At 41.3% G+C, this 144,179-nt stretch overlaps 4 protein-coding genes and 1 non-coding gene across 20 annotated transcripts in view; 3 read left to right on the top strand and 2 right to left on the bottom strand.

The window, feature by feature from the left end:
• The window catches only part of LOC133487863 (nuclear receptor coactivator 3-like), an 85,566-nt gene extending 56,121 nt beyond the window's left edge, over positions 1 to 29,445 (bottom strand). For 2 of the 5 annotated variants that reach the window (XM_061795079.1, XM_061795121.1), the window contains exon 1: positions 29,287 to 29,440. The gene's annotated coding sequence lies outside the window, so the exon portion shown is untranslated. Of the gene's footprint in view, positions 1 to 28,806; positions 29,100 to 29,286 lie in introns of those variants that run through there. The other 3 variants (XM_061795130.1, XM_061795096.1, XM_061795089.1) reach the window with 3 other exon arrangements.
• Positions 29,446 to 39,951: 10,506 nt separating this feature from the next.
• On the bottom strand, positions 39,952 to 63,974 carry zgc:113278 (Translocating chain-associated membrane protein 1-like 1-like). 2 transcript variants are annotated; one of them, XM_061795067.1, is made up of 12 exons: positions 63,839 to 63,974; positions 63,477 to 63,771; positions 60,256 to 60,316; positions 60,046 to 60,164; positions 58,746 to 58,862; positions 58,609 to 58,667; positions 58,391 to 58,475; positions 55,406 to 55,476; positions 49,510 to 49,614; positions 49,255 to 49,398; positions 46,123 to 46,283; positions 39,952 to 41,781 (listed from the first exon to the last, which is right to left on the bottom strand). In XM_061795067.1, exons 2-12 carry the CDS (start codon positions 63,594 to 63,596, stop codon positions 41,708 to 41,710), a joined length of 1,116 nt encoding a protein of 371 aa, XP_061651051.1. In that variant the 5' UTR covers positions 63,597 to 63,771; positions 63,839 to 63,974; the 3' UTR covers positions 39,952 to 41,707. The 2 variants fall into 2 exon arrangements, with proteins under 2 accessions (XP_061651051.1, XP_061651041.1); XM_061795057.1 differs by having other exon boundaries at positions 63,477 to 63,909.
• A 311-nt stretch (positions 63,975 to 64,285) lies between these two features.
• LOC133487811 (MYND-type zinc finger-containing chromatin reader ZMYND8-like) lies at positions 64,286 to 101,604 on the top strand. Of its 11 annotated transcripts, XM_061794978.1 has the most exons (24): positions 64,318 to 64,512; positions 69,029 to 69,221; positions 74,614 to 74,817; positions 74,920 to 75,154; positions 75,390 to 75,585; positions 79,259 to 79,329; positions 82,014 to 82,174; positions 83,158 to 83,379; positions 86,021 to 86,134; positions 86,230 to 86,322; positions 86,410 to 86,497; positions 86,585 to 86,640; positions 86,728 to 86,805; positions 86,881 to 86,996; positions 87,110 to 87,585; positions 92,392 to 92,520; positions 92,621 to 92,773; positions 98,328 to 98,840; positions 98,924 to 99,340; positions 99,424 to 99,551; positions 99,690 to 99,770; positions 99,840 to 99,918; positions 100,133 to 100,372; positions 100,528 to 101,604. In XM_061794978.1, exons 6-24 carry the CDS (start codon positions 79,305 to 79,307, stop codon positions 100,737 to 100,739), a joined length of 3,381 nt encoding a protein of 1,126 aa, XP_061650962.1. In that variant the 5' UTR covers positions 64,318 to 64,512; positions 69,029 to 69,221; positions 74,614 to 74,817; positions 74,920 to 75,154; positions 75,390 to 75,585; positions 79,259 to 79,304; the 3' UTR covers positions 100,740 to 101,604. The 11 variants fall into 11 exon arrangements, 10 of the variants coding, with proteins under 10 accessions (XP_061651030.1, XP_061650985.1, XP_061650954.1 ...); XM_061795001.1 differs by lacking the exon at positions 75,390 to 75,585 and having other exon boundaries at positions 64,317 to 64,512; positions 83,236 to 83,379; XM_061794970.1 differs by lacking the exon at positions 75,390 to 75,585 and having other exon boundaries at positions 64,317 to 64,512.
• trnak-cuu (transfer RNA lysine (anticodon CUU)) lies at positions 64,750 to 64,822 on the top strand. The gene has a single exon. It is a non-coding gene; the product is annotated as a tRNA-Lys (tRNA).
• Positions 101,605 to 101,697: 93 nt separating the features above from the next.
• Positions 101,698 to 139,550, top strand: si:ch73-181d5.4 (death-inducer obliterator 1). The gene is given in 17 exon segments (XM_061794957.1): positions 101,698 to 101,872; positions 116,287 to 116,344; positions 116,445 to 117,537; positions 117,635 to 117,866; positions 118,101 to 118,379; positions 118,479 to 118,659; positions 130,958 to 131,471; positions 131,631 to 131,790; positions 131,903 to 132,019; positions 132,100 to 132,255; positions 132,375 to 132,531; positions 132,632 to 133,241; positions 133,359 to 133,512; positions 133,603 to 133,692; positions 134,255 to 134,450; positions 138,516 to 139,266; positions 139,268 to 139,550. Coding segments are annotated over 16 exon segments (4,845 nt in total). The 5' UTR covers positions 101,698 to 101,872; positions 116,287 to 116,322; the 3' UTR covers positions 139,401 to 139,550.
• Positions 139,551 to 144,179: the final 4,629 nt, after the last annotated feature.

The following is a 144,179-nucleotide window of genomic DNA, read 5'->3' as shown; positions in this document are numbered from 1 at the left end:
CCTCCAAACTTGCGGTGCACTCCATACATTAAGAGGCCGTATGGCGCCTCTGATGTGTGGCAGGAGGCAGTAGAGCAGCACTGCTCAGCTCTCATGTGCTCAAGCAGGTGTCTCAGCTCCCACTGTAACCTCCCTGCCCTCTCGCCAGCTCAGTCTGCTTAACTCAGTAACATCCATTGCCTCATCTCTTAACTCACTGCCTCCTCCACATCCTCCCGCTGCTTCCTCTTCATCCCAGTCGACTAGCTCTCGTGTCCTGACCTCACACCTTTCTTTCTGGGCTCGGCCGGACCTTCATTTGTTGTGGCGCTTAATCTCAAACAAAAATAATTAGTTCAATTGCATAAAAATCTAAAAACTGATGGTTCCCCTCTGTGCCACCTCAATGATGACATAATCTTGACAAATGTGCATGCGGAGAACAAGATGGTACTTCCTTAATAGACCGTAGCTCTTACCACAGACACTGTACACATACTGTACAGTATAGTGTGAGCAAAGAGCTGCTCAAGAAATCACATACACAAACCAGACCCCTATCCAGGGTGTTTGATGTGTAATGAGAGAAACCATTAGCAGTAAGAATGGGCTCTTCCCACCACACTGCTCAGCAGTCAAGAGTGGTGGTTGCTGGGTCTATTTATACATTCGCTCCTCTTTACTGTGGAGCAATGTGTGTGTCTGTGTTTGTATATGGGAGAGTGTGTGTGCCACACATTCAAGAACATTCCTGCCCTTCTCTCCCAGTCTTCCTCTGCTGCTTCGCTCCCTCAGTCTCTACTCCCATCCCCCTCTCCGCCTGTCTCCTCCCCCTCGATACCCTCCCCCTTAGCTTTTTCCTGCTCCCTCCCCCTCGCTCAGCAGACTATATGCATGCAGCAAGGCACAAATTCATGGGGGATAAAGAAACAGCGAAATACAGCTGGAGTGGGGGGTGGGGGTCTGAAACAGAAATGCTTTGCACTGCAAGGAAGCAAAAAACAGAGCAAATGGAGGAATACCTGGAAATGAGTGGTGGAGTAAGGTAGCAAGGCAATGGGAGGGAGGGAGCTCGAGCTGCAGCTATGGGCGTTCCTCAGCCTTCTCGTCATGAGGTCAAAAGTTTACCATGGTTTAAATTTCACCTTTCCACAGCCAATCAGAGTGAGACTCTGGATGCTAAGTCAACTTTGACCCATACAATGAAGATCCACCAACTTTTTATCTTCAACTCAATTGTTATTTTTCTACTGATTCAATTCTCTAATTGTTAGTATTCATCCCATTTTTTCCAGAAAAGACCATTTTCCATCAAGCAACAGCAGAAGCACACCCCGCTCAGTACTAGCGTGCTCAGCACCGGCATGGGCCCATGCGTGTGTACGTGTGTGTGCGCGCATGTGTGTGTGTGTGTGTAGGTATGTGAGGGGAGCATTGCGTCTACGAAGGGGGAGAGGCTACAGTTTGATCACAGCATCGGAGAGGGGAGGGCACAGGGGTGGCTCTGCAAAGTAAGCGAGCAGAGAGTCAGGACGGCTGCAGAGTGGAAATGCTTTAAGCTTCTAAGGAGACTGTGTGTGTGTGTGAGTATTTTCAACAGCCACTCCACAACATCATTGCACGTGCACGTAATTAACAGGCAGGGCCACGGACGATGCTCCCTGTTGTTCAATTCTGCCATCAACTGTACCACTGGCTGCCACCCTCCTCCACCTGACTAGCACTGTAAAGCACACACACACATAGAGAGAGAGAGAGAGAGAGAGAGAGAGAGAGAGAGACCAACCAACAAACAGACAGAGCACGAGAGGGCTAATGTTTGCACGTGCGCATGCAGATAAAATGCTGACAGCGCAGGCGCCAAGACGTGACGTATGATCCATGTTCATCATGTAGAAATTGGCTAGGGAGAAGTCTGTTTTCTTATTATGAGATGTATCCATTTATTCCAACACGCATGCTTGCATTATAAACAAAGTAGTCACATAAAAAGGGCTTAAGATATTTTATCTTCATGCTTTAGAAAGAGGCTATTATGTTATTGCTGCTTGACAACAATAGAGTAATTTGGTTTTATATACAGCTTTTCTACTAATATAACGAGAAAGAAAAAATACAAGTCCACCAAAACCAGCAGAATCCTTCGCATTCATACATTAACTGATGAAAAATATTCACACAAAAAAGGAGCATTTATACTTTGCTTTAATATGAGCCCAAAATGCAATGTGGGACTGCAACGCACTTTTTCATTTCCTTTTTAACATTTTATATTGTTCAATATTCCAAATCTGAGGCTGCAGCTTTTTAACTTAAATCAAAGCAAAAGGTCTGAAGAAAATGAACCAGAAGAAAAGCAGATAATCAAATCGACCCAATACGTGGCTCCACTAATTGTACAGACATGAATGGTTCCTGATCAATTTAAGTTAAAATACTTGGGGACAAATCCCTGTTGTCAAATTTAGTAAGTACAGTTGTGCTGACTTTCGAGTTCAATTCGTTCCATGTCTACGCTCGTAACTCAATTCACTTGTATATCAAATTAACTTTTCTACTGAAATGCCAATCAATTACATTCCCCCAAAAAACCTTGTAAGTCGGGCATTCATAAGTTGGTACCACTGTACTTTATATTGTTGTAAAATGCCCAATAGCACATTTTAAAATAAAACACAAAATATAATAATGTACCGGGGTTTAATAAAAAAAAAATAATTGTATTCATTTATTTTCAAATGTATTATAACCTTTATAATCCCTCAAAAAGTTTGGCATGACATGATATCAGATGCTGGCTTTTTAACTTTGCGCTGATCACAATCCGGATGGTTCTTTTTCTCTTTGACGTTCATGATTTTCCAAAACAATTTGAAATGTGGACTCGTCAAACCGCAGCACACTTTTCCACCTTGCGTCAGTCTATCTCCGAGTAGCTCGGGCCCAGAAAACCCGGCTGCATTTCTGGGTGTTGTTGATAGGGCTTTCGCTTTGCATGATAGCGCTTTAACTTGCATTTGTAGATGTAGCGACAAACTGTGTTATCTGACAATGGTTGAGCCCACGTGGCAATATCCTTTACAAAACGATGCCGGCTTTTAATGCAGTGCTGCCTGAGTAATCGAACGTCACGGGCATTCAATGTTGGTTTTCGGCCTTGCCGCTTACCTGCAGAGATTTCTCCAGATTCTCTGAATCTTTTGATGATATTATGGACCGTGAATAATGAAATCCCTAATTTCCTTGCAATTGTATGTTGAGAAACGGTGTTCTTAAACTGTTGGACAATTTGCTCACGCAGTTGTTCACAAAATGTTGAACCCCGCCCCATCTTCGCTTGTGAATGACTGAGCAATTCAGGGAAGCTCCTTTTATACCCAATCATGGCACCCACCTGTTCCCAATTAGCCTGTTCACCTGTGGGATGTTCCAAACAGGTGTTTGATGAGCATTCCTCAACTTTCCCAGTCTTTACTTGCCCGTCGCCACTTTTTTAGAATGTGGTGAAGTCATCCAATTCAAAATGAAAGAATATTTGCAAATACCATTCATCAGTTTGAACATTACATATCTTGTTTTTGTCATGTATTCCATTGAATACAGATTGGAAACGATTTCCAAATCCTTGTATTCTATTTTTATTTTTGTTCCAACTTCACTGGAATTGGGGTTTGCAGAGGCGGTACGGTGGACGGCTGGTTAGAGCGTCAGCCTCTCAGTTCTGAGGACCGGGGTTCAATCCCCGGCCCCGCCTGTGTGGAGTTTGCATGTCCTTCGGTTTCCTCCCACATCCCAAAAACATGCATTAATTGGAGACTCTGAATTGCCCGTAGGTGTGACTGTGAGTACGAATGGTTGTTTGTTTGTATGTGCCCTGCGATTGGCTGGCAACCAGTTCAGGGTGTACCCCGCCTCCTCCCCGATGATAGCTGGGATAGGCTCCAGCACGCCCGCGACCCGAGTGAGGGGAAGCGGCTCAGAAAATGGATGGATGGATGGAAGTATTAAGTCATCAAATATCAGCATTGGGGGGAAAAATATTCTGCTATATAATTTAGGCCATATCGCGCAGCATTACGTCGTACAAGACGTGTTTCATGAGAATACCACACCCTCCGAACCCGACAGTCCAGAACAGGTTGCCCGGTCAGCGACACTACCAAACTGTGACAACTCTTAGCAGCCTATTGTTCGGCTTGCGTGTCAATGAAGAACGTAGCTAGCTCCGAGAACTAATGTGAAAGGACTACTGTATGTGCACCAACCCGCGACCCTAGTGAGGAGAAGCAGCTCTGAAAATGGATGGGGTTTGCAGATACATTATATTGCCAAAAGTATTCGGTCATCCATCCAAATAATCACAATCAAGTGTTCCAATCACTTCCATGGCCACAATTGTATAAAATCAAGCACCTTTGGATGCAGACTGTTTTGACAAACATTCACAGGGTTGGCAATAGGTCATGAAACCTCTTAGCCAATGTGGCTAAACTGTAAAAATTTCCTAGCCACACTTGTATGTGGTTAGCCACATCACCACGTGTGAACCTTTAGTCACACTTAGCCAGTCCTTGTCACTGGGAATTAAACCCATAAGCTTTAACGATGTGGGCCCAATTAAAACTACCTAGTCATCAATCAGTTATCAATAATGCGTCACCCTACTGCAACCGTCTAATGCGCACCAGAAAGGGGGGCAACACAGTATGTGTAACGTGCGGCCTATAAACCAGAGCGCTCTACAGACCAAATTTGATGATACACAAACATTCACAGTGTAATCGCAAGCACTGTTAACACCATCTTATTACAGTAAAATGTCCAGAGCTTGTATTTCCTTGGGCAAGAGGCCTCAGTGTCACAATAAGGTTTAAGGTTGCACACATTAACGGGGCACTTGAACACTTAAATTGCAACAATCTCAACTGCCCTGTGCATTCTTCTGCTCCCCCAAATCCCCTCGTGGCACTAACACCGCAAACCTATCCCATCATCCTTTGTGTGCGAGAAGCTGAATGAAACTGAATCTTGCCTAAAACATGCCCTTAACCCTTCTCCAGGACCTTATCCTGTTTGTTTTGTGGGTAAATAGAAACTCTCTGCACTAAAAACAAACACTGCACATTGTTTGTCGTGGGACCACAATCTCATAGCAACAAGCTGCCCTCCCTCCTAAATCCACAGGCTGTATTTTTCTTCTTTGTACAGACGAAGTGTGTCACGGCAAAGGTTAAAAGGGGAAGAGTCACAAATCACCCTAGTCAAAACAGAACAGCTTCAAAATCATGTTGATGGCACACCAGCTTTCAGTGACTTTAGGTGCCTGTCATTGCCACGCAAACCCTGGATCATCAACATTGTCTATAATATTGAGTAATAATATAATATAATAATATTAAAAAAACGTATTTCTCCAGACGTGTTCAGTGTTTGCACAAACATTGTTACACACTAATAAATCCTGATGCAGATGTACAGTAAATGATTCTGAATCGAATACAATTCAATGATCTATTATTACATAATATTCTGGCAGAACAAAAAAAGTGGCGCACGGAGGTAGAGCTGTGCAATAATCCATATATATCGTCGTGGGACATAAAAACATCGATTGTACGATATACTGTAATTCCTCATCGTTTATATTATTTTAGATTTACCTCACAGCTACTGAGGGAATCCTGTAGTTTGTTTTCCTCCACATAGTAATATTTTGACGCTGAGCAGGAGGGGCCACCGCCACCCATCACGGACTGCGTAGAGACGTGATAGTCCACCGGCAGCCTTACCCGAGCCGCGGGGAGCAGAGCTGGGGCCACAAGGTGCATTCAAAGTGTTGATGATCAATGGGTCCTGCAACGGACTACGTGGAACACAAAAATGTACATGCGATTGTTTGTTTCTTTAGGAATTTCTTTTTTTAAACGCTCCAACTCATCTGCCTCCCAGTTCTGAGGTCCGAGGTTCAATCCCCGGCCCCGCCTGTGTGGAGTTTGCATGTTCTCCCCGTGCCTGCGTGGGTTTTCTCCGGGCTTGCCATTCACGAGATCCGACGTGTGTCGCGGGTTGGTGCACATACAGTAGTCCTTTCACATTAGTTCTCGGAGCTAGCTACGTTCTTCATTGACACGCAAGCCGAACAATAGGCTGCTAAGAGTTGTCACAGTTTGGTAGTGTCGCTGACCGGGCAACCTGTTCTGGACTGTCGGGTTCGGAGGGTGTGGTATTCTCATGAAACACGTCTTGTACGACGTAATGCTGCGCGATATGGCCTAAATTATATAGCAGAATATTTTTCCCCCCAATGCTGATATTTGATGACTTAATACTTCCATCCATCCATCCATTTTCTGAGCCGCTTCCCCTCACTCGGGTCGCGGGCGTGCTGGAGCCTATCCAAGCTATCATCGGGCAGGAGGCGGGGTACACCCTGAACTGGTTGCCAGCCAATCGCAGGGCACATAGAAACAAACAACCATTCGCACTCACATTCACACCTACGGGCAATTTAGAGTTGTCAATTAACCTACCAAGCATGTTTTTGGGATGTGGGAGGAAACCGGAGTGCCCGGAGAAAACCCACGCAGGCACGGGGAGAACATGCAAACTCCACACAGGCGGGGCCAGGGATTGAACCCCGGTCTTCAGAACTGTGAGGCAGACCCTCTAACCAGTCGGACCCTCTAACCATGCCGCCCGACTTGATACTTATTGTATTAAACTTTATAAATGTACAGTATAAAACTGGACCAGACAAAATGGATTTACATTACAAAGCAGAAGGTTTATTTAACAATTCTAAACATCATAAAGAAATACATCAATTTTTCCTGCCGGTATTTCAAAATATATCTAAAAATAAGAGAAGCCACTATAGCAACCCGACCTGATTCTCCTCGTCCAGCTTCCTCCAATTTAAGGCTTCTTCAAGTCCTTGTGCAATTGTCTCGCCAGTATGACCTTCAAGTCCATAGCTTGTCTGTAAACATGTACTTTTCAGCTCTGAGTCTTCAAGGTAGTGAAGTACGTTACACTGTGCGACAACTCAACCAGTCGGTAGTCATAAAAAAAGTGTTTTACAGCTGATACATTTGCCGTAACTTTCTCCCTGACATTATTGTCAAGTTCAGGCAAGGGTTCCCCTGTGAAATATTTCCTACTGTGCAACTTGTATCTGGGATCCAATGTTTTCATTAGCTTTTTGAATCAATCTTTTTCCAATCTATAAATAGGAATCAAGTCCTTGGCTACAGTATATAGAATGTTACTTCCCTCCATTTGGTGCTCGACCTCTCATAACGAGGAGCTGGACATAGATCCTCTAAAGTTTGTTTTGTTGAGGTTACAGCAATGTCACAGGGAGTCGTGGCTCTCTTTAGCATGATACATGCATCGCACTTGATAATGTCTTCATCTTCTGGTGATTGTCCACTGATATACCTGTCTTTGTCGCAACGTCTTTCATACACATTTTGCAGACTACTGTTGTTGTCTCAGTGCAACAAGAGCTGCCGCGGTAGTCTCGCAGTGCAACAAAATCTCGCGGAGTAGCGAAAAGTATGTATAGAAAATAAAGCCGATAATCCCTTTTTCCATATTAAGCATTAATAAAATAGCTCACCATACAGAGCGTACATGGCATCTATCCATCTACTATCCAGCCTCACGACTCTACATTCTTCTTTGCCTCTTAAGTCTTCTCCCTCTCTTATCTACATACTCCTTTTACATGGTCCCCCTAGTGTTTAGACTAAAACTCAACCTATGAAACTGTTCATTTATTCGCACTTTTACTGGTAAAATGGTATGCATATTTGAATGTTACTTGAAGCACTGTGTTGTTATTTTAATTCTTTGCACGTGATTGCATTCCTTGAAAACTGGTTGTACTATGAGATATTCTGAATTATTATTTGGCCACTGGATGTTTGTGTTGTATTTATTTTGTATTAATATTTTAGTCACTGTATTGTGTGTGATATTTTATATTTAAAATATGTACTTTATAAATAAATGGAGATAAGATTCGTGAAAATTGCCATTAATTTAATGTAATTTTAAGGAGAAATTCTATATTCAATCTCTCCTTTTATGCCTGCATGAGTGTGATTTGGTTCTGAGTGAAAGAGGTGCAAAGAATGTGTGAATGGCACTCCGTTGAAGAGTGAGAGAGAGAGAGCAACCGAGAGAGAGAGAGAGAGAGAGATCAACCAACAAACAGACAGAGAGAACGAGAGGGCTAATGTTTGCATGTGCGCATGGAGATAAAATGGTGGCAGCGCAGGCACCAAGGCGTGACGTATGATCCATGTTCAACATGTTGAAATTGGCTAGGGAGAAGTCTGTTTTCTTATTATGAGATGTATCCATTTATTCCAACATGCATGCTTGCATTATGAACAAAGTAGTCACATAAAAAGGGCTTAAGATATTTTATCTTCATGCTTTAGAAAGAGTCTTTTATGTTATTGCTGCTCAACAACAATAGAGCTGCAGCTTTTTAACTTAAATCACAATCAACCTTATGTTTAGTAACATAATAAGTATGTTTTCCAAGAAGTACCACAGAAGTGATATCGCTATAATGTTTGTGTCTGATTGAGGTGTTTTGACTAACACGGAAACTTGGCTTCACCTGAGGATACGCAATACTGGCATGTAGCGATCTAGCCTTTAAAAAGTGGGAGGCATAAACACAAACTATTGTAATTCCTACACCGTTTACCTGAATTGGATATAAATAAACTCAAATTAAAGATGAAAGTCTGCAGTTAAACCACATCTTATTTGTTTCATTTAAAATCCATTGTGGTGTTGTTTAGAGCCCAAAAGATGGCAATTGTGTTCATATTTCAATATTACATGAGTGGAAACAAATATTAATGGTGTTAGTTTATAGAGTAAACTTTATGCATAAACTTAGCTCATTCACGTATGATTATCAACAGTAGAACTTTATTGAGTCAAGGCACCTATTTTACATTTTAAAAATATCACAGTTAACAAACAAACAAAAATATCATAAAATGTATGAATACTGAAATCTTGTCTAATTTAGTCACAAATCTACTTTACCCAATGTGAAATCTGGGCTTGTTTAGCTGAACACAAAGCTGATATATTTGCATGAAGCCAATTTATTCTGTTGTATGAACAGCAACAGGTGGATACAGCGCTTTAGTGTACATTTTGCCATCCAATGTAAGAGCATTTAATTGTTCTGCCGGTCACTAAATGCCGCTGGCATAGATAGACAAACAAAGATATATTTCTGATTGATAAAAATAATAATATAAAATAAATAAATAAATAAATAAAACTGCAAAGGCTGCCTTCATGAATTTAATTAGTCCTCTTTTTTCCCCCCCATTTCCCTCGGTATGTCATACACACGGAGTCATGTTGATAGGTTTTAAAAACTTTGTTATGAAGCTAGGCAGCACGGTGAACAAGAGGTGAGCATGTCTGTCTCACAGTTCTGAGGTTTCAAGTTTGAATCCCTAGTGCTCCGTGTTCCTCCCGCTCCCGCATTCCAAAAACATGCATATTAAACATGAACAGAACACGACAGAAAATGTATCAAAATATATTTCATTGATAATGAATTTATTTTAATCATATTTGTTGTTGGAGTAATCCAAAAGTAACTGAAAGTAATAAAGTTACATTACGTTAATATTGCAGTACATGGATTACGTTACGTCCTCGATGATCCAATCACAAATCTAAGTGTTTGTGATTGATGTGGTTAAAAAAAAAAATGTCCGGAAATCATTTTATTTTTGTCAAAAAATACTATTTACAGTATGTTTGTTATTTATTAAGTTGTAGTGTCTCTTTAATTAAGACAACGAACGGTTAATGTCGGCGTAATCACGCCAAAATAGCTCTACACGCATGCATTCGCTCGGCGGAAATTCCGCCTACGCACATACAGCAAATCCAGATGCAACCAGCAGTGCCGTGTTCTTTATGAATGCTATCCAGGCACAGATTTTTTTTCCCAAAAAGTAAACAAAGGGCTAAACGGTTCGAAATTAGAATGGCTCCTAAGAGGAAGCACTTGATGAGCGGAAAGAGCCGTGCTGTATCTTTGTTGTTGGTTTTTTTGCTCTTTATTAGACTGACAAAAAATGAGAATGCGCTCACAGGCGATAGCGTGAGCGAGGCAATGAAAAAAAATGATAAAATTAATCAAATGATGAAAATTATCATAAGAAATGTGCAGCAAATTGGCCAACAGAGCAATTCATCTTTAAATGACAATGTGACGTCCCACTTTCAGATTTTTTTTTTGTGAACAGAAAAAGACCGTTTTCCCTGAATCAGTTTATTGTGCCAAAACCAACAAAGGAATTAGAAAAGAAAGCGGCAAAAGAAAAAACACCTCAATCTGAATTTTCCCATGTAATTATGGAAGAAAACTCTTCTTCATTGAAGAGCTGTCACCTCCCCTTTAATGACCAATAATGTCCCTTTAATGACCAATAATGTTAATGAAAATAATAAATAATGACAATGACCAATAAATTGTTATCATGTTTATTTAGTGTTTTATTTCTTTAAAACTGAGTTTTCACTTATTTGTGTATTGCATGTTTATTTTAACCATACACAATGCAAAAAAAAAAAAAAAAGTTAGTTTAATTTCGGGGCTGGAACAGATTAATATCATTTCCATTGATTTCAATGGGAAATATTACCTCGGGTTAAGAACGTTTCGAGTTACAAACAGGGTCATGGAAACCCGCGGTTCCACTGTATTTGCCTTTGTTCCCCCAATTTATCAGTAGCGGGATTTTAACCAAGACCCTCCTGCTCCAGTCTTTACAGATGAGCTACTGCCACCCAAACTATTGTTGAAAATGTATCTTGAGTTAAGTCACTGATGGTGTAGCGGTACACTCGCCTGACTTTGGTGCAGGCAGCGTGGGTTCAGTTCCCACTCAGTGACGGTGTGAATGTGAGTGTGAATGGTTGTCCGTGTCTATATGTGCCCTGTGACTGACTGGCGACCAGTTCAGGGTGTAGTCCGCCTTACACCCGAAGTCAGCTGGGATAGGCTCCCGCGACCCTCACCAGGATAAGCGGTGTTGAAAATGGATGGATGGTATCTTGAGTTTGGTTTGTTTGTAGTTATAGCTCTGAGGAAGATAACCTCACGTTGGTGACATCACAACACACAGCAAGCGCCTAAGCTTTTTGCCAAGTAAATGTAGACATGAGACTTGAGTAAGTGACCTTTTTGTTATTAATGTAAGAGATTTGAATGGATTTGTGTGATGAGACTGTGATAGAGGTTAATGCTAATTTTCATGACTATATCTAAATTAAAAACAGGTTTTTTTTTTTTTTTGCCAATCATTCAAATACACAAAACAACACTTGTCATTTTTGCTAGCATTCTTTGAGTGAACGACAATTGCTTTGAGAGGGGCAAAAATATGAAAGCCACTTATCACTAATATTAAAATGTGTTAAGGTTTTTAGTTTGAGAGCTTTGACTCATAATCTCAGTAGTCCTTTTTATTTTATTTTAATGATAGGTGCGCTTTGGATGTGAATGACACTCACCCAGTAAGATCATGTGACAGTTTTCCAACAAGATAATACTCCGCACAACGCTGTTCTATGCTAAACGCCACTGGCCAGAGTTAAAGGTCGACCCGCAAGTAAATTATTAATGACTTGTTTACTTTTTCTCCCTGCCCCACTGCTCAGTCTTTTATCCTGTCTTTCCTTCTCATTGGTTTTTACATTACCCTCCATCCACACCTTCTTCTACCATTCTGCCTCCAGTCCTGGCATAAAAAAAATGCATTATTTATTGTAAATATAATTTTTTTAGCAATTTAGTACACAAGTATATACAGTAAATGAACAGGTGATTTAAATAGACACATTGCTCCATCTTGTGATCGGCTCGGTGATCGGCCCCAAAAATCCTGATCGTGTAAAGCCTAGTTCCAAATTATGGACAAACATTTGAAAAAAATCAAATACAGTCATACAAAAATTATTAGACCACTTTGGTTCTTCAATTTCTTTTTCATTTTAATGCCTGGTACCACTAAGGGTATATTACCTAAAGAATACAACAAACATGACAAATACGTTGCCCTATTTGACATGCTTAAGCTTAATTGTATTCCCAGTGATTTTGGTTACTATCAAGAAAACCATGGAACATGGATAGATATCAGCTCTTAAATTAAACTATTATGACCTACTTTTGTTTTCATCATTATATTTGTCCAAACAAATGGTATTTTTTAAAAAACAATAAAGAAACAAGGGTGGTCTAATATTTTTCTTCCGTGACTGTCGATTGTAAGAACTTGTTTTTCTGTCATTACATAGAGATCTTTAAAAAAAAAAATCAATTGCTACTTCAACCCAAAAAAATAAATGTTTGTTTGTTCACGTTAACATAGGATAGTTTCTGCCTGTATTTCCTTTGAGGATGCAAGAACGGCTTCCCAGAGCTGTAGTTTGGAGGTATACTGCCATCCATCCTCAAATCTTTTTAGGGGTGCTCCATAGGCTTTCAATAGGGTTGACATCAGGTTTTTCTCCCTTTAAACCCATAGCTTCAATGTTTTGTTTTGTTTTTGAAGTGTGGAATGGTGCTTTGTCTTGTATGATAATTATTTTACTACGAAAGACAGTTCTTCTTTTTATACCAAAGTAGGAAATGGTCTGTTCGAAACTAGAGGTAATTTTAAAAGCTTGAGGCACACTAGCCATCTCACTTCTAATTATCCCAGCCCAAAACATAGCTCTGCCAAATTCTTGTTGACATTAGGTCTGGGGGAGGGAGGAAGAAAAAAATTAATAAATAATAAAATCAAAAATAAAATACAACCCCAATTCCAATGAAATTGGGACGTTGTATTAAACCTAAATAAAAACAGAATACAATGATTTGCAAATCCTGTTCAACCTATATTTAATTGAATACACTACAAAGACAATATATTTAATGTTCAAACTGATCAACTTGATTGTTTTTAGCAAATAATCATTAACTTTTATTGCCGCAACACGTTCCAAAAAAGCTGGGACAGGTGGCAAAAAAGACTGAGAAAGTTGAGGAATGATCACCAAACACCTGTTTGGAACATCCCACAGGTGAACAGGCTAATTGGGAACAGGTGGGTGCCATGATTGGGTATAAAAGGAGCTTCCGTGAATTGCTCAGTCATTCACAAGCAAAGATGGGGCGAGGTTCACCTCTTTGTGAACAAGTGCATGAGAAAATAGTCGAACAGTTTAAGGACAATGTTCCTCAACATACAATTGCAAGGAATTTAGGGATTTCATCATCTACAGTCCATATTATCATCAAAAGGTTTAGAGAATCTGGAGAAATCACTGGATGTAAGCGGCAAGGACAAAAACCAACATTGAATGCCCGTGACCTTCGATCCCTCAGGCGCCACTGCATCAAAAACCGACATCAATGTGTAAAGGATATCACCACATGGGCTCAGGAACACTTCATAAAACCAAAGTCAGTAAATACAGTTCGGCACTACATCCGTAAGTGCAACTTGAAACTCGACTATGCAAAGTAAAAGCCATTTATCAACAACACCCAGAAATGCCGCCGGCTTCTCTGGCCCAAGCTCATCCAAGATGGACTAATGCAAAGTAGAAAAGTGTTCTGTGGTCCGACGAGTCCACATTTCAAATTGTTTTTGGAAATTGTGGACGTCGTGTCCTCCGGGCCAAAGAGGAAAAGAACCATCTGGACTGTTATGGACACAAATTTCAAAAGCCAGCATCTGTGATGGTATGGGGCTGTGTTAGTGCCAATGGCACCGGTAACTTACACATCTGTGAAGGCACCATTAACGCTGAAATGTAAATACAGGTTTTGGAGAAACATATGCTGCCATCCAAGCAACGTCTTTTTCATGGACGCCCCTGCTTATTTCAGCAAGACAATGCCAAACCACATTCTGCACGTGTTACAACAGCGTGGTGTCGTAGTAAAAGAGTGCGGGTACCAAACTGGCCTGCCTGCAGTCCAGACCTGTCTCCCATTGAAAATGTGCGGCATATTATGAAGCGTAAAATACGACAACGGAGACCCCGGACTGTTGAACAGCTGAAGCTGTACATTAAGCAAGAATGGGAAATAATTCCACCTAAAAAGCTTAAACAATTAGTGTCCTCAGTTCCCAAACGTTTATTGAATGTTGTTAAAAGAAAAGGTAAACATGACCCTGTCCCAGCTTTTTTGGAACGTGTTGCAGCCATACAATTCTAAGTTAATGATTATTTCCTAAAAACAATAAAGTTTACCAGTTTGAACATTAAATATCTTGTCTTTATCGTGTATTCCATTAAAAATATAGGTCGAACATGATTTGCAAATCATTGTATTCTTTTTTTTATTTTTGTTTAACACAACGTCCCAACTTCACTGGAATTGGGGTTGTAAATTAATTAATTAATTCAATCGAATAACTCTGCTAAGTCGACACAAAAATAGGTTGACACAAAATTTCTGCCTCGAAGCTCCGCACGGACCTAAAAAGAACCATGTTTACGGCGCCAGAACACGTTTCACAAAAACATTTATTGCAGAGGGACACAGTGTTGTGCCAATGATTAACTTAGCCAAAAATGACAAAGAGGCGTCTGTAAGTGATTTTTAAGACACTGTTAAATGTGTAACATACATATAACATGATAAGTATGAGTGAGCTGAATGGTAGTGTGTGTTTTTTGACCTAAATTGGTAATCACTAGCGCGCTAATGTAATCGCGATTTTTAACCATTTAGCATTTTGCATTCTCAAATTCGGTACACCAAATTTAATCCATACACTCAGTACCAACATATGCAGTTTAAGGATTGATGTCCATCCCTCATAAATGAGAATAAAATTCATGTTTGTGGTATTTTTATTTATTTATTTATTTTTCAGTAATAGTGTGGGAGGGGGTGATTATTATTCAATTATTCAATCATAATCAATAGGAGAATTGATTCTAAAAAGATTCAATAGTGACAGCCCTAGTTGATATTGCAGCTTTGTTGGGACATGTCGGTCATCAACCAACCACCCAGAACACCATCTATCTGTACCATCCCAGGTAGCACTGCATTCAACAGTGAATGAAACTGTTAGAGAATTGGTCTTCGTATTCTAAACCTACTGCAAACGTTTTGCCTCGTGAGATAGGAAATACAGTGGTGCATTGAAATTTAGTTTAATTCGTGCCATGGCCACATTTGTAACTCACAACACTCATCTCAAATATTTTTTGGGGGGTAGTGTGTATTTTCATGAGGAAAAAATAGAATTCTATAATATTGTACTTTATAAAAACATACCGTAATGACATAATTAAATAGCATGCAGTCCTGCCTGAATGCACCAGCCATTCATATTGCAGTGGGGAGTGTCCTGCCTAGAGCTCCAGTGGGATTCATAATAATGCCTCAATTCCTCTCAGGAAAGTACTCATATTTGTTGTTCTACGCAAAGGATGAAGGATATACTGTATCAATGTGAATACTGTTACAGTATATTGTCAGTGCACATGTTAAGGCAGCATTTGTGCACTGCAACATACAGTAGATGCTAATTAGAGTTAGGATTAAGCTAGCGGACTGAAAGAATCAGAATCAGAACCAGCTTTATTGGCCAAGTATATTACAAGACACAAGGAATTTGTCGCTGGTAGTTGGAGCCACTCTAGTATGACAACAAACAGCCACTATGACAAAATATACATTTAGGACATACAAAACACAAGTATGGAGAGTCATTGAGCAATGAAAGTGTACCATTAGTGTGGTGATGCTGATATAATGACAATTGTGGAAATGATACAGTCCCCAAGTAATTTAGAGCAATTTAAAGTGACTAATAGTGCAATGATATGGTACATAGACGATTGTGCAAATGGTGCAGAGAGTTTTCGAACACATATGTGGGTAGTAGTAATCAACAACAGAATGTAAATAGTACAGCGTGATAAAACAGTGAGGGTACGAATCATGTAGAAATGTCCCAACAGAGATGTGCAAAATTGGCAGATGTTACAACTGTTTTATAAGTTAAAGATAAGCGGGAATAAGCTGTTGGAATTTCGCCTGGTTTTAGTTTGCATTGTTCGATAGTGATTACCTGAGAGAAGGAGCTGGAATAGGTGGTGACCAGGATGTGGAGGGTCCAAGAGGATTCTGCATGCCCTTGTCTTAGTTCTGTCAGCATGCAAGTCCTCAAGAGTGGGTAGTTGGGTACCGATACAGTTTTTCAGCAGCCTTGACTGTCCGTTGCAGTCTGATTTTGGTGGTGTCCCCTAGCCTCACCCGATATATCCTGCCTGTCAGGAAGCTGTAGATCCACTGGCAGATGGCAAGCGAGACGATGAGCTGGAGAAGCTTGGAGGGGAGGAGTTCAGGAACGATGGTGTTGAATGCAAAACTGAAGTCCCCAAACAGGATCATCGCGTAAGACCACGCGCCGTCGAGGTGTTCTAGGATGAAGTGCAGTCCCATGTTGACTGCGTCATCCACAGACCTGTTTGCTCGATAGAAAAACTGCAAGGAGTCCAGTAGGGGTCCTGTGATGCTCTTGGGGTGGTCCAGCACAAGGGGTTAAAAGAATTTCATGTCCACAGATGTCAGGGAGACAGGTCTGTAGTCATTCCGTCCTGAAACTGCAGGTTTCTAGGGGACTGGGATGATGGCCAAGCGTTTGACACAGGATGGGACTTCACACAGTTCCAAAGCTCTACTGAAGATCTGGGTGAAGACTGGAGCGAGCTGGTCTGCAGGAGGGGGACACAGTGCTGGCAGTGTCTGGGGGTCTGCCGCTTTGTTGATCTTTTGTTGTTTAAAGACATATTTTACATCTTGTTCGTGAATGGTCAATGTAGAAGGGGGAGTCAGAAGTGTGATGGTGGTCATCGGTGGTGCAGCTGGGTGGGTGTGGGGTGTGAAAGTGTCCTTTTCAAATCTACAGTCGAAGGTATTCAAGTCTTCAGCCAGTCCTTGGGGGGATGATCGCTTGTAGTTGGTTATTGATTGTAATCCTTGCAGTCGTTAGCAGCAAACTGGTTTTCCAGCTTTTCTGCATAATTTCTCTTTGCGATGTTAATTAGTTTTGGTAGCTGGTTTTTGGGCTGATTGTACAGGACTCTGTCCACACTCCGTTAGGAGTCGTCTTTAGCCTGTTGCAGTTGGCAAAGTTTGGCAGTTCACCACGGCTTGTTGTTATTGAACATGCAAAATGTCTTTGTTGATACACATACGTCTTCACAAAAGCTGATGTAGGATGTAACAATGTATGCATATCAGTCCAAGCTGCCAGTTGAAGTTTCAAAGACACTCCAATCTGTGCAGTCGAAACAGTCTTGAAGTTCCATTTTTTCTTCAATGGTCCACTTCTTCACTGTTTTCACCAAAGGCTTCGCTCATTTAAGTTTGTGCCCCTATTTTGGTATTAAGTGAATTAAATAGTGATCAGACGAGCCCAGAGCTGCATGGAGAATAGCATGGTATAAGTCCTTCAGCATGGTATAGCAGTGGTCTGGAATGGTTTCCCTGGTGGTACAGTCAGTGTGCTGCTTGTATTTAGGGAGTTCTTGGTTGAGTTTTGCTTTGAGGGGTGAATCTCATTTGGGTTCAAACTTGAGATACGCCCACCTCCCCCCTCCCAAGTTCGTTTACTTGGTCAGTCAGCTTTTGTAGTGAGGAGTTCGTGGGGAGGAATGTAAACAGCGGCGAGTATGAATGAAGCAAACTGGCACGGGGCGTAAAATAACTTACAGTTCAAAAACAGTGACTCCAAGTTCAGGCTGCAGTGTGTGCTGAGCTCTGTGACATCATTATACTATTTTTCGTTTATGGAGACGCATGTGCCGCCACCTTTTGTTTTCCCAGATAGCTTCCTGTCGTGGTCCGCTCAGTGTAGTTGGAAGACGGCAACAGTACAAGGGATGCGTTCACAAAGCCAAGTCTCCGTGAAGCAGAGGGCGGCAGAACATGCAAAGTCTTTACTGGTCTTTGTGAGGAGATGAAGCTTGCCCATTTTGTTGGGTAGAGAGCGTAGATTTGCGAGGTGAATCGACCGAAGTGGTGTTCGAAATCCTCGCGGTCGGAGCTTAACTTGCACTCCGGCATGCTTCCCTCTGTGGCGCCGTCTTTGCCTCCTCAATGCGACATAGAGTGCAGCCGCTCTGCTGGTAATTCAATGTACAGTGTTCCCTAGTATAAGTAAGTCACGTAATGTCTCCAAAGATGAACGAAAAAGACAAAAACAAGGGCAATACTAGAGAGCGTGTTACCGAGGCGTCCACCCGCGTAAACTATGGTTGCTTTAAATACAAAAGGTATCGTTCTCTTTGTTGTATGCTTAGTTTGACAGTAATTTTCAACTTAGAGTGGCATTAAACAGACCTCTTTTTGAAGAATTGTTCACTATTTGTAAAAGTGCTGCTATTTTGAAGTTCTATGAGTTGATTTCACTTCCATCATACAGCGTTCGTAACTCAAGTTTGAACTCAAAGCAAAAAAATCAGCCAAATGACAGCTTGTATGTTGTAAAAATTGTATGTCGGTCACTCGTGTCTCAAGGCATGTGTCTTTATGCATGACTGCAAGCCCAAAGAGACACCAGCAGCATTGAATACCTGCTTGCTTCCTTGATACACCTTTATATGAACGAATTAATTTGCTCTCCAAGTCACACACAATGTACTTAATAGTGCTGTTATCTTGCTTATGTTTACTCAAAATGCCCAGTGTTTGCATTCCTTTCGAAAGGCCTTGGACCATTTCATGCTTTTTATCAGCAGAAAGATTCTTCTCGTCCTCCCATCATGCATACAAACTGACATGTCTAATAATATGCAACAACATCCACAACAATATCCTTTTAATTGGACACAGCTGAAACTAGTTATCAAAACTGCTCGAGATCGATATCAGCAATTGAAAGAGTGAGGTGAAACAGCATGCAAAAACGTCCACAGAAACACTAAAACTGTCAATCAATTTTTTAAATCCTAACCCTCATATTTTGAACACAGTGTATTCTGGAGCACTTTAGCCGTCTCCCCGTAAAAACAAACCAGAAGCATTTATTGACAGTAGATGACCATTTTTTCAAACGATATGGGACAGACAGACAGACGAACAGAAGTAGGCTCAAATTTGATTTATCACCTTGAGAAACAAACAATATCTGTTAAAAAGACCCACGAGGACGAAATCAGTTCATCTTTTTCTCATATTGCATAAAATCAATATTTATATTCTGCCCCCATTTTCCTTCAAAGAGACTGTCACTGTTGTTTACTACAGCTCAGATCTCACAGGACTAACAAGTTTGTTGTGAAAAAGAGAAATAAAAGGGATGTGTGTGGAGGGTTGGCAATGGAAAATAGATGGAACAAAATTTGCTCCTTATGCTTCTTTCCATTTGCCAGCATAACACACTTGCATAATACAAGTATATTAGTAAATGTGCTGTGTCCTCATCCACACTGTGTAATTCAGCACTTGGTTGAAGCCTAATCCACTGTCTTGTCTGCACGTCATTTGAAAATCTCCTTAGTCACATGTATGTCACAGAGAGATTCGCAGGAAGTTGCATCCTGCCAAAAGCACTTTTTAAAGAGCGTTTCCAAAGCATTGCCTTCACTGGTGAGTCAACATCATGCTGCTTACAGTTGTTACAATAATATTAATTTTACTGGCTAATCCTCATTACGGCGGCAGTTAACAGTTACGAAAACAAATAGATTTTTTTCTACAACTTAGGGCAGCATGGTGTACGACTGGTTAGCACATCTGCCACACAGTTCTGAGGACCCGGGTTCAAATCCGTCCTCGCCTGTGTGGAGTTTGCATGTTCTCCCCTTGCCTGTGTGGGTTTTCTCCGGGTACTCCGGTTTACTCCCACCTTCCAAAAACATGCATGGTAGGTTAGTTGAAGACTCTAAATTGCCCGTAGGTGTGAATGTGAGTGCGAATGGTTGCTTGTTTATATGTCCCCTGCGATTGGCTGGCGACCAGTTCAGGGTGTACACCGCCTCTTGCCCAGCGGCAGCTGGGATAGGCTGAATGAATGGATCCTCATTACATTCTGTCGCACCTGTGCAGTTTACTCTGTTCCAGGTTGGAACCAGATACAGAAAAGTGGGCTCATAATCATAAGTTCTTTAATTATATGCAGGATACTTGTTAAGTCAACCAATCCTGCCTCTATGCTATATTTATATTAAGGAGAAGTGTGTGTGTATGTGTGTGTGTGCGCGCGTGCATCAGGGCCAGAGCAATAGTGGCGGAGTGGCAGCAGAGGGGAAGGCAGGACGGGGGTAGACCGAGTTGAGGTGGTGGTCACGTAATAGACGAGTTCAGGCAGAGTTGAAGCTGCTGCCTCAGTGAGCTGCATCTGGTAACATTTACCTCAACGTCTGCCCTGTGTGTGTGTGTGTGTGTGTGTGTGTGTGTGTGTGTGTGTGTGTGTGTGTGTGTGTGTGTGTCCATGGACATGTAAAGGACAGCTAAAACGCTTAAACTAGGCCTGGATTGTTTAACAATGGAAAATAAGTAAAAACACAGAGCACCCCTTCATCAAGCCACACACCTCCCTGGGAGGAACCCATTTAACAAGCGTCTATTAGCTTAAAGCATATGTGTCAAACTCAGGCCCGGGGGCCAAATTTGGCCCACGATGCAATTATATTTGGCGCGCAGGACCATATTAAGTGTGTATTAGAGCTGTCCCGCCAGTATTTAGCACATGCGCCACTAATATTACAAATCCCAGAATCCTTTGCTAGTGTGGCCCATCAGTCTAGACCGGCGAGCACCCCTTCCCTTTCTGTTGCGGTCGTTAGCAACATGCTACCAGTCTCCTCGAGCAAATGTACACTTTCCCTTCCCAAAAATGGCCAAACGAAAGATGGAAAACGGTTAACTTCCAAGACAGGGGGGAGGCAGATTGTCTGTTCACTAAAGTAAAAGATAGACATGTTTGTCGTGTGCGGAGCAACGTGGCTGTAACAAAGAATATAACATAATTGAATTAATGTTTTTTTAATGCCCTTTATCAACTCCTAGGCAGGGACTGTTAATAGTTTGAAGTTTGGATTTTTATTGAAGGACATTATTTTTTGGGGTTGTTTTGTTGTTGGCCTTTGAAAAAAAGATGTACATCTACTTAAATACATCTACTTAAATACAAAACAACAAATACCACTGATTTCTTTTATCGCAAATTTGATTTCGCGTGTTTATAATATTCAAGTTTGTTTATTCCAGATACAATGTTTAAGCAAAATTTAAGTTTGTTGTCAATGATAAACTTTAATGCTACATTTCTACAGAAAAGGGAAATGTGCACATCGCAGTGATTTTGCATTAAATATTGAGTATGGCCCGCGACGTTGTCCCAATTTTTAATTTCGGCCCACCGTGAATCTGAGTTTGACACCCGTGGCTTAAAGCAAGGAGGAACATGCAACTACAGTCCCTTTCAATGGTTCTGCTCGAGGCAAATGCAGACAGGACAGATTGTGTTTTCCCACTCAGAGTTCTTTTAAAAGCCCTATTTGACTGACACCTTAGCTCATTGTTAGGGAAATGGTCCATCTAAAAATGTACCTTGCCAGGTGGCCCCAAAAAAAAAATAATACATTTTGCTCCATGGAATCCAATCTGGCGGCACAGTGGACGACTGGTTAGAGCGTCTGCCTCACAGTTCTGAAGAGCGGGGTTCAATCCCCGGCCCCGCCTGTGTGGAGTTTGCATCTTCTCCCCGTGCCTGCGTGGATTTTCTCCGAGCACTCGGGTTTCCTCCCACATCCCAAAAACATACATGGTAGGTTACTTGACGACTCTAAATTGCCAGTAGGTGTGAATGTGAGTGCGAATGGTTGCTTGTTTATATGTGCCCTGCGATTGGCTGGCAACCAGTTCAGGGTGTACCCGCCTCCTGCCCAATGATAGCTGGGATAGGCTCCAGCACGCCCGCGACCCTAGTGAGGAGAAGCAGCTCAGAAAAATGGATGGATGGATGGATGGATGGATGGAATCCAATCTTGGTCAGTACCTCCTCACTACTGAACATAGATTCATACACAACCAGTTGAAATACACTGTAGAATGCAAACTCAGCTTCGTCACTGATCGAGTGTTGTTAACGTGTATGATGACCATAATGTTAATTCACGACATAATTAAACTCAACTCATTTGTGTATAATCATTTAGATTTTTATTCTTTAAAAAGTCAAGAACCAAATTCATGCCAACATAATGTATAGGTAACAGGTAGTGGTCATTACTGTATAAATGGTGACAGTAAATATGGAAAGGAGTTCTCCCAAGGGATTTTGCAGACCTTAAAGATGAGGAACAAAGAAAAACTGAAGGGGGGTGTGGTGGGGGGGGAGTAAAAAGGATACTGTGTGTTAGGAAAAACAAATCCAAACCAGCGTCTCTCTCCGACTGACCAGCTAAATATTTTATCACATCCCCAAGTCCAGAGATTGCTCATTGCTTGTTGCTTTATTGACAAAAATAACACTGTGTGTGTCAGTAGGGTAGGTGGAGGGTGCCGTCGTGTATGTTTATTAACAACATGTCACTGAAGGGCTTTCCATTGGTCACTTCGAAGCAGTTTTATCTGTACCTCCCTCCTCTAGCAAGCATCCTACAGTGTGTGTTGCATGATGCTCAGTTCAGCACTGGATGAACGACCTTGAGCAGGCGCAAAGGGTTGTGTTGCTGTGGCAACCAAGCCTCGCGTAACCAGTAACAGCTGGATGCTACAGCACGCTGTGAATTTTTGTGGGTGTTGCCGCTTTATTACAACCACTCTTCCTCCTTATTTACCCCCTCCTCTACCTCCTTTTCTCATAGTCTCACATTCATCATCTCACTTACATATAATCACACCAGGACATAATGATCATTTACACAAAGAAAAGCCTGGTTCCTCGATATAATGTAGAGTAATGTAAACTTATCTTGAGTACACCATGTGAGCGATAGAATACAGTCCACGGTGTACGTGGAAAGATAGTGGAGAAGAAGCAGCCATGAGAAGCACAAAACAACATGAATCCCAAGCCACGGGCAACTAACAAACTCGCACATAAGAAAGGCATCGAGATGGCCACTTAACATTCATCTCACAGATGTGAACCAGTGAAGATTAATTCCTGTTTAACACATCCTGACATTTTGAGAAGGGGGCTCAATAACAACAGGACAACAGTTCAGTTGGCACACTGTTGGCGGAGGAAGGGGACAGCGGGCAAAACACCCAAGAAAGACCAGCAAGAACGAAATAAAGAATGTGGGGCGTTTCGACTCAGAAAGCTTCTTGATTCCACAGCAGAGGATGGCGCAGAATAGACCTGGGGAAGACAAAAGGGCACAAAACAATGGAGGAATTCCAGGTAGAATTCCAGCAAGAGGCTCCACCTGTGCCCCTCCTCCCTTCAATACCCACATTCTTTCCATCGTCGCAAGCTTCCCAGGCTGGTGGTGGGTGAGGTCCAGGCTCCCCAGCCCCACCCCCACCACCACCCCCAGGGCCTGACCCTCTCACCAGCATCCCCTGCTATAACCTCTTTCTCCATTTTCTCCCTAATTCAGCATATTTTATGCATCACTGTCATCGTCCTCCTCTTTCACATTCATCTCTGCATCCACAAGAGCGAAGATCAACCAAGACCAGGCCACAGGGAGAACTGTGAAGCTGTCAGAAGAGGGGCAGTGGGGCGGAGGAGGGCAACTGATGGCGTCACCATGCCTCTTCACTTGGGAAGCAGGCAACCACGTCCGACAGCCCGCGGTCCCAGGGTCCAAAATTAACACTCGCCAGTCGCCAAATGCGACTAAATTATCCATTTGGCGAGTGAATCGAAGAGCAGTACACGCCACGTGGCGAGTGAATGTCTGTACCCACGTACACACACACGCAAATCATAGTGTAACGGCGTGTGTCCTGGAGCCAGTAATATTGAAGCAGGGCCGATCTCAATCAGCTCTGTGCGTGCGTATTTCCTCGATCTAACATGATGGGATGTGTGTGACCACAGCCAATTTGAGATTTCTTTTTCCTGCTCCACTTCCGTTTGCAAGTAGCGGGAGTAAACGGAACCCGCGCCTTCTCGGGATTTCGAGATGTCGATTTAGCCGTTCTCGGAGCTTGCTGAGTCAGCGTCGCCCCGGCGACGGAGGTCCACAAGTACATAACACCTGTTGTGTGGCGGCGTATCCAATGCAACGTGGAGCAATGCTATTAACAAGCCAAACTGTAAGGTATGTCGGCGACCTCAAAGACGGACAACACTGTGATTATTCATTTGAAGAAGTACCACCCGAGTGATTATGTGAAATGCAAAAAATAATAATAACAATAATAATAAATGTGATTGCAGTCAGTACAGCCCGTCACTCTCTGTTGCCAGCACAAGTAGCATTAGCAGTTAGCCACTGGTAGCAGTGAGGCCAGTCCAAATCAACAACAATAAATCGTGCCATTTATTCAGGTGGTTTGTAAAATGGCCAAACTAGTTAATCTGTATTGTTATTAAAGATTATGCACATTTGAAAGTAGCAATACTGTTAACAGGGTACGTAGCATCATAACTGGAGAATGATGATGTTTGCAATTCAAGGTATGTATATTATCCCCAAGGGGGCACATAGTTTATTCTGTATCTTGTACGGTACCTCTGAAAATACTCAGGACTTCCAACTAGTGTTGTATTTTTCTACATTCGCTGCACTGTAGAGTGAAAAGTGGGCAATCATGGCTTAATAAAATGTAAATAACTACTATTCCAGATTAATATTTACATTTATTTATTAATATGGTGTTGAAAATCATATGAGCGATCTGAAATGTCTTAACAAAATGACTGAATCAGTTTTTTTCATCTACACTCGTGCAATTTACAGATAAAAGTGGATCTATATAAAACCCCAATTCCAATGAAGTTGGGACGTTGTGTTAAACAAATAAAAAAAAGAATACAATGATTTGCAAATCAGGTTCAACCTATATTTAATTGAATACACTACAAATACAAGATATTTAATGCTCAAACTGATCAACTTGATTGTTTTCAGCAAATAATCATTCACTTAGAATTTTATGGCTGCAACATGTTCCAAAAAAAGTTGAGGAATGCTGTTTGGAACATCCCACAGGTGAACAGGCTAATTGGGAACAGGTGGGTGCCATGATTGGGTATAAAAGGAGCTTCCGTGAATTGCTCAGTCATTCACAAGCAAAGATGGGGCGAGGTTCACCTCTTTGTGAACAAGTACGTGAGAAAATAGTCGAACAGTTTAAGGACAATGTTCCTCAACGTACAATTGCAAGGAATTTAAGAATTTCATCCTATATGGTCCATAATATCATCAAAAGGTTCAGAGAATCTGGAGAAATCACTGCATGTAAGCGGCAAGGCCGAAAACCAACATTGAATGCCCGTGACCTTCGATCCCTCAAGCGGCACTGCATCAAAAACCGACATCGATGTGTAAAGGATATCACCACATGGGCTCAGGAACACTTCAGAAAATCAATGTCAGTAAATACAGTTCGGCGCTACATTCGTAAGTGCAACTTGAAACTCTACTATGCAAAGCAAAATACATTTATCAACAACACCCAGAAACGCCACCGGCTTCTCTGGGCCCGAGCTCATCTAAGATGGACTGATGAAAAGTGGAAAAGTGTTCTGTGGTCCGACGAGTCCACATTTAAAAATTTTTGGGGAAATTGTGGAAGTCGTGTTCTCCGGGCCAAAGAGGAAAAGAACCATCCAGATTGTTATGGACGCAAAGTTCAAAAGCCAGCATCTGTGATGGTATGGGGCTGTTTTAGTGCCAATGGCATGGGTAACTTACACATCTGTGAAGGCACCATTAATGCTGAAAGGTACATAGAGGTTTTGGAGAAACATATGCTGCCATCCAAGCAACGTCTTTTTCATGGACGCCCCTGCTTATTTCAGCAAGACAATGCCAAACCACATTCTGCACGTGTTACAACAGCGTGGCTTTGTAGTAAAAGAGTGCGGGTACTAGACTGGCCTGCCTGCAGTCCAGACCTGTCTCCCATTGAAAATGTGTGGCGCATTATGAAGTGTAAAATACGACAATGGAGACCCTGGACTGTTGAACAGCTGAAGCTGTACATTAAGCAAGAATGGGAAATAATTCCACCTAAAAAGCTTAAGCAATTAGTGTCTTCAGTTCCCAAATGTTTATTGAATGTTGTTAAAAGAAAAGGTGATGTAACACAGTGGTAAACATGACCCTGTACCAGCTTTTTTGGAACGTGTTGCAGCCAATTCATTGGAATTGGGGTTGTATGTAGCATTTATAAAACAACTCTGTGAACCTCGAGAAATCATTTTAAATTTACATATATTTCAGAATTCATCTGGAAATCTTGACAAGCTCAACTGACTCATCCCACCATACAAACTAATGTGGTAACTATTCAGAAATTATGCAGTTATCCACCGACCTTGTAAATGTGTGTATGTAAAAATACAAGTTGTGGCAGTGCATGAAAAAAAACAATAAAATAATACAATACAAAACCAACCTCTTTTGAACTGAAGCTGTGGATTGACATTTTTCAATATTCAATCTAGGGCTGGTGATCCATCCATCCATCCATTTTCTGAGCCGCTTCTCCTCACTAGGGTCGCGTGCGTGCTGGAGCCTATCCCAGCTATCTTCGGGGAGGAGGCGGTGGTGCACACCCTGAACTGGTTGCCAACCAATCGCAGGGCACATAGAAACAAACAACCATTCGCACTCACATTCACACCTACGGGCAATTTAGAGTCTTCAATTAACCTAGCATGCATGTTTTTGGGATGTGGGAGAACATGCAAACTCCACACAGTCGGATTGAACCCCGGTCCTCAGAACTGTGAGGCGGACGCTCTAACCAGTCAGTCACCGTGCCGCCTAGGGCTGGGCATTATGGCCAAAAACAAAACACAATTCCCAATAATTGTTTTCATATTGTCCAATCTCGATCATCAGGATTTTTTCATATTGTTTTTAACATTTTTAATCTCCCAGTTTTAAAGCATCTGTACTGAAAACTGAACATTCGAGAGTAGTTCAACATTTTATTAACATAAGTAATAAGTAAATTAAAGAAAAATTAAAAAGATTAATTGTAGAAAAATACTTTTACCCAATGGTACAAAATATGTAGGAAAATATAAAATAACACAGTGAACTAGTTTACTGTCTTGACTAAGTGTTTTTGCAGGTATACAAGACCCAAAATAAACAAACTGCCCCCCTTCAGGATAATGAAGATGCCTTGAAGTTATGATGCTACGTACAGTGTTAACATTATTATTACCTGAAAATGTGCATATTTAATAACAGTAATGATTATAGTTTCGACTTAAACTTGCGCCACCAGCAGCTATTAAGGGCCCTCGCACCCCTTGCCATGTTGGGGTACTGGCACATTGCAAATCCATTAAAAAGAAATGGCCACCACACTTTTCAGATTAATCTTCGTGTAAATCTTTATCTTTCAGACTGTACAAGTTCATCAATATCAGGTGTCAAATCATGAGTAGCAGCCAATTTCAGAATGTCATTTAAGTGGTAGGTGGTCATCAGTGCGCTCGCCAGTGGACAAAATTAGCAACAACAGTTACTTTTATTGAAAAATAGCTGTGAATGTATTCTCTATCCCCACATGCAGGATTGGATGCCCTGATGGGCCAGTTCTGGCCCACGGGCTGTACGTTTGATACCACTGATGCAAACACAGACTGACTTGCAATCAATCCAGGCTGAGCCCCGCCTCCCCCTCGCCCCCTCTCTTTCCCAATGTCAACTGGGATTGGCCCCACCCCCTGCAACCTTGCATAGGATAAACATGGATGGATGGATGGATGGATTTGAATGAACATGTATAAAGTCTCCTTGCATATGAAGGCTGAATCTTTCTGGGTCATAAACATCAAAGTGTGCTACAAAAACCCACCAACAGGTGCAATCAACAATCATCATGTTTTCCTCCGATTACGTAGATTGATATATATATATATATACACACACACATACACACATAGCCTAGCATATAAATAATTATGTTCTGTTATAACTTGTATTCAAGTGCACACTTAAAATTAAACCCGATTGGAAGTGTATGACAGTAACAATACAGAGAGTCTTGAAACAGATGCATTAAAAGGACAATTTCAAGCAATTCATCTTTGCCCACAAGTGCCGGTTGCACCATGTCACACACTACATGCATCACTTTTACTCCCTTTTTGTTTACGCACAATGGGGGGAGCAGACAGTACATGTGAGCTCATACGGCACGGGGCTTTACGTGCAAGCAGGCACATACACACAATCGTGAGTGACTGAGGTATCAAACAAGGGAGCTCCGGTGTTACCGGGTGTCGGTGCACGGTCGCTGTGCTGCCCCCTGCAGATTTGCACAGCGAGACGTGTTCCGGAGGGTAGAGCAGATGACACACTGTACAGCTCACACAATAGGGATAACAAACAAAACAAACGAGCACGTACATTCATTCATTCATTCATTCATTCATTCACCAACATTTGCACGCAAAACATTCGCGATTCAAAGCCCAAACATGGACTTTGAGCACTTTTTCATCGCTCAGTAAGGCGCGGGGACCACGGCCCTCGCAGACGGACAAGGCAGGCAGCATCTTGTCCACAAATCGCACCAGCAAAACGCAGGCTCGCGGCTCTCGCAAAGCAGTGCGCGCATTCATCACATCGGCAAAGCTTTCGCTCCCTTACGTCGCTGCCGCGTCGTGGACAGTCTTGTCTCGCAAGCTGCCAGCAGATCGTCGCTGTCAAACGGGGCCAAAACCTTTACGCCTCACCTCACGCTTGTCGCGTGCGTGCTTGTGTATTAAACATAAACTTCCCGACGCGTTAAGCGGAAACACTTGCCACCAGCGAGCGGCGGGCGCGCGCGCGCGCGCGCGTGTGTGTGTAAACTAGCCAGCTTGCCTGAAGTTCACTTGGTTAAATAAAGATGCAAAGAAACAATTGTTTAATCGTCCAGACCGCGCGACAAAGACTTCGCTTTGCATACGCATACGAGATGAAATGTTAAGTGTCATTTAGAAAAAGGCACCGATGTCAATTTGTGTGCACTGTCGCAGGGAAGACAAATAAGCGGGTTGTATTTCCGTCCTCTATCACATCGCAAACCAAAGCAAAGTCTGGTGAAATTCGTGTCTGAATGGCAACAAACACAAAGTAAAGCCTTACCTTGTAGACGTATCTATCTCTACCGAGTCGATAATTTCGTCTTTACACCATTAAGTCTCCGCCATCTTCGGCACTGTTTGTTTAAATGAGAAACACTCCCGGAGCCTAACGAAGCCAGTTTCTGGAAGTTGAGGCGTCGCGGGAGGTTGCGGGTAGTGGAGTTCATTTGCGGCAAGCGCCGCTGTTCCGGCCTCGCTGTTCAACCCGGAAATGGACTACAGACAGACGACACCACCACGCCGGAGAAAGCAGGGGGGTATGGGCTAAGGGGGCTTTCGCTGTCTGTCTCGCCGCTCGCTAGACGGGTGTCAGCGACTGGAGCAGGTCGGCCAAAGGTGACAAGGTGTGAACCTTCACTTGACCTTTCAAAATGCCTGGCTTGCTTGGAGAAATTGTTTCGTATTGACTGGCGACCACAGAGAAGTACAAGAGAGTGACACACTTTGGACCTAACTCAATTTGACAGAAAAGCAGTCAAATACAGTCATGAAGATTTGGGCTAAACAAAAGCCACAGTATTGGATATGAAGTTTAACATAGTAACGACAGCAATACTCTGAGTAAAAATGAAAATAAATATATATATATCAATTAAACAACTACCCTACATGGAACGTAACCTTAATCAATGATTGCTAAGGCCTGTATCTGTCCTACTATTTACTGTTTGTTGAAATGTCTGATGTGAGAAGGGTCATTTAACTACAACTTTTGCACAGCACAGTATTCCTCTTACATTTTACATCATCTCTGTGAGTTATGCATATGTCAATAATTTTGTTTTATCTACCCCTTTAGGCCCCAATAAATATATGATTGACTGTGCGAAAGAGGTGTGTGGTTTTATATTTATGTCTGTTCCTTGCTTGCAGTGTTCTCAAGCTTTGTTGAGCCATGAGACCTATTTTGCATCAGAAACAAAATCTCATGCCACACCAACAGACAAAAAATGTCCCAATGAGTATCATTACTAAAATACTGATGATCTCGTCTTGATTTACTTACAAATTTAAATACTCAGTGTGAAATCTGGGCCTGTTTAGTTGAACACAAAGCTGGTATACTTGCCAGAAATGATGACTTATTCTGTTGTATGAATGGCAACAGGTAGATAAACAGGTTACTGTAATTGTACCTTCTTACAACCCCAATTCCAATGAAGTTGGGATGTTGTGTTAAACATAAATAAAAACAGAATACAATGATTTGCAAATCATGTTCGACCTATATTTAATTGAATACACTACAAAGACAAGATATTTAATGTTCAAACTGATCAACTTGATTGTTTTTAGCAAATAATCATTAACTTAGAATTTTATGGCTGCAACACATTCCAAAAAAGCTGGGACAGGTGGCAAAAAAGACTGAGAAAGTTGAGGAATGCTCATCAAACACCTGTTTGGAACATCCCACAGGTGAACAGGCTAATTGAGAACAGGTGGGTGCCATAATTGGGTACAAAAGGAGCTTCCCTGAATTGCTCAGTCATTCACAAGCAAAGATGGGGCGAGGTTCACCTCTTTGTGAACAAGTGTGTGAGAAAAGAGTCGAACAGTTTAAGGACAATGTTCCTCAATGTACAATTGCAAGGAATTTAGGGATTTCATCATCTACGGTCCATAATATCATCAAAAGGTTCAGAGAATCTGGAGAAATCACTGCATGTAAGCGGCAAGGCCGAAAACCGACATTGAATGGCCGTGACCTTCGATCCCTCAGGCGGCACTGCATCCAAAACCGACATCGATGTGTAAAGGATATCACCATATGGGCTCAGGAACACTTCAGAAAACCAATGTCAGTAAATACAGTTCGGCGCTACATCCGTAAGTGCAACTTGAAACTCTACTATGCAAAGCAAAAGCCATTTATCAACAACACCCAGAAACTCCGCCGGCTTCTCTGGGCCCGAGCTCATATAAGATGGACTGATGAAGAGTGGAAAAGTCTTCTGTGGTCCGACGAGTCCACATTTCAAATTTTTGGGGGAAATTGTGGACGTCGTGTTCTCCGGGCCAAAGAGGAAAAGAACCATCCAGACCGTTATGGACGCAAAGTTCAAAAGCCAGCATCTGTGATGGTATGGGGCTGTGTTAGTGCCAATGGCATGGGTAACTTACACATCGTTGAAGGCACCATTAATGCTGAAAGGTACATGTAGGTTTTGGAGAAACATATGCTGCCATCCAAGCAACGTGTTTTTCATGGACACCCCTGCTTATTTCAGCAAGACAATGCCAAACCACATTCTGCACGTGTTACAACAGCGTGGCTTCGTAGTAAAAGAGTGCGGGTACTAGACTGGCCTGCCTGCAGTCCAGACCTGTCTCCCATTGAAAATGTGTGGCACATTATGAAGCGTAAAATACGACAACGGAGACCCCGGACTGTTGAACAGCTGAAGCTGTACATCAAGCAAGAATGGGAAAGAATTCCACCTACAAAGCCTTCAACAAGGCGGCACGGTGGCCGACTGGTTAGAGCGTCAGCCTCACAGTTCTGAGGTGCGGGGTTCAATCCCCGTCCCCGCCTGTGTGGAGTTTGCATGTTCTCCCCGTGCCTGCGTGGGTTTTCTCCGGGCACTCCGGTTTCCTCCCACATCCCAAAAACATGCATTAATTGGAGACTCTAAATTGCCCGTAGGCATGACTGTGAGTGCGAATGGTTGTTTGTTTCGATGTGCCCTGCGATTGGCTGGCAACCAGTTCAGGGTGTACCCCGCCTCCTGCCCGATGACAGCTGGGATAGGCTCCAGCACGCCCGCGACCCTAGTGAGGAGAAGCGGCTCAGAAAATGGATGGATGGAAGCTTCAACAATTAGTGTCCTCAGTTCCCAAACGTTTATTGAATGTTGTTAAAATAAAAGGTAAACATGACCCTGTCCCAGCCTTTTTGGAACATGTTGCAGCCATAAAATTCTAAGTTAATGATTATTTGCTAAAAACAATAAAGTTTATCATTTTGAACATTAAATATCTTGTCTTTGTAGTGTATTCAATTAAATATAGGTTGAACATGATTGGCAAATCATTGTATTCTGTTTTTATTTATGTTTAACACAACGTCCCAACTTCATTGGAATTGGGGTTGTACATCTCATGTAAGAGGATTATTATTAGGATAATTATTCTTCTTGTCACTATACGACGTTGGCATATCTAGATAAATAGAGACATATTTGTAATTCATGACTAATAATTTGAAATAATGTGAAATTGGATAATTGCCTGCAGCACCCTTGATGATCTCTCATGGTACCCTGGTTGGGAATCACTGATTCACTGTATTGCCATAAACAATAATAATAACAACAACAATAATAACAATTTGATGCTGTTTTAGAAACAGCATCAAATTGGATGTCACATAACATGTACAGATATTACTGATACTCATAAGCATTATGTGTGATAACGTCTTTCTGTTAAGTGTATTTCCGCTCAATCCTTTCGTGGCAAAAGTCTTTTTTTGTACATTCCTTTGACAAATTAACACAGTTTCATAAAGGAAACAAGTCAGAATACTGATTATGTCTACTAACTTGTCTATTGTTTTTCATCTCGATTTGTCATGTGGTACACTAAGAGTTGTTCTTTCATCGGAATCCATTGCAAACAACAAGAACCTTTACCCAGAAACATCATTCAACAACCCTCTTTCTTCTGTGAACTGGCTTTGTGTGTTTGACCAGAGAGACTTTGGCTCCTCCAAGCAAACCATCTCTTAAAGATGAGGGCCATATGCAGGCTCCATATGTGAGCTGGCGGGTCCAGCATGGAGCACTGATGTCTTTGCCAGGTGGCCTATGAATTGGGACGCGTCGACACAGCGGCCCAACTGCTGCCAAGATACACTAGGCAAGGGACAGACAGCAGCAGAATCCGTCGCCATGGTGATACCAGGCAGACAAGAGCACAGATAGCTTGATAGATGCACACACACACACACATACACGCACACACACACACTCAATGTATCCTGTTGTGTCAGTGACAGTGTGAAGGAAAGAGAATGAGAAGTGAAGAGGAGGGTGAGAGAGAATCGGGACAAGATGATGAGATAGTGGCATTTAGTTTAGCGTAAGTAAAGGACGAGATCACAGATGATGATAAATGCTGTCTATTTCCTGGAGAGAGGGGTAGCTGGGAACACCAATATGTGGTTTAAAAAAACAAAGAACAAAAAGAAGCTTTGTAATAAAAGTAGTGTAACTGAGGTCGAACTCTTGACTGAGAAAGTTAGCGAAGAAAAAAGTGTGAGAGTACCGAGAGTAAGGAAATGTTGAAATGGGGTTGCGGTGGAGGTTTAAAGCAATTAGCCTTGTGGGTCAGGCTTAATTCATCAGGCAAAATGAAAAGGCTTGCCTGGGAGTAGAAAAGGAGATTAGAGCATGACTCAATGGAGGATTCGAAACGTGACTGTTCTTGGAAAGCAAATTTACACAAGGAAGATTTTTAGAATTTAATACTAATGTTTTGAAAAGGTGCAATGGACACACTTTATTTTGTAATCTTAAAAGTGCCATTGCAATTGTTCTGATAAATTACTACAGGAAAAATACATTTTAAAAAATGAGGGATGTTTGTAAAGATGTTTGTTTCATGTAAAGTGTATGTTTCATGCTATACAGGGCCAGCGGAAGGACTTTAAAGAGTGGGGGGCACAGTACTTTGGGGGCACAATTTAGCGCACTTTTTGCTGCCCGAAAACCATTCGTCGACAGGGGTAGAGGGGTGGTGGTTGAGGATTGAGGGGTTCTAATCGAAACGTTCCTGAATAAGGGTATTGTGCCCGAGCAAAGTGGCACATCACACACATGGGGGGGGACACAGCACTTTCGGGAGGCATGTTTTAGTACTTTGTGGGTACTTTTTAGGACTTGTGTGTGGGGGGGGGGGCACAGTACTTTGGGGGCACAATTTAGCGCACTTTTTGCTGCCCGAAAACCATTCGTCGACAGGGGTAGAGGGGTGGTGGTTGAGGATTGAGGGGTTCTAATCGAAACGTTCCTGAATAAGGGTATTGTGCCCGAGCAAAGTGGCACATCACACACATGGGGGGGGACACAGCACTTTCGGGAGGCATGTTTTAGTACTTTGTGGGTACTTTTTAGGACTTGTGTGTGTGGGGGGGGGGGGGGGGGGGGGCACGTGTCCCCAACACCCCCCCACCCGGTTCCACTGCCTATGATGCTACACATCATTTTAGTGTCCTAAAAAATGGTGGGTCAAGAATTAAATTGGCCATCGATGGTGTAGGGGTTCACTCACAGGCAGCGTGGGCTCTGTTCATGTTCAACAATGGTGTAAAAGGCAAGTGTGAATGGTTGTCTATCTCATCACATGTACTATGTGATTCCCTTAACACATGTAGCAGACTGTGTTGCCTGAAATCAGCTGACAGGCGCATAGGATCAGTGGCATATAAAATTGATAATTGGATAACATTTTAGCGGCACGGTGACTGACTGGTTAGTGCTTTAGCCTCACAGTTCTGAGGCCCCAGGTTCAATCCCCGGCCCCGCCTGTGTGGAGTTTGCATGTTCTGCCCGTGCCTGTGTGGGTTTTCTCCGGGCACTCCGGTTTCCTCCCACATCCCAAAAACATGGATTATTTGGAGACTCTAAATTGCCCGGAGGTGTGAATATGAGTGCGCATGGTTGTTTGTTTGTATGTGCCCTGCAATTGGCTGGCAACCAGTTCAGGGTGTACCCCGCCTCCTGCCCGATGATAGCTGGGATAGGCTCCAGCATGCCCGCGACCCGAGTGAGGAGAAGCGGCTCAGAAAATGGATGGATGGATAACATTTTATCACCTGGAATTCCATGGGACACGTCTGATCTTTTTGAATCCCTCAAAGATTATTTTTTCTGTTGCAAAGGAAGAACCCAATTGATTTTAAACACCATCAGACCAAAGATGATTGAGGTAACTGGTTTCAAATCTATAGAGTACATGCTCTTTTGAGGAACAACTTCCAACGATAACAATTGTGCTAGGTTTTTACTTGTCTAGAATTTGCACCATTATTAATGTTACAGTTATTAGCAAGCTAGTTTCAGGTTTCAATTCTGAACTAAAGAACAACAGCAATATTTACCTACCTGGGATTCATTGTTGAGAGTCGACCTGTGAGGATTTTGGAGATTACAGAGTGAGGTGTGGGAGGGTGAGAAGAACAGGAAGGCTGCTTAAAATTCTTAACAGGTAGAGATGAGGTTACAGGAGGATAGTGGAACAGCTAATGCACTCACATGAACACACACACACATGCACACACACGCATGCATTTCAATATCACCATCGACAGCCCCTCGTGGACACCAACAGTGAGGTGAAATGTCTTATTTGAAGACATTTGTAAGGCAGCTGGACTGGTAAGAATACGCGTATGTGATCTCACTAATCCACTTGGGCAAGATTCAAACTGATACAAATTATATTCAAATGTGTTCAGGGATGGACTCTGGTTTTATGATTCAGGAAATTGCTTTCATTTTCTTGGGCATTACGTGACCCACCTAAATTAGAGTGTGCAATAAGCCAAGTCCACAAATGTATAAAGGGCAATGACAGTTCTCCCTACCCCCTCTCAAAGGTCAGCTCTGTCAAATGTGTGAGGATTTACTTTTACTACATGAGTTTTGCTGGTGTGAGTTGTGGTGTGATGATGCAACAACAGATGTGACGGTGATCATAATATTTGTCATTTAAATGCAAGGCCTTAGATGACTACATGTATCCAACTGGGCATCCTCCAATTGCTTATGATATTGTACCCAAAGTAATTCGACAAGTGAGGTCAGCTTGAATAAAACTTGATGAAAAGTGTTTCGAATGTTTTTTTCATAGCGTCATAAAAATTGAAGAAGCAGACAATCTGGAGTTTCCATATTACAAGCCAGTTTACCATAATAAGGTTATTCAATGTACAATTCCAATGAAGTTGGAACGTTGTGTAAAATGTCAATAAAAACGGAATACAATGATTTGCAAATCCCTTTCAAGCTATGTTCAATTGAATACACTACAAAGTCAAGATATTTACAGTAATATTCGAACAGATACGCTTATTTTGGTTTTGATCTTTGCAAATGTTCACTCATGTAGAATTTGATGCCTATAATATGTTCCAAAAGAGCTGGGACACGGGCGACAAAAGACTGGGAAAGCTGAGGAATGCTCCAAAAAAACCTGTTTGGAACATTCTACAGGTGATCAGGTTAATTGGAAATAAGTGAGTGTCATGATTGGGTATCAAATGAGCATCTCCGAAATGCTCAGTTGTTTACAAGCAAAGATGGAACGAGCTTCACCACTTTGTGAACAACTGCGTGAGCAAATACTCCAACAGTTTAAGAACAATAGTTCATAGTTTGAAAAGGATTTCCAAATCATTATATTCTCTTTTAATTTATGCTTTAGGCAATGTCCCAATTCCATTAGACTTGGGATTTGTAAATATTTGCGACATAATAGTACATATTACTGCAGCTATAAACTCACATTGTTGCAACCACACGCACACACACACACACACACACACTCTTCCATCTATTACAGTATTTCCGTCAATTCCAAAATAATCAAATCAGTTTTCCTTCCTCTCGCTCCCTTGAGCATGTCCTCTTCACTGCCGTCTCCTTTGTAATCCCATATTTACAATGCCTCCAGATGTTTTCACCCGTTCTCCACTGTCCTTCATCGCTGTACACCTGCTCCACTGCCCACCTCAAACACAACCCTCTGGTCTACTGGCCCACAAATAACCGCGAGGTCATGAACATCTTAGATTCCCTCTGTGTTTCACACAGCACTGCACGAAAAGAAAAAAAAAAACTGTCTCGGAGAGCAGCTGCTGCCCAATTTGCTCATGTGAGACAATCAATGAAAAACAATGCTGGAGGACTACAATATTTACAAGAGATTACACGCGCACTCACGCACGTGCGCAAACACACGTGCACACCGACACCCACACAAGATCCATCCCAACTAATTGGTGGCTATTTGTCTGCAAGTCTGGGATTACATGTCCTATTAAATACAGAATTTAAAATGAGCTTTGTTAAATAAGAAAGTACTCCACTTTTAATGAAGTTAATTTATATGGAAATTACACATAATACTAGCAATTCACAGAAAGATTCATCCTCGTTAGTTGTACGGGTTCGTGGACTTAATGGGGGAGTTTGCTCGCCTCACTTTTATCCTGAACATTTTGCCTCTTAAGCACACTCCAGACAATCCAGAGCATGTATGCTTGGGCTATAGATGATTTTGTGTGTGTTTGATGGAAAATGTGTGCGTGAACTCCCGTCCTTGTGGTGACCCTGCAGAGCTGGAGCCTTCCTCCCTGCCTCTTCATGATCCATCATGCTGTCTGCTTGGCCTAAGAAAAGCCATTATGCTGGAGCAGCACAACATGTGAGCAGTAAGATGTAGGTGTCTTTCTTTTTTTCTGGGGCGCACTCATTCCTGACGATCGATGAATACAAAGGTCATGTTAGTGTTACAGGAGTCAAGTTGGAGGCCAACGTCGGATAAACACACCCAAATTTAGATTAATGTCACCTGATTTGGTCAATTGACAGCTGAGGACTTAATCAATTGACACAAGCTATATTGGTTGAGAAGATAATGTTTCACTCTTTCTCACTCTGACGAATGGTTTATTCATGCAGTTTTGTATGCAGCTATGGCCCTGCAGACCGCTTCCGTCTGCCTGGTTAAAAAAAAAAAAAAAAAAGGTTCAGCGATGCCCTCTGGTGGTATTCCAAGAAGTAGTATTAAGACAATAAATCCCACTGATCAGTTCTATCCATCCGTCTTCTGGAGCCTATCCCAGATGACTTCGGGTGAGAGGCGAGGCATCCTGGAATGGTCACCAGCCAATCGCAGGGCACACAGAGACAAACAAGCACGCACACTTAAAACGCTTACATTTGTCAACACAGTTAAGGAAAAACAAACAACAACAACAACAAAAAATAGTTCAATTAGGGGTAAAATCGATATCAATTATTTTAGAAATAGTCCAATAATGCAAAATCTGCAGTGTTCCAATTAGTTCACCTGATTCAAATGGGTCCAAAGGCTTGTGTAATGAGATAAAACCTTTATTTAAACACAAAATTGAAAAAGTGACAAAAAGGTGATCAGAACACACATGAATTTGCATAAATATATACCGTATTTATATTTACCAGCAGACCATTTCAGAGAAAACATATTTGAAAAAGCAAATGCACAATCATCACATAACAGGTACCTACATAAAAATAAATCCATACAAAAATGAAATATGAAAAAATGCAATCAAAACATGTCTTTTTCAAAACAGGCATTTGCAACTGTCTGCCGGTAACAGTTAAAAAGGCAAATAGATTTTTTTTCTCCAATTTAGGGCAGCATGGTGTATGACTGCTTAGCACATCTGCCTCACAGTTCTGAGGACCTGGGTTCAAATCCCAGCCTCGCCTGTGTGGGGTTTGCATTTTCTCCCCGAGCATGTGTGGGTTTTCTTCGCGTATTCCGGTTTCCTCCCACCTCCCAAAAACATGCATGATAGGTTAACTGAAAAATCTAAATTGCCCATAAGTGTGAATGTGAGTGTGAATGGTTATTTGTTAGTTTATATGTGCTCTGTGACTTTGCTGGCGACCAGTACAGGGTGTGCCCCGCCTCTCGCCTGAAGATAGCTGGGATAGGCTCCAGCACGCCCTCGACCCAAGTGAAGATAAGCGGTACTGGAAATGGATTGATGGCATCTCCAATTTATCATTTCAACAAACAATGCCAATTGTGTGTATTGTGTGATGCATTTCATTTATTTATTTTTTTATTTTTTGCAAAAGTTGCATTTTGGGCAAATATACTGTGCAGTTTGACTGCAGTAGAGTACATAATGCAGAGCCAAATTGCAGATGAGCAAACCTCTAAATCATGGGCCACTTACATCCTGCTCTGTTCTTTAATCTGGGCCACCAAGCATTTACATTATTAACAAAACTGTAATATTTATTTGCTTTAAGTTAGTTTTCCTCCCCTAAAATTGGCAAATTAAAATGAATATTTTCATTTATTTATTTTTTATTGTTTTTATCTAATTAAATAATATTGTATCTTTTTGTATTAAAATATTGGTTTATCAATTATAATCAATGTACTTATTAATACACATAAAAACATTTTTTTTACACATTTTACATACACTTTTTTTTTTTTTTACCTCTCCAATGATCTGGTCTATCTGTCAATTTTAAAAATCAAATGTAGCCCTTGAGCACAAACGTTTGCCCACCCTTGTTCTAATAGTTTGGTTATGTAGATTATTAGATCATGGTCAAAATACAAATGAAATAAAGCAATGAAATTAAATATACACTCACGCAACACTATATACCCACACTAACAGTTTAGCAAGCTTCATTCTTGGATTGAAAACTATTTAAATGCAAAACATATTCACACCATTTAGAACAACAATAGAGTCTGACGACCCCAATATAAAAATAGCTTTTACAATCTGACACTTATTACATTTTAGGGTTGCTTTTATGTCTTCGATAGTCCTCTGCTCTTCTTTCTATTGTGAGACACCGCCAAACACTACTCTAAGTGGACTGCCTAATTCTCAATAAGGTGAACTAAAAGCAGCAAACAGGATTGGCATTTTTATTTCTTCCCTGTTTTGTTTCTATACTGAGACTCCAAACAAACTCTGAATTCTTTCTCTTCACAGATCCAATGGTCCAGGAGAGGAAAGATAAGGTCCAACAGGCAGGACCATTGGAGTGATACCTAGCAGCTAAACACAATCACAGGCACTCAAAAAAAAGGGAACGTTATCTGGGGGTGTGCAAACACAAACATTTAGCAACTGCAACTTTTGCAACTCAGCCTTTTACACGCAGAAATGTGTAACAGGCATTCTTTAAAGTTTGCAGGGGACCAGATGAGGCAGGATTTAATTGACATATTCTTACAATTCATGCACTGCACACAGGCTGTCATTTTTTTCTTCAACAGACAAGTTACAGAAAGACAAACAGATTTGTCGTCAACCTAATTCAGGCCAAGTTGATTCACACACATCTACAATAAGCAGAACACACAAAGACACACCTCCCATTGCACCACAGGATGTAAGCTGGGGAACAGTTTATGCTTTGAGGCACCAAAATGTAAAAGGAAAAAATGAGAATGCAGACAAAACAAACACAAGCAGAACAAGTGATACGGCCCACTGACATTATAAGGACACTTGAAGAAGGATTGTATTGTTTGGAATAACTGACCACAGTTGCTATGTACCGCTGTGTTTGCTGGTTACAATAACCATCAATAGTCTGTGATAAAAATAAATAACCCTCTTGCAGCAGTTGTAAAAAGGCCACTGAATGCTTCTGTCTGTGTGTGTGTGTGTGTGTGAGAGAGAGAGAGAGAGAGAGAGAGAGAGAGAGAGAGAGAGAGAGAGAGAGAGAGAGAGAGTAGCAAACTCAATAGCACAGGTAGGCGTTAGCCAGTGTGTTCAAACTACCATGCATTGACAACGTTACCATACAAAAACACTGAGTTGCAGCCTTCATGCTCAAGTGTCTACTCATGCTGATAGTCGGATTTAACTGTATGCATACGTTAAAGCCTCAGAGGTTCTGGCACAGTTTCCACATGTGGAGAGTCCCCTTGAGCAGGGTGAAGCTGAGAACCAGGTGAGTGAGGATTACATAAAATGAGAAAAAATGCCTCAATACGGCGTTGGATTTCAAAGGCACTGGCCATCATAATTGCAATAAATTATCATTACCTCACAACTTTAACACAGTACCTAAATAACATTACTACTATACACAGTGATTAATAGGGATGTGTTTTTTCCTGAAAAACAAACAAACAAACAAAAAACACCAAAAAAAAAAAAAATTGTAGTGCTGTGCAATAAAGGCTTTTGGGACATGACTCAGCAGCCTGTTTGGTCAGTTTAACTAATTAAGGCCCAAACAAAAATATGACAAACAACTAAACAAATAATCAAACAACCAATCAACCTTGTACAGTTTACATGTAAATTAAAACTTCACATTAAGTTGCATTTTAAAGAACCAAAATGTGGATTAATTCCATGTCATAACAGTGGAAAACAACTCAACGTAGGATCATGGTTGTACACAAAAGGACACTTTTTTGAAGAGTGAAATCGGTTCAGTTTAAAGCATCGGACCCAACTCTGTCTTGCCAAGCTCCAATAGCAAGAGAACCAAGTTAAGAACTCGCAGTGTGTCTCACAAAGGGAATCTCAATACCAAAGATGTGGGGTTTCCTTGTGATTTTGTTTCGAACGCAGTAGACACGGTGCTCAGTGGTATATAGAACATAGAGTATGTCACCATGCCATCTTTTTCTCAACTTCGCCGTTGTTATGAGTTTTTAACTCTTCTCGCCCGTGGTGATGTTTTATCATCAGGCTTCACAATTCCATTGGCAGCTCCAGCTGATGAAACAAGTGAACAGAAACAGCAGGTTTTAGAGCAATGTTTCCGACATTACAACACAGAAAATGTTTGACAGATACCCCTAGTAAAGTGGGCTGGAATCGTTCATTCTATTGATTTTATCCCCACCTTGGGCTCTGTACATATATTTTAGAGGTGGGAGTTTATATATATATATATATATATATATATATATATATATATATATAAAGAAGCAAATAGATTAGAGGCTGTGTAATTAATTAAAACCCTAAAATATCATTGGTCAAAAGTAAAAAAGACCAGCGCCATTTCTACAATCTACAAACCCAAATTCTAATGAAGCCGTACCAGCTTTTTTGGAACGTGTTGCAGGCATCAAATTCAAAACGAGAGAATATTTGGGAAAAAAAAAAAAAAACGTTCATCAGTTTGAACATTCAATATCTTGTCTTTGTAGTGTATTAAATTGAATATAAATTGAAAAGGATTTGCAAATCGTATTGAAAAATATTCTGTTTTTATTTACATTTTACACAACATCCCAGCTTCATTGGAATTGGGGTTTGTAAAAAAATAAATACATAAATAAAATATATAAAATAAACAGACACAGTCCCAGTATCCTGTGCAAAAAAAACACTACAGTCCATATTATTTTCATATAGGAATTTTAGTCTGGTTTAATAACAAGCCCATTGGCCCCACAATAAATGTTCTCCTCTTCCAGCCAGTTTCTGAGACAAACTAGCCTTGCTCATACTAAATCTATTGCCACTGCAATGTTTTGCATTAAGGTTAGCTCGAGCCCAAATACATCTTTATTTAGCTTTAATTGTGTGATTGTGTTGGATTTGCTGTCAGGGGATGATTTCTTTTTTTCACTTGAATTTGGAGCTGGATGAAAAACACACAATGGACCGAAAGGTCTTTGAGCCTACCTTTTAACTCAATAATTAACAATAATTGTTCCCCTCTAAATCCTAATACTTCAAGGTATCAAGACATGTTGTACAATATCCCGGTTGCCAATTTGGGAACACAAGATTTTGACACATTGTGCAACATTTGATCTCAATAGATGAACAGACAGAACAAATCTGATGCCTGTGTGGGTTTTCTCCGGGCACTCCGGTTTCTTCCCACATCCTAAAAACATGCAGCGTAGGTTAATAGAAGACTCTAAATTTCTCGTAGGTGTGAATGTGAGTGCGAATGGTTGTTTGTTTCTATGTGCCCTGCGATCAGCTGGCAACCAGTTCAGGGTGTACCCCGCCTCCTGCCCGATGATAGCTGGGATAGGCTCCAGCACGCCCGCGACCCTAGTGAGGAGAAGCGGCTCAGAAAATGGATGGATGGATGTTCCCCTCTAAATGCGAATACTTGAAGGTATCAAGACATCAGAATCGGAATCATCTCAATAGATGAACAGACAGAACAAATCTGATGCCTGTGTGGGTTTTCTCCGGGTTCTCCGGTTTCCTCCCGCATCCCCAAAACATGCGGGCTAGGTTGATTGAAGACTGTAAATTGCCTGTAGGTGTGAATGTGAGTGCATAGTGAGTGAGTTTATATGTGCCTTGCGATTGGCTGGCAACCTGTTCAGGGTGTACCCCACCTCTCGCCCAAAGATAGCTGGGATAGGCTCCAGCATGCCCGTGATCCTAGTGAGGATAAGCGGTACAGAAAATGGATGGATGGATAAAAAAAACATGACATCCCTACAAACACAGACAAACAAAACATGAAAGTCTGAAGTTAAATATTGTTACTTTGACATAAAACGATAACCCTAACCAACTATTCTAGAAAGACAAAAGTCTTCTATGAACGTCTATGTCAGGGGTCGGGAACCTATGTGGCTCTTTTGATGACTGCATCTGTCTTGGAGATAAACCTTAGCTGACATTTCTTAACACGATAAATGATGAATAATTCCGCTGACTTTTAAAATAAAAAAAATTACAGAATTCCAGGGCAGGCAGTGAGTTTTGGACCTGGCGCTTTAGTGACCTAATCCACCTCTTAATAACACCATCATGTCGCAAAATACTGTACAAAAATGCTATATAACTATGTGTGGCATTAAACAAGAGACAGAGGCATTTCTCATATTCGAGGATGAATGCCATTATCACTAAAGCAAGAAACACAGCTGAATTTATCTTCCAATACATCACCTCCAAACAACTCAAATTCTCTATATTGGTCTGAGGTTGTAGTGTACACACTACAGTATAGCACTTCACAGTTAATATTTATCTAATAACATGACAAAAATATGAACACCTAGAATAAAATACATCATACTCACTGGAGATGCTGATATAGATGCAGAGACCTTTCTTTTCTCCTGCCTGTCGTGCTCATACATGCTGCTCTGAAAGTGCCCAAAACAAGCCAGACAACAACTATGTTGGTTGACCTAGCCTCACAAAGTCAAGTTTTTCTTGAAAAGTGCCGTTCAAATTGAATTTTTAATCATATCCAACATCGTTCTCCCCAGTAAATCAATCTCATGCGCATTTTCAGCTCAACCAATCAGAGGGGTACACAGACTATTTAGCTGAACCAACCGGAGGACGGAAAAATGCTGATGGCGCTCAGCCTTTGTAAAGGCACTGTGGTGAATCTAAAATCTGATTGGTTAAAAAAAAGAAACGACCATTTCAACAGTGTGTATGTACTTGATGCCTGCACCTGGGATTCTGAAGGCCTTGGGGAGATTACATTTACATGACAACACACAGAAGCTGAAATCTGAAAAAAATCTAGATATACGATACACGACTGGAAGATAAGACACACGTTATGAAATGAAGACAAAAAGACTGTTGGAAATATATATATGTACACACACACATATATATTATATAGAATTATATTATTTAATTAAATTGTAAACGTGGGTCAGTGCTTTTGATAGTGTTTAGACCAGCAGAGAAGGCTCTGAAGGCTCTCACTGCACACTACTGCAGAAATCACAGTGTTAAGAATAATGCTCAAAATATAACACACTCTCATGCATTTGATTACAATGTCAGGTGTCTTCCGGCCGGGTACAGTAGGGTCAGACACCAAAACTATTTTTATTGGAAAATGCGGTAACCTACCTGGGTCTTTGGGAGGTTAAGAAGTAAACTTCACTCCTTTTAGTCAAATAGTCAGCAAGCCAATTCTGCGAAGCAAACTCTTTTGTCGAAGAAGAAGGCGAAAAGAAAGAAAGGTGAGGAGTAGGCTGCTATATATTTCAGCATGAATGGACAGGTTCTGTGGTGTGTCTAATATGCAATGGTAAAATTTCATCAACAGAACGGTCAAATATAAAAGACATGCCTCTGTCAGCAAGAACTGTTCACAATCGTACCAACATGATGGCAAACCAAGTGGAGGAAACACAAGTGAATGGCATAAATGCAGCGCCATACTTTTCCCTCGCATTGGATGCGAGCCATTTATTGCAACTCAGTGTGATTGCAAGGTATGCTGCCAGTGACAAACTGTGTGAGGAAAGTCTTACTGTTTTACCACTGAAAGGGTCAACAAGAGGGGAGGATTTATTCGTCTTTCATTAAGTTAACTAAAGAAATTTTTTTTACCGATGGCTAAACTTATTTCAGTGTGTACTGATGGTGCTCCGTGTATGGCGGGGAAATACAGAAGTTTTGTTGCACTTTTTTGTGAACACGAACATACTGTAGACCCATCCTAAAATTTCATTGCATTCTGCACCAGGAGGTGTTTTTTGCTCAATTCGGTAAGACTCGTATGACACAAAACAAACACAAGTGGACGGAAATGAAAAAACTTCAACCCGCAGACCAGTTGAATGTCAAAACTTGTAACACACTGCAACAAGTGAGTATTGCTGTATTGACCATGTTTGGATCTATGTATGGATCTAAGGTCACTCTGACATCTAAAAAACATCGAGACCAACCCGCGATCATGTTGAAAGGATGGAAGCCTGCATGAAGCTTAACCTCACCACGTATCAACCAGGCTCTGAAGCCATCAGCAAAACCATGCAACATCGGAAGTCGCATTAATGTTGAGAAATATTTTATTTATTATTGATTAGCTTCAGTGTAACAACGTTATCAAAAAGAATAAATTCAGATTTATATTCAAAAATTGTTGGTCTTACTTAAAAATCCATGCTTTAAGTTGTATTCCGTGTTAAAAAAATATGATATGGCTCTCACGGAAATTTTTAAATATGTGGCTTTCATGGCTCTCTTAGCCAAAAAGGTTCCCGACCCGTTCAATGGACAAAATGTATGCAGCCTCTTCAACTACACGTATGTGCACTGTGTCAGTTTGCTGCTGCTGACTAAATGCTGAGGCATTGAACCACTCACCTCTTGTAAGCTCCCTTTTGTGAGGTTTGCTCTTTGGGCTGGCTGTCTTCTTCTTTGAGGCCTGGATCTGGGTGTTTTCTCTCCACTTCTTCAACTGGAAATTGATGAACTTCCACATCATCCAAGCCTGAGTCAGGCAGATGGCTGCCAAACATGCCATCCTAGTGGGGCATAACAGACACACTTAAACCAACAACATTAAACTTGTATATACAGTGATTTGTGTTTGCATGTTAAAACTGAGTGAAATACAGTACATGGTTTCCATGACGAAAAAGACATCTTCTGTATTTTCTAATGCATTCCTGCACGATTAGACAGACTGTACCAATATAGTCCATGTTGACTAGCGTTGGGCATGGCAATTAAATGATCATTGAGAGTTCTGACAGTTGTGTAGAATTGATTGCTGATTAGGTGGCACGGTAGTCGACTGGTTAGAGTGTCTACCTCAGAGTTCTGAGGACCGGGTTTCAATCCCCGGCCCCGCCTGTGTGGAGTTTGCATGTTCTACCCGTTCCTGCGTGGTTTTCTCCGGGCACTCCGGTTTCCTCCCACATCACAAAAACATGCATGGAGGTTAATTGACAACTCTAAATTGGCTGTAGGTGTGAATGTGAGTGCGAATGTTTGTTTGTTTGCATGTGCCCTGCGATTGGCTGGCAACCAGTTCAGTGTGTACCCCGCCTCCTGCCCGATGATAGGGATAGGCTCCAGCACGGCCGCGACCCTAGTGAGGTGAAGTGGCTCAGAAAATGGATGTATAATTAAAATTTATGATCAGCAAAGATGAGAGTAACGCACTTCTCTTTCTGCTGGTTAAAAACTTGTTTTAAGTGTTTTAGATTAATTGGAGTCTATATAGTCTTGCATTTAATCTCTAGTCTGGAGTCTAAATAGACTGAGTTGCAGGAATCCAGGCTGTAAATATTAAAAGTATGGATTACTTTTTCCAGATCTATGGGGGAGCGAATTTACCTGATTTTGTTTAATTATCTGAGGTCGGAAATCTGCATCATGTTGGTGACTTAAGCATCAAAGGACAGCTCTAAATCAAAATTGACTCCCAGGTTCCAGGCTTCTGTCCTCACATTCTACACAGCGGTCATCGAATCAGTACTGTGTTCTTCCATCACAGTCTGGTTTGGTGCTGCTACAAAAAAGGACAAACTCCGACTGCAACGGACAATCAAAACTGCTGAAAGGATTGTTGGTACCCCCCTACCCACCCTTGAGGACAGAACTAAGACAAGAGCATGCAAAATCCTCTCTGACTCTCCACATCCCGGTCACCAGCTCTTCCAGCTCCTTCCCTCAGGTAGGCGCTACCGATCAATGCAAACTAGAACTAGCAGACATTCCAACAGCTTCTTCCCTCTTGCGATCAACTTCTTAAACAGCTAACCTACAATTCCATTACAACATGCTGGCAATTTTTTGACTTGAGTTCGTTGTCACATTTCTGTCAGGCCAATTATATATTACTCGTGCACTCACTGTAGTAGTCTCGCCACGCTGCACTATTTGCATATCTGTTGTTGACCAATACTGGCCACTCATGCCAGAGTAGCATTTGCTCCATTTGCATACTGATTGAGGAGTATCTGCAACATTTGCATAACCAACATCGCACTACTCGTCACTTTAAACTGCATACACTCCTTGAAGTCTCGGCGCCCTTTGCACAACGGTCATTGCACCGGACTATTGCAATATTAGTCATTCGAACTGCTCTAAGTGCTAGAGGACTCTGCATCTTTTGCACAATTGTCAAAAAAAATAAATAATGTACCGGCATTACCAGACAACTAGGAACCCTTTATTGCTTATTTTTCTTTTTGTCAATGTCTTTATGTCACAAAAGTGTTCTCTGTCAATTGACTGTCTGTTGTCATACCAGAGCGGCTCCAACTACCGGAGACAAATTCCTTGTGTGTTTTTTTGGACATACTTGGCAAATATAGATGATTCTGATTCTGATTGTTTGATAGGGCGCCCAGGGAGGAGAGAAAATTACTTTTGCTGCTACGATTAGGGCCAGAGGGTGTAGTTATTATGACTTTACTTTTGGTGTTGTGTATTTTCAGAAAGTTTTTACCATCACACTTTCTGACAGACGGGCCATAATGTGCAAAACATCGCTGGAGCCGGGATTCAGCGGAATGTACAGTTGAGTAGCATGTGCATACCATTGGAAATCGATAATAAAGTTCTGCAGGATTTTCCCAAGGGGCAGCGTATACAGTATACTGTGAAAACGAGGGGGCCCAAAATTGATCTTAGGTGGACTCAACACACAAGAGGGGCACAAGACTAAGTCAAAGGTCAAAGTAATCCCCCTGGAGTCTTACACATTCTCCCAGCCTTCTCTGCCATGCGTTCATGCATCCCTGCAAAGATTATTCCGGGCTCCTCCACAGCTCATCACGGCTATCTTAATGTCAACCACGTCTTCAAAGTGGGTTCCCTTTATGACGTCCTTGAGCTTGGGAAAGAGGTAAAAAAAATCACTCGGAGCCAGGTCTGGTCAGTAGGGAGGTTGCTACAGCAAGGCAATATTCTTGGCCAGGAACTATGGGATGCGCAGGGCATCGTGAGCAAGTGCAAAGTCATGGTCAAGCAACCACAAGTTGTCCTGTCAACTCTGTCCTCTTCTCGTGAAATAAATGAAGCAAATGCAGCCAGATCTCTTGATCTCTACATAGATATGCTGGTTGATCGTCTGACCCACGTTTAAGGGGAAAACTCGTAGTTTGGGGGTTGGGAAATACAGTATATCTTTTGTGACAGCCGTTCTAGGACTTTTCAGACACACCTCATATGCAGTAAAACACTTTTCTCTGAAACTGTTTAAATTTCTTTAAAGTTCTCTATTTTAGGGTACACACACACTATAGGTGTTTAATACCAAGAAACCAATGCACCCTAAAAAAATAACAACTTAAAATGATAATAGTTTAATGTAGTTGAGCAGAGAAGTTTACTCAAATGTGTCTTCCAAATCTCCACAGTCGTGTTGCTAACTCACAAAATCTGAATATTTGTGAAAAACTGGGTTCTGCAAACAAAATATTCCATTCAGATTCATCAGAAAAACAGTATCGATTTCATATTTTTGGCAGTTGGATTTACCTTATGGTGAGTACATTAAAGTTGCCTTCCACAAGAGAAAAGCCTTGGTTTTCTGTCCGGGGCAACCCAAAGCCAAATGTCAGGACTGAAAGAGTGAGCGTGAGGAGGCGAGCGATGACAAAAAGCAAAGCCCACAGAGTGAAACTGTAACAAGAAAACAAAAACAAAATGGCATTACATTACACAATGTGGTTCAGTTAAAAGAAAAGTAAGCCACCACCTAAATGACAATTTTTATAGTTGTATGAACGGTACCCTTTCTGCTTGTTCTCATCACTGAAGTAGAAGAGGCGTGAGGCGTGAAACAGGAGCTCCACCAAGTAGTGAGGGACCAACAAGACGACACCGAGTCGGTGGAGGCTGAACAAATGAGCGCAAGCAAAGAACAAAGAAACTTTCACTGATTACTGGTGGTCTAATTATCAGTCTCATAATCGTCATAAAACAGTGAATTATTGGACAGTGATGACCTAAAAATTATTTATATAAATATTAATAATTTGACACAGGCCATAGCTCACAAAAAGATAATCAGTCCATTAACTAGCAATATTGTGTCATAGACTTAATTTAAGTAACTATCCAGATTGGTCAGCATGACCAATTTATTTTTAAGTTTGAAAGACCTTAAAGTGACACACTGTCACACGTATGTGAGGAGCTTATTTCTGAATGGAGGTGCATTGTGTTCATCTGTCTATCTGCCCTGCCTGTCTGTGTCTGTCTATCTAGCTTCTGTCCATCATGGACATTCCACAGCACCCACTCCACAGCACCATCTCCAGGCAGAAGAGCAGCTAGAGTGACAGGCAGCTGCCACTGCCCTGCTCCACTGACAGAGGAAATCCTTCCTCCCCCATGACATACCGACTTTTTAATTCCACCCTACGGGGGTTTCTCAACTCACTGTACTGTCAACATCTTGGTCACTAATCACCATGCATCTTATTCCAGATCTTTCCACCAAAAAGAAATTATGACTTATATTTTATTTCTGTTCTTAAAAAAAACAAAAAAAAACAAAAAAACAAATATATATATATATATATATATATATATATATATAGTGGGTACGTAAAGTATTCAGACCCCCTTAAATATTTCCCTCTTTGTTATATTGCAGCCATTTGCTAAAATCATTTAAGTTCATTTTTTTCCTCATTAATGTAAACACAGCACCCTGTATTGACAGGAATAAAACAGAATTGTTGAATTTTTTGCAGATTTATTAAAAAAGAAAAAGTGAAATATCACACAGCCATAAGTATTCATACCCTTTGCTGTGACACTCATATTTTACTCGAGTGCTGTCCATTTCTTTTGATCATCCTTGAGATGGTTCGACACCTTCGTTGGAGTCCAGCTGTGTTTGATTATACTGATTGGACTTGATTAGGAAAGCCACACACCTGTCTATATAAGACCTTACAGCTCACAGTGCATGCCAGAGCAAAGGAGAATCATGAGGTCAAAGGAACTGCCTGAAGAGCTCAGAGGTGGCGAGGTGCAGATCTGGCCAAGTTAACAAAAACATTTCTGCTGCATGTAAGGTTCCTAAAAGCACAGTGGCCTCCATAATCCTTAAATGGGAGATGTTTGGGACGACCAGCCTTCCTAGAGCTGGCGTCCGGCCAAACTGAGCAATCGGGGGAGAAGAGCCTTGGTGAGAGAGGTAAAGAAGAACCCAAAGATCATTGTGGCTGAGCTCCAGAGATGCAGTCGGGAGATGGGAGAAAGTTCTAGAAAGTCAACCATCACTGCAGCCCTCCACCAGTCGGGGCTTTATGGCAGAGTGGCCCGGCGGAAGCCTCTCCTCAGTGTAAGACACATGAAAGCCCGCATGGAGTTTGCTAAAAAAACACCTGAAGGACTCCAAGATGGTGAGAAATAAGATTCTCTGGTCTGATGAGACCAAGACTTTTTGGCCTTAATTCTAAGCGGTATGTGTGGAGAAAACCAGGTACTCCTCATCACCTGTCCAATACAGTCCCAACAGTGAAACATGGTGGTGGCAGCATCATGCTGCGGGGGTGTTTTTCAGCTGCAGGGACAAGACGACTGGTTCCAATCAAAGGAAAGATGAACGTGGCCAAGTACAGGGATATCCTGGATGAAAACCTTCTCCAGACTGGGCCAAAGGTTCACCTTCCAACAAGACAATGACCCAAAGCACACAGCTAAAATAAAGGAGTGGCTTCAGAACAACTCTGTGACCTTTCTTAAATGGCCCAGCCAGAGCCCTGACTTAAACCCAATTGAGGATCTGCAAGGAGCAATGGCAGAGGATCCCCAAATCCAGGTGTGAAAAACTGCATCTCAGTTTTCAGCAACTCATGACTGTATTAGCTCAAAAGGGTGCGTCTACTAAGTACTGAGCAAAGGGTCTGAATACTTATGGCTGTGTGATATTTCCTTTTTTCCTTTTTAATAAATCTGCAGAATTTCAACAATTAAATTTTTTTTCTGTCAATATGGGGTGCTGTGTGTACATTAATGAGAAAAAAAAATGAACAAATGATTTTAGCAAATGGCTGCAATATAACAAAGAGTGAAAAATTGAAGGGGGTCTGAATACTTTCTGTAGCCACTGTATATATTATGTTTAAAGATGAACCCGTCATTTACGTTTTGTTTCTAAATACATTAACTATGTTTGAAGGTAAGTGCTCAAAACTGAGAATAATTTAGGACTGAATTGTTGAGATATAGTTTAAAAGTTTTTTTCACCTGCTACATTTTCTGGATATTTTTTTGGGTGGGGATAAAACAGGGTCACGCTGACGTCACCAGCAGAGGTGGGTGGAGTAGCCAAATATTGAACTCATGTAGGAGTACTGTTACTTTCGAATAATATGACTCAAGTAAATGTAAAAAAGTAGTCATCCAAAAATGTACTTGAGTAGGAGTAGGAAAGTACTCAAGGAAAAAACTACTCAAGTAAAGAGTAACTTGTGAGTAACTTCATATATATATTTTTTTTAAATCAGAGCATGAACATCAAATAAAATAAAAAATATAATAATACATGGGAGTCGACACACATCTGCCCCCATTTTAATTTTAAACTGCCCAAAAAACAACAACACATGCATTGGGCCCTACAGAAACATGATTTGCTTTATTCACTTAAATGACTTCATGGAGAAGCTGTTCGCTGACCAGTGTGAGTGATTGTGTGTGCGACACCGTATGATAAGGCTAATTTTACCAAATCACTGCCAAAACAACAATAGAAAGAAGTTAGAAGTGGGCTGAAATAGTCACAATTTAAGAGCTGCATGACAAAGCTGTTGCTTTTCAGAGTCTGGAAACTAATCACACTCGCGCGGCTGTTTTTTTCCCCCCCAAAAATGAGTCATTTTGATTGGCTCGCGAAGGCTATGTGTGCGGTCATGTGACTACCTAGTGTCGTCTGATTGGCACAACGAGCACCATATGAGGAAGTTGAAGATGGAGTCTAAAAATAGACGCGGACACGCAGGAATGGATAAAAGTAGCGAACGGGATGTCGATCATTGTAACGGAGTAAAAGTATCGATCTTTCTTCACATAAATACTCAAGTAAAAGAAAACGGTACGGTGCATTTGAAGTACTCTGACAAGTACAGTTTATGGAAAATGTTACTTAAGTAAATGTAACGGAGTAAATGTAGCGCGTTACTACCAACCTCTGGTCACCAGGGAACAGCACGAGTCGGCCCACCCCCACTATATAAACACCAAGCACCCTTATTCCATGCAGTGGCCATTCAGCGGAATTGCCACTTCCTTATTCAGGACAACTTGAACCAGTTCTACAAGTCTAGCGTGTTGTTAGCCATCAAATTAAGCCCACAACGTAACAAAAAACATCTTCCCTGAAGTGTTATGTGTTTAGTGTTATTTGGGCTACAGTGTCTCTGCCGTTGCTCCCACGTGTTTTGTTGTGAGGCAGCAGCGAACCGGACGGGATCCACCATCCCATGACCCATTGCCAGCCCGACAGTGGTAAGAGTAGCCGGCGGAGGTCCAGTGCAATGGCATTAGGGTCGTCAGCCACACAGTTGCCAGCCACACGTCATGGGGCGGGAAAGAGGAAGGGGGGGAAAAAAATCATCCAGGGTACCGGTGCACGTCGCGCTGCTGTGTCCGCTTAAGCTGCACACTTCATCGGCAACAGCAGCGTGGTTTACGGCCCGCTGAATTTCAATGGAGGCAAAGAAGGGAAAATTGTCCCAGCGGCACTGCTGCTTGTCATTACGCCATTTCAGAGGCTGCTTCTCTGCAGCCCGTGAGTGTGTGCATTGAGAAAGTGTACTGTGAGAGACATTTGATTTGATTAACAGCTGAAATTCTGGGGAGGCGGGTATTCAAAGCATTCAGTGACACGTCCACAGCGTCCGGAAGCTTGAACAATGTTTGCCTCTTTGGTACATCTTTGATAGTGTCTATATCTTCAAGCTCCTTTATCAGGGGTGTCAAATTAAATCGCACAGGGGGGCAAAACTCAAAGCACAATTTGGGTATTGGGCCAACCAGAATGAACATTTTTGAGCACAGTAAAACTACATTTTAATATTATTCCCCCCAAAATCAACTTAAACTTAATATTATATATATATATATATATATATATATATATCTCCATCCATCCATTTTCAACACCGCTTATACTGGTTAGGGTCGCGGGGCGCTGGAGCCTATCCCAGCAGACTTCGGGCGAAAGGCGGACTACACCCTGAACTGGTCGCCAGTCAGTCGCAGGGCACACACACACACACACACACACACACACACATATATATATATATATATATATATATATATATATATATATATATATATCTCTACGGGACTACGTTTGGGCAATCTGCCAACACGCATTGGGGCAGCGTGGCAGATTAGGGCCTATTCCTTCTTCATGGCAGTACAACAAAAAAGACGGCCCTCATTCCCCGGAGGCCAAAGAGCCTCTGCCTACGGCAGCGGGCAGACAAGCTTGGCGGCAGAGGGTGCTAAGAATCACCGGGTTAATTATGCAAAAAAGACAAAACGCACAAAATCTTATTTTTCGGACGCTCAACGTGCAAACGCTAAAGGACGATTCTCGATTAGAAGAGCTACAACATGAGCTAGAAGCCATCAAATGGGATATAATTGGACTTGGTGAAATACGTCAGAAAGATGAAGCTATGTTGACTCTCGATAATGGCCATCTATTTTATTACAAAGGATCAGAAAGCGGACGCAATGGTGGAGTTGGTTTCATTATTAATAAAAGTATCGGCAATTATGTTACCAGTATCAAAAGTGTTTCCGATAGAATCGCCACATGTACCATCTCAATTAGAAAGCGTTACTCGCTTCAATTGATACAAATATATGCGCCAACCATCAGCCACACCGACGATGAGGTGGAAGCATTTTACGAGGATTTATCCCGTCATTATAGTCAATCAAAGGACAAACATCTGCAACTTACCTCAAGGTGTTTTCTCAAGTAAGAAGTCAAAGTTTCCAAGTTTGGGCCGTGACAAAATTACGCTGCATGTTAAAGGAACAGTTTTTTTTGTCAAGCCGTACGCCTCTGGCAAAAGATTTGGAACTACGAAGCACACTAATTCCTTGTGGCTCATGAACGCGACTCGCCATCGATGAGTACCCTACGTCAACAATGTCACCATGACCAAGCACACCCGCGTGGTAAGTTTGCATAAAACTTTCAAACATTTTCAAGGTTTTTTAAATATATTTATCTACAGTAAGCTTTTACAGTACGAGGCCATGAAAAAAAACCTACAAAAAAATAATTTTGTACTGTACAGTCATATGGGTATGTATGGCCTAAAAAAAAAAGTGCTTCAATGTAATGGACAATCGACTATATGGAATGACCCTCCCGCCCCTATTAGTCTGTTCTATCGAGGTTCCAGTGTACTTTCAAAAGTTCTGTTAAGACAGGATGATAGGCGCTTGATCCTTATTGTATTTTGACTAAAACATATCAGAGAGAGACATGTTATTAAGACACCTGAGAACTGTTTTAATTTGCTGAAATTAGCATAATATTCCTCCTTTTAAGTTTATAGAGGCATGTGCAAACAGAGTAGCACAGTAGTTCTAGTTCTAGTCAATTAAAATCATATCACGGATGACATAAACCTCTACTCACTTTAAGATGTAGGCACCAGTGATGTGAACAACATAAAGGCAAATGTAGTAGAGTTGGCGGGGGATATCCTCCTATGGTGACAGAAGACAAATCAGACAAGAGTAAGTGACAGAAAGCACAATAAAGTAAGGCATTCATTAGCTGGGGCCTTGTGTGGACCGTTTTTTACGATCACTGGGCTTCATCTTGTCAACTCAAATGCGACCGGATACACTCGTTACCATGCCGACGACAACAATAATGGATCGCGCCATGTGTTTATCAGAACAAAATGGGGAAAAACGTGTGTTGGTGGTCACCGGTGCTCGGGAAAGGACGTTCGTGTAAGGCTTGCTTGAGGTATGTTCACGTACTTTTAATATAATACAGCAGGCAACAACACGTTATGTAGACTAGCAAGCTAGTGCTAGCACTAATGGTTGTAAGCGAACATGCAGGCGTTCTGTCGAATCATGCTCTAAAGTTTTGGTGTGTGAAGTAATTTAATTACAGTAGAGTAATTTAATTACAGTAAGTTAGCACCCATTATTTCTGTCATGTTGTAATTGTTGTTGTTGACCTGACTGATTCGAATACATGATCAGACTAGAGCAGTGATTTCCAACCTTTATGGAGCAAAGGCACATATTTTACAATTGAAAAATCTCACGACACACCAACAAACAATGTCACAAAAGGTGGATACATTAATTACTGTATGTACTTCCTGCCATCTAATAGAAGACCATTCATTTGTTCTGTCTGTCACTATGCCTCACTGGCATAAATAGATGAACAAAGATAAATTATTTATTGTAAATTTATTTTTTGGAGCAATTAAGTACACAAGTATATACAGTAAATGAATAAGTCATTTAAATAGACACATTGCTCCATCTTATGATCGGATTGGTGATCTGTTATCGTTTTGTTTTTTTTTAACTCAATGATCGGTGATCGGCCCCAAAAATCCTGATCGTCTAAAGACTAGTACACGGAGCTTGTGTATCTGTCTACCCACTCTGCGAGGAGGCGGGCCAGACCCGGCTTTGGCACTTAACTAGACCGGTGTACATTCAAGGCATTTAAAATGGGACATCTGCGCTGGTCTGGGTCAGTGGCAGTTCTAGACAGTCTGGCACCCCCCACCCTGCCAAAAATGGGCTAAAACCGGCACTGCTCTGGGTGTCACCACAACAGGCTTCAATCATCTCCTGTCGAAGCGGGTTATTGCATACCCTTTAAAAGGAGCGCAAATGGTCTTGCATGCTGATGTCAAATATGAGGAAGAGGACTCCGCAACCCGTGTGTAACTGGAGCATTGAATGTTCGCGGTATGAGAATATGAAATTGAGCTGGTGAAAAATCGCTGCAGACTTAAATGTGTCCACGGACTCCATTGATCTAAATCCCCCCAAAAAATGTCCTCGTTTCCATTACCCTCCCCCCACCCTTTCCTGTTGATGGTCGGCCAGAGATGCGCAATTGATGGTCGGCACACAAGGCACATCTACTTCGAATAGCTGTTTACAAAATAAACCCCAAAAAATCTTTGCCAGCACCTGTTATTTACCACATACCTGAGAGTAAAATACTTCTAAATGATTTTACAGTAATTAACTAACTTCCACTGCATCACAGGATTTTTCTTGACGTCACACAGAGTTACTGTATTTTGCATGCAGCAGAATTGTGAAGCCGTGTGCTCCCAGTATGCATTGCGCCATAAAAGGATGAACTGTTGCCGTAATAAAGACGTTAATCCTTAATGTTCATGAACGATAAGGATTAACGTAACATTGATTATGTGTGTTTATGTTACCCGTAGTTCGTTGAATGTGTGTCTTCTTTAACTCTCGTATTACATGTATGTTGCACTTTTTTTCCATGAAACCCTGACTGTGGGTTGTGTGCAATAGAGTGACATCCCTCACTTCTGCTGTATGCTAATGCCTGATACACACATAAAGATTTTCCTAATCGTAAATGAATTTTTATTTGCTACAGACCCAACACATAAAGTTAAAAAAGTGGCCATTTAACAGTTTTGGTCATCTTATGGGTGGCACGGTGGACGACTGGTTAGCACGTATGCCTCATAGTTTTGAGTTCAATTCTGTTCAAATCAGGCCTCGCCTTTGTGGAAATTGCATGTTCTCTCTGTGCCTGTGTGGGTTTTCTCCGGGTACTCCTGTTTCCTCCCACATCGCAAAAACATGCATGGTAGGTTAATTGAAGACTCTAAATTGCCCGTAGGTGTGAATGTGAGTGTGAATGGTTGTTTGTTTCAGTTTATCAGTTTATTTTTGAAAGGGGACAATGCAATTTCATAAAACACATGGAGTACACATGGTTAAAAAAGCCAGAATTAGCCAGAAGGCTAGTTTTCATCTGTAGTCCCCTGGCCATGATGTAAAAAAGCAGTAAAATACATCTACAAGACAATATAATACAGGATACATAATCAAACTATACTATTAAGAGAGAATAAAACCATAATTGTTTTGATCATAACAAAAAGACAACATAACATACTTGTCTTTTAGTGTTGGCAGCTATAGGTGTTAACTAGCCACATTTTCAGTTTTTTTGTGAAGGCCTTGTATGTTGTAAGCAGTTTAACCTCCTCAGGTACTGAGTTCCACTCACCAGTTCCACTCACCGGGCCTAAGTTAAACTAAGTTAAGCATTATCTGGCCTACTTCTTTTGCAAGCCAAAAGAGCTCCTGTTTACCTTGTGCGATTGAATTAATAAAATATTTGTCCTATACACCAATTAAAAGCTCAGTCAGTGCCTAAATATCAAAGACATAAGAAAATACCTAAGGGTGCAACCACATGTTGAAGTGACAATGGCCAACAGTTATATAAATACAACTGCACTCGTCACAAGGAACAGGGCATTGCTTTAACTGTTAAAAAATCCATGCAGCCTGGAAAACCTAACTGACATTGAATTACTTGTACAGTATGCTAACATGCAGACTGTTTACATATGAGCCTTACCTTGCGTACTTTTTGAAAGTACAGCTCAGGGAGTGCATGGAGCCAATAGGCAATTTGGCAAATGTAGAAAAACTTGACCTGAAAACTGAGCAGAGGAAAAAAATATTGTGCATACTGAATGTTCCATTTGTATACAGATAAATATTTCTCATTGTGCATTATAGGCCTATTTTCATTTTTAAATACAAAGTGTGACATGAAATTAAATATTTACATACACCATGTGAGTGTGTGGATAACCCTCCCATAGGAAAGTGGGATTTTTTGCAAAGTCCTCCTATCAAAAACAAAAGATGGAAAGAAACATAGATTATATTAAGGGAGAGTGCGACCCACTGAAGAGATGTGTTTTTACCGCTGTCAAGATGCCGCAGCCCCAAATGAAGGAGAACAGGTAAAATGCTGCTAGTTGCCCTGATTCATTGAACTTGCTGTGTTTGGTCTTTGACAGATGCAGCCTTCTGTTCATTTTCTGAAACAAAACAAGATGAAGACATTAAAATGGCACTTCTTGAAATGGCATACAAAACAAAAAAGAAGCGTTTGTGTTTTTACTACAAAATATGTTAAAATAATGTGACTATGTTTGATTATTTGACTCATAATGAAGATATCTGTTATCAGGCGGAAATGACAAAGACGTGGTCAGAAGCTATACTTGTACTTGTGCTTGCAAACGTTATATAAACTTGATTGCATTACAAAATCCAATCTTAAACTTAATATGACTAGCACCAACACCAGTCCTCACAAGAGAAGTGTGCAGCCTGGTCCAACAATTTCATCTAACACTGATGTGGGTGAATTGAGAGATACATTATCCTACTTATTACAAATTGGTGTACCACATAAACAGTTGTTAAGGTTAAATTATTATGTATTGTTAACTTCATTAAATTGTTTAACATTAAATTCATTCACATTCAGAAAAAACTTTTATTTATTAATATTTTGTATTCTCCTGGTTGTGAAAGGTGTCCCCCCAATGTGTTATAAATTCGAAGGATGAGGGATGGAATCCCAACTGTCCATTAATTCATTTTTACTGGAAGCTTGAGGATTCAGAAGACTCAGCTATATCACGAAAATATCATCGGGCAATGCTCATTAAGTGTTAGATTACACCTTTTGTGATTTGAAAGGAATACTAACAGAGGTGAGGATTACACCATGAAAGAGTAAGATTAAATCAGATCAAGATGTTTGAACCCCATTTTGGATTAAAAGCTTCTCTCCAAAACATTAAAAAATATGCTACTATAAAAGTTAATTCCAAATTATGTCACTTTTATTCACATCAAAAATTAATTACCACATTAAATCATTTTATACAGTATATTATCCTTCTCCATCCTGTAAATATTCAGGATAAAAGAAACGGCACATAATATAACAATTTCAAATGATAGCTGCAACATACAGTCCAGATACACCGTAGAAGGCCCTTCCAAACATACACAGGTATATGAAGCATCTTTTCCCCTATAGTTTAGAGGTCAGAAGTGTATGAATGATTATAGTTTCAAGGACAAATCTGAGACAAAGGCTTGCCTACCCAAAAATGTTTTTCAAAAAGTGCAGCATGTAAAATACCCAATATATTAAGGCACCGCGTTACAACGGGCACAGAATGAATGGTGAGCTTGTATACTCACATCAAGAATATACTCTTGTATCAGGGCATGAAGGATGACGACAATTAGAAGGTAAAAAAACACAGTGGCCACATCTTTAGGTCCATACTGGTAAAGGTTCACTAGATCATTCTTTTCATCTGGAAAAAAACAGAAGCGCAGAAGTAAATGAGACTGCTGACCCTGTACTCTGAGAGGAGACGATCACCGGACATCAAGCCTTCTACTCACCAAGAACTTGTGTGACGTTGTACTGGACTGTGATGAACATGATGGAAAACTTTGCTGTGACCTGGAAAGAAAATGGTGATAGAATAACGTTTTTAGCTTGCTTTGTAGAATTTGTCATGATGGTACAAAATGTTTAACAATAACAAGGGGACAATTCATACAAAAGGTGCAAACAATCTCTCTATTCATTTTTCACTATTACCAACTCCAAAGGCTAATCCCAAATTCATCCTCGAGGAAAATATTAAGTAAAGTATTTATTTATTTTTTTGGGCCATCTCTGGATTTTAAGTTAGTTCATTCTGTGTTGTGACATAACCCCTAACATCGCTCCGTCGCTTAATATATTTAACATTAATATCCGTAAACTAATTAGATTTAGTTTCCCAATTAATATGAGACCTACTAGCGGATCAGCTCTTGTCGCCGATGTTACGTGTGCTTCGCGGTTCCGCTGGGACCACAACCTCAACACGAAAATACAAAAGACCAGTGCAACGAATACAACACTGGCTGATCTGATGAGCAAAAAATTTTGCTTAAACATAAGAGTAGCAAGAGAGGATGTCAGCTCCACAGGTGGGTAGTAGCCAAATATTGTACTCAAGTAAGAGTACTGTTACTTGACAATAATGTGACTCAATTAAAAGTAAAAAGTAGTCTTTCAAAAAATTACTTGAGTATGAGTAAAAGGTACACAGTGAAATAATTACTCAAGTACTGAGTAAATAGTGAGTAACTTCTGATTTTTTTTTTAACCACAACATGAACATCAATAAAATAAAAATAACAAAATAAAATGTTTTTTACTGCAAGGTGTTTTCTCATGTTATACGTGGGCTGAAATATCCACGTTTGGGCAGATAGTGCCAGACAAATACAACAATACATGAAAGCTGTTGTTTTTGTTCGTCTAAATGTAAACACGAGTAGCGCGCCGTTCCCTTTATGTTAATGACGACCTTCCCAAAATGGCCGCCACATAGGCACGACAATCAGCCGGGCTGGCTTATCTGGTGTTAATACCTATGCCAGGGAAGCCCGATAGAAGACGTGTGAGGTCATGTGACTTTCTTGTGTTGATTAATTGGTGAACTAGACTTAAACAGCATTGGCGCGTAAAGGAAAAACTCATCGGATCTGTACGATTCATGTAAATGGCCTATTTTTAGTTCAAAATGGCAAATTCCGCCGAAAGGCGACTGATTTGCATGTATGAATGTTAAGTTTATGCAGCACCAAACCCCCTGTGGATAAGTACAGAAACACACCCGGCCATCCACATTCTCTACCGCTTATGCTGTTCAATGTCACTGGGAACTGGAGCCGCTCTCAGCTGACTGAGGATGGAAGGCGGGCGAAACCTTGGACTGGTCACCAGTCCATCACTGGAACTGGCTACTGAACCCACACTGCATGCATGGATGTCAGCAGAATGAACCACTACACTATCACTACACATTAATGACACAACCTTAAATGAATTATAAACCAACAAATCAAGATTTCAACAGGACCATATTAGTTACCCCTGAATGTTAAATCAAGTTTTGAGCTTACATTTTGGACAATTACTGTATATAGTTTCAACGCAACATGTCTGCCTCACAGGTTCGCGGTTAGAATCTCAGCTCAGGCCTGTCTTGTTTGCATGTTCTCCCTGTGCTTCCGTGGGTTTTCTCTGGGTACTTCAGTGTCCTCCCACATTTAAAAAAACATGCTTGTTCGTTTCACTTAAGACCCAAATTTGCTCATCACTGTGAGTGTAAATTGTTGTTTGTCTATCTGTGCCAGGCGATTGTTCGACAACATCAAAGTCAGCTGAGATAGGCTCCAGCTCATCCATAACCCTGATGGGGACAAGCGTTATGAAAAATGGATGGATGGATGTCAAATACTGAATGCCATTGATATACATGTGAAGCTCTCTTTTTGAGGATACTATAAATACATTTGGATTATTCTGAGAAAAATGACATTCGTTTGGCCAGACAGTCCTTTGAATTTTCCCAATTTAAACATAGACACATAATTTTCAAGAAGTGGGGTGGGGGGATAACGTCAGTTTACCACATTCTAATCATGTACAATTAGTGTACATGTTCAAATTAAGTAAATTCAAGTGCACACAACAATACACAATAAATGACAAGTGCAATCATTTTAAAATTTGGCTTTTATCTCATTCAGGAAAAGAGCTCGTCATATATGCATATTTTCTCGATCAATATATAAAATCCTACTATATAGTACTCTATTTTAGGTTTTTGTTTTTTAAAACCCACATTATAGGCTCTGAGTACATCCATATAGTTCCCCACATATTCTACTATTGATACATATTCATTTTCTAAAGTTTTTTTTAGCCATTTACATATTTCAATTTAAAAATATGATATTTTGATCGGGCGGCACGGTGACCGACTGGTTAGAGCGTCAGCCTCACAGTTCTGAGGACCCGGGTTCAATCCCTGGCCCCGACTGTGTGGAGTTTGCATGTTCTCCCCGTGCCTGCGTGGGTTTTCTCCGGGCACTCCGGTTTCCTCCCACATCCCAAAAACATGCATAAATTGGAGACTCTAAATTGCCCGTAGGTGTGACTATGAGTGCGAATGGTTGTATGTTTGTATGTGCCCTGTGATTGGCTGGCAACCAGTTCAGGGTGTACCCTGCCTCCTGCCCGATGACAGCTGGGATAGGCTCCAGCACGCCCGCGACCCTAGTGAGGATAAGCGGCTCAGAAAATGGATGGATGGATATTTTGATCGTTAATAATCATAATATCAGTTAACGGTTAGGAATAAATAAATGTATCAACCTTATCTAACATGGAATAAAAAAGAGCATCATACTTGCAACCTGTTACTATGTTTTATTTAATTCCTTATTTTCTATTATTTTCTTTGCATTTTATGTAGTCTTCCTTTTTCCTTAATCTTATTTATACTTCATTGATTCAACTGCAGTTGTTCACATATATTCCAAATACTGTACACTATGCTGTCTGCAAAATGCCACAATTACAATGCAGTACTTAGAGTGCACGATGTGTTTCAATGCATTTCTTGTATAACGTATTGTTATTATTATTATTATTATTATTTTCTCTTCTACACTGTAGGCCCCTCACAGAATCCTATCCATGCTGTCATGCCAGGTAACGGAACCTCAGAACCGCAGAAGCTAGGCGGCTAATAAACACGATCGCATCCACAGAGTACCTCAAACATCAGGCCCAGGAGGATGATCATAGCCAGACATGACACCATGTCGGCGTGGTTCTGGATAACAAACTCGTGGCTGAGCACCGGTGGGCTCTTGTTCTTCTTTCGGAAGCCCATGGCTCACACGATGGGCAGGACTCTCAGCCTCCTGCTGCTGCGGGATCCCGCGACCCGCACCGCTGCTAGCCTGCGCCGCGCAGCCGATGGATGTTTGCTCCCCTTTAGGGCCGATCGCTCCCCCGCAGTCCGTCCACGCAGTGGTCCACTGCTCATGTGTCCTGAAACATCGTAGCTAACCAAACATACACACAAACTTAGTTTAAAAAAATAATAATAATAATAAATTTTTTACCCACAACCTTGTAAAGCCAGATGAGGGGCCCTTCCTTTCCCACAACCCATTCAGTACCGCCCTGTGTCACTGACGTAGTCGAACCGCAGACAACCGTTGCCTGGAACCGACGTATTTACACACCAACAATGGCACAAACATGTTTATAGGTTTGTTGTATTTCATTTCATGATTTAATGTTGGTCACGATGACAAATTTCAGGACAGTAATGATGATCTAATGATATCCAAGAGCTGTATCAATACCACGAGTCTAAACACACATTTAGGTTAAATGTGTAAATAATTGGGATGATTGACTTGGGCAATACTTTATTGTCCTGTGTTTTTCCAGCAAAAGAAACATTTTAAAAACAATCTCTAAAGTTATGAGAAGAATAACTAATCGATGCGTGTAATGGAAGTGGTCCCACCAGAAGAGAGTGCTGTGGCTGCGCCACCGCTTGAAATCTACCACCACCAAGCAAGACAAAGCCACCAAGTTACCGCTTGCAATTTTTGAATGCATCATTTCATCTTTGTCAGTTCGTCGTGGCTTGAAAATCTCCATTGTTTTGGCCAACAAAACCATATGTGTTAGTAAAAAGCAAACCCTCATTTATTTCTTAGCCTAGCTATATTATCGAATGCTAGATATTAAAAGTCTTGGTAGACAACGGACGGGCGGATGGCTGCTAGCAGGTAATTATTTTTCAGACAATTCCGATACCTTTAATTTGTAAGTTTAAATGCGGGTGCATTATTCTTGGTATTTCATTGCCAATGTTTTAAGCCTGTATTATGTAATGACTCTTTAGTTTAACTCGCCTTACATTCCTTCTTGTTTTGGTTGCTAGGTGTCAGTATGCGACCTACCAGTGATAATTCCAGTGCTTCTTCAGTCCACTGTAAGACTATATCTGAACATATCGGTCGTGAGCCCGGCTAGCTCAGTCGGTAGAGCATGAGACTCTTAATCTCAGGGTCGTGGGTTCGAGCCCCACGTTGGGCGAATATTTTTTCAAGTTAAAGTAATTCATTAAATTCTCTCTGATACATAGTTGTTATCTATACAAACCAATAGTGTTCTTTATTTAATGTCTATGTAGCATGTTTTTTGGGCTATGAAACTGAAACTGACTACTCTGATTAGTACCTTATGATATAAAGGCTACTTTTATGTAGGTATTTTACTAAACATTTCAAACAGACTGAATATCAAAACAGAGGATATCGTTGGATAGAGATTTGGAACACAAATAAAATGAGCGCTAGGTTGTAAGAATCGAATAAGGATTGAAGATTTTATGTCACAAATCAAACCAAATTTAATTCATAGGAAATGTGTCACCGAAACTTTGAATCTTTGATAGAAAAATGATGTATGTTTCATATCAGTTGAGACGAAAATATTATGTTTAAACAGGCCATTTTCAGATTTTTCAATGGCGGCGTCCGCTCGAGCCATCTGATTTTCCCGGGCCAATCTTCAGCTTTACTTCAAACTTCACAGAAAACAAGAAAAATAATATCTTGTGTATGTAGTTAGGCAACGTACACATGTACTATGAAAAAGTATTGGCCCCCTTCTAAAAATATATATTTTTTTGTTTTTTTTGCATAGTTACCCACTTTAATGTTTAAGATAATAATCCCTCCATCCACGTACCGCATATCCTCACTAGGGTTGCTGGCATGCTGGCACCTAGCTTAGCTGTACATCTTGAAATGGTCGCCAGCCAATCGCATGGCACATATTGACAAACAATATGCAAGGTGCTTCTATTGTCAATTCTTCAATATGCGTAACACATACATCCATCCATCCATTTTCTGAGCCGCTTCTCCTCACTAGGGTCGCGGGCGTGCTGGAGCCTATCCCAGCAGGCAGGGTACACCCTGAACTGGTTGCCAGGCAATCGCAGGGCACATAACAACAAACAACCATTCGCACTCACATTCACACCTACGGGCAATTTAGAGTTGTCAATTAAACTACCACGCATGTTTTTGGGATGTGGGTGGAAACCGGAGTGCCCATAGAAAATCCACGCAGGCACGGGGAGAACATGCAAACTCCACACAGGCAGGGCCGGGGATTGAACCCTGCTCCTCAGAACTGTGAGGCAGACGCTCTAACCAGTCGTTCACCGTGCCGTAACACATACAGATGATTGAAATTACGGTACTCAAGGGCCAGTGGTGCTACAAAAACTAGTGCAAATAATAACAATATAAAAAGCTAAATAAAACTATGGTATAAACAGTATACAAAGTATTAATTGAATGTGCCAATATCAAAGATCAGGTGAGGTGTGCAACATAGTCAAGGTCAGAGAACCAAGGCAAATAAGACATATATGTTTATAATTAGATGACAAAACCCCAATGCTGCTAAAGTGGCTGTTGCGACCCTGTGTCTGGTGTGTTGGTGTGTGTGTGAGTGAGTGTGTGTGCATGTGCATGTTTGTGGGGCGTCCGAGTTCAGGCGGGCAGAGGACAGAAGAGGTAGAGGGGGCAGTGCGGGCAGAGAGTTAAGATTCCTGACAGCCTGTCTTTTAGTCGGATAGTCCTGGCCTGCAGACTCCGCAGTCTCCTCCCTGATGGCAGCAGACTGAAGAGGTTGGGTGATGGATGGGTGGCATCCCCCGCTACGCGGAGGGCTTTGCGGGTGTGGCGGGTGCTGTAAATGTCCTGAAGGAAGGGAAGAGACGTTCCAATGATCTTCTCAGCTGCCCTCATTATGCGATGGAGAGGATGCGATGCAGGCTCCGTACCACACAGTGATGCAGTTGGTCAAGATGCTCTCTATGGTCCGTCTGTAGAACGAGCAGAGGAGCAGTTTGCGGAGGAAGTAGAGATGCTGGTGAGCTTTCTTGGCCAGTGATGAGGTGTTACTGGTCTAGGAGAGGTCCTCGGTGATGTGCACTCCCAGGAACTTGGTGCTACGTACTCTCTCCACCGCAGCACCGTTGATGTTCAGGGGGGCATGCTGGGAGTGCGCTCTCCTGAAGTCCACAACAATCTCCTTGGTTTTCTCCACATTTAGGGAGAGATTGTTGTCTGTGCACCACCCGGCCAGGCGGCTCACCTGACTCCTGTAGTCTGTCTCGTCCCCGTTGCTGATGAGACCCACCACAGTTGTGTTTTCTGCAAACTTGATGAAGAGGTTGGTGCTGTATGTCTGTGTGTAGTCATAGGTCAGCAGGGTGAAGAGGAGAGGGCTCAACACACAACCTTGAGGGGCCCCCGTGTTCAGAGTGATGATGCTGGAGCTGTTGCTGCCGACCCGTACTGCATGCGGTCTCCCTGTCAGAAAGTCCAGCAGCCAGTTGCACATCGAAGTGTTGAGCCCAAGCTGGTCCAGTTTGTAGATCAGTTGTTGAGGGATGATGGTATTGAATGTTGAGCTGAAGTCTATGAACAACCATAAAGGTGACAGTTAAATAAGGCACACATTCAACTAGTGGTAACATAAACACATAGGCCAGACATATATTTTCCATACCGTTTATCCTCACTAGAGTTGGGGCATGTTGGAGCCTATCCCAGCTGACTCTGGGCAAGAGGCGGGGTACTCCTTTAACTGGTCGCCAACCAATCGCAGGGCACAGATAGACAAACAACCATTCGCACTTACAGTCACACTCACTCTTCAATTAACCTAACATGCATGTTTCCGGAATGTGGGAGGAAATCGGAGTACCCGGAGAAAACCCACGCAGGCACGGTGAGAACACGAAAACTCCACGAAGATGAGGCCGGATTTGAACCTGTGTCCTCAGAATTGTGAGGCAGATGTGTTAACCAGTCGCTCACCGTGGCACCTAACATAAACACAAATTAACGTCTTTGCTGCTTTCCACAACTAAGGTGCAATGTTTGTTGCATGTCATGTATTTGCACCGCCCCAGCTATCTACGAGCTACGGCTAATGTGGCATGCGATACGATACGATGCCGAGCTCCAGAAGCACAAGAACATGCGCATCACGTCTGTTGTCAACACAGCGCAAGTCACTGATCATCGCCTCCATGACAGTGAATAAACTACATTTTGACAATTATCGTTATCACAAAGGACGAAGGGAGTATAAGATGGGAGACAGACGGCGTGGAAGCCAGTTGCTAAGCTATCGTGACCTGAAGTCGCAAAACACCAAATTATGTGATTGGGTGCTACATTACAATACTGTAGGTCTGGCTGGAACAGTGTTATAGCGAAGATTAGCCAACTTTGAAGACCAAAATAGCAGGCAAATTAGTACGTATTTGTAGAAGGATATACTGAAATTTACGATATATATAACGCTAGACGGCTACATAACACAGGGACCGGAAACCGGAAATGAATTAACACATCACCACTGCTACGTCACTTGAGAAAGTCAGCCTATCAATTTAAAAGTACATTAACATTACACATTTTTAGAGTACATTGTATAACCTTAATTAGTCCCACAATGGTGAATTTGCATAATTTCAGCAGTAATGGTGGATACAGGAAATACAAAAAGAGCATTCGAGAGAAGACATTTGGCTGCAAATGCCTCTACCATTACAAGGTTGATGCAATACAGTAAAATAAAAAATATTGAAGGCATAATTTATTTACTATTACAATTATAGAGTAATGATTATGTTGTTGAACTGAACAGTATGCAAAATTAATTTTGTCCTACTACATAACATACTGGAATAACTGTCCCATAGTAATGTTCTTGACATTATTAGCAAATATGGAAATTCAAACAAATTGTTCTGGAAGTGAATTTATTTTGGTTGGCAACTCTGTAGACAAAGTCAGAAATGCAATTTTACTAATGATTGGCATAGTTTTCTAATACTTAATGGGTTTGGTTTATTTTTATATTTTAATTAATGTAAATGACTTTGTGTTGCATTTTTTGTGTGAAAAGTGCTTACGAATTCAGTTTAAGTTATTTCAGTGTTTCGGTTTTAGGCCTTGGGCTCCTCAGTTTTGGTTTTCGGTTTCAGTCAAGAATTTTCATTTCGGTGCATCACTAGTCAAGGCTTCAAACACCGAGGAATTACAGTCGCTCAGGACCTGAAGTGGGAGACCAACATCAACTCCATCCTCAAAAAGCCACAGTAGAGGATGTCCTTCCTGCTTCTGAGGAAGCACTGCCTGCCACAGGAGCTGTTGAGGCAGTTCTACACAGCAGTCATTTAATCTGTTCTGTGTTTATCCATCACAGTCTGATTTGGTGTTGCCACATAGAAGGACAAAATCACACTGCAACGGACAGTCAAGGCTGCCAACAAAAATTATCGGGACCCACCTACCCATTCTTGAGGATTTGCACGCTACCAGGACTAAAACAAGGGCATGCAAAATCCTCTAGGATCCTCCACACCCTGGTCACCACCTATTTCAGCTCCTTCCCTCAGGTAGGCACTATCGAACAATGCAAACTAAAACCAGCAGACATTCCAACATCTTCTTCCCTCTTGCCATTAACTTCTTAAACAGTTGACTTACAATGTCATTGCAACATGCTGCCAATTTTGCACATCTGTCAGGACACTTCTACATTATTCGTACACTTACTGTTTTATCATGCAGCATTATTTGCATAGTTGTTCATTACTACTGCCCACTTTTTTGTTTGAGAAGGCTCTGCACCATTTGCACAATTGTCACTGTACCAGAGGTGGATAGTAACCCGCTAAATTTACTCCAGTAACATTTTGGATTAAATGTATGTATGTCACTGCCCAAACTTGGATATTTCAGCCCACTTCTAACTTGAGAAAACGCCTTGCGATAAGTTGCAGATGTTTTTGCTGTTGTTTTGGCAGTGCATACGGCAACATTAGCACTATTTTATGGACACAACTGTAAAAGATGCATCTTCTGTTCATTTTCTGGTACTTCTGAACACAGCCACATGCCAGTTATAAGAGAGACTGCATCCTTGTGTAACCAGATTTGTTTTAAATTTATTTAATTTAAAGTTTATTTAACCGGGTAAAAGACCAATTAAAACTCTTTAGCAATGGGGACCTGGCCAAAAAGGCAGTATGTTAAGCGTCAAGTCCAAGTCAATCACATTCAAGTTTATTTCAGTTGTTTATTTTAACCTCCCCTCTAAAAAAGATACAAAAATAAATCAGTCGAATTGTCCAAATTCTAGGTTGCATTAATTTTTTAAAAATGATTTATCTTGGTAAAATTATTTTACAACACAAAAACCTGGTATTTGAACAGGGTGTGTATACTTTTTATGTCCACTGCAGCCTTATTCCTGTTTTTACCATCTGCCTGGTGAGCCTACAGTATTGTGCTGTTTAAAAAGTAGAAACAACAGCATAAGACCATTTCTTAGACCTAAATTTGCCTTAGTTTATTTTACAAAGATTTAATTTTATAAAGATTGTATTTATTCTGTTTTAGATTAAGTGATATTGTTTATAAAATTGTATTGAACGAATTTGCACATTCATACATACATTTGCATATTTTATCTATCCATCCATCCATCCATCCATTTTCAGAGCCGCTTCTCCTCACTAGGGTCGCGGGCGTGCTGGGGCCTATCCCAGCTATCATCGGGCAGGAGGCAGGGTACACCCTGAACGGGTTGCCAGCCAATCGCAGGGCACAGACAAACAAACAACCATTCGCACTCACATTCAATTTAGAGTCGTCAATCAACCTACCACGCATGTTTTTGGGATGTGGGAGGAAACCAGAGTGCCCGGAGAAAACCCACGCAGGCACGGGGAAAACATGCAAACTCCACACAGGCGGGGCCGGGGATTGAACCCCGGTCCACAGAACTGTGAGGCACACGCTCTAACCAGTCGACTACCGTACCGCCATGTTTTATCTCGTTCTTTTTATTTTATTTGATGTTCATAGTCTGATTTTTTTATTTTTTTTTTAAATCAGAAGTTACTACTTGAGTTGTTTTTTCACTGAGTAATTTCTTACTCTTAGTAATTATTTGTAGGATTATTTTTTACTTGAGTCGTATTATTCTAAAGTAACAGTACTCTTACTTGAGTACAATATTTGGCTACTCAACCCTGCTCTGGTCACTTTAAATTGCTCTAAATTGCTGAAGGACTGCATTATTTGCACAATTGCCACTATATCAGCATCACCACACAAGTGGTACACTTTCATTGCTCAACGACTTGCCACACCTGTGCTTTTTATGTCCATCCATCCATCAATCTCTCCATCTGTGATGGAAGAACACAGGACCGATTCGATGACCGCTGTGTAGAACTGCCTCAGCAGCTCCCGTGGCAGGCCGTGCTTTCTCAGAAGCCGCAGGAAGTACATCCATTGCTGGGCCTTTTTGAGGACGGACTTGCCCACTTCAGGTCCTGAGAGACTGTAATTCCCAGGAACCTGAAGGTCTCGAAGGTTGACACAAGGCAGCTGGACATCGTGAGGGGCAGCTGTTGCGATGCCTCCTTAAGTGCACGATCATCTCTACAGTCTTGAGCGTGTTCAACTCCAGGTTGTGTCAGCCGGACCACAGCTCCAGCCGCTCCGCTTCCTGTCGATATGCAGACTCGTCACCGTCCTTGATGAGGCCGATGACAGTGGTGTCATCTGCAAACTTGAGGAGTTTGACAGCCGGGTGCGCTGAGGTGCAGTCGTTCATGTAGAGAGAGAAGAGCACTGGAGAGAGGACACAACCTTGGGGCGCCTCAGTGCTGATGCTGTGTGTGGATGAGGTGGTCTCTCCCAGCCTCACCTGCTGTGTCCTGCCTGTCAGGAAGCTGTAAATCCACTGGCAGATGGCAGGTGAGACGCTGAGTTGGAGAAGCTTGGAGGAAAGGAGTTTAGGGATGATGGTGTTGAACGCTGAGCTGAAGTCCACGAACAGGATCGTCGCGTAGGTCCCTTCACTGTCGAGGTGTTCTAGGATGAAGTGCACTCCCATGTTGACTGCATCGTCCGCAGACCTGTTCGGTCGGTAGGCAAACTGCAGGGGGTCCAGCAGGGGACCTGTGACGCTCTTGAGGTGGTCCAGCACGAGACGTTCAAAGGACTTCAAGACCACAGATGTCAAGGCGACAGGCCTGTAGTCATTTAGACCCGAGATTGCAGGTTTCTTCGGGACTGGAATGATGGTGGAGCGTTTGAAACAGGATGGTACTTCGCACAGTTCCAGAGATCTATTGAAGATCTGAGTGAAGACTGGCGCGAGCTGGTCCGTGCAGACTTTGAGGCAGGATGGGGACACATGGTCTGGGCCTGCCGCTTTGTTAAAATTTTGTTGTTTAAAGATGCGGCTGACATCCTGTTCGTGGATGGTAAAAGCAGAAGTCAGAGGTGTGATTGTGGTCAGAGGTGCTGCCGGATGGGTGTGGGGTGTGAAAGTGTCCTTTTGAAATCTGAAGTAGAAGGTATTCAAGTCGTTGGCTAGTGTGCTATTGTTCTCAGCTTGGGTGGATCGTCGCTTGTAATTAGCGATTGGAATGCATGCCAGACTGATTTTGAGTCATTAGCGCTAAACTGTTTGTCCAACTTTGCTGCATAGTTCCTCTTTGCAATGTTAATTTCTTTAGTCAGCAGGTTTCTAGCGTGATTATTCATGGCCCTGTCCCCGCTCTGATATGCATCCTCCTTAGCTTGGCGAAGCTACTTAAGTTTGGCAGTGAACCACGGCTTGTTGTTATTGAATGCGCGAAATGACTTTGTTGGTACACACACATCTTCACAGAAACTGATATAGGATGTGACAGTGTCCGTATATTCATCCAGGCTGCCAGCTGAATTTTCAAAGACACTCCAGTCTGTGCAGTCTAAACAACTTTGAAGTTCCATCTCTGCTTCATTGGTCCAGTTTTTTCACTGTTTTCACTGTAGGCGTCACACATTTAAGTTCTTGCCTGTACGTCCGTATTAAGTGAATTAAGCAGTGATCAGACGAGCCCAGGGCGACACGAGGTATAGCACGGTATGCGTTTTTTAGCGTAGTATAGCAGTGGTCTAAAATTTTATTTTTCCTGGTAGGACAGTCGATGTGCTGCTTGTATTTAGGGAGTTCGTGGTTGAGTTTAGCTTTGTTAAAGTTCCGAGAATAATGAGGGGTGAGTCCGGGTGTTTTTTTTTTTCAATTTCGTTGACTTGTTCGCCGAGCGTTAACATTGCGGCGTTCGTGTTAGCTTGGGGCGGAATATAGGCGCCAGCCAGGATGAATGATGCAAACTCACGCGGCGAGTAAAATGGCTTATAGTTCAAAAACAGCGACTCCAAAGGTGGGCTGCAGTGTCTGCTGAGCTCCGTGACGTCCGTACACCATTTTTCGTTGATATAGAAGCATATTCCGCCGCCTTTTGTTTTCCCCGATAACTCCGTGATACGATCTGCTCGGTGAAGATGAAAACCCAGAAGCATGAGGGCGCCGTAGGGTACAGCGTCGCAAATCCAGGTCTCCGTAAAGAACATGACGGCGGAACGTCCAAAGTCTTTACTGGTCTTTATCAGAAGATGAAGTTCGTCCATTTTGTTGGGTAGGGAGCGTACATTCGCGAGGTGGATCGACGGGAATGCCAATCTGTATCCTCTCTTGCGGAGTTTCACCTGGATGCCGGCTCGCCTCCCTCTGTGGCGTCGCCTCCGCCTCCATGCGCCGAAAACCGCGGACGCCGCCGCGGTGAGTAACTCGGGGGGGAAAAAACTGAGCGGATTTGCAAAAGTTGGTGAAAGAAAGTCCGGAGTAGCCTCCTTGATAGTTAGCAAGTCTCCCCTTGTGTAAGTGAGTCGTGTAATGTCTCCAAAGACGAACGAAAAACACAAAAACAAAAACAATACTAGAGAGCGCGTAACCGAGGCGACCACACTGGTAGGCGCCATCTTGGGGGGAAAAAAAAAAAAATGATAGAAAACAATGATCAACATTTTTCCCTATTTTCTGACATGTTACGGACTAAACCAGTAGTTGAATCATGAGAAATTTATGGAAAAAAACATCTATTAGAAAAATAATCGTTATTTGGAGCTGTAGTATGAGTAACCTGTAATTGACGTAGTTGAACCCGAAGCAGCCTGAGAAGTGTATAGCAAAGTCGTAGCCACTCGCATTAATCAGTACCAAAGAAGTAGCTCTCAGGCTCAAAAGATTGGCGAGTACATCACTCCCTAGTGTGTGATATTGCTTAATTGTTGTTTATTTGGTTTTGTTTAATCATTAAACAATACCAAATAAACAACATTAATCGGTGAATAAACAGTAATCGGGGGAAAAAATATTTCACAATAAACTAATGGCCCTATTGTATCTAGGTCTGTAAATAAATTTACATTTTTTTTTCTTTTACCCATAATATAGCAGATAGAAATACTGGTATAGAAGGCATCCCAGCGACAATGGTAATTCTTGTTCGCAGCTCGAAATGCAGTTGTTTCTCACAGAAACCGAAGTAGGAACTGAGAAGGTTTCACAGTTTTTAAACACGTACACACTGTATCATTACATCAGGCCGCTACATTATGTTTTGTTGTTTCTATTATATTCTTGTTGTTTCGTTTTCTGTGCAATGCAAATAGTTTAAGTAGTTTGGAAATGTAGGGCACAGTCTCAAGGAGAAAATCAAATTAACAAAAATCTGTTAATTAGTATACTGTTGTACCGTATGCAGTATAATAATTTTGTCATTAAGCTACATTATTATTAGTTTAGTGTAGCAATTGGATGTAAAAAAGGGTTCATGGACATTACTTGAGTTCCTTTTGTTAAAAAAAAGAAAACATTGTTTATTCTATAATTTCAGTTTATTTTGTAACAATATTATTCTGACTGTATTTTTGTCCTAGGTAAAGAGCTCCAGCCTGTCATCTCACTGAAAACGGAGGAAGGGTGGAGTTTAAACAAAGGCCCTCTCCATATAAAAAAATCAGGCTTGTTCAGAGTAGCCGCGGTGCCTTGCTTCTGCCAGTCTACATGCTGTCATTTCTTCCTTCATGCAAAAGAAAAGGCAACTTCCACCACGATCTACTCTTGGAAACTGCTTACATGTGGTTTGTATATGTTTGTAAAATGTTCATATTAGTCGTTTTGCATCTTTTTGGGGGGGGGGCTAGCAGTCGTCTTATTTTTCTTTCTGTCTCTGACACTCACAGTGCTGCCCCTGCCTGCTCTGAACAAAGATAATTACTCAGGAAACGTTTCGGCCAATCGGATGCGGCGTATCATCTTGCCTGCGTGGAAGGCAACCAGTCAGGATCAGGCTAGCAACACTGGGCCTGATCGCCTTGCCTGAAGAGCAGAGCCTTCCCCGGCTGAGGGCTGAGAGTGTCCTCCATGTTTTTTAAGTGTTGACATAACAGTGTGTCAGACAGCCATGCATCCACAGAGGTAAGCTCTGTCTTTATATTCTAGCTCAACTCTCTCGTAACAGCATGGCTTCCTTCTCGTTGTTGTGGTGGCTGTTGGTTTCATGATGAATGCGCACACATTGAAATCAGTTTAGTGTGCAGGAGGAGGAGGAGCTGGGGCGGATTGGAGGCCTCGTCAGGCCTCTGTGCTTCACTGTGCTGCGTGTGGGGGGTTGGGTAACAACTCTCACCCTTGCTCTCTATCTGTGTCTCAGGGTCACATGGCTGCCCCTGACATGCAGGCTGCCATACAGGAGGAAAAGTGGACCATGGAAAATCCTTTTCCTTTTTTATAATGCAAAGAAGTTGTAGATTTTAAAATGGCACCCACATCTCTTTCCCTTGTATTGTAGCCTGGCAGAGAAAGAATGGGGGATGGGCTTTGGAGGAGGGCGCTGTTATATACCCTTTGTAAGTAGATTGGCTCCGTGTTGTTTTCCTCTGTGTCATGCCAGGCTAGGGAATAGACACATTGGGGAGTAGAAATAGCTCACAGTGGATGAAAAGTACAGATCTTTTTTTGTTTTTAATGATTGACTATTACATATGGCAATTATAAGTATCATGTGTACCACTTATGTTGGCATGTAAAGTAACATATTTTGACAACAAAGGAAAACTCAATGGATTGAGTTCCATACTCTGCTTAGATGAAATGATCCCCTACGAAGCACAGTTTTAGTCAGAGGTGGAATCTCTTTCAGTTATTACACTCCAAACTTCAAAAATAAAGATAAAGATGCTGGTTTCCTTGATTTACAGCCACAGGCCATGAGTTTACATTCCAACTACACTGCACTACTGTGAAACTGCGTCTTCCTCTCTCTTATCCTCACACAGTGGCCATTTTGTGCTCAGGGATTTCTTCTCGGCGAAAGTTTTACTGCTCACACAAATCAGACAGTGTAATGACTGAAACCTCTTTAATCTGAATGTAGGTTTAGTTTCCTGGAAAATCTGTGAGTTGTTGACGTCAGTGCAACATGTAGTTGGTTTCTTTTGACACTAATTAATTTATGATCATTGATAAGTTCCAGGAGGTGTTTTTTACTAGCGAGAACGTGTTGCACTGACTTAAATAGATTTAGTATGTAATGGTTGGCAAAAAAAATCTTCTGCGTCTTGTTTTCCACATGCAGAAGTTATATAGCACAGCCACTGAGGGATGCATTAGTGCCATATAGTCTCCCAAATGGCCTTTTGAAGTCCCCTCTGGCTTTTACTGTCATAATCAAGAAGGACAAAATACATTGAAGGGAAATGAACTGCCTTGTGTGTGTGTGTGGGGGGGATCTCTGCATTGCACCAAAAAAAAAATGCTTTTGAAGAGGGGAGCCGCCACACGGTGATCCGTGTGGCATAACTCAGCCGACCAATAATGTTCCACCCTGTTGGCCCTCCAGCCAATTGCAAATGCAGCAGAGGTTAAAGATTGACAAGCAGAGGGAGAGCAGCAAAGAGAAGGCCCTTCTGGAAAATTCCACAGCCATCTTTGATTCAGCCTTATATAAAATCCAGGTCAATTCTATTCTATTATTCTGAATATTCAGAGAACACGTTGAGCTTATTTGCTAATGAGTCCTTGTTTTGATGTTGCAATGCTAAATGACTTGTATTTTGATTAGGAAAAGCTGATGCAGATGTTTCCATTGTAAAACGATTCTTTTTGCATATGTTAAATACATACCTTGCTTCATTCTTCTGCACGTTGTCTGTCTTAACAAAGCAAGTGACATTTGTTTAAGAAGGTTCCATAATGCAAGCCCAAAAATCTCCAATGGGGTTTGTGTCACTGGGTGGTTGTAATGTTTTTAGGTTAAAGTTGGAATACCCATTTGCTTCCCTTGTGCCTGGTTCCAGAGTTATCTACTCTTTTGAGAAACCTTCATTGTTCACTATTGTGCTTGTTCTACTTATGATAAATGTTTTGTGGGTTTCAGGATGCTTTCTGACGGCCTGCCTGCTTTTTGAATATCCAGTATTAGTTACGAGACTGCTGTATTCACGGGCAACGAGAAAACGACCAGATGGGGAATATTTGTTTAAAAGGCTTTCTGCCAACTATTCCTTTGTCTGTGGATTTAGCTTGTATCTTCATGATTGACCCTGTTTTTTTATGTTGGATTGCAATCTCCACAGAACTCTCTGCTGCTCCTGCATGGATGTGCCAGTGTCTGAGTCTGAGCCTGGGAGTGGGGGATGGGGGAGAGGGGGGAGGGGAGCAAGCCGTGGCCTCCATTTTCTGTGACGAGAGAACCCTGCTCGTCTCTCACAGGAGTGGAATATAAAGGCACTGAGTCAGGGTTGCTTCCGTTGTATCCGTCAGGTACGACTTACACAGAGGAAATTCTGTCAGTGTGTTTTTGAACGTGCGTCTATGTGGAATTTATGCCAGAATCAGCTGAGGATTTATTTACTTGCTTGTCTGATGGATCATAGCTGCTGATCTGAGAATGCTCTTTGGATCACCACATACATCTTACATTCCTGGTTCTGTCAGGAATGTCTTTTCGTGGCTATGACTGTGTGTGTGTGTGTGTGTGTGTGTGTGAGTGAGTGTGTGAGTGAGTGAGTGAGTGAGGTGAGTGAGTGTACGTGTAGGGGTCACCAGCCTTTTGTTGAGCTGTTCTGAATCGCCAGGCAAATGCTCTCTTTTCAGGGCTTCGGTGCATGTAGCAGAAGGACTCGGCAAACATTTTTCTTATTTTCATGTGGGCCTCGTTTGCTCACTTGGTCCGGAAGAGGAAGGCCCTGGAGGGGTTGGGGTGTGTGCATGTGTGAGTGTGTGACTGTTGACGAGCTGAAACCAGATACCCATATGCCACAGTATTAAAGGAACTCTGTTCAAGCTTTGTCAGTCCTGAAGGAGCCAATGCAAGTTTATCATTTAAAAAGTTTGAAAGCTGAGTTAGAACGCCTGCTTGTATAAAAGCTTGTATTAAGAGTAGTCGTGACAATGGTAATTTGCTATGTTGGCTTGTCCACTGCCTTTTTTAAACCTCTGGATCATGGAATATATAGTGTGGGTTTAAAGCGTAGTGGGATCACATTTTAATGTCCTTTACAATTTAGATTGTCAATGCAGATGCGGTAAACCCATGAGTTGATTAACTTTGGGTGGGAGCAGATACTGCTGGTTGGACTTGAGGAATATTTCTTTTCAGATCGAAGTTAAAGAAAAAAAATCTTGGGGAAATGTGCTTGCTCTTTAGATTGTAGTCTCTAAATTCATCACGCTCACTAATAACCGGAACTCCATTGAGTAGTCTTAAGAATTGCTCAAGTGGGTGACTGCTATTTGGTTTCCATGTGTGGGCTCCTGAATGAAGACCATATATATCCATGTTGCAAAGTCCTCTGTCATTCTACTAAAGGAGGAGATGCAAATGGTTTAGCTTTTAATGTCATTTTCCTCTCGACTTTAAAAAACAAAAAGGAAAATTGAAAGTCAGTCTTTAAATGTACTGTATATCCAATGTGAACTGTGTGTGTCTAAAAAATGTTGATGATAAATTAAGCCACGAATATACATCCAGACACGTTTGTTGACAGATATTTTGCTATTTGACATGTAAAAATGGGCCCAAAGACTGGTCTTTTGGAGTCTTAAAATGTTCAGTGGACTATTTTTGTCCTGCTCGCAAGGAAGGAATCAGTTAAAATAAAAATGAATCTCTTGCACTGAACTGTTATGTCTTCTGAAGGATGGATGCGCAGGGCAATGCCATGCCAAAGCCATGTGTATCTTTCTGAATATGGACTAGTGCTTAGCAGACAGGAAGGTTGTCATGGTGACTGTTGCCATTCTCTTACCACAAGAAGAACAAATTGCATCTGGTTTGTTACCGAAGACTGGGAAAAGATTTGAATTTGGGCCATATGCTCTCGGAGATGGTGCAATCTAATGTATGTAATAACAGTGGAAACCTCCAGAGTCCCTGTTGACAGATCCTCTGGGATCCGGGTGGCTTAGGTGGTGTTCCACTTGTTTACTGTTAATGCAACCATGGTTTTTGAACACCCGTACTGACTGTGTGTTTGCATCTCTTTTTGTTTCTGGCTTTGCTTGCTTGGTTCTCCTTAGTCTGGCTGAGGAGGAGATAAAGACGGAGCCTGATGTGGTAGAAGGGATGGATACATCTGTACGAGCCAAAGGTAAGTGACAGGTGTAAGTGCTCAATTCCCATTTACTGTAGTGCCTGAACCTGATTGTCTGTATACATGTATATTTCAAGTAACGCGCATTTGAAATCACAGTGTTCACATTCATTGAGCATATAAAACAACCCACATGCGCAGATGTCCAAAATACAGGGAGACAACACCACCTACGTCAACAGCAGACAGTGAAACATGGAACTACAATAATAAGCAAAAATAACTAAGCATTGCATTTAGTTGGTGTGGACTGATTTTCCTTCCCATTGGTTAAATGCAGGTAACCTTGGCATTACTCCATTGATCATCTGCTATTATATTCCTTAAAGGTCCCCTTCCATCAGAATCAATTTTTCTACTGTTATGCATTACATATGTCAAATGGAGTCTGTGAGTCTGTCTGTTTAAGGTTGACATCGATGCTATTTACCGTTTGAATGCAAAAGCCTTTGAACACCAAAACCGTTTGCAAACGACAGGATTTGAAATCGCCAACAGTGTAATGTAGTTTTGGTAATTATATTCATATATTATACCTGACCTCTTTGTGGATGTTACCTGACCACTCAACTTAGCTGAACGGCAACACAGCATTTCTGGGTTATACGCTACAAGTCTTAGCTGCTGCTGAGTCATAAAAATGGCCTCTATAAAGTATGCAAATTGTTTTACAAAAATACTTTATATGCTATATTTGTAATTTTTGGTAACGGTGGTGAATAAAATAAAGAAGCTTGTATTCATTGTCTCCAGCGATGGGCCAGTTCATTACACATGAATGGGAGTGGATGATGAGCTCAAAATAGCCCACTCCCTTATTTCACTCACGTCCACTCTCAAGGCCTCTTTATACTCCCGCGGCCGACAACGCACGCATTGCATCACGTGACCAATGAATTGCCCCCCGCGGCCCGTCTGCGTAGCTTGACGTGCACACGTCAAAAATTGTTGCTGGGCGTTGAACGCCATGGAGATCATCTCTCGTGATTGGTCCATTTTAGTCACATGCTGTGATGACGTACTCAACGTGCGAGTATAAAGGCAAACTACGCGTGGGACAGCTGCATTGATATCAGCGCGGTTGACGTCCGCGTGAGTATAAAAAAGCCTTCAGCTCACGTTCACTATTAGTGGGCCAACAATCCAACGCTTGGTGAATTGTGCTTCACAATCATTTATGCACACTCAGTGTGGCGCAAATAAAGAGAGTGCGGTCCTCTTCAGCGAGTCATCGGCGGCTGGCGCCCGAGGGAGTGCTCCACCACTCTCTCCATGGTGTGAGAAGCAGCGGGGGACGGGTGTCGCCATGGCCGCTCAGTGCTCTCTCGTCGGGCGCGGGACATGCCGACACCACCTTGGACCTACTCAGCCTTGTCCTTTATTTGGACAAAAAATGCACACTTGTGCACTAATTAACATGTTGTCGATGGTATCTTGATTGGTTAAATCAGTGGTGTCAAACATACGGACTGCAGGCCGCCTATGGGCAATTTAGAGTTGTCAATTAACGTACCATGCATGTTTTGGATGTGGGAGGAAACTGGAGTTCCCGGAGAAAACCCACGCAGGCACGGGCAGAGCATGCAAACTCCACACAGGCGGGGCCGGGGATTGAACCCCGGTCCTCAGAACTGTGAGGCAGACGCTCTAACCAGTCGCTCACCGTGCCGCCTACTTGGCACATGTTCATTAAAATGTTTTAGTGACTGGGAGTGTATAGAGCGGTACATGGTGCTGTCTTTAGCGCAGACGGCACAGGTTTGATTCCTGGTCAGTGCACCATTCCCTATCCAATACCGGTCTTAAGCCCATATAAAAATGTGTGGGTTGGGTCAGGAAGGGCCTCCAGCGTAAAAACTGCAAAACAAATCATGCGATGGACTCGCTGTGGCGACACCTGACTGGAAAAACCTGAAATCCACTTCTTTAGTGAGATGTACAAGCTTATTTGATGCATGCTAATAAATTGTGATAGGTTGCAAATTGTTTATGTAGACTAATGCTTACCTACTTTAGATTCGTTGCAGTTCAGGGTGTACCCTGCCTGCTGCCCGATGATGGCTGGGATGGGCTCCAGCATGCCCGCGACCCCAGTGAGGAGAAGCGGCTCAGAAAATGGATGGATGGATGTTTGTGCTTTAGCTAAAATATGCCATCTTTTTATGGCAAGCTACTGGGCTAAATTTCTTTTTAAATATATGTAAATGTAAAATGGTTTCTAGATCATAGCAAGTTGTTTTATAAAAGGTAGAGACAGTACAGTATATAATGTAGATCTATGGTGATCTGTAAGTTGCATGTGTAAATGAAAACTGATAAATATTTTTGAGATTGCACTTATTTTTGTTAAAGAATTTCAGATGGCCCATATGGTTTGAAACAAGGTTTGCTAGATAGATGATAATAATATAATATTTAATATTTTACAAAAGTACTTATTTTTATTTTCACCCCAAAAAAATGTGAAAATTTTTGAATTATTATAGCTTATTATGTCACGAATACACTCGTCTGGCCCACTGGAAATCAAATTGGCAGTGTGGCCCCTGAACGGAAATAACTTTTATTTTTGGAATGTTGGGAAGAAGTAAAGTTGAATAAAATTCAAGATTTAATAGTACCCCAATCCTTTAGCGTGGCACAAGCTATGTCATGTATGATTATTGTGCCTCTCTATGTAGCCCCTGATCCACCGGGGTCAGCAGAACGCTCCCTGGCACCACAGAAGAGGAAGGTGTCTAGTCCCACCCACTCCTCCAATGGACACTCTCCGTCTGACACATCCCCCAGTCCGCTCAAGAAAAAGAAAAAGCCTGGGGCCATGAACTCTAACAAAGACCAGGTAAGGGGACACAGTGTTCCAGAATCTGGTATGTTTGGGGTGAAATTTAAAGGTTTGGCTCCAAGTGTGTCCTTGAAAACCAGAGTTTGGGAATAAAAATTGGAACCAAAAACAATTTGGGGCTTCTGCAATCCAATTGAAATAGAAGGAACTTCAGCCCTCAAACTCAGTTCATATCTTTTTTTTTTTGTAAAGCATTTCATGTACAGTGTGTATGTAATGAGCGCAATACCAGCCGTAGCGACACCGACTTGGAGGAGAACTGCAGTACATTTTCAAAACACTGCGCGTGGGTTGCGCTCGAGTATAAAGGCAAACTGCGCGCGGGATAACCGTAGTGACGTCAGCGCAGTCGCCGCATAGTATAAAGAAGCCTTTAGTGTAGTGGGATTTGAAGAATGCATGGTCAATGCAAAGTGAATTGCTACCAATACAGTATATACTATTTGCACTTGGTGGTTTTTAAGACTTTTGACATGTGACATCAACTTTGGTTCAATCATGACCAAGAAGTGGAGTTTTTTGCTGGATGCTGGATCTTGATATGATCTAAGCATGGACAGTATGTCGATACTGTACATGTGGACTTGTCTGAAAAGGATCACGATAGCAGCACCTAACATTACAGATAACATTTCTGTGAAGCAAATTTGTTCTGAAAACACAAGACTATTACAAAAGTTGTTTTAGCCTTCATCCAGTAGATTCAGTGAGCCAGGAACTGAGCTATTTACTAATGTAAAAATATCAACATTTACTCTTAGAGAGCTCAATCCCTAAACTTGTTGAACCAGTTGTCTTTGACCCGCAGTTGAAACTGTCACATGATCAGATGTTGAGATTAGCAGCTTGAGTTTATTTTCTGTCCTTGCTTACCTGGCCTACCCCACTGTATTGTTGCCTTATTTTTGTTGCACTGCACCCTTTTGTGTTCCTATGTGTTTTTTGAAACTTGCCCCCTTTTTCTCTTGCCTGCATTTCAGTCAGAGCTAAGACATGGTCCCTTTTACTATATGAAGCAGCCAGCACTCACCACAGACCCTGTTGATGTTGTACCGCAGGACGGCAGGAATGACTTCTACTGCTGGCTGTGCCACCGCGAGGGCCAGGTGCTCTGCTGTGAGCTCTGCCCCAGGGTGTACCATGCCAAGTGCCTCAAACTACCAGCTGAGCCTGAGGGCGACTGGTTCTGTCCCGAGTGTGAGGTATCTCAGTGGATACGTGTTTGTGTGTGTGTGTGTGTGTGTGTGTGTGTGTGTGTGCGTGTGTGTGTGTGTGTGTGTGTGCGTGTGTGTGCACGTGCGTGCATGTACACAGATTACAGGACCTGACTGTTGGGTTTAAAGTAGGGATGCACCACAATGCTTTTTGGCATTAATGCAGAAAACCAATCATCAGAATCATCTTTATTTTGCCAAGTATGTCAAAAACACAAGGAATTTGTCTCCGGTAGTTGGAGCCGCTCTAGTACGACAATAGACAGTCAATTGACTGAAAATACTTTTAAGACATAAAGACATTGCGAAAAACAGTCACTGAACAATAAAAGGTTGCTAGTAATCTAGTAATGCCGGTAAAATTATTATTATTTTTTGACAATTGTGCAAAAAGATGCAGCGTTCTCTAGCAATGAGAGGAGTTTGAATGACTAATAGAGCAATAGTCCGGTGCAATGACCATTGTGCAAAGAGCGCCGAGACTTCAAGAAATGTACCCAGTTTAAAGTGACTAGTAGTGTGATAATCTGGGATAATGGCGATTGTACAAATGTTGCAGATACTACTCAGTCGATTGTGTAAATGGTGCAGATGCTACTCAGGCAGATTAGTGGCCAGTATTGGTCAACAAAACATATGCAAATAGTGCAGCATGGCGAGACTACTACAGTGAGTGCATGAGTAATGTATAATTGGCCCAACAGAAATGTGACAACAAATTCAAGACAAAATAATTGGCAGCATGTTGCAATGGAATTGTAAGTTAACTGTTTAAGAAGTTAATGGCAGGAGGGAAGAAGCTGTTGGAATTTCTGCTTTTTGTTTGTTAGCACCTACCTGAGGGAAGGAGCTAGAAGAGCTGGTGGCCAGGATGTGGAGGGTCCAAGAGGATTTTGTATGCTCTTGTCTTAGTTCTGGCAGCATGCAAGTCCTAAAGGGTCGGTAGGGTGGTACTGACAATCTTTTCAGCAGTTTTGATTGTCCGTTGCAGTCGGAGTTGGTCCTATTTTGTAGCAGCACCAAACCAGAGTGTGATGGAAGAACACAGGACTGATTCGATGACCGCTGTGTAGAACTGCCTCAGCTGCTCCTGTGGCAGGCCGTGCTTCCTCAGAAGCCGCAGGAAGTACATCCTCTGCTGGGCCTTTTTGAGGCCCCACTTCAGGTCCTGAGAGACTGTAATTCCCAGGAACTTGAAGGTCTCGACGGTTGACACAAGGCAGTTGGACAGCGTGAGGGGCAGCTGTGGCGAAGGATGCCTCCTGAAGTCCACAATCATCTCTACAGTCTTGAGCGTGTGCTCCAGGTTGTGTCGGCCGCACCACAGCTCCAGCTGCTCCACTTCCTGTCGATATGCAGACTCGTCACCGTCTTTGATGAGACCGGTGACTGTGGTGTCATCTGCAAACTTTAGGAGTTTGACAGCCGGGTGCGTTGAGGTGCAGTCGTTCGTGTAGAGAGAGAAGAGCAGCGGAGAGAGGACACAACCTTGGGGCGCCCCGGTGCTGGTGGTGCGTGTAGATGAGGTGGTGTCCCCCAGCCTCACCTGCTGTGTCCTGCCCCTCAGGAAGCTGTAAATCCACTGGCAGATGGCAGGCGAGATGCTGAGCTGGAGAAGCTTGGAGGAGAGGAGTTCGAGGATGATGGTGTTGAACGCAGAGTTGAAGTCCACGAACAGGATCCTCGCGTAGGTCCCCGTACTGTCGAGGTGTTCTAAGATGAAGTGCAGTCCCATGTTGACCGCATCATCTGCGGACCTGTTTGCTCAATAGGCAAACTGCAGGGAGTCCAGCAGGGCACCTGTGACGCTCTTGATGTGGTCCAGCACGAGACGTTCAAAGGACTTCATGACCACAGATGTCATGGTGACAGGCCTGTAGTCATTCAGACCCGAGATTGCAGGTTTCTTGGGGACTGGGATGATGGTGGAGCATTTGTAACAGGATGGTACTTCGCACAGTTCCAGAGATCTATTGAAGATCTGTGTGAAGACTGGAGCAAGCTGGTCCGCGCAGACTTTGAGCCAGGATGGGGACACAAGGTCTGGGCTTGCCGCTTTGTTGATCTTTTGTTGTTTGAAAATGCGTCTCACATACTGTTCGTGGATGGTCAACGCAGAAGTCAGAGGTGTGATTGTGGTCGGTGGTGCGGCTGTGTGGGTGTGGGGTGTGAAAGTGTCCTTTTCAAATCTGCAGTAGAAGGTGTTCAAGTCGTCTGCTAGTCTACTATTGTTCTCAGCTTGGGAGGGGATCGTCGCTTGATAAATATAAAATATATCATCATAAATATGAAATTGCCAGTATCTCTCTCTATAAGTATTGGATTGTTGCATCTCTAATTTGAATCCCAGTGGAAGAAATGTAATTGGCGCTAGTCATGGGTGTCAGGCTCACTGCTGTGGTGTAGAAGAAGCTTCAGTAAATTGCTTTGGTCTGTTGCACCTGACCTTGCAACTCTCTTTATATTTTTGGATATCCACAGAGTAGCTTTTCAATTTTCTCATTTTGAACATTTGACATTTTGTACAGCAAACAAACAGAAAATGTAATGTGTAAATATTTACAAAACTATGGATGATATGTCCTTGCTTGTTAATTTGTCACTCATGAAATGCTTGTTGTTGTCGCAGAAAATAACAGTTGCAGAATGCATTGAAACACAGAGCAAAGCAATGACAATGTTGAATATAGACCAACTCTCTTACTTGCTCAAATTTGCACTCCAAAAGATTAAGCAGCCTGGGGTAAGTCATACAGTTGAAATGTTATTGTAACGGAAATAACACATCCAAACTCTTTCTGATGCACCCATTTTCCCTTATTTGTTCATACTGAGCAGACTGAGCCCTTTCAGAAGCCTGTGTCCTTGGAACAGCATCCTGACTATGCTGAGTACATTTTTCACCCCATGGACCTATCTACTTTAGAGAAGGTAATATTTTTTTCCCCCCATTTTCACATAAAAAGTTATGGCCCTGCATAGAATATTGAAACATTTCCCCCCCCCGTTTAAAAACAGAATATCAAGAAGAAAATGTATGGCTGCACTGAAGCCTTTCTGGCTGATATGAAGTGGATCTTACACAACTGCATCATTTATAATGGAGGTAGACCACTGAAATGCTAAAACAATAAGCCATGTTTGCAAAATACATAAAGGAAAATAACAATCTGTGCTGGTCGATTTAATCCAGGTAATCACAAATTAACAGCAACAGCAAAAGTCATTGTCAAGATATGTGAGCATGAGGTAAATAATCTTTATTTCAATTAGAATAATTACTTGTTGTTTGTTATTAATGAATAATATTTGTCTTTCTCTGTGCTTTTTTTTTAGATGAATGAGATTGAAGTATGCCCTGAGTGCTACCTGTCTTCCTGCCAAAAAAGGGACAACTGGTTCTGTGAGCCATGCGTACGTTATTGGCATGATATTACAATATGTGTGCATTCAGTCTTGATTTTAAATGTTATTTTTGGACACCAACAGAGTCAGCCTCATACCCTTGTCTGGGCTAAACTGAAAGGTTTCCCTTTCTGGCCAGCAAAAGCTCTTCGTGAAAAAGACGGCCAGGTTGATGCACGCTTCTTTGGACAACATGACAGGTGAGCTAAACTCCTGTGATTAGTAAATTGTTTGGATTTTAGGCTGATTCAGCAAGTACAGTCAAATTGTGTGTAGTTCTATACTTATGAATTTTGCTTTGCTTTCTATGCAGAGCTTGGGTCCCCATCAATAACTGCTACCTCATGTCCAAAGAGATTCCTTTCTCCGTAAAGAAGACAAAGAGCATTTTCAACAGTGCCATGCAAGAAATGGAAGTTTATGTAGAAAACATTCGTAAGAAATTTGGGGTTTTTAACTATGCGCCATTTCGAACTCCTTACACACCCAACAATCAGCTTCAAATGCTGCTGGACCCTTCTAACCCTAGTGCAGGGACAGTAAAAACAGAGAAACTTGATAAAATGCGCTTTAACTTTGATTTAACGGCATCTCCGAAGATGGTTCTTAGTAAGAGTTCCACACCCAGTGGTATGAATCGGAGAGTCTCCATGACAGACATGCCTCGTTCCCCTATGAGTACAAACTCCTCGGTTCATACAGGGTCTGACGGAGAGCAAGATATAGAAAAGGCCAGTAGAAATTCTGCCTTTCACTACAGCACAGGAGAGGACTCCATGGACTGTACTGGTAAGTCCTCTTATCTGGTTCCACATTACACATTTTAACCCAATACACAAGTTAAATTGATAATATACTTATCATTTACTTTATTTGGCTCCCAATTAGCTTTGGCTAATGCCATCGCTGTTCTTCCTGGAGTCCACTGCCACCATTGTCATCTTTATACGGCAATACACCATTACAAAAATCATATATATAACAAAAACAACACCTCACAACAATTACAACACACTACAACACGTCCATACAGTACAGGACCTAGTTCTAATTCACAGTATTTCCTGACTGTAGATGAAAGCACAGATCATAAATGGTTAGATTGTTAAATGTCTATCAACATACGTCATCCCATTATTTTACTAATTATGGAAAAATTAAATAAGTAACAAATAAAATGTATATGGATCTGATCGTCACAATTTAAAATTACCATAATGATTTACAAATGTAGCGTCAACTACGGGTTGAACCAATTAGTCGACAAATCGATGTGTCGACTTTGCCACTGTGCTGGGATGAGCTGTAAATTCTCGCCACCAAACGCCCTCACAATATACTGTGGTGTTTGCTTATACAATGACATGGAGGCAGGCCATGGTCGATTTAAAAACCTCTTTATTGTCAAGATGAACGCTTAATGTGTCAGAGAAAGATTGTCCTCCCGTCTAATAAACCCACTCGCAGGTTGCGTATGTGTGTGTGTATGCTTACTGTTCCGACAAGGACCAACCCCTGATACATTCTGGAACGTTCAAAGAAAGTTGGATTTTATAAAGCTCTTGCAACAACATTCCCTGTAACACAACTAAAGGTTTGCTAAAATACAATTGTTGAAAACCATTGCCTCCTTTTGTATTTTGTTTTAAACTTCATAGTATTCCAATACAGTGTTCCCTCGTTTTTTGCGGTTAATGGGGACCAGAACCCCCCGCGAAAGGTGAAAAACCACGAAGTAGGATCCCCCCCCCATCACCCCCCCAGGAATTTTCATGGATGTGTATGTGGGTACCAGAATGTTTAAAATATGTAAACAGTATTTATACTTTACATATTTGAGACAAAGATTACAACAGTACACGTATTTACTTAAATCTTTAATTATAAACCTTATACAGTAATTAATTACTCACTGTCTTTTCCCTGCAATCAGCAATCCACAATGCCAATGCAGCTTCCATTTTCACAATTCTCTTATTACGCGGAGTTACCACACGTTTCGCTTCCTTATTGAAGGTTATTGAATCAGTTTTGCGGATGTTTGCTTCTTCTTTCTTTATGTACCGCACTGTAGATTCATTCACGCCATAAAGGCGTGCCACAGATGCATAACTTCTGCCGTCTTTGATAAAATCGAAAAGTTTCACTTTTTTGCTGATGGCCATTATCTTCTTCTTCCTCTTGGGCGCCCCGGAGGAAGCTTTCGCAGGGGCACGGCGCTTCGGCGGCATTGTAAGGGCTTGCTTAACTAGTCAAAAAAATTATCGCTTAAATAAAAAAAGTTATTGCGAACACAACAGCGTGGACGAGACTGGCGAGACACAACAAGGGAAGATGATGGGTGAGGCTGCGATGATGCGCAGCCAATCAGCTCACGGGATAAATCCACTCGTTCTCTCATTGGTCAATGTCGCGCCGGGAACCAATCACGTGCCTTGTATGAGTGCCTGTACAGGCATGTACAAAGCCTCTGTGTCAAATCATCTCTTTGTTTGGCATGCAGGGACACCTTCTCTCGCGCGCATCAACATGAAACAACGCGTCTTTCCACAATATGGCTGCCGATATGGCTGTATTTAAATTTTTTTTTTTTTAATGAATATTTTGGAAAAACGCGAAGCACTGAAGCCGCAAAACGTGAAGCGCGAAGTGGGGAGGGAACACTGTATACTGTAACAAGTAGCGATCCTGTTGTGTTGAATGAATTGTTGTTAGAGGTATATAAATTCAGAGAGTACCTGAAAGTGATTGGAGGAATGTGTAAGAGGGTGTGGTGTATAGATATGAATGGTAAATGTGCTGGCGCAATGTAGGAGCCCTACTAAACGCCGTGCCTATGTAGTGGCCATGTTGGGGAGGTCGACGTTCCCAAAGAAGGCAATGCATGGACACTGAAATTAAGTTATAAATTGCTTATTCTGCAACCGATTTTCATAAGGTTTACTGTTTTGTCAATGCCAAAGTGTATCAATACACAACATTTGAAAAGAAAAAAGAAACATTTCTTGACTCCCGGTTCCCATGTCGTAATTGTACAATGTTTTACGCAACCACATGCAGCACAATCTACCACCATTCTTGGTCTTTTGGTTTTCTTGCCGTCCACCGCTGATGACTTTGACCTCCCTAGCTTAGCGTCGCCATCAGTACGACTTCAACAAAGCAGCCAGGCAGTGTGTGAGGGAGGGGGAAGGTTTGAGCGCACAGTGATGTGAGATATATGTATAATATACCGTAATTTCTCGTGTATAATGCGCACCCATGTATAATGTGCGCTCCCAAAGTTGACCTCAAAATTCTGGAAAACCTTTCTACCCAAGTATAATGCATTTTTACAATGCATGATTTTGCTTCTACCCATATGATCAAAACATGAATTATTATCTGTATTTTGTTCTTTTTTTCAAATAATTATTCTGAAGTTAAGATGTTGAACACATCATACTTTCGTTTTATTTACTTGCTCTTATTTTGAAATTTACAGCCCTACTTTTATTTAGTAAATGAGAAAACACACAGTTGTGCTCACGTTTGATTACCAATGCAGAATTTGTAAGATGTGTACAATTATTTTAAGAAAACATGAAGGACCAGGCGAAACATTACATTTTATTTTAATGGGATTCAAATTAAACTGTCAAGCATTTCGGAAAAGCATGATCGTTAAACAAAACATAACCATAAAGAAATGAATGATGGTTGTTGTTCAGTCATCAGTCGTGTTAAAAAAAAAATAAATAAATAAATAAATAAAAGATTCTGCCTGGGTATGTAAACTTATGAGCACAATTGTACATATATGCAGTCATATGTACCCCTGTCATATTGGAATGAAAGTGTAGGCTACACCTTTTTCGTAACCTCTAGGTGGCATACTAGAATTTAAGTGTACAACTTTTTCATAACCTCTAGATGACGGCGTGCGTGTGTGTGTGTGTGTGTGTGTGTACATATATGTATGTGTATGTGTATATATATATATATATATATATATATATATATGTGTGTGTGTGTGTGTGTCTATATATATATATATATATATATAGACACACACACACACACATATATATATATATATATATATATATATATGTATATGTATATATATGTATATGTGTATATATATATATATATATACACGTATATATATATTATTTTTTATTTTTTTTTTACATCGTCATACATACATACACAAAAAAAAAATGTGTGTATGTACCACAGCGTATACAACATGCTGCGTTATTCTGAGTAATTGAAGTTTCTTTATGTATAAGATGGCAATGCTTGAGCAAACCTCCGAGCAAGTCTAAATGTGATAACACATGACTTATAATGACACTTCCCTTTATATTTAATGGTAAAACATTTGCGCATCATCTTATAATTGAGATATTTCTACCCATTTTATGTATCACTTTATCAATGTGTTTAGCCCATGATAATTTACTATTCACACTTATGTATCCTCGGAAGTCTGGTTTCTTGAACTTGTTCTACTGCCACATCGTTTATAAATAGGTTCAGTTTTGGCTCATTCATTAACATAGTTTTTAATCCCAAATAAAATGCATTTTGTTTTACAGACATTAAGGACTAATTTGTTGTTGGTTATCCATTCCACTATTGTCAGCAGTTCCTGATTTATGACACCTCTAAGTTTGTCTATTGTTGTTTCTGCTGTGTAGATTTTTAAGTCATCCGCATTCATCAATATTTTAGCTTTTTGTATAATGGTAGTTCATTAATAAATATTGAAAAAAAGTAACAGACCTAGACAACTTACCTGTGGAACTCCACAATCGATTAATTTAACCTCTGACAAACTCCCATTCAATAAGACTGCTACAGTTATCTGACAAACAGAAAACAGACAATTGGATTGCATTCTGAGGAAAACCATAAAATGTGCGATCAATGATGTCAAAGGTTGCACTGAAATCGCATATCCATTGTCAATTTCTCTGAGCCAATCATCTGTCATTTGAGTAAGGGCTGTAGTGGTGGAATGCTGCTCCTTGTAGGCATGTTGATAATCTGTGTTCAGGTCATTAAATAAAAAGTAATACTGTATTTGTTCAAAAGCAATTATCTCCCAAGATTTTACGCAAAGCAGATAGCAAGCCTATTGGTCTACTATTAGAGCCACAGAATGATGCAATAAGATTCTTAAGTAGTGGAATAATCTTTGCTGTTTTCCAACCCTGTGGAAAAATAGATTTCTCTAAACTACAGTTAAAAACATGACAAACTGGAATAGCAATCAAATTTGCTACTAATCAAAATATTTTATTCTCCATATTATCCACACCAGCTGGTTTATCCTTACATCCTAGTAACATCTTTTCCACATGGCTAACCATAACTTAAATGCCTACCATGAGTTGATATTTTATCAGGGCATATGATTGAGTGTTACTCGTTTGGCTCATTATATCCCTAAGCTTATCAACTTATTTAGTAAATATTGTATTATTAAGTAATTATTTAGATGATTTGCAATATCAATAGGCTTTGTTATAAAATGTTACTCTGATTCTAAAAAAGCTGGAGAAGATTTAGATTTCCTGCCCATTATCTGTTCTGTTGTCATTACAGCGTCTCCTGTCTCAGGAAAGGTTGGTCCAGCGAGCGGTTTCACGGGCAGCCCAAAGCCACTCAACCCTAGCTTGGTGCCTAAGCAAGAGAGGCCTGCATCCACAGGTGGCATCCTCAATCTCAACCTAGGTCAGCACCACAAAATCATCTTATATTCACAGTGTAACAAATACTGTATACTGAACATACTCAGCCCAGCTAATTAGAGCCTTTTCTATTTTGTGTTCAGATCGAGTGAAAGCTGAGATGGATCTGAGAGAGCTGAGCGAGAGTGTGCAGCAGCAGCAACACCAGCAACAATCAGGGTCAGCTGCTCTCCCCACACCAAAGAGACCCATCAGGAGCCTCGACAAGACTATTGAAAGCTGCAAGGCTCAGCTAGGTAATTACAAAACCTGATTTCGACTTGCATTGTGTGGATTTTAGAAATGCAGCCCTATGGGGGGCACAAGTCAGTGCAAACTGTAGGCCGGTCCCAAGCTCGGTTAAATGCAGAGGGTTGCGTCAGGAAGGGCATCCGGCTTAAAACCTTGCCAAACAAATATGAGCGTTCATCCAAAGAATTCCATACCGGATCGGTCGTGGCCCGGGTTAACAACGTCCGCCACCGGCGCCGTCAACCTGCAGGGCGCTGTTGGAAATTCAGCTACTGTGGGTCGAAGTCGAAGTCAAAGAAGAAGAAGAAGAAGAGGTGGAAAGCGGGTTCTTCGGCAGAAAGAGAAGAGGAAAACACAGAGCCTAGAACTGAATGTGGGGACTTTGAATGTTGGGACTATGACAGGAAAATCTCGGGAGTTGGTTGACATGATGATTAGGAGAAAGGTTGATATATTGTGTGTCCAGGAGACCAGGTGGAAAGGCAGTAAGGCTAGAAGTTTAGGGGGAGGGTTTAAATTATTTTACCATGGTGTAGATGGGAAGAGAAATGGAGTCGGGGTTATTTTAAAAGAAGAGTTGGCTAAGAATGTCTTGGAGGTGAAAAGAGTATCAGATCGAGTGATGAGGCTGAAATTTGAAATTGAGGGTGTTATGTGTAATGTGATTAGTGGCTATGCCCCACAGGTAGGATGTGACCTAGAGGTGAAAGAGAAATTCTGGAAGGAGCTAGATGATGTAGTTCTGAGCATCCCAGACAGAGAGAGAGTCGTAATTGGTGCAGATTGTAATGGACATGTTGGTGAAGGTAATAAGGGTGATGAAGAAGTGATGGGTAAGTACGGTATCCAGGAAAGGAACTTGGAGGGACAGATGGTGGTAGACTTTGCAACAAGGATGCAAATGGCTGTAGTGAACACTTTTTTCCAGAAGAGGCACGAACATAGGGTGACCTACAAGAGCGGAGGTAGAAGCACACAGGTGGATTACATCTTGTGCAGACGATGTAATCTGAAGGAGGTTACCAACTGTAAGGTAGTGGTAGGGGAGAGTGTGGCTAGACAGCATAGGATGGTGGTGTGTAAGATGACTCTGGTGGTGGGGAGGAAAATTAGGAAGACAAAGGCAGAGAAGAGAACCATGTGGTGGAAGCTGAGACAGGACGAGTGTTGTGCAGCTTTTCGGGAAGAGGTGATACAGGCTCTCGGTGGACGGGAAGAGCTTCCAGAAGACTGGACCACTGCAGCCAAGGTGATCAGAGAGGCAGGCAGGAGAGTACTTGGTGTATCTTCTGGCAGGAAAGGAGAGAAGGAGACTTGGTGGTGGAACCTCACAGTACAGGAAATCATACAAGGAAAACGGTTAGCTAAGAAGAAGTGGGACACTGAGAGGACCGAGGAGCGGCGAAAGGAATACATTGAGATGCGACACAGGGCAAAGGTAGAGGTGGCAAAGGCAAAACAAGAGGCATATGATGACATGTATGGCAGGTTGGACACTAAAGAAGGAGAAAAGGATCTATACAGGCTGACCAGACAGAGGGATAGAGATGGGAAGGATGTGCAGCAGGTTAGGGTGATTAAGGATAGAGATGGAAATATGTTGACTGGTGCCAGCAGTGTGCTAGGTAGATGGAAAGAATACTTCGAGGAGTTGATGAATGAGGAAAATGATAGAGAAGGGAGAGTAGAAGAGGCAAGTGTGGTGGACCAGGAAGTGGCAATGATTAGTAAGGGGGAAGTTAGAAAGGCATTAAAGAGAATGAAAAATGGAAAGGCAGTTGGTCCTGATGACATTCCTGTGGAGGTATGGAAGCATCTAGGAGAGGTGGCTGTGGAGTTTTTGACCAGCTTGTTCAATAGAATTCTAGTGCGTGAGAAGATGCCTGAGGAATGGAGGAAAAGTGTACTGGTGCCCATTTTTAAGAACAAAGGTGATGTGCAGAGCTGTGGCAACTATAGAGGAATAAAGTTGATGAGCCACACAATGAAGTTATGGGAAAGAGTAGTGGAGGCTAGACTCAGGACAGAAGTGAGTATTTGCGAGCAACAGTATGGTTTCATGCCTAGAAAGAGTACCACAGATGCATTATTTGCCTTGAGGATGTTGATGGAAAAGTACAGAGAAGGTCAGAAGGAGCTACATTGTGTCTTTGTAGATCTAGAGAAAGCCTATGACAGAGTACCCAGAGAGGAACTGTGGTACTGCATCCGGAAGTCTGGAGTGGCAGAGAAGTATGTTAGAATAATACAGGACATGTACGAGGGCAGCAGAACAGCGGTGAGGTGTGCTGTCGGTGTGACAGAAGAATTTAAGGTGGAAGTGGGACTGCATCAGGGATCAGCCCTGAGCCCCTTCCTTTTTGCAGTGGTGATGGATAGACTGACAGATGAGGTTAGACTGGAATCCCCGTGGACCATGATGTTTGCAGATGACATTGTGATCTGCAGTGAAAGCAGGGAGCAGCTGGAGGAACAGTTAGAAAGATGGAGGCATGCACTGGAAAGAAGAGGAATGAAGATTAGCCGAAGTAAAACAGAATATATCTGCATGAATGAGAGGGGTGGTGGGGGAAGAATGAGGCTACAGGGAGAAGAGATGGCAAGGGTAGAGGACTTTAAATACTTGGGGTCAACCGTCCAGAGCAATGGTGAGTGTGGTCAGGAAGTGAAGAAACGGGTCCAAGCAGGTTGGAACGGGTGGAGGAAGGTGTCAGGTGTGTTATGTGACAGAAGAGTCTCTGCTAGGATGAAGGGCAAAGTTTATAAAACAGTGGTGAGGCCAGCCATGATGTATGGATTAGAGACAGTGGCACTGAAGAGAAAACAGGAAGCAGAGCTGGAGGTGGCGGAAATGAAGATGTTGAGGTTCGCTCTCGGAGTGACCAGGTTGGATAAAATTAGAAATGAGCTCATCAGAGGGACAGCCAAGGTTCGATGTTTTGGAGACAAAGTTAGCGAGAGCAGACTTCAATGGTTTGGACACGTCCAGAGGAGAGAGAGTGAGTATATTGGTAGAAGGATGATGAGGATGGAGCTGCCAGGCAAGAGAGCTAGAGGAAGACCAAAGAGAAGGTTGATGGATGTCGTGAGGGAAGACATGATGGCAGTTGGTGTTCGAGAGGAGGATGCAGGAGATAGGCTCTCATGGAAAAGGATGACGCGCTGTGGCGACCCCTAACGGGACAAGCCGAAAGGAAAAGAAGAAGAAGAAGAAGATTGTGTGGATTTTAGACCAGGTTATTTGGGTCAAATTTGTTCAATGCAACAGCATGTAGTAAATTTCTGACAATAATTGTTCAAGTAATTTGTATGTTTTAATGGCTTGTAATAAGGAGAAAAGTCTCTCCGGCTGTATTTGCACTACAAGTACATACACTCAAGTGACATTCTGTGGAACAATTTGAATATACATAGTATATATATATATATATATATATATATATATATACACCCCTTCTATATAGGTGGTCAAGCCTCACATCTTCGTTGCAGAGCCTTGTGCAGTGTTTCCCCATTCTATCGCAGTTCCTTTACTCTCCGGCAGATATTTAAGCGATCTTTTTATTTATTTATTTATATATATATATATATATATATTTTTTTTTTACAATATACTTACTTTCCGTACCTTCCCACTTACTGTGCCTTCTTGTAATTTCATTTAGCTGTAAAGCATTTTTGAATACCTTGTGTATTAATTGTGCTCTACAAAAAAACAATGTACGTGTGCGGAGCAGTCACATTGCAGGTCTGCAATGTACCTTGGCTTCAAATTGTCTTTTTACTACTGTTTGACTGACTTTGTGCAGTTTGACAAATGTCGAACAATTCTCCAAATGAGAGGCAAAATGTGCTTGCTTCAAGCTGTTCATCACTCCCAGTTGTAGTTTACTGTAAAACTGATGTAAAACAAAGAATTAATTAAATTCAATTAAGATGAACATCAGCCATATTAATGCTAATGTACAGTAATGTAAAAAGCCATAGACATGCTAACGGGAATTAGCACCATTGTTAGTGTAATTATAAACATAGGGGGGCTACGGCTATGTACACAGTCGCGTTAACTAATGCACTGAAATATAGAATACAAAGTATGTGAAAACATAGGTATAAAACAGATTGAAGAAAAACAAAGGAGTAGTGTTAGCAATGTTCTAATGACCAAGCTTTCCATAAGACAGTATAACTATCCATGAAAATAAATTATTTTAAGTTGAAGTCTGGACTATTAACCTGCTCACTACAGTAAATTTGAACACAGGTAGACCTCAGTATACCTCTGCGCTCTACTGAACATAGTGTTTTTCTACTGAAGCTATCATAAACTGTTAAAATAATAAATCGGAGAGGAAAAAAGAAATATGTACTGGTTCTCACGTTTGTTTTATTTTCCTGTTAATTTATTTTTATATCGCAATATATATTGGCAGGTTAAAAAAGATCACATCTTTTTTCCCCCCCAATATCGTGCAGCCTTTTTTGCCTTACTGTAATGGCTTCACATGTGGGAAAGGAGAACTACAGTCACCGATTTACTTTTCAGCTCTTTATTGGACGCCAAGAGAACAGTAAAACACAATAAGCACAATCATATAGACGTTGCCTTCAGCCACACCTCTCGCCGACGTCACACTTCACCCCACCAGGCCTTGACCCGATCTATGACACACTATAATACATACAATATTTTCTTTACAGTTTATGCTTACAATTGTGTGTTCAAATACGTTTGTGTTTTAAAAAATTATGTTTTAATAAATTGGTGTTTAAAGCATCAGAGAGAGGTACAACTATTTAAAAAAAATTTGCTGTACAAACCTTTCTACAGACTAAATCAGATGTGTATTTCAGGTTATAGCACAGAGAAGTTTTGTTAATGTTTATGATGTTCATTCCTTTGATGGACAGCTTCAGCCTCTGAACATTTAATTCAGATTCAAGTAAATGATATATTGTATATTCAACAGATGTTTCCACCAAAGCCAATGAATTACCTTTATGAGCCGTTTGGTAGTCTATGTTTGTTTGTTGGGTGTTGTGTTTTTTTTAAATACTGAAGGTCCTTGGTTTATGACAATCCTGACATACTCTATGACATTTCAGGGTTAGGAATGGCAAGCAGTGAACTAGTTTGCGCATCGTCATAGAGCACAAAAAGCCCCATTTGGTTACTGCCCTACTTACTGTTTTTCCATGTAATTGTGTTATAGTTGTGGCCTAGAAGTGTTTTCATTGAAATTTTCACAGTAATTACGGCTTTACTGCATTAGAGTAGGTTCGTGGTAGGCTGTGGTGCATTGCACACAAATAGGGTTACGTCACCGCCATAGGAACGGAACCTCCTCTACAGTATCTGTCTATATCTTTAATTGTTGAGAGTGCTCTGCACCAAAAAAAAAAGTCCTTACTGTTTAATTGAAAACTTTATTCAAGATTAGGTATACAACTGTGAGTTCTTTTTTTTTTCTTCAATTGTTTTATTTTACTATTATTATCAACTGTGCAACCATGGATTTAATTTTTTTATTTGACCTTTAACTTGTTCCCCTATTGCAGGGATAGATGAAATTTCTGAAGATGTATATAAAGGTGTGGATCATAGTGACACAGAGGACTCTGGTAAATCTGACTCTAGTGATAGCGAGTATGTCAGTGACGAGGAACACAAGCCAAAGAGCTCTGTACAGGATGAAAAGGTCAAAGTGGATCGAAAGAAGCCCAGAGCAAGTGCAGAAGCACAGAATAAGGACTTAGTTGGAGGGACGGGGGAAAAATCTACACCTGCAACCCAGATCAAACAGAAGCAGGGTAACAATGAGCAAGAGGAGGCCCTTCAAGAAAAGCCCAGAATGACCCAGTCTCAGCCCCTCTCTGACAAGCCGAAGGCCCCAGAGGAGGGGAGAACAACTAGTGCAACATCAGTTGCAGAGCAAGACTCTGATTCTGAAAGAGAGTTGGTGATTGACCTCGGAGATGAACATGGAGCTCGTGACACAAAGAGATCAAGAAAAGACACGGGAGGCTCTTCTGCCAAAACCCCCAAAGAGACCAATGCTTCCAAACTGGAGGGTGAGACATATCATATATCATTGCGATTTGAAAGGAAGTAATCATCACATTTGAATTATTTCCCAATATTTCCTTTTCCCCAGGTAAATTAACCAATTCCAATACAGCAGTTGCTCCAGCCACTTCCACCCTGAAAGATGCCTTGCAGCCTGCTTCGACTGCTCTCAACCCTGTTTCCACTCCTGCATCTGGTCAGCCTATTGCTGCCTCAAGTACCAGCAGCACTTCAGGCACTCCGTCCACCTCAGTTGCGTCAACCTCGCCAGCTGTAAAGAAACAGCGCCCCCTGTTGCCCAAAGAAACGGCCCAGGCTGTGCAGCGAGCAGTCGTTTGGAATCCCACCAAATTGCAGAATTCCTCTCAGAAGGCTCATGTACAGAAGCAGCAACAGGCAGAGCAGTCGACTGCACAGCCACAAGGCCAGGTGCAGGTGCAGACACAAAGTCAGTCTCAGCAGAATTCTTCAAGTACTCGCTACCAGACCAGACAAGCAGCAAAAGGTGTTTATAGCAGCACTAACATTGATCGCAATATCTAATGTAATCTAATGTGACATCTTTCTATTACTCTTTAATCATTCCAGTTCAATTGAAAGACTCACCTCAGAGTACGTCAGCATCTAGTAGCTCATCTTCCTACTTGTCAGGAGATTTGCCAATCCCTACTGCTTCTGCAGATGCAGCTGCAGATATAGCCAGATATACAACCAAAGTAAGTCTTTAACATGACTGAAGGACTATTTTGCTAAAAGGGCATGATTCCGTTAATTGGTCTGTTATTTTAAATTTATTTTTAGACATTTACTGTTTAAAGGTAAAATTAATTGACAAGATCTGACAACCTTTCCAGATTATGGACTCAATAAAAGGAACAATGACTGAAATCTACAATGACCTTTCCAAAAGTACTTCGGGAAATACAATCGTAGAGGTAAATATTTTCTTGATTGCCCTTGATGACACCTTACAATAGTTGTGATTAACTTTTGTTGTTCCATAGATTCGACGGTTGAGGATAGAGATTGAGAAGCTTCAGTGGTTGCATCAACAGGAGTTGTCTGAGATGAAGCACAATCTGGGTATGTTTCTCACATCAAAGGATGTACAATACTGTGCTGTTTGGCTATTGCATATAAACATGGCAGGTAGTTTTATATTGTAATAATTATGCAAACTAAATCGCAACATATGAAAGTTTACATTGAATTGAATGGAAATTTTGCGTAGTTGTATACCATCTTTTGATTCTTAAATTAAAAACCATTTCTCTGTTGTCATGCGACAATCATGTAGAACTGACAATGGCAGAGATGAGGCAGAGTCTGGAGCAGGAGAGAGAAAGGCTGGTAGCAGAGGTAAAAAAACAGATGGAGCTGGAAAAGCAGCAGGCTGTGGATGAGACGAAAAAAAAACAGTGGTGCGCCAACTGCAGGAAGGAGGCCATCTTCTATTGTTGTTGGAACACCAGTTACTGTGATTACCCCTGTCAGCAAGCCCATTGGCCAGAACACATGAAGTCCTGCACGCAGTCAGGTAAAATGCTCATTATGACATCTCCTTTCCAGTTATGGTGATTAATTGTTACCAAAATAAAGTTGCTATAATTTATTGTCTGACTCAAAACCCAAAACATATTTACAGTGTGTGTATCATTCTATTGATATGCTGTGTTTTTCTTTGTCTTCCAGCTTCAGCTTCACAACAGGAACCAGAGGCGGAGCCCAACCCAGACGCTTCGGGCAAATCAACAGGCAATTCCCCGGTCACACAAATTCTGACTGCCCCAGCAGGAGCAGCAGCACCCTCCTCCTCCTCCTCCTCCTCATCCATATCAGACAAAAGCAGCTCTCCCACATATATTGACAAGAACAAGGACAATGCTGGGGTTACTGTAACATAACTGTCACTCTACATTGTGGCATGTATTGCAAGGCTGCTGTGGACCTCGCTGTGTCACACTGCACCCTGCTCTGTGACAATTTACTTTTTGGTTTCCATTCCCAAATGCTTGGAGTACATTTTTGTTGGTTTCTATGTTCTTGTGGATTCATCATGTGAAAATAGTCAGTTTTAACACAACAAATGTGAGTCTATGTTTCCATACTGTAGTTTTGTTATCAGTATGTTACCACTTAATTTCTTGTCTGAGCAAGATTGTAACTAACTGCAGAATATTTGTTACACTAACATGTTTCATTGCTGCTCTTAAATGCTTAAATGCTGTATTTTTTGTGAATCCTCCTACCATCTGAGATGTCGAAACAGCCATCAATAATTGATTCTCAATTATCATGGTGCCACCAGATGTATTCTGGGTTTTGCATCATTGCGCCTTTTTTCAATTGTCCTTTTCATGTCAGTGGTCTTTAAAAACAAAAGTCATCCCACATTGTATAGGCATAGGTAAAAAATTGATTTATGAAAAGATCTAAAGCATTTGTGTAAAAGGTTTTTGTAAGAAGATAAATGAACAATATTTATTATGTTTTTATAGTATGTTTTGATGAATCACATTTTTGTCTAAAATTTATTTTGCCCTAAAATTACTCATGAATGTCATTACTGGGTGGAGTCTGTTTAACTGTTTTTCCAAAGTTGATGTAAATTCCGGTCAGACTGTTTGAAATTGTGTATACTTGAATATAAAAACGTTTTGGCTGATTGTGATTCCACGAGCATGTCTAATTTGAGTTTTGTCTCCTTGTTTACATATTGTAAATACAGTAAATTGATTCGTGAAGAAAATAAAGGTTCTTGATATTTTGCCGCTGATTGGTTTGCTTGGTCGTGTCAAACTACGAATCGCTATGGGCAAAACAAACAGCGAAGGACGGAAGGAAGTGCCGGGAACTCGCAGTTCAATCTCATTCTCGCGATATGTTAAAAGTAGAGCAAGGCAAAGAAAATGGATGGTTGTGCTAACAAGCTAACAGGATAATCCCAGTGTTAGCTGGATAATAATCCAATTTGGTCGGAGGTATGCGTTCAGATTTCCTCGTGGCGTCCATGCAAAACATCTTACAGCCGTTAAAGGTTAGATTTGTCTTCATACAATTAGCAGAGCATCTCGTTTTAAGAGGTAGACGAGCGCTTAGCTTCTAGCCAAACTAGCTGTACGCAATGTCGGCTCTCCTCTACTTGTCTGCTCAACTGCTGTTTTTTTTGTTTTTGGGAATTTCAAAGTGTTTGGGCCCAGAACGCTTCCCTTCGTTTAAAACTTGTCTGCATCCTGTTTGTGGAACTAACTACAATGCCTCATTTTTATCGTTTGGAATGTCTTGACACTTAAGACAAAATATGACGATGGTTAACGATGACTTGCCAGGTTGCTTTTTCTATGTTGTCACCTACAAAAGTGAAAGCAGCAAACTAGTAGCCATTAGGTGAACCCAGAAGAAATGCTGAGTACCGGTACACCAGAAATGTTAAGTATATGGGTCCCTAGGATACAACTGCCGGATGTCAATTTGCGTAAGAGAAGTTTTCATAATTAGCATTATTAGCTTAGTCGTCCATTTTGATCACACATTTTTCACGGTTTTGTCTAGCTAACGTAAGTAGTTGTAGTGGATGCTGATTTTATTTCTTGCACTTTCAGTTTTTATTTTGGGAAAGGTTGAATATTTTGCAGCATAATTTATTTTTATGGTTAGCGCAATCTTACATATGAGGATCATTAGTGTTCTTGTGAATGTTAATGCATTGTTTTCAGGGTGTACTAGTGAAGCTGAATCCCCTCCTGACACTTTTGAAGATTCATTCATTCATCTTTCGTTCCGCTTATCCTCACGAGTCAAAATAGATTTTTGGATTAACAATGAATCTTTGTTTGGCTGAATGTTGTGCATTTCTGGAGGAAAAAAAACAATGTGGGTATTTGACATAATTTGGAACCTGCAACTGTACTACATATGATCTTTAAGCCACTCAATGAGATGATATCATCAAAGCACATGCGCCACCATGTTTGATCATCAAACTATGTACTAATATATACTCGATACATGCCACACAACACAGAACCCTAAATCGCTAGTGCCACACCCAAATGGTTGTAGGGCTGTCCAGGTTTGTCCAAAAGTCACACGATCCGGTTAAAACTAGGCCAGACGTAAGAGTTAAAAACTCTGGGTAACCCTGGTCAGCTGCCAGACAAAAGCATAACCAAGAGGGTCTTCCCTCTGCACCACACAAAGCACATAGTGGCTCCCACCTTTACATATGCATTGTCACCAATCGTCGACAAGGGGACTGGGCTAAGCTCATATTTGAAGAGATAACAGTTGAGCAAATAATGGCTCAAGGTCACAAACAACCCTTTGACTGACTTAATTTCCTTTTTGTGGAACCTCATAGTCACTACCTTGTTAGAGATGGGGCCATGAAATCCCTCGTTTGAACTTGTGTGCTCTGTGACGTTGAGCAGCTGTCAATTGGTTTACTAGCAGTTGCGTCAATATGTACCTTCCTGAAAGCGTTGTGACATTTTGAGTTATACAGAGCATCAGCTGCAGGTAGGTCCATGATGCCATTCGCCTGAAATTTCACAACTTCTTGCTCAGTCATCCTGCCATTTATTACATTTAGACAAAATCACACCTTTGAAGGAATTTTTTTTTTAAAACTGGATTCCAACTATGATTTTTTAGTCTTTTTTTTTTTTTTTTTTTTTTTTTAACACAACTAATACTCAAAGATAGTTGAGCATGCATGATATGCTTTCCAGACTGACTTTGACATAAATGTTTGCTCACTTTTTTAGAGCAAGTATATGAGCTTTAGCAAGATTTTTGACACAGCACAGAAGCTGATGAAGCACCATCAGTAGCAAATGCAGTCATGCTTGAAAAAGTCTCATGTATGGCTGTCTCCTTGATTTTCTGTCTATTAAATGGGGAGTTAACCATTAAAAAAACACGAGGCATCAATCGTTTGTTGCGCACATGTAGGCACACTCCGTACAAAAAATAAAAAACATAAAACCGCACATTTAGTTTTGTAGTAAAATGCTATTACGAATAAGGTACTTTCTGGGGTAACAAGGTAACAGGTAGGGCTGTCACTATCAAATCTTTTTCGACTCAATCAATCAGCCAAATGGTTCCAGGCGGCGCGAATATGCTTTTTTTTTTTTTTTTTTTGCCTCGAGGCTTGAAATTTTTGCATCAACCAGTTTTTATGGTCGAGTTAGCCGATCCTCCCCCAACAGCTCTAGTAACAGGTCAGCGACTGCAATGAGTGTGCCTATGAGTGGGACAAATTATTGACACCTCGCAAGTCGCTCATTTATGTGTCTGGTGATTTGTTTTTCCTTAAGTGCGATGGTTTCTTGTATGTCAAATTAGAGGCACATGATATGGCCTGAGACGGCTGATTTATTTTTTGATTTATTTTTATTTTTTTTTCTTCCACCTTTATCGTGTACTACTGTCAAGTCATAATGACTTTTAACAGATATGACCCCTCTTTAATTAGCAGAGCAGCGATTCCTTTGGATCCAAATATCCTATATTTTACCAAACCAACTTTCTCTAGTACTCGGAATGTTATAGCGGTGCTATGGTGCCTCAGTAAAAACGTGAAATATGAATTAAAATTGTCCATGCATTCCTGAGTTACAGACGTTTTTTCTGTCAAGAGGCTTGAAATCCGGTCATTCAAATTTCTTGAGCTTACCTACATCACTAGCGAAGATCTCAGCCTACCTCTCCGCCCCCAAGCCAGCGCTGTAAACATAACACGTTTGCTCTCATAAGTAGTGAGGGTCGGGTCTTCTACACGGAGGCAACCAATCAGAGGAAAGGGGACTTCATGGTAATGGTCTTAGCCAAATATGGACGAACCAGATACAAAAGTGGGTGAAACAGAAGTAGCTGTCAGAGGGGCCGTTTCTGGACACTAGTATGACAGCCAAGGTTGTGAGATATATATATATATATATATATATATATATATATGAAATTGACACTTTTATACTAAATCCATGTTAGAAAGTCACTCTATGTAGGTCTAAACAGCCAAAATATGGGACCTGTAAAGTCACCATCTTTGTCACTGCATGGGGAAAACAGACTTCTTTCCTGACATTTTAACCTGCTCAAACCATGTCTTTGTTTCGAAAGTACTTAACCCCAGATTCGAATGGTTAACTAATCCTCCATAACAACTTGAGAAAGCAGCAAAAACAATGAATGTCGACTGTATTTAGTCCTTTCCTTATTAAACCACAAAAAGTCAGAATTTTAAAAGAAGAAGCCAAATTTTTTGAGTAATGGCCGGCTAGTGTTAGAGCACCAGGGGGGTATTCCAGCAAGCAGGTTCAAAATGCTCTGAATCTAAAACTAAATTCGGACTTAACCTCCCCTGAACTCAAAAACCGGGATCATTCAGGTCCAGAACAACTACGGTGACTTATTTCTATGAAGTCTATATTCACCTTGAGCTAAACTGGTTCACGGCCACAAACTAAAGACATCAATCATCAATGGAGCCCCGATAGGTTGATTCACCGTGGAAACCGATAGAAACGTCAAGTTTTACTTACTTAACCCCTAGGAATTTGAGATGTTAATGAAGATGTTTAGTGATATGAAAATAGATTCTGTAAAAAAAGTAACACTGCTGCTCCAGAAGTGAAGGAAAGAGAAGCAATTGATTTATGAGAGAATGCAGTGTTTCAGTGCATTAATTGTATTCACACTAATTGACATTTATAAATGAAGTAAATATTCATGTAATGGTCCCATATTTTTCCCAACCAACCTTTTCTAGTATTTGGAATGTAATATTGTCTCTATGGTGCCTCAGTAAACATTGAAATATGAATTAAAATCGTCCACGTATTCCAGAGTTCCAGACGTTTTTCCGATGAGAGGCCTGAAGTCAGGTCATTTGAATTTCTCAAGCTTATCTACGTCACTAGCGAAGATCTCCGGCTTCCCTTTCCGCTCCCGAGCCAGCGCTGTCAACACAAGTGTTGTTGTACTAGAGCGGCTCCAACTACGGCAGACAAATTCCTCGTGTGTTTGTGCGTTTCAGACACACTTGGCAAATAAAGATGATTCTGATTCTGAAATGCGTGTGCTCTAACAAGTGGGTTTTCTACACGGAGGGAACCAGTCAGAGGAAAGAGGGTGGTCTGAGCCAAATATGGGCAAAGTGGATACAAAACTGGATCAAACAGAATTCACTGTTACATGAATATTTACTTCATTTATAAATGTCATTATCAATCCGTGAGTGTAATAAATTGACGTCCCAGTTTTAATACAACTGGATATTCAGCAAAGCTCTTAAGGCATTGCTAGTTAATAGTAAATGATTCTTTACTCTGAGCTGTACAGACTCACTCGCGCCGGCCGTCGGTGTTCAACACATGTCATGGTATGCATGTGACATGTTGTTTTGGTAGTTTAATTTAGGTGAAAGTTTAATTTAGGTTATTTCGGTCCGAAACCCAAAATGCACTTTTGGGCTAATTTCGGCCGAAACGTTTTTGCGACAGAAATTTTGGTGGATCACTCGATAAAACCTAAATCTAATGTCAACATCAAATCCTTTGAATGACTTTTGTATGAATATTAAGACTATACACTATATTGCCAAAAGTATTCACTCACCTGCCTTGACTCAGATACAGTGCCACCAGAAAGTATTCACACCCCTTCACATTTTCTAAATTTTGCTATGTTACATAATTATTCTAAAGCTGATTTGAGTGTAGTTTTCTTTAAGAAAATCTACATAAAATATCCCATAATGACAAAGTAAAAACCTATTTTCAGATATTTGTGTCAATTTATTTAAAAAAAATTAAACAAAACAATAATAGGTTCATAAGTATTCACACCCTTTTCTATGACACTCAAACTTAAGCTCTGGTGCATCTGATTTCCACTTATCATCCTTGAGATACTTCTAAAACTTGAATGGAGTGCACCTGTGGTTAATTCAGTTGATTGAACATTTAGAATGGCACACACCTGTCTCTATAAGGTCTCATAGTTGGCAGTGCATATCAGAGCAGAAACCAAGTAATAAAGTATAAGGACTTGTATGCAGACCTCTAAGACCGGATTGTGTCAAGGCACAAATCTGGGGAAGCATACAAAAGAATTTCAACAGCATTGAAGGTCCTGAAAAGCACTGTCGTCTCGATTATTCGGAAATGGAAGAAGTTTGGAACCACCAAAACCCTTCCCAGAGCTGGCCGTCCGACCAAGCTGAGTAACAGGGAAGAAGTCCCTTGGTCTGAGAGGTGAACAAGAACCCTATGGTCACTATGGCAGAGCTCCAGTGTTCCCTTTGGCGAAATAGGAGAACCATCAAGAAGGTCAACCATTGCCAATGCACTCCACCAATCGGGCCTTTTTGGTAGATTGGCCAGACGGAAGCCACTTCTCACGATAAGGCACATGGCAGCCCGCTTGGAGTTTGCCAAAAGACCTGCAGAAACAAAATTCTCTGGTCTGTTGAAACCGAAATAGAACTTTTTTTTAAAACTCGAAATCAACCCAAAGGTGTTTTATCGGGTTGAGGGCAGGACTCTGTACAGGCCAGTCAAGTTCATCCATACCAAATTCTGTCTCTCTTTATTGATCTTGCTTTGTGCACTGGTGCACAGACATGTTGGAACAGGAAGAGGTAATGCCCAAACTGTTTGACTGTCCAAAATCTCTTGGTATGCTGTAGCATTCAGTGTCTTTCACTGGAGCTCAGGAACCTTTGGACATTTCCAACTAAGTAGGAGCAGTTTGGAGAGCCAACATGACTGTGCATCAGTGCACAATTCAAGATCTGTAAGGACATGGATGAGAAAGTTTGATGTGGATGAACTTGACTGGGCTGCACAATCCTGACCGCAAGCCTACAGAACACTTTTGGGTGAATTAGAGCGGAGACTCCAACATCAGTGCGTAACCTCACCTACGCGCTTCTGTAAAAATGGTCATAAATTCCCATAAACACACTCCTAAACCTTGTGGAAAGCCTTTCCAGAAGGGTTTATGATGTTATAATTGCAGTGGGTGGAGTGATGTCATATTAAAACCTGTGGATTATGAATGGGATGTCACTTAAATTCATATCCGAGTCAAGGCAGGTGGGCGAATACTTTTGGCAATATAGTGTTTTCAAGGTGAATTTTGACATGAAAGTCAGCATGATTTGAAAGAAATCACTTCTACACTAAAATTGTCATGAGTTGAAATACCATTGAAATCTAAATTGTGAAAATTTATTTCAACATGTTGAGATTAAAATATGGGATGCACCGTTACCGCTTATTTTCAGACCCAGTATGAGTGCAAATACTTATATTGGTACACTCGCCGATACCAAGTACCGATCTTGATAATGCCGTTACGTCTTGCAATTGTGATTAAAATGTTTTATTATAGTCAAATATTGTTCAAAAACACAAAAACTTCTTGAACAATACCTTAAGTTTAACTCAAATATAACATTTTTTAGAGTAAGCGTGATTACTGAAATTTTAAAATCCAATTTCATATTTGCACACATTTCACTTAAATACAGCCTGTATAACACAAGGCATTTCTAACATACAACTGGAAGGACAACTGAAGTGATATCACACCATCGCTTACTTCGCTTTACTCTGGACGCTGTATTCAAAAGTGAGGAATGTTCTTATTTGTGAAGAGTGTTTAAGCATGTATTAGATTGTAGATTGTAGATCTCAGATTGTATACATATGCTTCTGGCGGGCCCAATCAGGTAGCCTCCGGGGTCCGCGGGGCGGTAGAGGCCAGGTGGCTGCCTCCTCAGCTGGAGTTCATCCATTTTGCAGAGCATAATTTGCAGTTTGCTGAAGTGTTGTCATCTCTGTTTACCTTAAAATATCTCCTCACGGTTAACATGGCTTCCAGAAGGTATATGTCAGGCTGATGAAGTGGTATTGTTGTCGCAGCATCGGAACATTTTTACGAGTAGGAGTACAGACCTATATTATCGGCATAGATACTTACAGTATAATGATATTGGTATCAGTGCATCACTAATTGTGTGGCATTGTGTTGAGTTGGCATGAGTGTCTAAATCTTGTCAGTCGGGACAGTTCTGCCAATAATGCGAACTGTGCTTATGCAAATTGCTCAACAAAATTAACGTCTGGTGGTTTATGTCGGGGATCCTTACTGAAACATGTTTTGTTCTAAAACATTGGCATGCTCAACATTTACAGGTTCATAAAGGGGCTCTATGGGCTGGCTGCTAGACTATATTAGTGAAACCCATATTTCGGAATAGGGTGGATGTTGGATGTTTTATGACACTAAGGTGACATTTCATAAATCTGTAGATACTGGGGAAAAAAAACTTTGTTACAATGATGTACACTTCGAGCAGAGCTGGAGTAGCTACAAATATTTACTGTGCATAAGAGAGTACAAACCCCAATTCCAATGAAGTTTGGACATTGTGTAAAACAAATAAAAGCAGATTACATTCATCCATTCATTCATCTTCCGTTCTGCTTATCCTCACTAGGGTCGCAGGTGTGCTGGAGTCTATCCCAGCTATCTCCGGGCGAGAGTTGCGCGGTACACCCTGAACTGGTTGCCAGCCAATCACAGGGCACATATAAACAGACAACCATTCACACTCACATTCATACCTACGGGCAATTTAGAGTCTTCAATCAACATACCCTGCATGTTTTTGGGATGTGGGAGGAAACTGGATTACCCGGAGAAAACCCATGCAGGCACGGGGAGAACATGCAAACTCCACAAAGGCGGGGCCGGGATTTGAACCTCGGTCCTCAGAACAGTGAGACAGATGTGCTAACCAGTTGTCCACCGTGCTGCCAAGCAGATTACAATGTTTTGTAAATGCTTTTCAACATATATTCAATTGAATACACTACAAAGACAAGTGGTCAAGGTGAAGGTTGGACTGCATCAGGGATCACAGATTTTTGTCATCTGCAGTACATTAGCCGAAGTAAAACAGAATATATGTTTGAGATGCATAATAGTTATCGGTCCGATACTGGGGAAAAACGTCACACGGGTCTGTCCAATACCGAAAACAAACTGGACCGATAACAAGAGCCTTATCACTCAGCGGCACGCTGGTTGGAAGCGGCTGCTGATGCATGGGTCTGTGACCTTCATGGACATCTTTACCAAAATTATTTGCCCACGACACTAAAAATAGTAAATCAAAGTGATTTAGCATATGATCGCCAGCACTTGCTGAAATTGCAATCATCCATTGACTTCGAGTTTGTAACTACGACACTCGTGACCATTTGGAGCCCAGCGCTCTGCAGTACCCAGCAGCATACGAAGCAACTCATGTTAACAACATAAGCCGACAGAGGAGCAAGCGGAGGCGGCTTGAAAAGGGCCACATCACACCCATAGGGTCACATATTGTAAAAAGTGGTTCCGCCGCCTCAAGTTTTATCTGCAAAAATGTATACTGTGTATATGAAGTTTGTCTGCAACAAGCAGTGGCCGACTAAACAGGTCATTTATTTGTTAATTTTAAAAGAGTTAATGGAAATGTTCAAATAAAATCAAAGTATAACGACAGGTATGCACGTTTACAGTTATTCTGCTTTTAGACGTTTCATATATGCTGTACTTGAATGTAACAGCTGCTTAACTTAATATCAGCATACATGGGGGATTAGGTTATGGAAAGAAAAGAAGGCATATGATTTCAATGATAAACGCTTATTCCTTAACAAACGAGTAAAACTTGATTTTAATAATGATTTAGTGTGGATTAAAATGTGGATTAAAAAAAATTACAACTAAATACCATAGTTGGAACCTTACACAACTTTAGAACTGTATAGTTGTGGACAACGGACATGGTGGAGTTAAGTTACGGGGGGGGGGGGGGGTGCTCCTTGATCCTGCTCTGCAGTTTTAGTTCGCTTCCGGTAATAATCTTTTTGCGGCGTGATTTTAAACTCAGAAGATCCTGATGACACACAGTCCCCTCCAAAAGTATTGGAACGACAAGGTCAATTCCTTTGTTTTTGTTGTATACTAAAGACATTTGGGTTTCAGATCAAAAGATGAATATGAGACAAAAGTTCACAATTCCAGCTTTTAATTCAGAGTATTTACATCTAGGTTTTACATGATGAGGATTTTTGGGGGCGATCACCAATCAGCTAGTTTTAAAAAAACGATAAGAGATCACCGATCCGATCACAAGATGGAGCAATGTGTCTATTTAAATGACTTGTTCATTGACTGTATATAGTTGTGTACTGGGCGGCACGGTGACCGACTGGTTAGCACATCTGCCTCACAGTTCTGAGGGCCGGGGTTCAAATCAAACCAACATTACAACATAAATAATGGGTGTGAAATTACTGTAATTAAATTACACACCGAAACGTTAGAGCATGATTCGACATAACGCCAGCATGTTTACGTACAACCGTTAGTGCTAGCACTAGCTTGCTAGGCTACATAACGTTTTGTTGGCTGCTTGTGAGCCGTATTGTATTAAAAGTATGTGAACATACCTCAAGCAATCCTTGAAAAAACGTCTTCTCCCGAGCACCGGTGACCACCACACGTTTTTCCCCATTTTGTTCTTTTTAGACCAACAGAATACACGTGTGAAGCATTGTTGTTTTCGTGGCCGTGGTAGCGAGTGTATCCGGTCACGTTTGATTTTACAAAGCCCAGTGATCATAAATGGCTTGAAAAAGACACGTGACAAGGCTAAAAATAAACTAACTTTTGGATTCAAATATACTGTATACGACAGCGACGCTGAGTAAATGTCTTTTGCGAATTGATCAGATCGGCGAATTATGACATTCAAGCCGATCAGCATAAAATGATAATTGACCGATACCGATCAAGCCGATCAGATCGGTGTAAAGTCTATTTACATCTAGATGTGTTAAACAACTCAGGACAAAGCACCTTTTGTTTGAACCCACCCAGTTTTCAAGTGACAAAGGTATTGGAACATGTTGACTGATGTGTTGCTGACTGATGGGTTCTTGTTGCTCAGGTGTTGCCTTTTAGATTGATTGCTTCAACATTAGATAGTCCTTGATTGGGGCTTTGGGTTTCACCTGTGAAAACTGCATTTGCTGTTAAGCAAACATGAAGAATAGAGAGCTCTCTATGGGAGAAAAGAAAACAATATTGAAAATAAGAGAAGAGGGAAAATCGATCAGAGCTATTGCACAAACATTGGTCATAGCCAATACAACAATTTGGAATGTCCTGAAAAAGAAAGAAACTACTGGTGTACTGAGCAACAGACATCGAACAGGTCGGCAAAGGGTATCAATAGCAGTCAATGACAGAAACACTGTGCGTGCTTTGAAGAAACACTCAAAGACAACAGTCAGTGACATCACTGCCAACCTCCACAGGGCAGGGGTGAAGGTGTCACAGTCCACTGTTCGAAGAAGACTTTGAGAGAAGAAATACACAGGCCATACCACAAGATGCAAACCATTCGTCAGCAAAAAGAATCAGACGGCCAGATTGGATTTTGCAAATATGTACAGAAATGACACAAACGTTTTGGAACAAAGTTTTATGGATGAGACCAAGATTAACATCTACCAAAATGATGGAAAGGCCAAAGTATGGAGAAAGAAAGGATCCGATTATGATCCAAAACATACAATCTCATCTGTGAAGCATGGTGGAGGTAATGTCATGAGTTGGGCTTGCATGGCTGCTTCTGGAATGGGTTCATTAGTCTTTATTGATTATGTAACTCATGATGGTACCAGCAGAAGGAATTCTGAAGTCTACAAAACCATTTTGGCTGGCAATTTACAGAAAAATGCATCCGAACTAATTGGGAGAAGCGTCATCATGCAACAAGACAATGACCCAAAACACACTGCCAACACAACAAAGGACTTCATCAGGGGGGAAAAAGTGGAAAGTCTTAGACTGGCCAAGTCAATCACCGGCCCTTAACCTAATAGAGCATGCATTTTACCTCCTAAAGAGGAGACTGAAGGGCGACACCCCCAGAAACAAACAACTGAAAGAGGTTGCAGTAAGGGCCTGGAAAAGCGTTTCAAATGAAGAATGCAACAGTCTGGTGAAGTCAATGGGTCGCAGGCTTGATGCAGTTATTTGCAAATAAGGGTTATGCCACCAAATAAATGTTATTCACTTTAAGTTAATTTAATAATGTCTGTTCCAATACTTTTGCTCACTTGAAAAGTGGGTGGCTTCAAACAAAAGGTGCTTTGTCCTGAGTTGTTTAACACATCTAGATGTAAATGCCATGAAATAAAAGCTTGAATTTTGAACTTTTGTCTCATATCTTTTGATCTAAAACCCATGTCTTCCGTCTGCAACAAAAACAAAGGAATTGAACTGGCCGTTCCAATACTTTTGGAGGGGAGTGTAGGCTTTGCCAAAAATCGAGTGGCGATTCCAAGCAAAAATACACACAAATACAACAAAAAGAGCATCAAGTGCACTGTGATGAAACAGCCATTACGCTGGCTGTAATGGCGTCACTGGGGTGGGGAAGAATCGTCAGTTTCTGAAAAGTTGATGCCTCTGATACCAGAAGACTGACACTCAAAAATAAATGTTGATATGTTTGATACTTCAGTCATTTGAGGGACAGTATTTGTAGTATCGTATCAGAAAGGAAGTCGGTGGTATTGCACATTAGCAGACACATAGAAGGAGCACAGTGGCACGATCTTCACGCAGCAAAGCCATAAAACACGGATCACACGCAAAACGTACCCCACTGGCCAGGAGGTGAATCAATTCATTATTATTATTGAATTGGATGCAGAATAAGGATGTCCCGATCCAACTTTTTCACTTCCGATCTGATACCGATATTTCAGCCTTGAATTTTTTCCAATATCAATATCAGTCTGATCCGATTTCAGCAATAATAAATTACTTATTTTGTAGTATGGAATGTTAGAAAAGGCTTGATGAAGTGATATTACTCAAACAGAGAACAATCATCAGCAACAGTAGGTATGAGGAAAAAAACAACCCATTTATTATTAACCAATGGGTTACATTAGGGCTGCACAATTAATTGAATTTTAATCATGATTGCGATTTTGGCTGCCACGATTAAATGAGCCTGATCGATATGAAAAGTGCTTAATTTGCAGCAGTGTCCGCAACCTAGTCAGCCAACTGGCGAACGGATGGTGAAGACTTCATTAAGCGCCGGCACTGAGCTCCGGGGCCAACTTCAAGATAAAAGCCAAAGATTGCATTGATGTCCAATGTAGTAAGAGATAAAGCTTTATTTATTTATTCATTTATTATTATTTAAAAGCTGGCCCTCTCAACATGTTGGTTGATAGGTGGCGTGTGACGGTAAGACACTATTGACAATCGTTGTAGTGGCTGCCTTGACTTCCAACTTTTCCGCTAGCCTGTAAAAAAAAACGGCAAAAGTAAATAGAGAGGGAAATAACAACTGTCGAGTTCTTTGCAGTTTGTGACAGTTCATGACTGACTAATAGTTCAGCAGAACGGAGACGAAGCCGTCCTTGACAATTCACTATATTGACGTGGATTTTTCAAATGAAAAGTCGGTGCTTACAAATCCTAATGTTAGTGCGTTTTATGCAATAACTATTTGCTTCCATTAAGTTGCAATTTTTAATTGCACTTTGTAATAGCATATTTATTCAGTTAACCCTTGGTAAACAGACATTTTTGGGGTACATTTATTTTTTTGTTATTCTCTTTTATTTTAAGATTCGTTTTGCAGTGAAAACTGTCACATATTGTTTGTTGAAAAGTAGTGGAATAAAAATCTTCCGTAACGAGGAATAATCGTGGTTAATAATCGTGATTACAATGTTGATCAAAATAATCGTGCTAATTATTTTGGCCATAATCGTGCAGCCCTAGGTTACATCAAGTAACTTTCAAAAATAAGAATGTACTACAATTGAATAAAATAAATCAAAATTATTTGAGGAAATCCTGAAAAATAACCTAAAAGAAATAATTTTTAAAAATCTATTTAAATTGAAACATAACCACTACTTAACTTAAACAAAAGCAAATTCTACATTTGAATAGATTAAATAAAAAATGAAAAAATAGAAAACCATGAAAAATAATCTCTATAAATTCTAATTAAACTTTTAAAATGCAAAATAATAAAGTTCAATTCAGTAATTTTTTTTTACTGTCAGTATATGTTGGGAACATCATTTGCTTTCTCCATGTGAGGCAATACACTTTTTAACTTCTTGATGCAACGGGGGTTTAGTTGTATTGAAAATCACTGTTCCTGCTGTGTACGTCTTGGCCTCTGAGAGGCAGTGTGACACATGCAATGAGATAGACGCAGTGACAAAGAGTAGAAGTCACGATCGAATATTGTTATTATAAATCATTTTTCCACAGAGTTTGAAGAGTATATGCCAGAGAGTATTGTTATATTGCCTGTTTGTATGTGGTTATGCAGAGATTGTGTACCAAGGGATATTGCCATGTGTGCTCAGGAACTGAAAAATTCTGCCATGCAACGCGAAGGCCATACATTAACAACACGCAGAAACACCACTGCCCGAGCTCATCTGAGATGGACTGACACGAAGTGGAGATGTGTGCTGTGGTCTGACAAGTCCATATTTCAAATTGTTTTTGAAAGTCATGGACATCGTGGCCTCCTTGCCAAAGAGGAAAGGGACCATCTGGATTGTTATCAGCGCAAAGTTCAAAAGTCAGCATCTGTGATGGTACGGAGATGGCTAACTTGCGTTGCGAAGGCACAATTAATGCTAAAAGGTACATACAGGTTTTAGAGCAACATATGCTGCCATCCAAGCAACGTGTTTTTCAGGGAGGTCACTGCTTATTTCAGCAAGACAATGCCGTGTCACATTCTGCACGAGTTACAACATTGTGGTTTTGTAATAAAAGAGTGAGTACTAGACTGGCCTGCCAGCAGTCCGGACCTGTCTCCCATTAAAAATGCGTGGCGCATTATGAAACACAAAATATGACCACGGAGACCCTGAACTGTTGAGTAACTGAAGTTGTACATCAAGCAAGAATGCTAAAGAATTCCACCTACAAAGCTTCAACAATTTGTTCTGAGTTCCCAAACGCTAAGAGTGTTCTGAAAATGAAAGGTGTCGTAACACAGTGGTAAACATGCCCCTGTCCCAGCTTTTTGGGAATGTGTTGCAGACATCAAATTCAAATTGAGTGAATATTTGCAAAAAACAAATTCTGTCCATTTGAACATTAAACATCTTGTGTTTGTACTCAAATGAATATGGGTGGAAAAGGATTTGCAAACCATTGTTATTTACGTTTTAGACGAGTTTGTTTTAGAGTGTTACGTTGTTGTATCTTAGGTTTGTTTGACACACACATAAACATATGTTTTAATGTTGGGATCCAGTCTCCTGCGTCACTTAATTTCGCGTGTGTGCTAACAATATATTTTATTTTGGGCAGCCTTGATTCATTCCAGTGGATGTCTGTGTGGAACCAATGGAGAATATTGCAGGGTCAGGTAAAACATGTCTTATAATCTCTTCTGAGGACAGATCGTTCCAAATGATCATGATGTCATTAATTTGTATTTGTGGGTATTATGGTTTCTTTTTTTGCAGAGGAGCAGCAGAGCCAGTCAGAAGCTTCGGATGATAAACCGGGATTGTCCCAGATTAGAAAGTCCTGGGGTTTTAGGCGATCAACTCTAGCTCGACGTGAGTTCATGGAAGAAGTCGGAGACTTAAGCCACAGCCCTCCACCTCTACGGCGAGTCAGAGGCCGTTGTCCTACAAGAACAACGATGGCCTGTAAAGACAACAAAGGTGTCCAATCTCCTCAAGAATCTCGGACTGTTATAGAAGATCTTGAGTGGTCTGCCTCGTGCTCTCCTGTATCTGAGGAGACAAAACCAGCTGTAGCCTCTGCAGGAGGGTGTCTTGACCCAAGCATGTGGCAGGATATTGGGTCTGCTTTCCACACAGCTTTCACTCTTCTTGGTGGGGATGAGGATTTGTCAATGGAAATGTCTCGAGCTTTGGCAGTCACAGATAATTTGGGAGTTGGCAATGCCACAGAGGCTGCTCCTCCACAAGCTGCAGATGACACAGAGGTGTCTGAACTCAGGGGGCCTACAGACAGTGTCGGAATTTCGCATCCTGTTGCTTCAGACCAAGTGGCACAAGTGGATGTTGATAATGTTCTTTTAATCTCAAGTCAAGAAGAGGATAGCGATGACATGCCTTTGATACAAACCAAGGAGCAGTTGGACTCAAAAGCCAGGCAGGGAAGCAGAGCCGGCAGAGGCGGAAGAGGAAAGGCCAGAGGGAGATGGAGGGGGCGAGGAAAGGGAAAAGGCAGAGGAAGGGGCAGAGGGAGAGCTAAGACAGTGGAGGTTGCATCAGTTGCGGTAGATGATGATGATGATGATGATGATGATGATGTGATACTTGTTAATCCACCAGATACACTCTCTGTTATGACTCTGAGTCCTGTTCAACAAACAAGGTCAGACTTTATTATTGTAGACACAGATGTCGATCAGAATAGTGACACAACTTCAGGCCAGTGTGATGATGCACCAGAGGAGGAGGAGGAGGGCAAGCAAGGCGACAGTGTCATTAAGAATGTTACGGAATATTCAAGTTTATCGGACTCCAAGGGGTATGACCCCAATGCTCTGTACTGCATCTGTCGGCAAAAACACAACAAAAGGTAACTTCAGGGTAAAATATATCCTGGGCGGATTTGTTGGTCCTGCTCCAAATTTTTGTTTTGATTTCCTGATCCCTGCATTTGGTTCCCTCTCTAGGTTCATGATTTCCTGCAACAGTTGCCAGGAGTATTTCCATGGCGACTGTGTTGGTATCAGTGAGGCAGAAGGCTGTAAAGAGTACATCTGCCCACCTTGCACAACAAAGCAGATGAGCCAACTCCCATCTGAGTGTCACTCCCAGGCAGAACCAGAAATTTCTCCTGAGAGCTTGTCACTCAGTCCTTCTGGTGAAGAACCAGAGGGGAAAGAGGAGTGGGAGTCCCTAAAGGTTAGGATTTATTTTTGGATTCTGGTTTTCACAGCAGTGTTATAGAATATCTTGTATCCAGACAGCCCAATTTCCCTAATGACAAGTATTGCTTTTCCAGTTACTGTATACACCATGGCAGTATTTTTCTTCTTGAATGATGTTGAATTTATGACTTCTCCAAGTGACGTGATTATTGTATTGTTTGAAGTTGTCTGATTGAAGTCTGGTCTTAAGATGCTAATCTGGTTTCAGAAGACTGTAGATTTGGAGGCGAATGACATAGAGGAGGTTCCTGCAATAAGGACTGAGCCTGGTCCTGAACCTGAAGGAGAGATTGAGACAGATTGTTCTGGTTCACTGTGTATCGGACCAGGATGCTCCAAACCAGCATTACAGGACTCTGTTTATTGTGGCACTGATTGCATTGTTCAGCATGCTGCCGTCACTATGAAGTCCCTCTCTGACACAAAGGTGCCCAATCCTAGAGGTCAAGTGCAGAGAAAAGCCACACCTATAATACCTACTGCAAAGGTAATTAAGTCATTTTAAACATAGTGATCTAGAAATGTGGTGTCTAATTAAATGCCAGTCAATATAAATGTTTGATGAGTGAAAATATCTTCCTCTCAGGGTCAATGCTCTAGTAGGGTGTCTGCAAGGTTAGCAGCAAAAGCTGAGGAATGTGCCAAAGAGGAGGAGCTGATGGAAACTGATGGAACACAGACAGAGGCTACGTCTTCCATAGCCTGTGACCCCACTCTCACAGGAGTTCAGGCTACTCCGCAACCATCACCTAAGTTTTACACAGCGTGTATGTACCATTCACTACTCATCCTCTTCCAAATCATACAACAGTGTTTACAGAAGCGCCCCATTCAGTTTCCTTCCTCTTTGCACAAGTAACACAATCATGCACAGTGATACATAAATATATCTTAATTCTTTGGGGTCACTAATACATGCCAGGGGTCAGGAGTGGGTAAGTATACTACAGTTCTTTTGTGAAATCTAGCCCATGATTTGCCAAAACACAATCTTGATTTGTTTTGTTTTTTTCTGGATACCTTTGCATTGCTGAACACATTAATTCAAACCAGTCTTGTATAACTGGAAAATGAAAACACAAAGCACAGCAGTGCCTTTTGGGATGTTATCCGGTTGCCGGGGGCTTTACAAATGAATTTGAATATACAGTCATGGAAATAAATCATTAGACCACCCTTGTTTCTTCAGTTTCTTGTTCATTTTTAATGCCTGGTACAGTTGAATGTACATTTCTTTAGACAACGATGACAACAAAAATAGCTCATAAAAGTTTAAGAGCTGATTTCATAGCCATTTTCCATTTTTTTCTTAATAGTAACCAAAACCACTGGGAATACAATTAAGCATGTCAGACAGAACAAAGTATTATGGAATCAGCTGCATTTTGTTCTGTTCATTGTATTCTTCAGGTAATATACCTTATGTGATACCAGGCATTAAAATGAACAAGAAATTGAAGAAAGGGTGGTCTAATATTTTTTTCCATGACTGTACATGTCCTAACAGTGGTTATACAGGTAACAGTGATTGATCGTCTCTCAAAGTCTACTTGAATCTTGAGGGTTTTCACAGAAGAAACACACACTGGAAACGTGCAAGCAATTTCTTTTTCTTTTTAAGTAGGTACCACATGAAGATTACATCCAAGATTTCACAAGCTGGTCATGTTGAACAAATCCGAACATGCAGGCCAAAGGGAAAACCACTTCAATTCCCAATAAAAAATCACGAAAATATACTTTCAGCCACATTCAACAATATTCAGGGGATGGGTTGCCATCTAATTGATAATCGTCTGAGAGGAATTTTAGTTATTTAAAATTGTATTTTTATTTGTCCCCAACGGGACTCTGAAGTATACTTTTACACACACTGATTCAATGAGAAGACAAGCAAAGGACGGGACATCTCAGTGTTGTGCCCTAAAGCAGTTTGAGGTTTTGTGCCTTGCTCAAGAAGCAGGTCCATAGCAGAATTTGACTTTTTGATCCACAAGCACTGAGCTGACACAGAAATGACACTTGAAGCTTATTTGAAAGGTTGTGTTGCATTGCAATTACTAGTTTAAGGATGTTACTATCGTATTTTATGTTTCCAAAGTCGATGATTGATGATCGACATTGAGCAAAGGCTAAAGATTGTTCATTGAACTTTGTCTTAAACTAACAAACACAAATTAACAATTTCATAGGTACACAATGGTATTAGGGCATTTTTTTCCCACCCCTAACCATAAACTGGGGTCAATATTGAATTGCCAAGCTTATAGATAGAAGTCATTAGCTTTCATTTGAAGTGCAATTGAGGAAGACAGTCGAAAGAAGAGTTGTACAGATACAACACTAACATGCAGGACACACATTGTAATTGTTGAAAACCTTTTGTCATTCAGCTGACCCTGCAACTGGTTCAGTTGGACAAATCTTTTAACAACAGCATAGGCAGCTGCGATGCTCTTGGAGAGCAAGCCTTTTCCATCTCCACTGTATTACAATAGCAAGCTATATGCCACTATAATACTATAATATAGTGGAAGCTGTATTCACAAGCACCCCTGTACACCAACAAATGGGTTTACTTACAACATTTCCAGACAAATATTGCTTCAATTTACAAACTATGTTTCAGTTCGCAACAGTCACGGCTTCCATGCGGAACGCTCTCTTGTACTTCCGCTCACACAGCACGAACATCATTTGCTCTGCATTTCACATACAAATACATATCTTTTTGATTTTCTTTGGGTGTATATTAACCCTTTTTGGCTCCTAAGAAAGTGAAAAGTACAAGTGATTTGAGGAAGCCCTGGAAAGTCTCGCAGTTCTGGTGGTGTCCGGTGAGCTCTCGCTTGCAAAACTGGAAACGTGCTGTTGCTGGGTAAGCAGCAGCCCAGCTGCCCGCCAGAGCTGCAGTGCCGGTTGTTTCGTCCGGCGGCTCGGTGGGAGGCCTCCAGCTGCATCTCAACGCGGCAAGCTCACCCCACCCGGGCGGTCCGCTCCTTGCTGGACTTCTGTCGGCTGTATTGGACAGCAACTTTGTCGGGGGGCTGCAATGGATGAATCCTATTCATTTTTACTGGAAAAAATTGCTAGCAAACATTTCGGTTCACAAACAAAGTCTGGTAATGCATATTTCATCCTTTGTGAGGAAATTGGGGGTTATGTTTACAGTCTCCATATGCTCACACTGCATACCTACAGTACCTTCCAATAATTTACAGCCATCTTTGCCCTGGCATCATGCTTCAAACATTCCAGATACAATATGTTAAAACCGATTCTTACATTTTCTTAATTCTGGAGCTTTCACGTTCCTGATTTTGCATCACTGATCACAAACTTACCTACACAGTCACAGTTATACATATCAGAGTTAGGGTTGTTGGGACTCTTCAAGGAGACGGGCACCATATGTAGCGATGTTATATATAGCTAAAGTTGCGGTCCACGTGACAAAGAATGGTATTACATTTTGGTTACTTTGCCACTGTCAACATGAAGTTGTCCCTCCTGCAATGGAAGACATGTTATTCATCACAGTTTCACCACACTGCAATCTTGCAACAGTTTTTTTTTTTTTTTTTTTGTTTTTTCCCCTGACAGACATTTTTCTACTACAATTGTTTGTGGATCAGGTTCGCCAGTGATCTAATAGCTGGAAAACCCCTCCCACTCTCCGGTAGCAAACCACTGAAGTGTAACACCATTGACAAATACACACACTGAACAGTATCTTGACAGCAATCCATCATCTGTGTCATGATATCGGTCACATACGAACAAAATTATCATCAAACATTAACGTCATCTATAAATAACAGGCTCTGCTCATCTATACCCGAGCTACAGCTTACAGTAAACCAGAAACACAACAAAACACTGTACAGTGTATTGACCCATTTGATCGGGCTCAGAGTATGGCAACTTACAGCACGGATCTGTCACTCGCAACTACATCTTTTTGTTGTACATTACAGACAGTCATAATTTATATGATGAGAAAACACTTGTCTGCTGGCAAATAATGCAAACCATGATACACACACACATAAAAATCAAACAAAAAGCAGTCAGCATGAAACAACCTTCGATTTTGAAGGCTTTTCGAAAGTTAGCATTGTATGACCAAAACCAATGTAGATTTTGGGCATAAAAATTAGACGAGGAAGAATTTTGCTGGTGCTTGCATTGGTAACGTATTGTTAATATTCAGATGCTGAATGAAATCATGGTCTTATGGAACTTTCAAAATGAAATCAATACATCACTGAACACATTTTGTGGTAAACAGTGGAGTCATAATCTGTCATCAGCCACATTTTTGCACTTCCAGCTACCTTTTGATGTGTAGCTGATACACTTCTGTCGGGCTTCCTGACTGAGCTCTTGGTTGGCAGAGGGCTCCTCTGTGTCTGCGGGCTATGGATTCTAACAAGTACTTACAAGTGTCAAGGTCAAGAGACAGTACACGCTTAAAATAGTTGGCATGTGTGGCCAACTTCGCGATTGCTGCACATTTTCATTAGATTCATGGGAATCTTAACACTATACATGGCTGCTTGTGAGCCATTTTTTCAACATACCCCACATGAATGCTGGGTGTTCTGGTGCTTGGGTATAACGCTTCTGAACTACATGCACCTTTCTTGACAATTTTCTCACTTATTATCACAAACTCCGTCTATGCAAACATTTTCTCACTATTGGCTTTTATGTTGTTTCATAAACCATGTAACAAAAGAATATTTAAACAGATGGTCATAGCTCAGCGTTTTGTAGGTGTGCAGATGTGCTACTTTGCATTCTCTTTTTTTATTCATATTGTTGGTCAGGTGGATCTGAGCAACAATACAAACACAACAATTAAAAAAAAAAAAGTGGCTGTTGCTATCATAGACAAAGAAATCCCACATCTAGCCTTGCTGAAATATCATGGTTCGATTATTATTCTCTATGGAAAATGTAATTGGGGAGTTATTATTCTATATGGAAAATTGGGCAGCATGGTGACGTAATGTTTAGCATTTTTGCCTCACAGTCGAGAGGTTCCTGGTCTCAATCTCAGCTTTGGCCTTCCTCTGTGGAGTTCTCCCTGTGAGAACATGGTTTTCCTCCAGGTTCTCCTGCTCCTTCATTTGCCTAAAACAACCATTTTAGGTTAATTGAAGACTCATTTGTGTGAATGTATACCGATATCACACACACGCAGGGCTGCACGCACACATTCACAAAGTGTATATTTTTGCATTACACTATTTAATTTTCAGGGTTTGCTTGGTATTGGCATATGAAATGTAATTAATTCCCCACATACGCGCACGCACACACACGTAATTTCTAGTGCTGTTTTAATAAGGTAATTTATGGAGTAGTGAACGGTATTCCCTATTGTTTATAACTGCTTTGAACAACAATACAATAGTGTGACATGATTACCCTCTAGTGGCCAAAATTATAACGTGCAACGTTAGTTGACGACAGAACAGCTGCAGTATGCAGAAACTTGTAAACCAAAATTATGTTTATAATGCTGAAATATAATAAAACATTAATTTTAAAATCTACTGTTTAAAAAAAAAAAGAAGAAACAAAGAACATTGTTATTACCTGAATTATCATTGTATAACTTCCATTGCGGTACAGAAAATTATTTTTAGTGTTTGGATGTTGTGACACATTAATTTTTTAATTCTCAGCGAAGCAAAGTGTGCTGGATCATGTTTGGGTTTAAAAAAGTGAATTGTAGTTGGTCTGTGGCTACACAATGGGTTTTATCCTGTCGTGCGTGTATTATGACATGATCCAGATTCCCAATTTGCTGGTTAACAAATTGAATTTCTTTGTCATTATAAACAAAACCAAACATTAGTGAACAGAGTTAGTTGTATAAATATCAGACTTGTTTCGAGAGGGTATTATTAAGTATTATTCTGGGAGTAACCCCTTTAATTATTGGCCCTTTTTCTTTTCTATGTGGCTAAGCATTAATTATGATAAGTCGACCGACGCCCTCAAATCAATGGGTGATATTTCATGCAGGCTTTAGCACCGTTTCCACTCACCAGTAGTTATTCGTCCCATCATGGATGTACTTGCTATTCATGCCTTTGTCAAAATCAGGTATTCTGACATATAAATGCTACTACATGGTTAATTAGGGTATCAGCGTGTCCACCCGATACAGTATGGGTCAAGTAAACCACTGCTGGTCACTCATTGGCCAAGATTCATCGTTATCATTGTTTTTGCACAATTGTAGCATAAAGATGGAGGGATACATTGCTACAAATAAAGTTCTGGGTGTTGCTTTTGTTTTAATCCACATTCTCCTCATTGCTGCAATGATCTGTTTTCTTGTTTCTCTCGAGGTTTTTGGGGGAGAGTCACCCTCATATTGCCTTCTCACACCACATCACATTGTAGTCATGTTGATGTGTTCGATTAATATTAAGTTGAAAAGTAATAATTGGTGTTCTGTCCAATATACTGTCTGCCGATTTATGATACTGAGTCAACATTTAAAGCATTTAAATAGATTCCTGCAATGACTAAGGCAGTCCAGTTGTATAGTGAAAAATTGACCATCCCAAAGTGAAGTGGGAAGAACCAAGTACATCTGTGGCAATCTGAGTAGGTACTGATCTACTGGTCATTGACCCCCCCCCCCTCCACACTTTGTGCGAAAATGTAGGCCTTTAGCTGTTTGAGCTGATGCACATTATACTTCTACAACCCACCCCCCCAACCTTGCTACTTTTGAAGAGATCTACAAGAGTGATAATAAATTAGTGTTGGAATCGAAGGAAAATAGACGAGCTATATGCCGACCGGAGAACGTCACAATTCAACCACGCCATTAGTCGTGTTAGTGTGAATAGATCAATTTACATCACATTTGCAGAATGTAGAATCACAGAAAAATAGATGAATCAGATTGTCGCAGGGATTAGAAAGAATAATGAAGCCTTGTAAAAACTAGGAAATGCAGCGGTTCAATCGCACTTCCTTCTCATTGAGTGACAACGTCGTTCTGCACACAGACAGTTACAGCAGCAGGGGACAAACCTAAATGCACATACTGTTCAAGCACTTGAATAAAACGAGGGTAAAATTGATTAAGTGTCCTTTTCATTATTATTTAGAACAGTCAACGCATTGGGAAAATCCTGGTTTGAGTTGTAATCGTCGAAATTATTATTATTGTTTTTAGAAATGACTGTAGTACCAATTGGCTGTGCATCTTTGGTAAAGATTTTTTAGAGAGCTGTGTTAGGGTTAGCATTATTTGTGTGTACGCATGGTCAGAGGAGGTTCTAAATTTGTCCGCAGAGTATGAGCAAAAACAAGTACGAACATTGATGAATCACAGATTTGTGTGTCAAACGTGCATACCCACGATTTAAGCCCAAATCTGTGCATGCATGGTTGGTGAATGAGGCCCATTGTGATTATTGTTGCTGTCACCTATTGACATGAACGTAATATAAGATGAAGATGCAACTTTTAAGTATACCAGGAACATCTTATAAACACTAGCTGCAGCAAGCTGGGATATTATTAGTTGTTCATGTTTCATTCCATTATTACTAGATTCTGACACTTCCAAGGGAATGTTGCAGCATCAATCTCCTTGCCATGCTGTAATTTCCCCCTGGTGTTTAAGGTTTTGGTGATTGATTCCAAATGTAGCCACAATTTCGTATTGACTGACAAAACTGTCACATGATTAGTCACTCACAGTTGATTTCTTGTGTTGTTGCCTTCATCTTTAAACTGAACTTTTGTTGTATGTATTGGAACTCTATTTTGATAGTTCAGGACAGGCAGATGCCCGAAGTGACAAAGAAATGTGTTTCTGCTTCACTACTCAAACCAATCCATAAAAGTATAAAGAAATTTCACCAGATGAAGCAGTAAAAATGAATTGATGAATCACAACAGGGCTGTACATAGACCCTTTGAGTGGCAGGGGCTCAAAAGTTAAAAGGGGGCACATGGAACGAGAGTTTTAAACACTTTATAGCAACATACTTTACACTACACTGAGGCAAAAACATTGTCAAAATGGCACTTGGACACCAAGAGGGAAAGGGACAGGTGCTCCAGCAATATTTAATGCCACCCCACCTGCATGTTTCCAGGTCACAACTTTCAATGTATTATGCTGTGCCACATCGACTCGGCCTTGCAGTATGGTGGCGTATGTTAACTATGCTGACTACCCAGTGTCATCTACAGCAACTGTCACCGATCTGTTTTGCACCGCTGACCACTAACACACAGCCACACACACGTTTTAGGAAATACATTGCTCTAAAAGTGTTTTTAATAGCAGAGAGACATACACGTCATCAGAGATCAAGGACATGTTTACAATAATGGAACTCACCATAATGGAGAATCAATGGGTGCACTCCATGACACTCCAATCTGGATGTGATGGCAGACAAAAGGGACAACCGAAGTGGGTCGACGCATTGAATGCGGTGGACTTGGAAGACATTAATCACTATTGCAGTGAAAACTAACCTCTTGAACGTGGCATTCTTTTTGTTGAAATTCACGTAGCATGATTTCCTATTTATATCTATATGTCCCCTGAGCAACATTTACTTGGTTATTTGTAGACTTTACATGATCAGAGTTTAAAAACAAATCGATAACCGATCCGATCACAAGATGGAGCAATGTGCCTATTTAAATGACTTGTTCATTACTGTATATACTTGTGTATTTAATTGCTCAAAACAATATATTTACAATAAATAAATGTATCTTTGTTCATCTATTTATGCCAGTGAGGCATAGTGACAGACAGAACAAATGAGTGGTCTTCTATTAGATGGCAGGAAGTACATACAGTAATCAATGTATCCACTTTTTGTGACATTTTTGTTTGTTGGTGTGCCGTGCGATTTTTCCATTGTAAAATATGTTCCTTGGCTCTATAAAAGTTGGAAATCACTGCTCTAGTCAGATTGTGTATTCTAATCAGTCAGGTCAAACCAACATTACAACAAGACAGAAATAATGGGTGCTAACTTATTGTAATTAAATTACTTCACACACCAAAACTTTAGCCCATGGTTCGACAGAACGCCTGCATGTTCGCTTACAACCGTTAGTGCTAGCACTAGCTTGCTAGGCTACATCACGTTTTGTTGCCTGCTTGCGAGCCGTATCGTATTAAAAGTACGTGAACCTACCTCAAGCAAGCCTTAAATGAACGTGATCTCCCGAGCACCGGTGACCACCAACACACGTTTTTCCCCATTTTGTTCTTATAAACACACGGGACGATCCATTATTGTGGTCGTTGCCTTGGTAAAGACCACAGTGATCTTAAAAAACAGTGATATCAGAATACAAGTATTGCAGTAGTCTGACATAGTGCAATCGTGAAAGAGCAAATTTGTCTTGTAGTCTGATCGGGCATTACGTGTTGTCTGTCCCACATGTTTTTTAAAAATAACTTTATTGGTGGTCATATATTTACAGTACTACATCAAAAGACACATGACAAGGTTAAAAATAAACTAGCTTTTGGATTAAAATATACTGTACACGATGGTGACGCGGAGTAAATGTCTTTTGCGGAGCCATTGATCGGATCAGCGAATTATGACATTAAAGCCAATCAGCATAAAATGTTATCGGGCGATACCGATCAGATTGGTGTCTATATTTGTATGTTAAGCTTGTGAGTTCACTGGGGCAGGAAAAAAATAAAGTGAGATAAGTAAAGTACAATAGGACTTAATGAATTGAAGTAGCCATTATGCAATGATAAAATGGCAGATATGCCGCATGTCCAGGTCTGACCACCTTCATTGGTACCTACAGGTGCTGGTCATATCATTAGAATATCGTGAACAAGTCGATTTATTTCATTAATTCCTTTTGAAAAGTGAAACTTGTATATTACATTCATTCTATACACACAGACTGATATATTTAAAGTTTATTTCTTCTAATTTTGATGATTATAACTGACAACTAATAAAAATCCCAAATTCAGTATCTCAGAAAATTCAAATATTATTACTTAAGACCGATACAAAAAAAATATTTCTAGAAATGTTGGCCAACTGAAAAGTCTGAACATGGAAAGTATGAGCATGTACAGCACTCAATACTTAGTTGGGGCTCCTTTTGCCTGAATTACTGCAGCAATGCATCGATCAGTCTGTGGCACTGCCCAGGTTGTTCTGATAGTGGCCTTCAGCTCTTCTGCATTGTTGGGTCTGGCGTATTGCATTTTCCTCTTCACAATACGGTTGAGGTTAGGCGAGTTTGCTGGCCAATCAAGAACAGGGATACCATGGTCCTTAAACCAGGTACTGGTAGCTTCGGCACTGTGTGCAGGTGCCAAGTCCTGCTGGAATATCAACTCTGCATCTCCATAAAGTTGGTCAGCAGCAGGAAGCATGAAGTGCTCTAAAACGTCCTGGTAGACAGCTGCGTTGACCTTGGACCTAAGGAAACACAGTGGACCGACACCAGCACATGTCATGGCACCCCAAACCATCACTGACCGTGGAAACCTTACACTCGCCCTCAAGCAACGTGGATTCTGTGCCTCTCCTCTCTTCTTCCAGACTCTGGGACCTTGATTTCCAAACGACATCCCACATTGACTTTCATCAGAGAACATAACTTTAGACCACTCAGTAGCAGTCCAGTCCTTTTTGTCTTTAGCCCAGGCGAAATGCTTCTGACTCAGTCCCTTGTTCAGGAGTGCCTTGACACAAGGAATGCCACAGCTGAAACCTATGTCTTGCATACGTCTGTGCGTGGTGGTTCTTAAGCACTGACTCCAGCTGCAGTCCACTCTTTGCGAATCTCCCCCACATTTTTTAATGGGTTTTGTTTCACAACCCTCGTGCACAAAACTTTGAAAGGAAAAAAAATTATCCATGTGCTGCTTCTAGCTTAAATAGGTAATTGTAGAGGTGGTCAGCAGAATGTATGGCTTTTTTCAGAATTGGGAAGTGGGTGAGAATGTTTTCCTTTAGTTTGCTTAATGATAAGCTGAAACTCAAGTCATGGAAGCGTTAATCAAGCTGTACATTTAATGCTCAGGGAGATCCTTGCACTGCAGTTTGAAATGTGGGTTCATTAATGCAGTCACATCAACAGTAAAACATAAGTCTGCAGTCTGGCCTGCATCTGACAGTTATGCAATGTCATTTCCTTTCTCTACACAGATCTATCTATCTCTCTCTCTCTCTCGCTCTCTCTCTCTCTCTCTCTCTCCCCCTCCCTCCCTCCCTCCCTCACTCTTCTCTCTCTCATTTATTTCTTTAAGCATTTTGTCCTGGCTGACAGCTGTGTAGTGGACTATGTCACGATGTTTTAATCTCTAAAGTGCAACAAAATAATTCAAAGCTCTTGACCTTGGAGTAAACTAATGTAGTTGCCGCATAACAACATTGTTAATTTCTAGCACTGACCTACACAACACTTCTTGATGTATGACACAGTGCAAGAATACCAGGGTCCGTTTATGTTTCATCCTGCACTCTCTTCAAAAGTCCAAAATTTATCCCGTTAGATTTGGACAACCATCAGTTGTTATGCCTGTTAGCTTGTCCCATTTGAGTCCCAAGCATTTATTCATCTCTGTGAATAAATCACTCCCTGCTGTAGTCCCTTTCATTTATTGGATGACTGCTAGTCCCTTAGTCATTTTGAAGTCTGCAGTTATTGCACATACAAAGTTGCTAAGCGGTACCATTAACAACGCAGCTCTCATTCAAAACCATTGCAAAAATGTCAAAGTTTACCGCTCTGTGATGCAGTTGAAGCTCCAGATCTTTCACAACGGTCTCATTCCTTCTTGTGACAGTACTTGTACGTCCGGCCAGGGGTACATTTTACAAACGGACTCATTTTATTTGAACATATTAGAGCTGCAGACTCCACAAAGCATTCCTTGATAAATGCTCCATCAGAAAATGGTTTACTATTCCTGACTTTGTGGTGGGGATGTGACATAACGTTTTTGGCATCTGCATCTGTAGATGTGTGAAGTTTCACCAAAATTCCTTTTTCATTTTTTATTTCAGCTAGCAAAACATTCGACTCCTTGACCTGCTTTTCATCAGACAAGTTCTTGTACTTCTCTACGTTTGGTTGCGTAGTCACAATTAAAATTGTAACATAACCTCTGCGCCAAACTAAGCACATGGCTTTATCTTTGAATTGTGTAAATAAGTAGTGTATTTTGATGATCGATGACTTGTTTAGAGCCATTGTTTAACTTAACATTGTCCAAATCCTCTGATTTCAGCCTCTCAACAGTAGATGCTCTGATTTCTATAGTCCGCCATTAAAGCAGACTGATTATCTTTGTGTTTAATCAAAGTAAGACATTAGCCAACATCTGCTTTTACTTTGGATATCAACGATCAACATTTTCCCCCATTTTCTGACATGTTACAGACCAAACCAGTAACTGAATCATGATCAATTCATGAAAAAAATAATGGTCAGTTTAATCTATTATGAAAAAAAATCTTTATTTGCAGCCGTAGTATGAATAAACTGTAACTGGCATGTAGTTGAACCTGAAGCAGCCTCAGAAGTGTATATCAAACTAGTGACCCTTCACATCAATCAGTACCCAAGAAGTAGCTCTTAATTTAAAAAACGGTTGCTGAGTAGCAACATCACTCCCTCTCATGTGCTATTGCTTAATTGTTTATTGGGTTTTGTTTAACTAATCAACGATACCAAATAAACAACAATAATTGGTTAATAAACAGTAATCATATACATTTTAAAAATCCAATAAACTTTAATGCAAAGTAAATTTGTATCAGATTATCGGATTAATCGATGGAATTATCGATAGAATGTTCAATTCAAAAAATATTCGATAGTGACAGCCCTAGTTGCTAACTGTGATTCACAATGTCCAGTTCCAGCCAGATCAGCTGCGTTGCTCGGTATGTGGCTGGCTGGCTGGCTGGGTGGCTTAGACCTTTGCACAGTATTTCTTGTATGTTACAGTAACCACCTGAAATTAACGTTCACACGTCTTGCTGTTTTTCCTCTTGACAGCTTCAACGGAATGTAAACAAATAGAGAGTGAAACTCACCAAAAACAAAATTCAGAGGACCCCTCAATGGACGCGTGTCCCCCACCTCAACTTGTGTCTGAACCAGTTGCTCCACAGAGTAACTCTCATGTCAGCATAAAGAAGTCCACAAAAAGTGACACTTCTGTTGAAACAACTGAAAAATCAAATCCCTCCGCACCACCCGTAAGAAAAAAATCTGTTCCATCTCTGGCCTCCCAATCTCCAACCACATTAGGATCTGAACACAATGAAACTGGGGCTGTTTTGAACTCTTTGACATCATATATAATACCAAAGAAGCAATCTGGACTTCAGTCCTCATCAAGCCACATGATAGCCTCATGCCAGAAGCCTTCGGTCCCAACCCTGCTGAACGAGCCCCGAAATCTGCCTGTGCCACCTGCACCAAGCGCTCCCCCCTCTAGACCCTCTCAGCCAAATAACCAGGTCAGACAGAGCATCCAACGCTCCCTCACCAGCATCTTGTCCAAAAGGTAAGACGTCAGTATAGTCATCCTTTTAAGTACTATATGCTGTTAAAAAAGATGACAATGACAATAATAAAATCTACAGTACATGGACACGCATCTCAATTGGCTAGATTGCCAGTACATAATACAGTATATTGACTAACTCACTTTTTGTTTATCAAGGGTTTGTGACTGTGAGGAATTGAACATGTCTGAAAGTGATGCTGCAAAGCTTGTTGCGAGCATTGAGATGGAGATGTTCAACATATTTCGGAATACAGACAGCAAATACATGAATAAGTACAGAACAATTATGTTCAACCTGAAAGATCCGAGAAACAAGGTTTGCTCAAAGTTAATAAGTGCTATTTTGTGATCTTTGTGAATATGCATTCAAAGTAATATGTGCTGTAAGTCCAGTACTTCATAGGTATTACCAGATAATATTTCTTTAGGGCTTGTTGTATCGAGTTGTACAAGGAGACATTAGTCCTTTCAGACTGGTCAGAATGAGCCAAAAGGACATGCAGGCAACCAAGGCCCCAGACCACAATGTAAAGGACACATCAGAGGTAAAAAAATAAGACGCATCTTAAATCCATGAGTTCCCGGTAGTTTCCCTCCGGGATCAATGGTGTCCTGTTTGTTTTAGGTTGAAAATCCAGCTGCCAAAGCGTCTCGCTTGTTGCAGAAGCCTGAAGCTGTGAAGATTGATCTTTCCTGTTTAAATGTCACTAAACCTGAAGCGGTGAAGGTTGCGCTTTCCTGTTTAAACAACCCTAAACCTGACAAAAGACCAGTGGGCAATGTGAGCATTTATCTTATTCTGATGCAGATGATGTTTTGACTTGATAATAACCTAATACTCGCTTCCTAATGTACTGTATACTTGCTGTGTTAAACTGTATTTTTTCACCCTGCAAACAGAAGCGAAGTCTTTCTACTCCCACTATTACTCTCAAGAACAGAGTAAGTGAGCCAAGGAAGGGGAGCTCTGTACCAGATGTTCTTACCTGCATGCTTAAAGACACAACCTCTGAACACAAGGCTCATCTATTTGACCTGAAATGCAAGATATGTACAGGTGAATTCAGCGCATTTATGGGATTAGAAGCATAGTATCGGTACATCATAAGTATTTCGTCCCATTATTACTTACATATCTGAAATCTCTATTTTCAAAGGACAAATGGGAGAGGAGGAACCTCCAAACAAAAAAAATAGGGTGTCTGAATCAAGCGATAAGCATTATTCGCGGTGGAGGAAGTCTACAGGAGATGACTCACCTCTACGAGTACCACCTGACTCACCTGACTTTGATTATTCATCATCTGCTTTCGACTCTTCATGCCCTCTTATTATTGACACCAGTGATTTTGCTCTTGTCGAATCGCCTGCTTCCCCTATTATGGATTCTCCGGCCTCTCCTACTTTAGAGTCACCTGCTTCCCCTGTCATGGAGTCTCCTACATCTCCAGTTTCGGACACTTCTAAAACCACAAGACCAAAAAGAACATATACACCTGTTGTGATTCCAGCCATCTCCACAGTAACTATTACAAGGCGTGATCCCCGTACTGCAGCCAATAGGAGCTCTGCATCATCACGTAGCACCTCTGGTCCTATAACTACATTAAAGAATCAGTCAGCACCTTATGCTCCTCCTACAGAGGGTGCCTGTACTTCACCATCCATACCACAGTTGACTGTACCACCAACAAAACTATTACCAAAGCCTATCCTAATGAAACCGTCCTCTTCAGCTGATCCCCGACTCTATGGCACATCCTCAAGGTATTTAAAGACATGCACAGTTAAGTTTGATGTAATAATCTTGCTTGTATATTGAAAAATTGTGTGTGAAATAGCTAAAATGCGAGTATGGATTTGTTTTGGTGGATTATTTTCCAGAAATGTGATCTCTGAATCTCCAGCCAGTGGCGAAACTTCGCAGTTCCTGGCCAAGCAAGAAGTAGTGTGGAAAGGCTTTCTCAACATGTTCACCGTATCAAAGTTTGCTACGAAGGCGTATCTGGTTTCAGGATCTGCCGAAATTCTGAGATCGGTAACATTTTTTAAAGTTTTATCGGATCAGCTCCACCCTTTGTCTTTGGAATTAAACTGAAATTAATAAGCATCTTGTTCTTGCCTTTAGGAACTAGCTGACAGCGTAGAAATTGGTGGACGAATCATGCCTCAAACAGTGTGGGACTATGTTGCCAAGCTCAAGACCAACATTACAAAGGCAAGCATCATATACCCTCACTCCTCTCCAATAGTACTGTAACAGTCAAGCCAATTCCTTTATTTTTGCTATAGACTGAAAATAAATGGGTTCGAGAGCTCAACAGTTGTTTCCAGGTATTTGCATCTGCAGATGATACGCAACCTTCTGTTTTAAATGTACCCACTTTTCATGTGAGCAAAGGTATTGGTCAGTGTTTGTCTGATGTTTGTTTTGGAGGACATCTATTATCCTACTGTCCTACTAGATTGATTACTCAAACAATAAACAGCGCTAAATGTCTATGCCTGATTTCACATTTGAGTTTTACCTGTGAAGACTACATTTATTCTTGTTAAAGGTTTAACCAGCATAAAAAAAACGAGAGCTGTCTTTGGGTGAAAAACACGCAATTGTGAAACAATGACATGACCCTAATGAGTTGAGTCTACAGCTAAAAAAAAAGAAAAGAAGAGGAATTGGTCTTACTGTTTCAATACTTTTAAAGTGGAGCATATATTAGATTAATTTGTCTTGTGCAATACTATTTACATTGTATACTTTTTTTATAATTTTTTATTAGGAGTTATGCGTAATCCGCTTTCATCCTGCTACTGAAGAAGAGGAGGTGGCATATATCTCGCTCTTTTCCTACTTCAGCAGCAGAGGGCGTTTTGGTGTAGTTTCCAACAATAGCCGTTCCATCAAGGATATCTATCTTGTACCACTGAGTGCAAAGGAATCCATCCCATCCATACTGCAACCTCTGGAAGGACCAGGTGTGATAATGCTTGAGTCCATGACTTAAATCCACACATGCACATGTGGATAAGATTTTTGGTACCCCTCTGTTATTGAAAGAAAACCCCACAGTGGTCACAGATACCTTGAATCTGACAAAGTAGTAATAAATACGAATGTAATGAAAATTAACCAATGAAAATCAGACATTGCTTTTGAATGGTGGTTCAATAGAATTAGTTTAAAAACAAATTAATGAAACAGGCCTCGACAAAAATGATGATAACCTACCTTTTGGGGCAATCACTGCACTCGAACGATTTTCGTAACTTTTAATAACATTTCTGCACCTCTCAGCAGGTCTTTTGGCCCACTCTGGAGCAAACTGTCTCAGGTTTGAAGTATGGATTCTTCAGACATCATGTTTCAGCTCCTTCCACAGATGTTCAATAGGATTGAGATCAGGGCTCATAGAAGGCCACTTCAAAATAGTCCAATGTTTTGCTCTTAACCATTCTTAGGTGTTTTAGTTGTGTATTTTGGGTCATCATCCTGTTGCAAGACCCATGAACTGCGACTGAGACCAAGCTTTCTGACACTGGTCCGCACATTTCTCTCTAGAATACCTTGATAGATTTTATGGTACCCTGCACAGATTCAAGACAGCCTGTGGCAGATTTAACAAAGCAGCCACAGAACATAAAAGAGCCTCATCTGTGTTTCACAGGAGGGAGCTTTCTTTTATTGGTATACTTCATTTTTGCGGAGGTGAACATAGAGCTGATGTGCCTTGCCCGAAAGCTCAAGTTCTGCCTCGTCTGTCCATAGGACAGTCTCCCAGAAGCTTTGTGGCTTGCCAACATGCAGTTTGAAAAATTCCAGTCTCACTTTTTTATGATTTATTTTCCACAGTGGCAATGTCCTTGGTCATCTCCCATGAAGTCCACTTTGGCTCAAACAATGACAGATGGTGTGATCTGACACTGATGCACCTTGACCTATAATTTCTTTGGAGGTTGTTCTGGGCTCTTTTGTCACCATTTGTAATATCTGTCTCTTTATCATCAATTTTCCTCCTGCGGCCACGTCCATGGAGGTTGGCTACAGTCCTGTGGATCTTAAATTTCTGAATAATATATGCAACTGTAGTCACAGGAACATAAAGATGCTTGGAGATAATCTTGTAGCCTTTACTTTGAACGTGCTTGTCTATAATTTTCTTTCTAATCTTGTGAGACATCTCTCTCCTTCGCTTCCTCTGGTCCATGTTTAGTGCGGTCCACAAAATGTCGCCAAACAGCACAGTGAGTACTTGTCACCCGAATAAATAAGCCGACTGACTGATAACAAGTTTGAAGACACAACTTGTTTGAACATGTCCTTGTGGTCAAATTATTTTCAATCTTTTCTAGGGGTACCATCATTTTTGTCCAAGCCTTTTTCATGCATTTTTTTTCATAATTCTGTTGAACCACAATTCAAAAGCTGATTTTCATTGGTTAATATTCATTACATTTTTATTTATTATTACTTTTGTGGCGGCACGGTGGAGACTGGTTAGCACATCTGCCTCACAATTCTGAGGACTGGGGTACAAATCCTGGCCTCGCCTGTGTGGAGTTTGCATGTTCTCCCAGTGCCTATGTGGGTTTTCTCTGGGTAGTCCGGTTTCCTCCCACATCCCAAAAACATGCATGGTAGGTTGATTGAAGACTCTGAATTGCCCGTAGGTGTGAATGTGAGTGTGAATGCTTGTTTGTTTACAGTGGGTACGTAAAGTATTCAGACCCCATTAAATGTTTCACTCTTTGTTATATTGCAGCCATTTGCTAAAATCATTTAAGTTAATTTTTGTCCTCAGTAATGTACACACAGCACCCCATACTGACAGAAAAAAACTGAATTTTTGCACATTTATTAAAAAAGAAAAAGTGAAATATCACACAGCCATAACTATTCAGACCCTTTGCGGTGACACTCATATATTTAACTCTGGTGCTGTCCATTTCTTCTGATCATCCTTGAGATGGTTCTACACCTTCATTGAGTCCAGCTGTGTTTGATTATACTGATTGGACTTGATTAGGAAAGCCACAAACCTGTCTACATAAGACCTTACAGCTCACAGTGCATGTCAGAACAAATGAGAATCATGAGGTCAAAGGAACTGCATGAAGAGCTCAGAGAAAGAATTGTGGCAAGGCACAGATCGGGCCAAGGTAACAAAAACAATTCTGCTGCACTTGTTTCCTAAGAGCACAGTGGCCTCCATAATCCTTAAATGGAAGATGTTTGGGACGAAAAGAACCCTTCCTAGTGACGGCCGTCCGGCCAAACTGAGCAATTGGGGGAGAAGAGCCTTGGTGAGAGAGGTAAAGATCACTTTTGCTGAGCTTCAGAGATGGAGATGGGAGAAAGTTCTTGAAAGTCAACCATCACTGCAGCCCTCAACCGGTCGGGGCTTTATGGCAGAGTGGCCCGACGGAAGCCTCTCCTCAGTGCAAGACACATGAACGCCCGCATGGAGTTTGCTAAAAACACCTGAAGGACTGAGAAATAAGGTAAAAAATAAGATTCTCCGGTCTGATGAGACCAAGATAAAAGATATAACTTTTTGGCCTTAATTCTAAGTGGTATGTATGGAGAAAACCAGGCACTGCTCATCACCTGTCCCAACAGTGAAGCATGGTGGTGGCAGCATCATGCTGTGGGGGTGTTTTTCAGCTGCAGGGACAGTATAACTGTTTGCAATCGAAGGAAAGATGAATGTGGCCAAGTACAGGGATATCCTGGACGAAAATCTTCTCCAGAGTCCTCAGGACCTCGGACTGGGCCGAAGGTTCACCTTCCAGCAAGACAATGACCCTAAGCACACAGCTAAAATAACAAAGGAGTGGCTTCGTGACTGTTCTTGAATGGCCCAGCCAGAGCCCTGACTTAAACCCAATTGAGCGTCTCTGGAGAGACCGGAAAACGGCTGTCCACCAACGTTCACCATCCAACCTGACAGAACTGGAGAGGGTCCCCAAATCCAGGTGTGAATTCCCAAAAAGACTCATGGCTGTATTAGCTCAAAAGAGTGGTTCTACTAAACTCTGAGCAAAGGGTCTGAATACTTATGGCTATGTCGTATTTCAGTTTTTCTTTATTAATAAATCTGCAAAAATGTCAACTATTTTGTTTTTTTCTGTCAATATGGGGTGCGGTGTATACATTAATGAGGAAAAAATGAACTTAAATGATTTTAGCAAATGGCTGCAATATAACAAAGAGTGACAAATTGAAGGGGGTCTTAATACTTTCCGTCCCCACTGTATATGTGCCCTGTGATTGGCTGGCGTTATTATTGGCATTGTTTGACATAAAATAGCCAAACCTCATCCATCCAGTGGACAAGTTATAATCCATCCATCTATTTTCTACACCGCTTATCCTCACTAGGGTCGTGGGTATGCTGGAGCATATCCCAGCAAACTGTGGGCAGGAGGCGGGATACACCCTGAACTGGTTGCCAGCCAATCATAGGGCACATCTAAACAAACAACCAATCACATTCACATTCATACCTACGGACAATTTACAGTCATCAATTAACCTACCATGCATGTTTTGGGGATGTGGGAGGAAACCGGAGTACCCGGAGAAAACTCATGCAGGCACGGGGAGAACATGCAAACTCCACACAGGCGAGCTCAGATTTGAACCTGCGTCCTCAGAACTGTCAGGCAGATGTGCTAACCAATTGGTCACCGTGCCGCCACAAGTTATATTTATTTTAATTAAATTGTACATGAGCGTTTAGCACATCTGCTCACGGTTTTGAGAGTTAGACAATTATCCGTAGGTCTGAATGGTGGTTTGTCTATATGTAACCTGCCATTGGCTGGCGACTAGTCCACGGTGTACCTGGTCTCTCGCCCAAAATCAGATGGGCGATGTTTAAGATTAACGCTGACCTTAATGAGCAAGGTCTGTAGAAAGTGGTCAGATGGATGTATTCTTGATTTTAAAAGATGCCCAAAATGTTCAACATGATTTTTTATTTTTTTTTTCTAAGCAATAATGTAGAACCAATTATTCATTGGATTTTTGTTTCTTCACAGGACTTGAAAAGAACCGGCCCAATCTTCTTCTTGGTTTAGCAATTATCCAAAAAGCAAAACGTTCCGGAAGTGTACTTCAGGAAATAGATGAAAAGAAATCAAAAGTTGTGTCTAAAGACCCCATGTGGATCCCAAAACCTCCAGTTCTCTATGGTTCTGGCAAATTGGAGGTTTTCCAACCCTATGATCCTGAGACCCCAACAAACACAACCCCCCCTGTTTCACCCCCTTGTCCTGGGTCACCATCAGAATTCTCTTCTAACACAGAAACTCTACCATCACATGTGACCTCTACTAACGCAAACCCCACCGTTTCTACCTCAGCTCCTGCTGCATCCACCCAGTCCACATCCAGTCACATCTCTGACAGGAAAACGAAAGCCCCCACACCACTATCAACTATCTTAAGTACATTGTTTAGAAAAAAGCAAACTACTGTCATTGTCTCTAATGAGGAACATTGTACTACTAATGTGACAACAGTAAGTGCTAAGGTATCTGTGCTTTCTCATGTGTCCGGATCAATGGTGGATCCAATTGTTCAACAGTATGGACAGAAATCTAAAGTCAAAGATATAGAAGAGGAGTACACATTTGATCGTCCCTATGACCCAGAGGAGGAGTATGATCCAGCAACGGGATATGGAACCGTTTCTTCACAGAGCAAAGGAAACAATAATTCGAAAGATTCTCCATTATCAAAAGCTGCAGATGATGATGTGGCCTATGATCCAGAGGATGAGACTATTTTTCAAGATGTGCATTGTAATGCAACGAAACCAAATCAACCTAAAATGTCAAACTGTCCATCATCAACATTCCCAATTTCCACACAGGTTGAAACACAGTCTTTTGCCAAAACTCCAACTCAAACCTCTTCTCTAACTGCAGTTCCTCAGAACCTTCCCACAGGTTCTGTAGTTGTCTCAGCTGCTACACTAACTGAGCAGCAGCGAATGCTTGAGGAACTTAATAAACAGATTGAAGAGCAAAAACGACAGTTAAAGGAACAAGAAGAGGCACTTCGTCAACAAAGAGAAGCTGTAGGTATGTTCATGGCACACTTTTCTGTTACCGATTCCATGATGTCTCCTCCATCAAAGTCTCTGCCTCTCAGTCAAGTCTCATCCCTTCAGAGTGGTATAATTCACTCAGAGTCAAAACCTTCAGAATCAAAAGATTCTAAGCCAGAAGAGGCCAGCAATCTAACAGAGGTTGTGAATGCTCCCAGCAGGGAGTCACAAACTGATAGCCAGGAAAACACAAATGCCATTCCTTATTTAAATATCACTTCAGTTATACAACAAGATGAAGTATCTCACAATATAAATGAAAATGAAAAATCTTCATCTGCTGGTGAAATTGAGGATTCAGATGTACCTTATGATCCAGAGGATGAACTTTTCAATGAAATCCAAGATGATGTATTTCAAGTAGGCACCACAAAGACTCAGGATTCCTCTTTACCGAGAACATACGCAGCTCCAATTTCATATCACAGAAGGCGTAGGTCATCACCAAAGAAGCGAAGTCATCGTGAAAGAGACCGCTGCAGAAGTCCTTCAAGGAGATCCCATCAGTGTTCCGTTTCACATTCCAGGAAACACAGGGAAAGGGATAGACACAGAAAAAGTGAACGAGACAGGTCAAAGCATAGAACTAGAGATCACTCTGAACGTGAGGCTCGTCATCGTAAATCACATAGTACACGGCGACATTCCCATGATCACAGGTCACCATCCTCTACGAGAAAAAACGATTTGGTGCCATCAGAAGAGTTCAGGGCGTCCCCTAATGTCATTGAGAAACAAGTGCATGTTCCTTTGAAATGTCAGTTGAACCCAGATGTTGTACAATTTGAACAAAGTAACACATTACATACCTCACTTTCTATGGAAAATACCAGCAATGAAAGCTCTGATAAAGTCTTTTCACAAGAGAATTTGCCCAATTTAAGATTAGAAACGTCACAACAAACAAAATCCAACGAACCTGTAGTAAACAAGGACAGTGTGCTTAATAACTCAGGTAATGTTTTTCCTCCACAGATGAATACACAGCTAGGAAAAAGTGGAGATAAATTTGAAAGTTCAGTTCCTCTGAGAGAAATTGACCCCCCCATTCGAGATTCCCCTGAGAGCCCTGACCCTGATCCACAGTTTATAGAACCAAGTGTGGTAGCTCAATCTGATAAAATCATTGATTGCCAAACACAAATCAGTAACCTTACACCAGCTGTGGAAGTAGACAACGAGTTACAGCTTTCTGTAAACCATACAACTTTACCACTACACTTTGAAGATAAATCAAATGTTGGCAATCTCATTTTTAGAGCACTTGATATACAGGGATCAGATTCAGGAGAGCAAAATATGACACAGAAAGAGAGAGAGCAGAAATGTTTCAGTCAAACGCTTTCAGAAATACTGGGTCAAGGGGGTGGACCTTTAAACCAAGCTATGAAAATAAGTACTAGTGTAGGACCTGAAATGGGCCATGTTCCAGTAGGTAGTGAGTCGGAAGAACATACTGAAGTTCCTAATCTGAAGGGAGATGAGAATATGTCCCAGTCAGAACAACCAGCTAGCAAGCCATGTGTCATGGATATTGGGGTTTTACAGATTCAAGGTATGACTTCAGATTTGACAGAAAATGATTTAAATAGAAGGAATTATGATCAAGAAAGTATTTTAAAGTCAAATGTATCCACATGTTCAGATGAAAAGCATGCAAATAAAAAATACATAAAAAGAGAAGAGGCATCCATGCATAGACCAGAGCCAACTATAAAATACAGACATTTTGAGGCTAACACTTCCTATAGGGGACAAGATACTGTTGGATCTGCACACCATTTCAAGGAATTGCAGTATGATATTAAGTTGGAGAGGAGTGTGCAAAGCCTTGATATGAAAGTGTCAGAAAACCTACACGAACATAGAAAGCACAATGTCAGAGAAGTTTGTTCATTAGGGCCTGGCCAAGTTGTAGCTTGTATGGGTGGTCAACGTTTTAGTGATGCAGTTGACTTGCATGTTCCAGACAGAGACATTGAAGAAAGACTTCCAGATAGCAACTATGTAAATATTCAAGGAAGAAATAAGTATGACCAATGTCCTGAGAGGACGAATGAAAAAAGTGATCAACAAGACCAATGTTCTTTTTCTAATATTATGAATACAGATTGGAAAACTGGAATAGAAGTTAAGAGGAGTGAAAACATGGAACTCTTTGATTGTAAGACAAACCTAGATTGGAGATGTCCAGGATCAGTGGGAGATTCAGTCAGAATAGGGCAACATGGACAAAATGAAGGGAAGGTCCATCAGCCTGGTTGGAGAGGGACAACTATCGAAAGCCATGGACCTGTCAAAAGTGTTACTGGAGGTATAGACCCTTGTAAATCATGGATTGAAATGGGAGGGCCAGATGTAGGGCCTTCAAAGCATGATAGCAGACTACCAGGTTGCCCAGATGTCACTGGACCAAGGCTCAAGAAGATGTATCCTGATATCGAAGTCCCAGTACGTGACTGGAGAGAACCGGATGATCCAGATTTCATCGGACCCATGGCTAATGCCAGAGGACCTGATATGGATACCTGGACTGGACCACAGAGATTATGTACTGACATGAGAATTCCCATGCATGATAGGAGAGGACCAGATGTTTGTGATTTCAGAACACTGGAAAGGAAAAATCCAGCTATGGTGGATGGTTTTCTTGGCAGGAAACCTGTAAATCCTGATTTCAGAGAACCAAGACCTGAAAAGAAACATTCAGCTATGAATAGTTTAGGATACGGTGTGAGAGGGCCAAGTGTTCCAGACCATTTAGGATCATGTTTTGAAGGAGTTCTGGGTAGGGAAGGCACTGTACATGACAATAGAGGGCAGAGAGGTCCAGGAGGCCATGATGTCAGGGGAAAAGGGCCTGATGAAAGAAAGCCTGCAATGGAATGTCTGAGGATTGACACAAAAGGTCGTGTAGGCTCACATTTCAGTGGGCCAGGGAATGAAAGGAGAGAATTATCAATCGACCGTCCTTGGGACACTCAGTCAGAAACTGGGAATCCAAATATGAAGGTAACCTTGCATGACTGGAGAGGTCCAGATATTATGGGACCAGGACCTGAAAGAGATCACATAGGGCCTGATAACAGAAGACATCAACCATTTATGGAGAATAGAATAGTAGAAGCAAGATTTCCAAACAGACCAGGGGATCAACATTTGGGTCCAATCACAGAGTGTCCGGGGCCTGATAGGAGACATCCAAACAGGCAGGAAATTATGTACAACAGTGTTTTTTCTGACAGGAGAGGCACTGATCATCCTTTCAGAGGACCTGGGCCAGATAAAATACTTCCACAAATGATCAGCCCAGAGTGCAACTGGAGATGTCCACACTTAAGAGCTGATTTAGAGCCTGAGAGGAAAGGTCCAGCTAGTCAAGATTTAAGAGGACCAGAATGTGCAATTAGAAATCCAAATATTGAGGGCTTGGGGCCTGACAGACGAGAACCGGGAGACCGTGACTTCAGAAATACTAGTTTTCAGAGGAGTACAGAGGGTACAGGTCCTAACTGGAGAGAATATAGCCCACCATTTATGGGACCAGGAAATAGGCAGAACAGCAGATCAGGGCCAGACAACAGGGAAGATCAAAGCCATGGAAGGAAATGTGACTTACATGGGGAGGTCTTCAGAGGAACAGAAGTGTCATTTGAAAGTGCAGACATAGAGGGTAGACAGCGTGACGATAATGGTAGAAATTTGAAGGTTTCAATGCCTATGAGAGGAAATGATAGAGGCACAGAACCTGGTATAAATAGTCACCAAGCCAAATGGAAAACAACAGATTGCAGGTACCCAGCACCAGATCATAGAAGCACAGACGCCGAGGAGCACTGGTCAGATGGACGTGAAATACAATTTAAAAACGAGTGGAACCGTCAAGATAACAGGTATCCTCGGCCGATTGCTGAGGGTATTGATGTGCCAGTTTTTGAATATAATACAGGGGACCCTTGTAATGCACAGAGGGGCCCTGGGATGAGGGAGCGAGGGCTTGTACCAGAACGGACACCTTTGCCATTTTCTGGCCCTAGGAGAATTCCTGCGGATGATAGGAGTGGTCCTGGCTGTAGGGAGCCAAGGCGTTTCCAAGATAATACTGATATAGTGCGTGCTAGGCCTGGTAGATTAGGACCTGGAAATGACCGTAGAGAGACTAGTAGAGGACGTGCTGAGCCAAGATGGGGATCTGAAAACATAGGCTGCAGACAACAAGACCACGAAAGGAGAGTTCAAGAGGCAAGGCAATCACGAAGCATGGAACGGGCAAGGCCTGTTCCTGAAATAAATAATTCATTCCAAAACAGAAGAGAATTTGAGATGCAGGACAACCATGAGCGAAGAGGAGTAAGAGATACAGATGTTCGATTCCATGAAAATTCATATATTGAAAGGCCAGTAAGTGACGTGAGAAATTTACATTCTGGAGCAATAGAACCAGAAAGGGAAGGTTTAGACATTAAAGGTCCTACACCAGGTGGCCAAGGATCTGAATCTGGTTTTAGGATGGAAGGCCCAGACATGAGAAGGTTTATTCATAACAGAATGGACATGAGGGGGGCACCTGACAACCTAAGACTGGGACATG

This window comes from Phyllopteryx taeniolatus, chromosome 1, assembly GCF_024500385.1.
Source record: "Phyllopteryx taeniolatus isolate TA_2022b chromosome 1, UOR_Ptae_1.2, whole genome shotgun sequence".
In the NCBI taxonomy this organism is placed as follows: Eukaryota; Metazoa; Chordata; class Actinopteri; order Syngnathiformes; family Syngnathidae; genus Phyllopteryx; species Phyllopteryx taeniolatus.
This window is presented reverse-complemented; position numbering and strand designations above follow the sequence as displayed.

Coding starts and splice junctions, on each gene's coding strand:
- zgc:113278 (XM_061795067.1), bottom strand. CDS start 63,596: ATGGGCTTCCGAAAGAAGAACAAGAGCCCACCGGTGCTCAGCCACGAG. Junction 55,477..58,390: donor ACTTTCAAAAAGTACGCAAG/GTAAGGCTCATA, acceptor CTGTCACCATAG/GAGGATATCCCCCGCCAACT. Junction 49,399..49,509: donor GATGAGAACAAGCAGAAAGG/GTACCGTTCATA, acceptor TTCTTGTTACAG/TTTCACTCTGTGGGCTTTGC.
- LOC133487811 (XM_061794970.1), top strand. Junction 79,330..82,013: donor TACATCTGTACGAGCCAAAG/GTAAGTGACAGG, acceptor CTCTCTATGTAG/CCCCTGATCCACCGGGGTCA. Junction 98,841..98,923: donor CAATGCTTCCAAACTGGAGG/GTGAGACATATC, acceptor CCTTTTCCCCAG/GTAAATTAACCAATTCCAAT.